The 144,179-nt window shown below is 37.3% G+C and overlaps 5 protein-coding genes, 1 non-coding gene and 1 pseudogene across 24 annotated transcripts; 2 read left to right on the forward strand and 5 right to left on the reverse strand.

Annotated features, from left to right (window-relative positions):
* Positions 1–14,473: 14,473 nt before the first annotated feature.
* Positions 14,474–15,556, reverse strand: LOC104587146 (uncharacterized). 2 transcript variants are annotated; one of them, XR_016076345.1, is made up of 3 exons: positions 15,542–15,556; positions 15,211–15,441; positions 14,474–14,770 (listed from the first exon to the last, which is right to left on the reverse strand). It is a non-coding gene; the product is annotated as an uncharacterized LOC104587146 (transcript). The 2 variants fall into 2 exon arrangements; XR_016076344.1 differs by having other exon boundaries at positions 15,534–15,548.
* Positions 15,557–37,909: 22,353 nt separating this feature from the next.
* Positions 37,910–48,717, reverse strand: LOC104587144 (riboflavin synthase pseudogene; annotated as a pseudogene). Of its 3 annotated transcripts, none has more exons than XR_016072428.1 (2): positions 47,601–48,714; positions 37,910–38,295 (listed from the first exon to the last, which is right to left on the reverse strand). The product of XR_016072428.1 is annotated as a riboflavin synthase pseudogene, transcript variant X1 (transcript). The 3 variants fall into 3 exon arrangements; XR_016072439.1 differs by lacking the exon at positions 37,910–38,295 and adding an exon at positions 39,961–40,230 and having other exon boundaries at positions 47,601–48,717; XR_016072450.1 differs by lacking the exon at positions 37,910–38,295 and adding an exon at positions 40,204–40,220 and having other exon boundaries at positions 47,601–48,717.
* Positions 48,718–54,201: 5,484 nt separating this feature from the next.
* Positions 54,202–72,460, reverse strand: LOL2 (lsd one like 2). Of its 6 annotated transcripts, none has more exons than XR_016072486.1 (5): positions 72,183–72,458; positions 69,966–70,073; positions 69,047–69,156; positions 54,604–54,964; positions 54,394–54,512 (listed from the first exon to the last, which is right to left on the reverse strand). XR_016072486.1 is itself a non-coding variant. In XM_019195979.2 (5 exons), the coding sequence occupies exons 1-5, from the start codon at positions 72,247–72,249 to the stop codon at positions 54,501–54,503; spliced, it is 360 nt and encodes a 119-aa protein (XP_019051524.1). In that variant the 5' UTR covers positions 72,250–72,460; the 3' UTR covers positions 54,394–54,500. The 6 variants fall into 6 exon arrangements, 5 of the variants coding, with proteins under 5 accessions (XP_010242922.1, XP_019051524.1, XP_010242921.1 ...); XM_019195979.2 differs by having other exon boundaries at positions 54,604–54,666; positions 72,183–72,460; XM_010244620.2 differs by lacking the exons at positions 54,394–54,512; positions 54,604–54,964 and adding an exon at positions 54,202–54,351 and having other exon boundaries at positions 72,183–72,459.
* Positions 72,461–76,800: 4,340 nt separating this feature from the next.
* Positions 76,801–85,611, reverse strand: NRPB2 (DNA-directed RNA polymerase family protein). The gene is made up of 25 exons (XM_010244616.3): positions 85,130–85,611; positions 84,718–84,939; positions 84,348–84,638; positions 84,010–84,207; positions 83,687–83,751; positions 83,514–83,600; positions 83,305–83,425; positions 83,160–83,204; positions 82,937–83,074; positions 82,773–82,845; positions 82,590–82,666; positions 82,331–82,438; positions 82,110–82,226; positions 81,356–81,511; positions 81,161–81,265; positions 80,856–80,981; positions 80,680–80,757; positions 80,491–80,586; positions 80,282–80,397; positions 80,082–80,151; positions 79,948–80,001; positions 79,706–79,849; positions 79,219–79,518; positions 77,731–78,153; positions 76,801–77,591 (listed from the first exon to the last, which is right to left on the reverse strand). The coding sequence occupies exons 1-25, from the start codon at positions 85,367–85,369 to the stop codon at positions 77,472–77,474; spliced, it is 3,570 nt and encodes a 1,189-aa protein (XP_010242918.1). The 5' UTR covers positions 85,370–85,611; the 3' UTR covers positions 76,801–77,471.
* Positions 85,612–96,491: 10,880 nt separating this feature from the next.
* Positions 96,492–100,936, reverse strand: LOC104587141 (agamous-like MADS-box protein MADS4). 9 transcript variants are annotated; one of them, XM_088886843.1, is made up of 7 exons: positions 100,167–100,936; positions 99,797–99,919; positions 99,527–99,588; positions 99,306–99,393; positions 97,426–97,566; positions 96,923–97,052; positions 96,492–96,826 (listed from the first exon to the last, which is right to left on the reverse strand). In XM_088886843.1, the coding sequence occupies exons 1-5, from the start codon at positions 100,218–100,220 to the stop codon at positions 97,459–97,461; spliced, it is 435 nt and encodes a 144-aa protein (XP_088742969.1). In that variant the 5' UTR covers positions 100,221–100,936; the 3' UTR covers positions 96,492–96,826; positions 96,923–97,052; positions 97,426–97,458. The 9 variants fall into 9 exon arrangements, 6 of the variants coding, with proteins under 6 accessions (XP_088742969.1, XP_088742970.1, XP_088742968.1 ...); XM_088886844.1 differs by having other exon boundaries at positions 97,525–97,566; positions 100,167–100,933; XR_016072613.1 differs by having other exon boundaries at positions 96,923–97,566; positions 99,841–99,919; positions 100,218–100,925.
* Positions 100,937–131,067: 30,131 nt separating this feature from the next.
* LOC104587140 (CASP-like protein 1C2) lies at positions 131,068–132,379 on the forward strand. The gene is made up of 3 exons (XM_010244612.3): positions 131,068–131,449; positions 131,537–131,639; positions 131,763–132,379. The coding sequence occupies exons 1-3, from the start codon at positions 131,295–131,297 to the stop codon at positions 131,985–131,987; spliced, it is 483 nt and encodes a 160-aa protein (XP_010242914.1). The 5' UTR covers positions 131,068–131,294; the 3' UTR covers positions 131,988–132,379.
* Positions 132,380–136,423: 4,044 nt separating this feature from the next.
* Positions 136,424–143,706, forward strand: LOC104587139 (putative 2-carboxy-D-arabinitol-1-phosphatase). Of its 2 annotated transcripts, none has more exons than XM_088886848.1 (7): positions 136,424–136,675; positions 137,813–137,964; positions 139,830–139,949; positions 140,039–140,138; positions 140,236–140,375; positions 140,492–140,571; positions 143,543–143,706. In XM_088886848.1, exons 1-7 carry the CDS (start codon positions 136,528–136,530, stop codon positions 143,574–143,576), a joined length of 774 nt encoding a protein of 257 aa, XP_088742974.1. In that variant the 5' UTR covers positions 136,424–136,527; the 3' UTR covers positions 143,577–143,706. The 2 variants fall into 2 exon arrangements, with proteins under 2 accessions (XP_088742974.1, XP_010242913.1); XM_010244611.3 differs by lacking the exon at positions 143,543–143,706 and adding an exon at positions 142,676–143,225 and having other exon boundaries at positions 136,427–136,675.
* The last annotated feature ends 473 nt before the right edge of the window (positions 143,707–144,179 follow it).

Raw genomic sequence — 144,179 nt, forward strand, 5'->3', positions numbered from 1 at the left:
TCAGACCAATCTGATAGAGGAAAAGGAACCTTGCCTAGGAGTGGTGGAGGATAGTGGACAAGGAGGTAGGGAAACTCCTCGCAACAGACTTCGTTAGAGAGATCCAATACCCAAGCTGTATTGAAAAGCCAGTGCTCATGAAGAAGGCCAATGTCAAGTGGCGCATGTGCATTGACTACACAATCCTTAATAGAGCCTACCCAAAGGACAACTTCCCACTCCTTAGGATATATCACTTGGTAGATGTGACTTCGGAGTTTGAGCTATTGAGATTTATGGATGCTTAGTCTAGCTACAACCAAATATAGATGGATCCAACCAACTAGGGTAAAACAACTTTTGTAACCAAAACGAGCTTGTATTGTTACAAAGTTATGTCTTTTGGTTTTAAAAATGCTGGGGCGACCTACTAGCGCTTTGTAAACAAAATATTTTTTGATTTGAATGGAAATAAAGTAGAAGTTTATGTTGATGATATGGATGTTAAAACCCAATTTTTGAGCTCTTTAATTTTTGACCTAAACTGTGCTTTTGATATTCTAAGAAAATATAACATGAAGCTCAACCCGAATAAGTGCATCTTTGGAGTCACGTCGGGCAAGTTCCTCGGGTACATAGTGAACCAAAATGGCATCGAAACCAACCCAGATAAAATCCAAGCCATCCTAGATATGAGACCCCCTAGGTTGAATAAATAAGTTCAAAGGCTAATAGGTCGGATAGCTGCCCTGAACCGGTTTATGTCCAAGTTGGTTGGGTGATGTCTTCTGTTCTGCAAAGCCATTAAAAAGAATCAAGACTTTGAGTGGACCAAAGAGTGACAGCTCACGTTTGATGAGCTGAAAATGTACTTGAGTTCACCGCCCTTGCTAATTAAGCCAAAACCCAAAGACAAGCTAAAACTCTACCTCTTTGCGAGTGATGAGTTAATCAACTCAGTCTTAATCTATGAAGTGGACCGAGTGCAGTGACTTATCTATTATGTTAGCAAGGTCCGGTAGGCTGCCGAGGCCAGGTACTCTAACATTGAAAAGTTGGCTTTCTCATTGGTGCTAGCAGCTCACAAGTTGCACCTATACTTTCAGGTACACACTATCGTTGTCCTCACCGGTAGACCCTTGAGGCAAGTTTTGCAAAATCCCGAGGTGTTAGGGAGGTTGACGAAGTGGGCGATTGAGCTCAACGAATACGACATTCGTTTGAGCTACATCCTATAACAAAGGCCCATGTCTTGGTTGACTTCGTCGTTAAGTGCACGTTTAGCACACCGATCCCTAGGGACGAGCCCATCAACACCTAGGAGGCTTTATCCAGTGTGGAACTCATCTATACCTAGGATGAAGAGCCCTAGATCCTCCATGTGGATGGCACATCCAACTAGAGAGGAAGTGGTGCCAGACTGATTCTTTATGGACCTAGTGAGGTCAAATCGGAGTACAACCCATCCTCCAATTTTCATCCCATGGAATAATGAAGCCGAGTATGAGGCACTGATAGTCGGGTTGTTGTTGGAAAAGGAGGTTGGTGCAAAACATCTCGTCATTTATAGCGACTCACAACTAGACCGGTTCATGGGCCGGGTGGCCCGACGGGCCGGCCCGGCCCGGCCCGACTCCCGGACGAGCTTGAACAGGATTTTTGGCCAATGGGCTTAACCTCGGGCCAAAAAGCCCCGCCCGAGCCCGGCCCGACCCGACTTATAGTTAAACTTAAGTAAATCCGGCCCGACCTATAGTTAAACCTAAGTAAAAACCCTATGTGATGTCTATTTGAATAAATTTTTTGATTTGAGGTCATTGATTCACTTGTAGACCCATTGTTCATTTAAATAGGGGAAAAAAACATTTAAATTAAAATAGAAAATGTCAGAAAATTTTGAATTTCTTTTATTAGGTCGGGCTTCGGGCTCGGGCTTCGGGCTTTTCATCAGGGCCGGGCTCGGGCCCAAGTTGTAGGTCCGTTGGTCGGGCCGGGCTCGGGCTCGGGCCTAACAGTTTTCTGTTAATAAAGAGTCAAAGCCCGGCCCGAGCCCGGCCCAGCCCATGAACAGGTCTGCTTACAACTAGTGACAAACCAAGTGAACGGGCAGTATGAGGCCCGGGAGCATGTCATGTTGGTCTATTTGGCTAAGGTTAGAGAGCTCCTGCCCAATTTCCGCTCTTGGTACATCCAACAAGTTTTGAGGTCTGAGAACACCGAGGCCGACGTGCTTTCAAAGCTGGCTGGTGTGATAGACATTATGAAGACAATCTACATTGAAGTCTTGTCACGACCTAGCATAGCAAGGGTGGTAGAAGAGGTCGCTCCCATCATGGTTGCAAAATTGAGTTGGATAGATCCGCTTGTTGACTATCTATGCCATAGGACCCTACCACTAGAACACAATGTAGTTCGAAGGGAAGAGGGGCAATCAGGTCACTATGTGATCATTGGCGAGCAATTGTACCACAAATCGTTCATGCTTCCCTACTTGCATTGCTTGCGCCCAACAGATGTGAACTAGGTGTTACGCAAAATCCATGAAGGTATCTACGAAGAACACTTGGGAGGTAGGGTGTTGGCCCAAAAAGCCCTACAACAAGGCTATTACTGGCCTACAATGAATGCAGACGCTGTGGAGTTAGTTTGGAAGTGTGACAAGTGCCAACGTCACGCTAACATACCACACCAACCTGTCGTTGACCTGAGGTACCTTACTAGCCCGTGGCCGTTCGCACAGTGGAGATAAATATCTTCAGTCCCTTCCAACCTACGACCGGATAGAGGAGGTTCTTGGTGGTCGCAGTGGACTATTTTACTAAGTGGGTGGAAGCCAAGCCACTGGTATCCATAACAGCTTGCAACGTCCAAAATTTCTTCTGAATGAACATCGTCTACATATTCAGACTCTCTAGGGTGTTGATATCGGACAATGGAAAGCAGTTCAAAGACATCAAGTTCCAGTGTGTGCCGAGATGGGGATCCAGCAAAATTTCATCGTAGTGACCCACCCTCAAGCAAACGGCCAGGCCGAAGTGACGAATAGCGCAATCCTCCATGGATTGAAAGCTCGACTCTCTCGATCTAAGGGTTTGTGGATGGATGAACTGCCTAGTGTTCTCTGGGCCTACAAAACTACCATCAAGACAGCAATCGGCGAAACTCCCTTTAACTTGACGTATGGGATGGAGGTTTTCACCAACCTAGATCGAAGTGTCAACCTTGCAGTCTGAGACATACGACAAGGAGGCTAATGAGGATGAGTTGTGGTTAACCTTAACCTAGTGGAAGAAGTTCGTGATTTAGTCTACATTCAGACCTCGACATACCAGCAACAAGTAACTCGATACTATAGCACCCAAGTGAGTTAAGAAACGCCAATTCCGAGTTGGCAACTTGGTACTCAGGAAGGTTTTGGTACCTGAGACCGACGTAGGAAAGATAGGTCCGAACTGGGAAGGCCCCTATAGATGTATCAAGGTGATCAACAAAGGCATGTACGCGCTCGAAATGTTGGAGGGGAGGTAGATACCCCATGCGTGGAACGTTGATAACCTAAGGAGATACTATTTATGAGGACTTCAGTGTTTCGAGCTACGTCCGAAAAGTCAAGATTCACTAAGTGTAGACTGCCTGCTACGCCGGCTTGGTTAAGTCAACCTATGTTGTAGGTAATTCAGCTAAGCAAAAAAGGGGAACCCAAATCACTTTCAACTATAAGGCCCCCTAGGCCGACCCCGAAAGATGTTAGTAGTTCGGTAGCGTTTTGACTTAATCGAATTCTAAGGTACCTTAGCTCGACCTCTATGGACGTTGGCAGCCCAACAACATTTTGACTTAGAACTGTAAATGTAGTCGCTTTGGGTACCTAGACGAAATTGTAAGCCTAGTTGCTCTAGGCTCCTCGGCGTCAGGGCACCTCGCCATCTTGGTTCATACCCTACATTTAGCCTTTTTTTTTTTTTTACAACAAAGGGCGCAAAAGAAGGCAAAACACATACAAAAGGAATTGATCTCTTCATTAAAAAAGGGGAAAGTACATGGCTACTCAAAAAAAGAGGGAAAAGAAAAATGAACTTTTCTAAGATAGCCGAACTCGGAGGCTCGACATACAATATGTACATGGGGGTCCAAGAAAAGAGGCAAGAAAGTCAAACATTCTGAGGCTCCTCGATGCTCATGGCGTCCCCACCATCAGCGTTAGTACCAATTTCGCCGCTCGTGCCGCCCTCGACATCCACGGCCTCATCTTCCTCCTCAGAGTTAGGCTCCTAGTCAACTCGACCCTCACCAGACTTCCCTTAGCCTGACCCAATAGGGAGTGTGCTAGGGTGTTCGCCTACCAAAAAAAAAAGAGAAGAAAGAGAAATGAATGGAGAACGGGAATCATGACAAATAAAATGGGGAAGGTCGGGGACATACCACCATGAGGCAATTAATGAGCTTCCCGCCAAGCTCACTAGGATGTGATTCATGGAGCTCCGCAACCTCTTCTGGAAAGATGACCTCCTTGCTCTTCACTAGGGCAGTCTGGATAACCATGATGGTGCGCTTCTCCTCGACGTCTAAAGTTGCGGTCGCCTTGGCCCCAAGTGGTGGGAGGGGCTCCTTGGAAGTCTAGGTGGCCACGGGACTTAGCGAGGTCCCCTTTGGCCAGTCTTCCCCAATGAGACCTACCACCAACATGACTTTGACTACACTCTGCCTGGTAGGCTCGGGAGCAACGACTAGAGGAGCCTCTAGGGGAGTCACCTTCCTCTTCTTCCTCTTCATAGCTTGAAACAACCCGAAAGTTGGCATGCCCGACATGTTTCTTGCATGAGAAGTCCGAACATAAGTCAAATCAAAAGAGGGAAAGGAAAGTGCCCGAGCCTGGAATGATGACCTACCTAGAGGACTCAGTCAGGCTTGAATCAGCTTCTCCTTGGCCAAGAATTCACTCAGCTATGACCTCCTGTCCACTAAGACCAACACCCTTATCTACACTTGTTCACTCAGTGTATCCTCCATGGTGCCCCTAGAGTTTCCTCTCTCTAGGTCGTTGGGAACGGCCATTTGCCACTTTGGTCAAGGAAGAAGTACTTCCTCTTCTAGTCCGCCTTGGAGGGGAAGTCGTTCAAAAGCTTACACTCGGAGCGGTAGGACAGGTAGTATCTTTGCACCTCGGAGGGATTTCGTTTTAAATGGAATATGCCGGCGAAGGTCTTGACATCTAAAGGGAGGCCAACATAATGACAAAAAGAGATGGTGTTGACCAAAGTCCTAATAGAATTGGGGTAAAGCTGGCCAATGCTGACATTGTAATAGTTCAACACCTCAGGAATGAACAGATGAAGGGGGAACCGAAGACCCACCCTCAAGGCCTCCTCGAAGACGGTAATCTCGTCCTCATCATGCTCCCAAGGGTACCGCCCAAGGGGGGAGGGAATAGCTGAACTGGTCTCTGATCCTATATTGGGACACTAGCTCGTAAACGTCCTCAATAGTTAGCTCATTGGGACCAAACTCAGACATACTCTTAGGTGGTTGATGGGAGGATGAGGCCTTCTTATAGGAATCTCATCGCTCTTGGTCCGAGGTCCCCTTTTCGGCCTAGTAGGACGGACCCCTCTCTTCCTCAGACTCAACACTAGACATAATAAAAAAAAAGACAAGACAAGGAAGGGTGACTCACCTAGGAACAAATAAGACCGACCTCGCCGATGACACCAACTACTTTGATAACGTCGAGCTCCTCAACCTCAGAATGCACCGGAACTTCAAATTCAAGGACAAAGGCAATGGGCCCCCAAGGGTCCTCTTTATAGATAGATGAACCGAGCTATGGACGCTTGAGATCGGTTAGATCTAATGGTTCACAAGGATGTGATGGTTCGTATTCTGAGGCGTATTTAGTTGAGCACGTTTTTTACGTTTGCGGGACTTAATGATTGTGTGGCATTCGTATGTGCCTAGAATCTACCTTATGGTCGAGTTGGACCAATCGAGCCAATCCAATCTTGAGCATTGGCCGGACCACGGTCTAAGCCAAAACTCGGGCCAAATCACCTTGGGATTAATACTACTCCCTTGCTGAGCTGGTCATGCTGGACTTGGGAGTGGGGGGCAATTGATAACGGGTGATTTGGTCCTCCAATGATATCAAGACACGTGGCACTACATAACTATCCATCAACATCTCGACACCACACAACCAGAGCTCAAACATTTGGCATCTACCTCAATCTCCGTGGCCCCACCTCGGTAGGACAACCTACGGACAGCTCAGGAGATGTCAGGTTGGTGTAAAGAGGCGATATGCCTTAGCTGACCTAGCTCATACTAATTAGCGACTTGTTGAATGTGATGGGCGAATTCCTTCTCCAGTAGGTAATTGTCTCTGATTCCCTCGGGATGACGAGGACATGTCGATGGGGATGATCTTGATCCCGCTCACCTCAAACGAGACCAGATAAGCATTATCGGCTTACGCGGAGTCCATCTCTTGGCGTGGAACCATCTCGTATCCAATGGGCCAGAGATCTTGAATGCGTTTCGTGGAGCTCATGGCAGCTTGCCTATATAAAGGCATCTCAGCAACTAGAAAAGGTATGCGCGATTTAACTCTCTAGCACTCCAACTCTCTTACTTTATTGCAATTGAATGTCAGTTTGTTAACTTAAGCATCGAAATGCCCACTCCAGATCAAACAATCCGAACACTTAGATATCTATCTTCTTGCAGTTCGGCCACATAACCTACCTAATCCGACGTTTGAGCTATTCTTCAGCATGAAGCATCAGATCGCGCTACATGGACAAATTTATTATGCAATAAAAGTATGATATTGGAAAAGGTTCAACCAATCAAAACCCCCTTGTGAATTTTTGATAAATGCTATTACCAACTGATTGGTTATAAGCCGTTTAGATAACATGCCTTTCGGGTATCATAGTAAATACATGTAGTCACCATATTTGATTAATGTATTAATAAAGCCTGGACTGAGCCCGGCTAGCTAGACTTGGTCCATGGTCTCAAGTGGTATTATATGCTGCACTGGCCCACTATGAATGGGCTACGGCTTATTCTATTCCATGAACAGTTCTGGTTTGGATGTGGATTCATTTTGGTTGACATGGATGGATTGACTCAGTTATGGAGCCCCCGGAATTATCATAAATGGCATCCACATCCATGATTCATGACTCTGTCGTGTGTTCTTGAAATAGTTGGCTGTGATTTAAAGCTATCCCCATGCCACCACCTTTTGCCTACCATTAGCCGCGTCAAGATAACCAGCCGCCCAGTTCCTTAATGCAAGATTGTCACTACATTGACTTTATAGTATTAATTAATTTATTATTCATTTTATACTTAGCTAATTAATTTAATATTTGATATATAAAAAACTTGTTTTTCGGATGTTGATTTAGTGGGTCTCTGATTTCTGATAACCTTCGAACCATAAGTTATAATAGGTCTGATTTAATAAGAAGTGGCTATGTGCGAAATGCACCCAACCTATTTTAGATGGTTCATAATAATTAAAGTGCTTTTTAATTGAGATATCCGACTGTAGAAAGAACTTTTTCAATTTTTCATATATCAGAGTTCAGTTTTCCCAAATGCTACATGAGCTTCATGTATACAGCCCACCAGTACAATTTACTTTGTGCAATTCTTCATTCTAAAGTCAATTTTTTTGTGGTTATTTATTTGCTTTGAAATTGGAGATAGGGGTGTCAATGGTATTCGAAAATTCGATTTTGAATTCGAGATTAAACATAATTGAATCGAATTCGGATATCCTATTTATACCGAATAGTTAATTGGATTCAAATTTGGATATTACCTAATTCGATTCGATAAATATCTGAAATCAACCAATTATTTAATTCTTATATACAATATATAAAATTTTAAATGGTTTATATAATTTATATATAATAACTAAATTGTATAAATAATTTATATATTTTATATAAATAAAAATATTATTTTATATTTTTATTAATTACCTAAAATAATTAATTAGTCGAATTCAAATCAAATCAAATCAAATATTCAAATATTTAATCAGATTCGAATTCGAATATTAATTTTCAATATCCATCGGATATTAAATCGAATTTGGATATCAAATTTTTTAATCGCATTCGAATTTTGTGAACAAATGTTTTTCATAAAAAAGAAAAGGGAAAATTCTAAATTGGTATCCTAACTTTAGGGTTGGGTAGGTAGTTAAATTAGTATCCAAACTTTAAATCATATCACTGCAGTACCTAATCTTCCATCAACCGTCAAAACTTTAAAATTTTTGAAAAAAGTCAAAACTACCCTTAAAGGCACTGTTTATTGCCATCAAGGTAGAAAGTTCATTGTCTAACACGACAATCCACGGCACTCTAAAACAGAATACCCACTCACTTACAACCTACGGCACCAAAACCTGCGTAAGTGAGATGAGAGTGTGGAGTCAGCATAACATGCATGCTATACATCTAAAATGTGCAAACAATCACTGGTTTCAGAATCGTTAACTAGACAATTTCTTTGAGAAGAATAAAGAAATACAAAATAAACTCCCAATAGGAAGGGACTGAGTTAGCTTCGACGATTTCTCGGAAACTGGTTCAGCAGTACCCTGACCACCAGTTCCCATAGTTGCTCTACTCCATAAACTCACCTGACTGAATTTTGGCCTGGATTCAGTTGAAGAGTTGAAGGAATATGGGAATTTCAGACGATTTCTACCTTGGACTGTTCGCTCTTTGAACGGCAATGGTAATCAGAAATGTAGACAAAGAGACGTGCAAAGGATCGGGGCTTTATAGGCGTGAGCTCTTCTTGAAAATAGTAAGAAAAGGGGGTATCAGACCATGGAGCAGTGTTCGATCATTGAAGACAGGAGCTGATATGGAGAAAATGCCGCTGATGGAAGCTCTCTATTCCCGTCCAGGAGATGGCGAACGGTAGCAGAGAATCCCTCTAGCTCTATGGGAGAGAGGTTGGCGGTGGGAACGAAGAGGAAGGGGAGACGGATTCACGGTGGGAACTCGTGATGCCTTCTTTCACTGAGGAAAGAACTCGTGACGCCATGATTGTTTAAGGGGAAGAAAATGATGTCGGCTGTTCTACCAAGGATGGTTCTGATTCCCGTAAGGTAAGGAGTCTTGAGAATGCTGAAGAGGCCGATTCGGCCTTGCCGACAAACAGTTCCATGGAAGATCCGTCTGCTGTTCAGAGAGCAGTAGCAAGACTGGTTTGATAATCTTTTTGTGAGTGATAGATAAAAAAAATTAGACGGTAGGTGAAGGGCATTTTTGTCTTTTTATATAGGTACTAATATATGAAATTTTCCAAAAGAAAAATTAAGAAAACTGATAAATGTTGAGAATATATCGTTGGTATATCAGGGTTAGATTATAAAATTTTGGGTATTCAAAAAAAATCATTTTGTATTATGAACATTTCTTTTATAAGAAATTAGATAAATATTGAAAATATATCTAGCATTGCTATAAGATAAATATGGTTTGTATATTAGGGTTAGATATAACAATCTTGGGTATTCAAAAGCAAAGTATTGTAAACATTTCTTTCATGAATTTATCTTTAGTTCTTTAGCCATATATTGCAATTATATCAACACCATTTCTAAACATCACAATTGTTGCTCATTATAACAAAAGAAACCCCACACAACATTCCTTACCTTTACAATTCAAAAGTAAGATAGTAATTGAAGCATCCATTAAATTGGAAAAAAAAAAGAGCTTTCTCTTCATGCCTTCTCTACCATTTCAATCCATGTTCTTGTTCTCAATTAGCTTGTCTGTTGCCTTCATGTTGATTTTAATTAGAGCAAGAGATTGAAATAGGTTTCAACCATGTTAAAGGCAGAATGCTTTAGGACTCCAGCTAAATTAGATCTGATATTTGATTTTGGTTGGAGACCTTTCATGGAAAAGTTGATTTGACATGTCCATTCAATCCCAACAATATTGGAGTATGATAAACCATCTTTCCAAGTTGTATACACCCAGCACCATTTAGGCAAATTATGTCTATTAGTTGATTAAGAACAACAGACAATCACACTGAAAGTCAAGTCAGTATAAGATTCAAAATTTCATCACATATCAGTGGGATTTTTAGGGGTTTGACCTATTTCAGATGAGCCGGCATCATTTATTGCTCATCTTAAACAAAGGACAATTCTTATTCCTGTTGCCTTCCACGTTCCTCAGTATATTCACTAGGACTGCATTTGGGTTGCAGAAGCAAAATTCACTAGGGCTACCCATCCAAAGTAAGATTTGAATAAAACCCAATACTTCTATATCTAGGGCTGTTCCAGACAGCCCCTTATACATAATAATATATGGTCATTATTTTAATCCCCAATCCATATATTTTATTTCATATTCTTGTTAAAAAATAAGAACCCCAAAATGATTTATCCTTCCATTCATGATAAAAAAAAAAAGACAACTTATGGACCATCTGAAACACGTCTAAATATGTACTAAACGGGCATTTTAGTTATCATGAACCATTAGAAATACGGCTAAATTTATTTATATATGTATTACTTCTTATTAAATCAAACCTATTATTATTTTTTTAAAGTTACGACTTAGATATAAGCTTCAATGATTCTAATAATACACAAATTCAAAAAGCAATCCTCTAGGGCCAAAAAATCCAGTTGGGGCAATTTCTCGATGATGGGCCATTCTATTAAGCTTATGATGCATGCCATGTCGTCACTTCCTTTAATGTCAAACTCGCATTTTCTTCACATCTTTCTCTTATTCACGAGTACAAAAGTCAGTTAAAAAATCAAACTACTCAACAGTGTATCTATGGCCAAAGTTTTAAAGGCTTAGCGTAGATTGGTGCATCGGCCCTCTTGACCCTAATAACTATGGTAGTGCTGTAGAGCTGTTTTATTGGCATGCAATTATTAAGTATATACATAGGCATTTTTTACTTTATCAAATCAAAATTCTCTTTGGATTCAAGTACATTTGGTTTGTATTCTTCTTTATTTTGGTTTACATGAAAATCACTTTTTGGATGCTTCCTGTTTAAAGAGATATTTTTTTGGATATCTTATGTGATGCCTTAAATATCATTTGGATGCTTCCTGTTTAAAGAGATATTTTGTTTGGATATCTTATGTAATGCCTAATGGCGTATCTTAATATTTATGTGTATTAAATAGCAATAAACAATTGTAACATTGTATTATATGTTCAAATCATTTTTTTTTTTCCATTTCCAATGCTTACATTAAATGCAGCACAACACTGCAATACAAATGCCTGAAACCCCCACAGCGGTCATAATTCGTTCTTTTTTTTTTTTTGGGCAGAGCACAATAGATCAGCAATTAGCACACTAATAACTCTTCAAAGTCGATAAAAATCGTTAGCGGGATTCGCATCTCCACTGGTCCAGCTAACGTACCAACTAAACCATTACTCGGTGCCTTCTAAATAGTTCACACAAAATTCATTCTGATTACACATAGTATGTGTCTAGTTTCGTTTACGTTTTTTCATTCAATTTTTGTATTTTATTTGTTTTTAAAATGGAGATAAATAATAATTATAATCGTTTATGACAACTAGACATCATATCAGCGTAATACTGAAAAAACGTCTAATCATTTGTGGGGTTAACCTTGGCTGTTGGGGCTCAACAACATAGGCTGTTGAGACAATTTCTAGGCTGGGCATGTTCTGAGCAGTTCACCTATTCATACCCATGTTTTGGTATTTGATCAAAATAAATTGAGATATAAATTGAGGTCAACAGCGCTGTTGGCCTCCAACAACTAAAGTTTTTCCTTATTTATGGAAGTTTTAAAAAATAACTTCTCCAAATGGTAGATGTGCACAAAAACCAAAGTCCACTTTACCATTTTCAATGCATGTGAAAGAACAAAAAAGGGGAACTGCTGAAGTGGTGTATCTATATGAAAACCAAAACACCCTGATAGTAATAATCTAATTGTACTGACTGACGAGCCAATCAAACTGGTAGATGTCAGTGAGTCAAACAGGACAAGCCATAGTGCTCAACCCTAAGCCCATATCTCAACTCATTGAAGTCTTGATAGGCAAGAAAGATACATAGAAGACGGACCTAATTAACGAGGGTTTATTGATTTCCACTGTTTCAATGCTAATCTAAGCAAAAGTCATATTGAGTGGTGCAACATTGATAGCATGTCTGAGGGGTTCTTTGTGGACTTGGGATTGGCTTTATCATCCCTCCACGTCACTGAAAATGGAAGATTCGAGTAATGAAAGAATTCAAGATGACCCACCACCAAAAATTGCTACTTAAATATTTGAATTCACCTTCGAAGTTTGAAGCAGTCCATAGCCCTTTCGGTGGCATGCCCCCACAATTACCTTTCGTCACATGTAAAACAAAGGTCACCCGTGGCCCATCTCCATTGCAGTGTTTTCAAATGGTTAGTGGCAACTGAAGTTTCAAAGGCGTCTTCAACTCAAAGCCAAATTATTATGATTTCTTAAACCGTTGTTGATTTGGATGGTTGGATTATTTGGCTTAAAAATCATTCAAACAATTGATCTATTTGATTTGAACAATGACCTGAACAGTCAAATTATTGGTCCGATCCAAACAATAATTTTTAATATTTTTATTTTTAAAATTATAATAAACCATCCGTTCGAACTAAATAATTGAACCACTGACCCATAAACCACTTGTCAAAGTGATTAGGAGAAACCACATTTATAGGCCCAGCTGCTTAGGTTTCTTATTAAACAATAGATCAAAAGCCAAGTTTCAGAAGCTTCATTGATTTTAATGATAATTTGTTATACAAGTTAACTGATCAGCATCCATCACCTGAGCTCCCTCTACTAATAATATATAAATTGTTAGCTTTTTTTCAATCTTTTGTTCTGAGAATGGAGATAGCTACAAGTATAGGCATGCTTTGTATTAAAATATTAGAAATTAGAACTTGTGAGAAAAGCTCTGAAGTTTCTCTAATAAGATAGAATAATAGGGTTTTTAAAATGCATTCTACCAAAGTGAGTCTAATCTCCAATTTAAAATGATTTATTCAAGACTAATCTTTGAGTCCAACCTTTCCTCTTTAGATTAAAATAGTCCAATATTTTTCTTTGTACATGATTTTCGTCCGTGGGAATTAGTATAGCAGCCAAAATGGACCACGTGTCAGCTTTTCCATCCCTGGTTTCTCGAAAATAAAGAATACCTATTTCATAAGGGGCTGTTTGATTTTATTGTCGTTTATTTAATAATTATTTTGTATTTTATTAAAAAAGAAAAACTTTTGAAAAATGTTTATTGATGCATTTTAACAATTAATCACCATAGATATAATTAAGGCTTATTTAATAACCAATTCAATTAAATAGCGCAGGAGAAACACCTATTTAACATTGAGCTTATACCATTTTTTAAATAAACAACAATGGAATCAAACACCCCAAAATTGTGTTGTCTGCTTCCATTATCTTTACAGTAGTAATTCTTGGATATAACTATGGTAAGAGATGATCTTGCATTAGGTGAAATTCCCCTCTAATTCCATGAGTTTACAAAATTGGCAATTGCTTTGGGTAGACAGATGGGCACCAAATCAGCTTCAGCTCTTCAAAAGATCAGGAAGAGGTCAATTTTCCGTAACAGAACATTCCTGACAAGCTAGACTAGGCCACACCAAAGGCCTATCCCAATTATTTGGGGGTGGCTAGACTTGATGAATTTATTTCGTCATCCCCTAAATATTTAGACTTTGGCTATTCTGTTCACAGAAATTCTGCTTATGCCAACCCACAATACACTACTCCCGTGAATTGGGAACATCTCCCCTGCACAATATTAAGCAGACGATGAGATGTTTTTCATGTATGACTGATAAATTTGGGCAGAGTTCTTGTGGGTAAGAGATCCAGACTCAAATTGATTTCAGATATCCTGCTCACGCCTACCCACAATACACTACCCCTTTGTGAATTGGGAATATCTCCCCCTGCATAATACTATGTAGAGGATGAGATGTTCTTCATGTATGGCTGCAATAATCTTCGGCAGAGTTCTCGTTTTCTTACCAACTGAACCGGTTTTAACTTTCTAACTCAGGTAGGGTTGGATGTAGTCCCAATCTGAACCAATTAAGGATTAACCAGAACAATGAAACAGGGGAGGTCGGTGGGTCGGGCCAGATCAAGCACTTTCACGGAATCACGGTTAGGCATTGATAGTTAGGTGCAGGGGATGTCGGTGCTGCAAATGAAAGCCACCCAACAACTATGATACAACCACTTAACAAGAAGGGGGGATTTGGAGAGATCATCAGTATCCATGTCTGAGAATTTGGAGAGATCAAAGATTCAAATCATTCCATTAACTGTAGAACTACAGAATAAATTTTTATGTTACAATTCAGCAATTATTCTCATGCAATTCGATCCCACCTTCACCCTATTTTTCATCATCATCATCATCATCATCATCATCATCATCATCATCATCTCTATCTCCTAAGTAAGAATTATCCTCCTAAAATTGTTAAAAAGGGAGAAAAACAAAAGAAAGGAATTGATCACACATATTTTCCTGTAAAAACACTGAAATTATGAGATGATCGTCCTTATGTGGGTGTTGTTCATCGGTGAGCTGTGACCAGTGTTTCAATGAATCTCAACCCGTCAAACCTCGGCGCAAATTTGTCCGCCGGAGGCTGTCTCCGTGAAGAGGAATTGTCTCGACCGTTGCTTGATACAGAGTCCTGATAAGAAAAAAAGAAACCGAAGTATAAGAGATTATGTAAGCTTAACTGCTTAAGAGAAGATGATCTGCATTAACTTGAAATTAATGCAAGAACGATAAGTAAACCTTCCCAAATTAAATATAGATAGGGATTCTTCGGAAACAAATTCATTCAGAAAAAGAAAATGAAAAACAAAGCTTGGGAGAAAGAAACAGAAAGATAGTGGATTACTGTGTCTTTTACAGGGGAAAAATAACAGGAAAATCTGAAGAAACATAAGCTCAGAGACTCGGAAGAAAATCTGTACTTCGGGTAAAAAAAAAAATAATGAATTCGCACAAGCAATTAAATGAAAATAGAACCACAAGCAAAAACAAAAGGACTTTCTGGTAAATTCAACAAAGAGCTGCATAATATGATCAGCAGAGGAGAAGATTTTCAAAGGATACTTAATTTACCTCCCGAGAAGGTTGGATCTTCGAATTGGCATAGAAATCAGAGGAGGAAGGAGTGGACGAAGCAGAGATTGCGGTAGCAGAAGCTGCAGCCATGGAAGCCATCAAAACTCCTGATTTCTTCATTGTCGTCGAGGAATCCGAGAGATTCAGCTTTTCTCTGCCTGGGAGAGAAAGTTGGAAACGGCTTCCTCTCCGTAATTTGACGAGTTGAGTTGCGTGGAGTTCGGTGACCTGTGGTAGAATATATATAGTATTCAGAGATTCTTGCTTAATGGGTAGATTCGAATAATTACGCGGCAAATAATCTCTATTTGTATAATTACCGTATTACCCCTCAAGAATTCTTTCTTCTGACTTTCTTCTCGGTTCACAGTTCGGCAACGCTTTCTTCAATTGACCAAACTACCCTTTTCACATCAACAAAGAGCCTCTAAGCGGGGATTGAATCTCTGGAAGCAAAAATGGTACAAATATCCGGAGAGCACGACATCCATCTATATATTGCATGGTTTTCGAACCCTCATTGACCTAATTGATCAGATCGTTTGGCCTGAAAACTGTCTAAGCAATCGATTTCATTTCACACTTGACCCATTCCTTTGCCAAAAAACTATTGATTTGGATGGCAATCTACTGACGCAGGCAATCAAATTATCGACCTATTTGACCCAGACAATGGTTTTTGCTGTTTTTATTTTGATTTATTTTTAAAGTTGTAAGAAATCATTCATTCAGATCAGACAGCTGAACCGCTAACCTGAAAACTGGTGGTCAACTGCATTGATTTTTAAAATGTTAGTACATCGAAAATATCTCCCATATTTATATGTTAAATGTCCTAAGTACCGCTGAACATAGGGTAGAGAAAAATTTGGTGATAGAGAAAGCATGTGATTCAAGGTTGAGTCTCTTGATTTAATGTTGGCAGCAAATTATGCAATGAAACTTCCCTACAGTCGCTGCCAAACTACAAAAGAGGAAGAAGAAGCTGCATTTGTATTCAGTTTGTGCTTTGTGCCAAAAATTGAAAGTCCATGTCTGTTTCATTAATTTTTTGATGTGAAGCTACTCATTTTTTAGCAAACATTTACCTAAGTTGCGTTTGATATTGTAGATGTCATGTAAGAAGCTTCTCTCTGCTTTCCTCGTGTTCCTTTTTCCCAATTTAACAAGGTGGCCGGTTTAACCTCAAAGGCATTGGTTATCACTGAACCAAGATGGGGTCCTTTGACTCCTTTCCTGGTTCAATCAGTCAGTCTAGTTGGGTTTTCAAAACATCGATTCCCGATGTAGAAATAATAATATTTGTATTCTATTCATCAGGGTTCAAAGTATTGATACGATACATTCGATATGGGGAATATTATATTGGTTTTAAAAAAAATAAAAAGTAAAAAAAATAATTTTTTTTTATCAATTGAAACTCTTGCAGATTTCCCAATACAAAGTTCTTTGAATCATTCAATGAGAAGGTTTAATGACATGATTTGAATGGAAAGAATTTAATGAGTATCAATACCTTGAACCTTGTATTCACAAGTTTTGTGCATCGAAGTTATCAATACTTTGAACCTAGTATTCACAAATTTCTCAATGCAAAGTTCCTAGAATCAATCATACGAGAGAGAATGAGAAGATTTAATGACATGATTTAAATGTAAAGAATTTAATGAGAGAGTATCAATCTTGTGTTTACAAATTTATTTCTTGATACACAAATTTGACATCGAGAGTATCAATATTTTGAACCTTGTATTCACAAACTTCTCAATGCAGAGTTCCACAAATCAATCGCATGAGAGAGAATGATAAGAGTTAATGACATGATAAAGGATTTAACTAGAGATAAGATCATGAGAGAGAAAATGGCTTAAATATTTGAATTTAAATTTAAATTTGGATATGATAAGAAATATCGATGGATATGGTGCTCATATTAGGGCCCAATTGCTTTGTAGGAATATGGGTCTGAAATCAGAATGGTTCAATTGTTTTATTGGGTGGAATTGAAATCTGGTTCCCATTCCTAGTTGTTATGACATTCTCCCATTTGAAGGAATGGCTATTTCCTTCCCTTCCCATGGAAATGAGAATCCATTTCAGTCCAGTTCTAATTCAGATTCTGATTTCAGTTTGAACCAGATAGATGGATGGATTGATTCGTATTAAAACAGGGAATTTTTTTTTAATCCGACTTTAATGCCATAAAAACTTATAACCAATCAACCAGTATTATAAATATGATAACCAATCAAGTGGGATCTATCAAAATTCAATAGGGGGTTTTGATTGATCAAAACCCTTCTGGTATCATTTGGCAGCATAGCTTTCCACTTTTCTTTCATGAAAAAAGGAACTCATTGAACCCTAAATTTACTAAAATTAGAGTTAAAAAGGGAGTGTTTGATCAGACCTATGCCCATGCCCTTAATTAATCTTTTCCCAATAGTCTCTAGACATGAACCAAATAACAAAAACATAAGACAAAAGTACACCGGACAGGACCGCTTTTGTCAAGTGGAAGGTCGGCTCACAAGAAACACATCATATCAAATGTAAGCTTATTTGAGCTTCTCTCTCTATAATATGGACTTGTTTGGGGCTTCAACTTTATATGGCATATATAAAGGAAACACATAACAAGTAGCAACCATACTTAAATTGGATCTCTAGGGTGAGAACTGAGAATATGATTTTTCTTTTCCACGTGGTAGATCGCAATTGGTTGCAAACTTGCCACCTGTAAAGAGGGTAAACCCACTTTAAATTGCCACTTCAGCAATCACCTCACAAAATGGCTTGAACCATGAGGGTAGTTTTGTCAATGAAGAACCTCTCGATGATACTCACAAAAGAAGAGTACAGGGGTAAACCAGGGATATTAGATTTTGAGTCGTATGACTATGAATCTCGCCGCGGCACCTCGAGAGTTTGAGATTTTCTTGGGCGACTTTCTACAAGACTGGGAGAGCCTCGTGCTCATAGCCGTAGGCTGATTTTTCTGAGAGTTGGTCAATATTTGTCTGCCACGTGTATGGCAACGATAATCCCACATCATTCAGCCAACCGTCACAGGTTGAGGGTCAGATGTGAGTGGAAGATAATAGGAGAGAGAGGCTCTTCATTTTCGTTCCATAAATGTCCTTTTTCCATCGATTTACGGTTGTATCCTTCTACAGTCAGGTACTCGGGTATTTAGTTTCGTTGCAGTTGGCGCCGATTTTCTCCTATAATTAAATTATTTATCAAATAAATGTTTTTCGAAGGAAATTTATTTTTAATATTTTTACAATAGTAAATTATTTTTCACTATTCAACTTATCTAACATTTAATAGTGCCTAACCGTCAAAAAAACAAAAAAAAAACATTTTTAAGCATACCTTTTTTATTTTTAAAAGAAATATCATATAAAATATTTATTAAAATAAATATCATACAAAACATTTATTAGATAAACTTCAATCAAACCAAACAGCCCCTACGCGAGACCCAAGTTTTCCAATTAGGGAAGTCTATCACACTTGGACGGTTTTGATGGATCGAAAAGGTTGAACATGTCTGCCAGGTGGACAACACAAGAACAGCTAGACATGTAAAGCGATGTAGAGGGGAATTACTAGAATTTAAATTTTAAAGCAATGATTGTAAGGGCAGTACCGTCATTGCGTGCGTCAGTGTTGGTGTGACCCCCCGATATTTCTATTCGTGGGGCCACAGTGATCCGACAGCACTCGTGAATGAATGGCGATGGTGCGGGTAGACTCAACCACTCCGCACTTGACACCTAGCATTCAAACGAGTTCTCAGCCACTCCTTTATCTTTTTTAATTGATGTAGTGTTTGGCTTTGGGCTTTTAGAGAGTGGTGTTTGGGGACGGCGATTGAAGCTGCTGCTCCACCTCTACGGGAAAGCAGAGAGAGCATGATGAGAGGACAACACATACACACACGAGAGGGAAAGCACATTTTGGAAGGCTTTGGCGTATCACGTTATCATTGTCGTGATGCTCTTTAAACAGAAAATGATTTGTTGATATCAGCTTCATGTGATCCCGCCGTGATCACTGTTGCAGTGGAATAAGAATGGTTGGGATTTGTGGATCGGGATTGGTTGGCCAGCTGGCCCCCCAGCTCTCTCATGTCTTCTTCTGGTGACTCGGTTCAATTTCTTTGATCCATAGGACTGTTTGGAGAGACGATTTAGGGTCCCATTAGTTTGTGGGAACAGTGGTTTGGAATCGGAGTCAGAATGAACTATTTGATTTGACAGAATTGAAATTCCATTCCCATCACAGTAGAATGATATTTTTCTATTTGAGGGAATGATCCTTTCTTCTTTTTTTCTTGAGAATGCAAATCCATTCCAAGTAATTCTGATTTTCATTTCATTTCGGTCTGAACCAGCAATAGACCATTCCAATTCCAATTTTGAACGATTCAGATTTCAATTCCAACTGTAAATCAAATGAACCCTTACAAATGAATTAGACAAGGTGTTATTTGTCTCGCAATTAGGATTTGATACATGTACATTTGATCTGGGCCTTTCATTGGGACCGAATCGGCGCTGTACGGTCACAATGCACATGATGCGGCATCGCATTGCATTGGTTTTGTTTGGAGATGTTGGGTGAGGCTTTATTAATTGTCTCCTTGGGTAGGTAGGAAGAGAAATAGAAAGGGGAGATAGGGGGAACCATGCACCGAGATTAGTATCAGTGTTGTCAGATTCAGACTGGACTGAGTGGTCGAACCAATGAACCGATAACCCAGTAAGCATTCTGGGTCCCAGTTTTTAACGGTTTTACACTTTTACTAGCTGGATGATTTAGGTGGCGTTTGTAAAGTGGCTCAGCCACGATATATTTCGTTTTGAAACACGCTTTAAACTATTCTTATGGTTTAGTTAATTAACTAGATCTATCCTTGTTGTTTGAAAATTGGTTGGCATTATCCCTATTGTTTTTTGTTTTTGACAATTGTCTAGTTCTATTCTTACTCTTAACATCTGTTAATATTTCGTCAAAACCCATATACACATGACACCACCTGATGCTTAAAATTTTTAAAACCCAATTTTACCCTCGTCCCCTTCCTCTCGACCCGACACCCCCTTCCTCCTCCAACCTCTCTCTCTTCTCTTTATCTTCCTCCGACCGTCTCTGTTTCTATCAACTACCGCACTGTACCCGAAGGTTGAGGACAATGACAACAATAAACCCAAATCTTCCCCCCAACCCTCGTATGCCTGATTTATAGTAGGGGTCGTCCATGGGTTTATGAATCGTTAATGAGCTTCAACCATGTTATAGTGATGTCATCATCTATCTGCAACATCACCGGCTCTTGTTTTAGCATCTTTCTTCAAATTCATCCACAGACGTAGAGGCCTCATCCCCTGTTATGATCAAAGTTAAAGGAGATGAAACAAATTGGCAGGGGAGAAAGAACGAAGGGGAAGAAGGAGGGGAGAGAGAGAGAGAGAGAGAGAGAGAGAAGGGCGGAGGTGGAGGGTCCCCTGCTAATGGCGGTGATGAAACAGGGGAGAGAGAACAAGGGGAAGAAGAAGAAGGAGAAGGAGAGAGAGAAAGAGAGGGCCTAGACCAGCATCTCCTGAGATATGAGAGATACTCAATTCTAAGATCTAGTTTGTTTTTCTCCTCATTTTCAGTTTTCAGGTAATAGCAGCAGTCGACGTCTAAAGCAAGGGTGTTGGGCTTGTCGGTTGCATCTCAATCTCCGAAGCATCGACAAAAGCAAGGGGGTTGGGCTCTCCGGCTGCATCCTCAATCTCTAGTCCATCAGTTTACAAAACAACTCCCCCAATCGCTAGTTGCATCCTCAATCTCTGGTCCACCTCTTGTTCTACCTTCATCACAAATAGACTTGTTCATGGGTCGGGCTCGGGTCGCGCTTTCACTCTGTATTAACAAATTTTTCTAAGGCCCGAACCCAAGCCTGACCTGACCATCGAGCCTATAACTTGGGCCTGAGCCCGGCCCTCATAAAAAGCCTGAAGCCCGGGCTTGGGCCTGAGCCCGAAATTTATCCCATGCTGTTACTACTGCTGAAGCGACTGAATAGAGAGAGAGAGAAGTTATAAAGAAAAAAAATAAAAAATGTATATATTAAATTATAAATATATGTATATATATACTTCAATAAATATTATATTATTTATATATTTTATATAATATATAAAATACATAATATGTATTTTATAAAATATATAATGCTGATTCAGGTCGGGCCGGGCTTTTTTGACAAATCCCGAACCCAGCCCGAAACACAGTCAGGCTTACTGTATTAGGCCCGAGGTCAGGTCCGCGGGCCTAATTACATGACCAAGCCCGATCGGGGTGTGGGTCGGGCCATCGATTTACCTGGCCCATGAACAGGTCTAATCACAAACCACATCAGATCAATTGGTGTTGCATAAATCCCCCACCTTGCTTCACCCTAATTCACACTCCAAGAATCGGAATGTCTTATTTGGATCCTCCCCTCCCATCTCAATTGCACCTAGATCTAGGGAAGCTAAAAGAAACTGACAAATCATGGATGAGTTCTCTAGTATTTTGATGAGAGATTTTGGGTTCAGACCGCAAGGCAAATCGGCTCCAATGGTGGCTAGACCTGTTCATGGGCCAGGTTGGGTCGGGCTTGGGCTGGGCTTTTGCTCTTTATTAACAAAATTTTTTCAAGCCCGAGCCCAAGCCTGGCTCTCATAAAAAGCCCAAAGCCCAGGCCCGACCTGGGATTCTAAGTGTCGGTGACCTCTAAGATTGAGAGAATGGTGCCTGAGTTGAGTTTGTCAATTCTTGGGAGTTTGAGAGTGAGAATGGAAACTAAAAAGGTGAGAAGATAGAAGATGAAAACAGTGCCGACCAGAGAGAGAGAGAGAAAGAGAGAGAGCTCACCGCCAGAGTTCTGGTGGCGCTAGTCATCGGTGCCTAAGTTTGCAGAGTGAAAATGGTGCGCTTGGGTTCGCTAGTTCTAAGAGTCTGAGAGTGAGAAATTGAGAATGAGAAGAAAAGCGAGAACTGAGAAGATAAAAGATGAAAATGGTGCCGGTTGGAGAGAGAGAGAGAGAGAGAGAGCTCATCGCTAGAGAGAGACGACCTAGTTCTGGTGGCGCCGACCACCGGTGCCTGAGTTCATTGGTGTAGCTGGGTTCGCTGATTCTGAGAGTGTGAAAGTGAGAAATGAGAATGAAAAGAAAAGTTTTAAGAATTTAGGGTTAGGGTTAGGCGGTTTAGGAATTTAGGGTTTAACTTATACAAAAGTCAGGTTGGGCCGATCTTTTTTAACAAATCCCGAGCCCAACTCGTAAAATAGTTGGGCTCGAGCTTTTAGGCCCGAGGTCAAGCCCACGGGCTAAAACATATGTTCAAGCCCATCCGGGAGCTGGCTGGCCCGTCGGGCTACCCGGCCCATGAACAGGTCTAATGGCAACATCCAAGGGAACTGGTAATCTTGGTAGTGGTGGAACCCAAAATTTTGGTAGTGGTAGAGATCATCGGCAGGTATGCTTCCAAAGACCGGCTATAATTGATGTTGTAGTGTTTCCTTCGAGCAAAGATCGGTGGCAACTACAACAAGCAAAGATCGGTGGCCACTCATCCAAGCTAAGTGAACCCACACATATGGGTTAAAACGAGGGATAAAAAGGTAATTTTATCGATCAGTTGAATGTTTGAGTTAAAGGGTAAAACATACATTTTAGACTTTTCGTTCATGTTTAATGACACTGGTAAGACTTAGACAATTGTCAGAAACAGTAGGGGCAGCATTAGTCAACTTTCAAACAATAAGAGTACATTTAGTCAATTATCTAAACCATAAGGATAGTTTAAGAAATTTACCCTTTCAGTATTTGGTTGCACCGTGGTGTGGGCCAAGCTACACTATATTGTAGAACAGTCCAAACCATATCTTAAAATCTTGTCCATAGTTAAATCCGGTGGACCTTTTCATAACACAGTTGCCAATTCCAAAATCGATGATTCCCTACTTCACAACTACATTTTATTATCCAAACTTAATATTTCCAAAACCAATGATTCCAAAATTATGGACTTTTCCTTTTTAATAATTTCTATAAAATTATTTGATTTTGTAAAAAATATTACTCTTGGCAATTTACTAATTTTAATATATTTTTATTATTTTTTTATAATATTTTATTAAGTTTTTATGTTTTATAATAAATGGTTTTCACTAATTATCTTAATTATTCATATTATATATAAATGCCTTAATTTGTATTTTCATGGTTAAATTATATTATTTTATTTATAACGTATATTACTTAAAAAAAAGAATATCGTTTATTCTTGATTAACAAAGATCATTTCACACATTGTTGTTGGGTGCATGGAATCAAAACATTGAGTGTGGTGTGGTTCAACTCACCCATTTTTGTCCACATTGAAAAACAACTATCTTGTTGTTACTTGTGGTGTGGTGTCGACATATCCATGCCATAGGTATCGTGTGGATGATAGCACATCATCCAATTTCTCATCCACACTATAGAACACCCCGTTAACCACTTAAACCCATAAAACCGTAATTTGGTTGAACTATTTGACCTAGTTTTAATAGCATTGGCCAGTATTGAGTATTTACTCTCTATGATGGGTTAGTTTGAATAATCTTTTCTTTCTTCTTGTTTTTTATGTTAGTACTATTCAGTTGAACTGAGAAAAGAGAAAGAAAAGAGAGAAGAAGAAGAAGAAGAATAGTGTCGAACTGAGAAGACCAAGAGTCTAACCCAATCGACCATATATTTAAATTTAACAAATAAGTATACAAAGACAGAAATGCCCCTACATATGTAGGAGGCATATAACTAACACGTTACTTAGATGGAGAAGACTAACATACCCCTCTTTAGTCGAATCTAACACTCCCCCTCAAGCTAGAGAGTATATATCATATAGTCCCAGCTTGTTACATATATAGCTCACTCTTGCTGAACCCAACCCTTTTTTTAACAGATTTGCCTATTGATCACCTGTTCTCACATGCTTAGTGCTTATCTCACCATGGATGACCTTTTCCCTAACAAAATGACAATCTACCTCTATGTGTTTAGTTTTCTCGTGAAAAACTGGGTTGGATGAGATGTGAATTACAACTTGGTTGTCATAGTATAGATTCATGGATTTGCTTATTGAGAACCCGATTTCCTACATAGATTCTTCAACCATACTAGTTCATATGTAGTGTGTGCCATGGCCCTGTATTCTGCTTTTGAATTACTCATTGCTACAACAATCTGCTTCTTGCTCTTTCATGTCACTAGATTTCCTCTAAGAAAGGTGCAATAACTTGTAGTGGTTCTTCTGTCTGATACAGAGCCAGCCCAGTCTGCGTCGGTGTATCTAACTATTTCAATATCACCTTCTGGCTTGTACAGTAACCAATGACCTTGAGCCCCCTTCAAATACCACACAATCCTAAGAACTGCATACCAGTGAGATATCAGGCGTAGTGATAGTTAGATAATCCAGTTTTCCCACTAGCCTTCTATACCTTCTAGGATTATCAAACAATTCACATGTGCCACTTCCCAACTTCACATTCAATTCCATGGGAGTTTTAGCTGGTTTAACACCTAGTAACCTTGTTTCTTCCAACATGTCAAGAACATATTTCCATTGACAGAGGTTTATAACTTGCTTTGATCTAGCAACTTCTATATTCAGGAATTACTTCAACTTCCCAAGATCTTTTGTTTGAAAGTGATCTTGTAGGAATGTCTTCAATCTATCAATCCCAACTCTATCACTACCAATTATGACTATGCCATCCACATACACTACTAGCAAGATCTTCCTGGCCACAGAGTCATAGCTAAATACTGAATGGTCAACTTGACATTCTCTCATTCCAAACTCCACCACTTCACTAAATTTTCCAAACCAAACATGGGGAGACTGTTTGAGCCCATAGATTGCCTTCTTGAGCTTACACACCTCACCATGGAGAAAGGCATTTTTAATATCAAGCTGAAATAGAGGCCAATCATGCATGACAACTAAGGAAATCAACACACGTACTAAACCAATCTTTGCAACTAGAGAAAATGATTCTACACAGTCTACACCATAAAGTTGAGAGTACCCTTTTGCAACTAAACGGGCTTTCAAGAGTTCCACTCTCCCATCTAGTAGATATTTAACAGTATACACCCATTTACAACCAATAACATGCTTATCTAGGGGAAGATTGGTGAGTTCCCATGTATGATTGTGATGAAGAGCATAGAGTTCATCTTTCATAGCTTTTCACCACCCTGGCGAGGTAAGAGGCTCCTGAACATCCTTAGGTGTGGATATAGAGGACAACAAGGTAATAAACTCACGATGGAAAGCGAAAAGGTGAGATATAGAAACATAATTGGATATGAGGTGTAGCATGCAACTACATTTACCTTTTCGCAATGCAATAGGAAGGTCAAGATCTGAAGGCAATTCAGTTATGGAAAGAGTTGTATCAGCCGCCGAAGTAGAAGGTGGTGAAGGTGCTGGCCTCTGTCGATGAGTATACACTTGACGGATTGGTGGTCTTTTAGTACGCTCCTGCATTGGGGAAGGTGGAGACTTAGGCATAATGGGAACCACTGGAATGGAACTATCAACTAGAAGAGGAAGAGAAACCTCTGTAGGAGAAGGAGGGATATCAGAACTAGAGAAGTATGGCACTGATTCGAAAAATGTAACATCATGACAAATTAAGGATTTCCGAGTAATAGGATTATAGAATTTATACTATTTCTGGGTCCTAGAGTATCCAAAGAAGATACATTTAATGGAGCGAGCATTCAACTTGTCAAGCCTAGGACCAAGATTCTAAACAAAGCACACACACTCAAAGATCCTGAGAATCAGGGGATATGGAGACAAAGTGGGAAATAAGATAGAGATCGGAGAACGACCATCAAGAATGAATGAGGGCATGCGATTAATGAGAAAACAAGCAATAAGGACTGCATCACTTCAGAAATGTTTAGGAACATTCATATGATGAAGAAGAAACCGAGCTGTTTTAAGTAGATATCGGTTCTTCCTTTCAGTCACCCCATTTTGTTGAGGGGTGTGGGCACAAGATGTTTGATGAATAATACCATGTTGTTCCATGTATTGCTGAAATGAAGAAAGAAAATACTCTCTGCCATTGTTGAAACAAAGAATTTTAAGTGAAACACCAAACTGTGTGTACACTTCAGTATGAAACTTTTGGAAAATGGAAAATAATTCACTTCTTTTTTTTTATTAAATAAAGCCATGTCATTCTTGAACAATCATCAACAAAGATAACAAAATATTTGTAATCATTACAAGACAGTTCTGATTGAACCCCAAATATCTGAATGAACTAAATCAAAAGGACTCAACATACGACTATCAACTCTAGGACTGAAGGAAGCCCGATGGTGTTTCCCATACTGACATGACTCACACTACAAAGACGAAAGACAACTCAATGACAGAACAAGAAGCTTGAGAGCTTTAAGAGATGAATGGCCGAGTCTACAATGTCACTGAAGAGGAGTCAAAAAGGTTTGAAGTGCAATTGTAGAGCCACCACCGTCAAGATAATACAATCCGCCAACTTCATGTTCTCCACCAATCTTTTTCCCCGTCATTAGATCCTAAAAAACACAAGAAGAATGGTATAATGTGATAGAACAATTGAGGGATTTGGTTAATTTACTAATAGACATAAGATTAAAAGGAAACTTGGGAACGTATAAAACAGAAGATAAAAAAGAGATGTTGTGTTAACATTACTAACACCATAAATGGGGGAAGTAGATCCATTGGCAATGATAGCATTATTTGATATAGATGTTGGAGAAAGGGAGGAAAACACACCTAGAGTCCCGGTTATGTGATCAGAGGCTCCAGAGTCAATTATCTAGGGTGAAGGTTTGGATACTAGGAAAGTTATACCTGAATGAGCAAGGGTGGCATATTCTGATGTGAAGTGGCCTAAAGAAATCTCTCATACTCCTCTCTTGGAATACTCATCATTTTCTTCTCAGAAGTAGTTGCGATTATAGAAGATGATGGATCAACTGGTTGAGTATCACTGACTTCACTACCACCAACAACTACATGATTAGCCCATGTGGATGGTGGGCCATGCAAATCATAACAAAAGTTAATTGTGTGTCCTCTCCCACAATGTCTGCATTTCGTAGTAGTGCTCTGATACCATGTTAGTACTATTCAGTCGAACTGAGAAAAAAGAGAAAAAAGAGAAGAAGGGAGAGAAGAAGAATAGTGTTGAATTGAGAAGACCAAGAGTCTAACCCAGTCGACCATATATTTAAATTTGACAAATAAGTATACAAAGACAGAAATGCCCTTGCATATGTAAGAGGTACATAACTAATGCATTATTTAAATAAAAAAGACTAAAATACCCCTCTTTAGTCGACTCTAACAAGTGCAAATAGGGTTTTTGTTTTCCTTTTTGCTCCATAATAGTTAAAATCTTGAAAAATGAGTAATGAAAAGCCATATCATTAACCAAAAGTCCAAAACCATTATTTATATCAATACAGCATCTACCCCCATCACGTTTCAAAATGTTTCTACTCTTTGGACCAAGTAATGAGCATTCCCTGTGGCTCAATCTATTAAAATATATAATGTTGGATATTAAAATGTAGATTTTGACTAATGCAATGCACGGACTCGTGTTAAAAAAGATGTCACATATTGGGATAAGATTTTAGGGGGCGCTTAACAATATAGTTGGTTTTGTTTTGAAAACAAAAACAATTACATCAACAAAATTAAAACAAAACCGATCATATTATGGAGGAGTTATGATTTCATCCCCACAAAATTGGTGTACACACACCGTCCTCAGAATTAGAGGTGACCAAGAGCCGAGATGGGGTAAGTGTTACACCGGATACATTTACTGAATAAATTTATTTACACGGATAAATGAGAAATTTATAAACGAATGGGGCCTAAATATGACAGTATGGGATCAAAGTTTCGTAACTGTGGGCTTTTGCACGTGCACCTTATTCTGTCCCCACACCTAGATCCCCGTAAAGTGTAATATGTAATATTAACACAAAAAAAATAAAAATGATTTACTACATAATAAATCATTTTTGATTGTTAGTTGATGGCTCATTCTTGCTTGTCGCTTCTCTGTTTTTCATTCTCTAATTGTTTTTCTTTACTCCCAATGGGTCTTATCCAATGCCGTCCAATGCCGTAAGACAGCATATATGTTACGACATGCTCAGCCATGTCGTGCACGCATGTAGGTTTCATTGTTAAATTCAAGGTTTTTAAAATCGATTCCGATAACGAATCGGTCAGGAGTTCGGTTTTCGGGTTGAATGGTTTGACCGTTTGGATTAAATGGATGGTCTGTTTTGAAAAATTAAAAAAAAAATAAAAAATCAGTCAAACCATTGAATGGTTCAAACAGTTCGACTGATCGGATCAGCGGATTACTGATCAAATCAACGGTTTTGGGGTAAAATAGACCTGACCGGTTCCTGGTTTTCTGGTCTGGTCCGATTTTGAAAACTATGGTTAAATTGCTGAAACCTTTTCTCAAGTTTGTGGTTGTTATTGAAAACTATCCTAAAGTTTGATAGTTGTAATTATCTCCCTTGAAATTTCTGATATAGTTATAATTTGTAAGTAGATCCCTATGTTAAAATCCTCTAGTAAGAGGTATAAAGTGTTCAAAATACCCATGCAGTTACTACCGAGGCTGATTTGTAAAGAAAAAAACAATATAAACTTTATGAATGACAAAAAAAGAGTTAAAATTTGTTGTTTTACCTTCGAACAATTGATATGAATGGTAAATTTAAAAAATAAATCAATTTTGAAAAAGAGATTGGAGAGACTTGGGATAGTGATTGATATGAAAAAAATGGAAAATAAATATTTTGATCAAAAGTAACTACATGGGTATTTTGGACATTTTTGTGTCTCTTATTAGAGGATTCTATCTAAGGAAATTTATTTGCAACTGTGTAAAAAAATTCGAAGAAAGTGATTTCAATTACTAAACTTGAAGAGATTCAACAATTTACCCTTTATATTAATAACGTGCTTAAAAATAGGGATGCAACATGATTGACCTGAGTTATCATTTCCATTCAAAATTTGACCAAACCCAAATAGGGGTGCGACTTGTTTGACCATTTATAATTACCCGTAGGGCTGTTCATTCGGTTGGTTTGGTTTGGTCAGAAATAGAACCTAACTGACAATTAAGTTAGGCAATTTTAATGAACTGAACTGAAAAATCGGTTCGGTTTGCTTTCAAATCGGTTAATTTGGTTAGTTAAAACATAAATATATGTTTAGTTTATATTAATAGTCATTATTAAAATATATTAATATTTATAATTAAAATACATATTATATATTATTATTAATATAAATAGTAATATTCGTATATGTTAATGCAAATATTAATATTTATAATTAAACAATAAATATATGTATTTATTTTGATTAATTCAATTTTTTAATCGGTTGGATTGATTTCTTCTTTCAAATCTAATTGAAAACCAAAAACCAGTATTTCTAAAATCATCAAACGGAATTGAACAAAAAACCAAAAACAACCAAACGAATTGGCTTATTCAATTCAATTTTTGGTTTGATAACCAAATTTGAACACCCCTAACAGGCCCATTTAAATTTTGATAAAACGCAACACAAGTCCTCCCAAGTTGTAAAACTTGACCATTTATTATTACAAGCTTTAACTTTTGCATATTATGAGTATCAATATTTTGAATTTTGGCTCGCTCTAATACATATTGAGTAGACTTGTTCATGGACCGGGTAGTCTGATGGCTCAGACCGGCCTGATTCATTATTTTTTGGGTTTGGACAAAATTTCAGGCTCGTGAGCCCGGGCTCGGGCTTTAAATACCAGGCCCAATCATCTTTCGGGTTGGGCTCATGCTTTCTCAAATAAGCCCTATTTGGGCCCGAGCCCAGTCCGATACTTACATATAATAAAAAAGTACTTATGTTATAATATTTGTTTCTTAAATTATTAATAAATATTAATTTACTATTAAGAAATACAAATTAGTTTATTAATTTATTAAATTAATATAATATTAATTTATAAAAGTACACTGAAAATAAGACATTTTGTATACAGATCGGGCTCAGGCTTCAGGCTTTATATAAAGATCGGGCTTGAGCTCAAAATCTAGGCCCGATGGTCAGACTGGGCTCGGGCTCAAGCCTGCACATTTTCTATTGATAAAGAGACAAAACCCAGCCCAACTCATGAACAGGTCTAATGTTGAGTGAAGTTGATATTGGATATCAAGAGTTAAAAAGGTGTTAATTTTATTTTCTTTTTATTCTCTTATTCTTCTTTTGTGTTTTTAAATTCTAATTTTCGCAAAATTTAAAGTGCCCCATCTTGATAAAAATACTTACCAAGGAGGCCACTTTCTCCGGTGGCGTTCAATTTGAATTTTCTGTAAGTGGTGGAATCAATTTCTTTCGTTTTGACTGGTGTTTATTGGGTGCTTCATTCTTTTGTGGAGAGATGATGATGCCAAGTTCTTTGTTCTGGAGCATAACGATCTAGAAGATTTTTACTATATTAGTTTGTTTGTGTATGTCATGCATACCCAAAGCATTTGGTCCCTTTTCTGGATAGAATTGGTCTCATCACTAACTTTTATTATTCCTCTAAAGAATCACATTTCAATTTAGAGTTTGACTTAAGTGCACCTCTGATGGTCCTCAATTAATTTATGAATTAAGGCTCCGTTTGGTACGTAGAATAAGGGTTTAGAATTGGAATTGAAATGAGTTATTTCAATTTCAACTATTTGATTGGGCAGAATCAGAATTTCATTCCCATTTCTGTTAGAATAACATTTCTCCATTTGAGGAAATGGTCATTCTCTATCCCTTCTTTGGGAATGAAGTCTCATTCCTTCTAATTTCAATTCTCATTCTCATTTCTGTTTGAACTAAACAGACTATAGAAACAGATCATTCTAATTCTGATTCTGAAAGATTTCGATTCCACTTCCAATTTCAGTTGTAAACCAAATGGACCCTTAAATCAATTAAAACTTCAGCTGCACATTTGGGCTTGACCAAGGGACAGGCCCTGGACTAATAATGAAAACTGATGTTTGAAGAGATTGATGTTTACTCTCACAGCAAAGTTGAAAGCAATGTCTTCTACACTCATAAAGTAAGATAGGAATTTCTTATCATCAAACAATGCTGGCTTTTGTTGTGGGGCAATAGTTCTTTAGTTGGGAATTAGTGGTGGGTTTGGATGTTTTCCGATAAAGCTGTGGTAACTGAGGAAAGCAGGTCTACATATTGTTCTTAATTTTTATAAGAATTATTACTAGAAAATCATATCTAAAATATCTTGCATTTTTAATGCAAAAATGGTACATTTCACTTTTCAAAAAACTTCACCAACCTCAACCTCTGCTTTTCTTGAAAACCATTTTCTACCATCACATCTTCTTAAAACTGCATTCCATAAACAGGATTATTTGAATACAGAAATGCCCTAAACCCATTTGATAAACAGACTTTAATATAATTGGTTGAGATTTGAATTCAACGTGCGACCAATATTAATGAATGCACTGTGGCTGAACTCATAAAATAATCTTCGGTTTGATTTGTAATTTGGAAAGTGAATTTATGAAAGAAGCTAGTGCTCTAACTTTTCATTAAAACCCTAATTTATCTTAAGAGAAGGGCTGAAACACTGAATAAAAATTATTGAACCAACTTGAACTATCAACCCTTGTTTGTAGGACCCATTTTAGGTCTCTAATCCAGAACTGACCAGTCATCAAGTTGGAAATTTTTAAAAGTGATCTACCCTGAACTGCAAGCCAGTTTGCACGAATTGCTATTGTTCCATGACAATACAAAATGTACTTTGTCTTAGGAGACGGGCTTGAATTTTTCCTTCATTTCTATTAATTATCAGAAAGTAGATTCCGATTCTCCTGGTGGATGAACTAAACTCATGGAATCAGTTTTTGTTTTTTGCTTTTTGTTTTCCTTCTTCTTTTGACTAGAGTTTGCCGGATATCTTCAATGATGATGCTAAATCCCAAATTCCTTGTTTGGGGGATATGGCAATGTTTGCATTCTGTTCCCGCTCAAGGGGAGTACTGCTATTAGCACATATTCCTTTTGTAGCTCAGAAAGCCAAGTATTTGAACTCTTTTTTAGTCTGATGGTATTCTCCAACCTTATGTAAATTCTATGCTTATTTATAGTTAATGAAATAATATTCTTTGAATTAAAAATTTCAGTACTTAATCTTTATTGTTGATTTGTTGTCGTTAATGGGGGAAAAGGAAATTACTTCAAAGACCAATACTAGTTAGTTTAGGGTTATGGTTCCATAGAGAGAACAGACGTGGCAATAGAGGGTGATCATGGGCTGGGTCGAGTTTTGGGCTTACATCATTAAATTCATTATATTCAATGCATCTAATGATATATATTAAATAAAATTTATTTGTGATTTTGAATGTAACAATTTTAGATGATGATGATAGTAATAATATATCCAAATTATTATATTTCTATTTATATAAAAATAATTCTTATTTATCACACTTACTTTGTTAATTATGATGAATATATAATATTAGAGGTGTGTCTAAATATCTACAGTTTTTTTATGTTTTATATTTTAATTTTTTTATTTTTATTATTTAATTATGATGACACTTATGACACAAAGGTTGAACTGTTGACCTACCACCAAAAAGGAAAATGATTTCATTTTTGGGTTAGATTTAAATTTTATATTTCATTATCATCCTCAACAAAAAAAAAAATCTTGTTTATCACACTTGGTTTTCTTTAATATGATTGATGCAAAATATTAGAGATGTGCCCTAATTTTTATATTTTTTTGTGTTTATTTCTATTTTAAAATTTTTATTATTTAACTATAAGATACCCAGATGGTTGAATTGTTTACTTGCCACAGTGCCACCTAGACAAAAGAATGGATTTGTTTAGGTTGGTTTTAACAAACAAGGATTCTATATGATTAAAATTATTGAATATAGATCTAATTAGTGATAAAAGAACACTTTAAATATATGATTTAATGAGAGGAAATGAGAATAAATACCTTAAATATAAGACTTAATAAGAAGAAAATGAATGAAGTGAAAAGTAATACTTCAAAATACCTTTTTATCCTCACAATTAGAGAGGGATCTAAAATAAAAAATAGGGGCATTTTAATCAAAAGAAAACTTTCACAAGCTTATCGTGAGTTGGACGGATTGGGCTAGAAATGACCACCTGGTGGAAGGACCATGAACTGATGCCCTCAGATGATCTGGTCCAACTGGCATCCATTTACAAATTAACCAGACCCAATCCAACGAAGATCATAGAAACCAAGTCCAAACTGGTCCAATTGAAATGCAAATGGACCATATGGGGTCCAATCAGATCCAAATTGAACTAAGCATAAAAAATTATATTAAAGCCCAAAAATATTAAAAAACCTACAGAAATTTGGCTTTGACCTCTGGTAAGGATAAATCCTCCAAGAGCCATGAAAAATTGACATAAAACATTGCAACAAAAAAAGAAGTCATTAGGCTATGTTTGGAAGGAGTACAAATACAAATACAAATTTGTAGAGTACAAAACCTTGTATTATGTATTATTTTGTATGTATTTGCATTGTTCATATTTGTATTTGTATTCCTTCCAAATTGAGCATTAACAACAAATATACAAGAGTCAAATAACTAAGGGTCCGTTTGGTTCGCAGTCGGAGTCGGAATCGAAATCGGAATCGGAATCGGAATCGGAATCGAAATACTCCGGAATTGAAATCAAAATGGTCCACTCCCATAGTCTATTTGGTTCAGACAAGAATGAGAATGAGAATTGAAATCAACTAGAATGGGATTTCATTTCCAAGGGAGGCCTAAGGAATGGCCATTCCCTTAAACAGGAGAATGCAATTCCAACAGGAATGAGAATAGGATTTCAATTCCATCCAACCAAATAGTTGGAATCGGAATGATCCGGTTCCAGACCCCCTATTCCCACAAACCAAAAAAGGCCTAAAAATGCTATGGGATCCTTTCATATGAGGACACACCTTTTGCAACAACCTTTCATCCAAGACCTTTTGCAAATAACTAAAAAAACATAGAAAGGGCAAAGGCAGCAACCAAACCCGCAAGGCTATATAAAAAGAAAATGAACAAGCAAACTAGATACGATTCTTGCTGAAATTGCAAGTTAATCGAAACTTGATGAGAGGCTCCATCTCCCCTGCAAGTAGTCCTCCAACCCAAACCTGGTCCATTGACATTCTTATAATCTTGTCTTTTATTAATAGATCGGATATTGATTCGATTTGATCCAATCCAATATATTAGACAACGTCCAATTCAATCCAACAAATACTTTGGATCATTAGGTTTGGACTGATGCCTGATACGTTTAAATTGATTTTGATTTAGATGGATCCAATTTAAAACTGGTCAATTGACACCCTAATCGTAATTACCAACCAAAAAAGGATATAACAATTGGATGGTCTTTCATCGTTAAGAATTGGCAAAGCTTGGATATAACCACCCATTTCCCATCATCTGTTGAAATGCAATATTACAGGGGAGCCCTTGGCTCCACCATTGTGGTTCTGATGATGAGATGAACAGAGATAGGATAAGTACCAGGAACGCTTGGAGCCCTTGACGATATTGGTGTGGTGATGGTCTGATGGTGGTTGGCTTTGTTTAGGGGTGATCATGAAAAACCAAAAAGTCGAACCAATTGGTGAAACCAAACTGAGATTCTGGTTATTCAAATTGATCAATTCGGTATTTTTGAAAAATTAAAGGTCGGTTCAATTAATCAATATAAAAAATTGGTGGTTAATTGAACCGACCGACACGTGTATATGCACACGCACGTGCGCACACACACATAATATATATATATGATATATATATATATATATATATATATATCATATATTACATAAATAAAAACCAAAAAATTGACAAACCAAACCGGTTAATGAAACCAATCAACTGGTTAGCCAATCGGCTTCAATTTAGTTTCAGTTACCGATTTTCCAAAAACTAGTTCAGTTTGAAAAATAGGCCTATATTTTGGTCTCCTAGCTTTATTTAAATAGTTTTAGAATTGGTTGGTTGATTTGTTCATATTAGAAGTTGGAACTTTTCCTGTTCGATTATTGATGAGGATTTAACTGATTCTTTGTTACTGCACTTTGGGAGAGTTGAAGCTCAGCGGCTTCTGGCTTTTCAAGATGGGCCCAATATGGACTCTAAGCTATGTTTGATGGAAAATCAGGAGAGCCCAAATTAGTTGGCAGTCATAACTTGAAGGGCTGTCCACTTTAGCCTCTTTGATTAGTTTATGCTAGAGTGCTTCAAAGCAGCTGACCCAGCTTCACTGAACCTTCAGCTCTGCCCTCCCAAACAGGACCTTAATTGCCTTGGGCCTGTTTGGGTTGACTGAAGCTTCGATTGAGCTGCTTTTATATAGCTGCTATGAAGCAACTAAAAAAACATTTTCCGTTCTCGTGTGTTATTATTTGTGGGGAGATGTTTCCAATACACTGTGAGATGTATTATGAGGTCGTCGGTGTGAGGTGCGCTTTATGAGAAGTGAATCCCAATTCTTTACCAACATTGCTTATAGGCTATTAGGGCAGGCCCCGCCTTGAAAAGCCAAAAACTGTAGACTGAAAGTCCTCCCAAATGCTGAGGGCCTGTTTGGTGTGTCTTTCCGTGCGGTCTTTTGGCTGTTTACAAACTGGGCAGACCGATTTTTTATCTATTTCCGTTTGTCTCACGAAAGATCTAGCCGCCAAAAGCCAAAGCGTCAAAAATACGCGAAAAACCCATGTTGGGTGTCTACCAAACGTTCTTCAGGCTGCTCAGATCTTCATGCAAAAGCTCAATGCGTCTTTTGATTGTCAAAGCTACCAAAAGATCTTCCCAAAAAGATGCACTAAACAGGCCCTGAAACTTTGATTGAGCTGCTTCCACTGAACCACTTTTGTAAAAGTGATAAAAAGAAGCATCAACTGATTTTTTTTGTTGGTGTTTCAAGGTATTTGCAAAACTTATAATGATGTATATCAAGGTATATAATGGAGTGTTTAATTTAATTATTTAAAGGGGAAATTGTAGATTAATACCCTATACTTTGGGCCTAACCTCACTTTGATCTCCCAATACCTACCATAACAAGTTATTGACATGTGAAAGGATGCCAAACCAGCCATATTGAAGTCAACTTATTTTTTATAGCGAAGGCGAACTGACCACTCCATCCATCAAACCACTTCCTCCGGCAACCGTAGCAGCACTTTGATTTAATACGCAACGACCTTTTCAAATTCTCAAAGGCACTTATATTCCTGAAAGAAACTACGGTTTCGGATCCATCTTCACTCCTCAACAAGGTTTTTTAAAACTGGATTGGAAAAGGAATCGTTTTGGGGTCGGTTCCTGGGTCAAACAGTCTAACCATCTGGTCTGAATGGACAGTTCGTTCTAACAGAAAAAATAAAAAAAAATTAAAAAGCCTAAAAAACAGCCAAAAACCATTCCTGGGTTGAACAGTTCGATGTCCGATTGCCCGAGTCAGCGGTTCATTGACCAAATCAACGGTTTTTAGGGTTAAATGGAACCAATCAGGTGACCGGTTCTCAGTTTTTCTGGTCTGACCATCCGGTCCAGCCCGGTTTTGAAAGCATTGCTCCTCAAGTAAAAAGATGCTCATGATCTTAATTTTAAGAAAGAGAGCTCAAAAAGGCCCAAAACAAAGAATTTAGATGACAGTTTACAAATGAGAGAGGAAAACTAGGGGTGTTCAAATTCGGTTGATAAACGGAAAACTGAACCGCATAAGCAAGTTTGATTCGGTTAATTTGGATGTCGGTTTGATTCGTTTTTTTTTTAATTGATTTTGGTTTTGATTTGGTTTGGTTGAGATTTTCAACCAAATCAAACCGAAAACTGAATTAGTGTTTGTTTCATGAAGTATTTTAAATAGTTAACGTGATCTATTTAATACTTCATACTAATTAATTATTATATTTCCCAATAACTATTTTGGCAATTTCCTATTGGGCTTTAATTGTTTGTGAATAACTTTTAATTAACAATTGTTAATTAGAACCTAGATTAATCATTAATTATTAATTGTTTTTGAAAAATGCCTAATTTCGCCAAATCGCCGAGCATTGGGCATAGCTTTTAATTAATTATAGCTAATTAATTAAAATCATTGGGCTTTGGGGCATTCTAACTTTTAATTAATAATAATAATTAATTAATTAAAACCATTGGGTTTTAGGGGCCATTTTAATTTTTAATTAATAACACTTATTAATTATGAATTATTTATTATTTGTTGATCAATGTTTGTCATTTATGTGGAATTAGGGCCCAACAGAATTGAAAACCGAACCGAATTCGGTTAGGGTCGGTTCGGTTCTAAACTCTAATTCAGTTCAGTTTGGTTGAAGAAAATGGTCAAACCAAATAGTCGGTTAGGTCTTCGGTTCTAACCGAACTGACCGATTGTACACCCCTAAGGAAAACCAAGTTGTTTTGTCCCCAACTGTGGATATGAGGAGTGTTCTCAATGTTATCTTATATCAATGGACCAGATATTGGCTTAATCCAACCCAATCCAATATAAATTTATTACAAATTGACCAGATTCAATCCAATTTAATAAATATTTTGGACCAGATTGGTCCAATCCAATGTCTTATTGGTCCATCCAATCTGTCCAAATTGATTTTGGACTCCAAAACCAGTCCATTGACACCCTTACAATCACTTAACATAGAAATTGACACAACTCCAAATCACCAAGTTAATGTAGACGGTGGTTCTGGCTGGAAGGCTAGAAATTAAGCCTTTCCAGAACAGGCGACTGAACCCAGGAAGAGCATTGCAGACATTGAAGAATGAGAAGCACTTGGCGTTCAATCAAGCCCTTTCCAGAGATATGCAGCTGAAACCAGGAAGTGTTTGTTATTCAATTAGATTTATTAAGGCTCAGTTTGGAAAGAGTACAAATGTAAATATATACAGTACAAATACATACAAAATAATACAAAATGTAAGTCTTTGCACTTGTATGTGTACTTCCAAACTGAGCCTAAAGGTCGATTGTGGTGCAATTGAAACTTTTCTGACAGAACGCCAAGTTCTGTCTTCTGTGGTTGTGCGGTTTTTCAGTATCTGCAAGATGGCCGCTTCTATGACCCAAACCGAGAGACATAATGAGCTCTGATACAAAATCATATTAACAGGCCAACACCGTGATTTAGATGAATCAGGCTTATGTGACTCAGTGTTTTGTACCTCTATTTCATCTTCTTAAGGAAGAAGATGATGACAGTGTTTTATTTCGAATGGTGTTTTATCATATACAAAGGGTTTTTAAGTTGTACATGATGTCATGTAATACACATAACTGACAATTGGCTAACAGTAGATACTAGGTTGTCATGTTTTGAAAGTTTAGGTACTGGATTGACATGTTTTGAAAATTTAGATAATGAATTGACATAGTTTGAAATTCGTGGACCCTAGGCCCAAAATACAGGATATTGATATGCAATTTATCTCCCTTTTTTTCACCTCTAAAAGAAATCCAGCTGGTTTTCTTATTTGTTTGGTTGGTGTTAGTTTACTATATCCGAGTACCCACCAATGTATCCGGATCGTCTATGAAATTCAGCTGGTTTTCCCTTCGAGTCCAACTGAGTGTCGCCACATCAAAAGCTCCTAATGGACAACTGATTCACCTCTAAATTGCAAGTGTTCTTCCCAAAACAGAAGATGGAGGGATTTCTCTTGCCCTTCGGACAACCCCTATTATCGACTCCAACCTTCTTTTCTTGGCAACGGGGGGGGTAGCCCATCCCCCAACCCATAACCCCCACCCACCAACTCAATTCTGGATCTTCTGCCTACAAGAACTCTACCCATGTCTGCCCACAACACACTACTCCCATGCATTGGGAATATCTCCCCATGCATAATAGTATGTAGGAGGATGAGATGTTCTCCATGTGTGGCTGCAATGTTACGTGGGTAGACATGGACAAAGTTCTTGTGGACAGGAGATTTGGACTCCCCCAACTCAGGTGCAGGTGGGATTTGATCCCAAGTCTCCATTACCACCAGCAGGAGACCTTACCAAGTAGGGGGTGGCTGAACCTTATAAAAAATCCATTTATTTCTAGCTTGCCAAATGAGATACACGAGGATGCAAACTTTTCCCAACATGAATGTAATTTCCTGCTTGCTGAATCGACCCCGTAGTGAAGATAGCCAATTGCTTAACAGATGATGAAGTGGTTGTGGTGATAGATTTTCTGGGTTGATCCCTATTTGGGCCTCAAACCATATTGCTCTTGCAAAAGAGCATTTGAACTTTGAAGAGGAGGTGAACAAAGGACTTTTGATGATGATGATGATGGCACAGGGAGCAAATTTGGTCTTATTGTGGTAGTTGTCTTCTGCATCTGTCTTTTGTTAACACAAAATCCCATAGCGCTTTCCAAGTAAAAAATTGGAAACAGTAAGACATTTTGAGTTCCAAATCAATGACCACTTGAAATGTGATGAATACGAGGATGGAAGAGAGTTCAAGAAAGATTGGTAGACTTACTTTACTGTATAATACCTCTGTGTTGTTCCGCCTTCTAAGTACTTTGTCCCTTTCCAGTTCAGGTTAAGAGAGGATTGAGGTTATATGTCTTACTGATGAGGCATCTATGAATTGATGAAGTAGAGAGTGATTTCAAGAACCATCAACATTGAGCAAGTCTGCAACTTTAATGCTGGCTTTGATGATAAAGATGCGCTGGGTTAGGGGAGACCACTGATTAATGATGAGATATCCATGGGTCATTGAACACCGAGATGCTGGAACATCCTTGATTAACCAAACGATATCAGATTGCATATTTGCATCTCCTTCAATGTGATAAGCTTGTTTCCACCAATAAGAGATTTTCCTTGTGAATTTGGTTGAAAAATGGCTGCCATTTGGGAAGTATTTTTCCTTTGGGCTATGTTTGGTTGCAATATGGATTTATTTATTTTGGTGCAAATTATGATTTATTTTTATTTCAGAATTTAGATTATTTTGTTTGATTACAGTACAAATGAAGTAAAATAAGACCTGAAGCAAAATAAAGTAAAACCCAAAACAAAATTAAACCAGAATTTGCATTCCCGTGCATATGTACTAATTCAAATAAAATTTCACTGCAACCAAACACAACCTTAATAGTTGAGACCATAGACTATTTTGGGATGTAAAGATCCTCCAGATATGTTTACCAAGTAAAGCTTTGTTCATGGGTGTAGTTAGTCTGAAGCCTAGTCCTCCAAAAGTTTTAGGGAGACAAAGCTTGCTCCAAAATTTTGTATGGGTAGAGCCCTTCTTTTCACAATTCCACCAAAATTCTCTCATTAGTCTTTCAATTTTAGAGCTGTTGTCCTTGGGAGAATTTTCTGTGGCCATAGAATAAATGGGAATTGCTTGCACGGTGTCAATTGGACTGGATTTGGTTCAATCCGATCCAGTCCAATGTGAATCCATTATAAATGGACCAGGTCCAATCCAATCCAATGAATGTTTTAGACCAATGTGGACCGGTCCAATTCAATGTCTGGACCGTCCACTCTATTCAAATTCATTTTGGTTTAGATTGGTTTCAATCCAAACCCGGTCCATTGACACATATTCTTATCTTATATCAATGGACCAGATATTGGCTTAATCCAAGCCAATCCAATATAAATTTGTTACGAACGCACCAGGTCCAATCCAATCTAATAAATATTTTGGACCGGATTGGTCCAATCCAATATGTCTTCTTAGTCCGTTCAATCCGTCCAAATTGATTTTGGACTGGACGGGGTCCAATCCAAAATCGATCCATTGACACCCTTGCACCACTAATTTTACTAGTGTTTTTCTTTCTGCTCGGGAGAGCAGTTTTGTACTTCATGCATTCAATCTAGATTGTACGCCATCCAGGAGTTCTTTATTAAAGCTGCTATTCTTGGCTTTCAAACCAATATTTGCAGTTTTGAACCCCAAATATTTCGAATCCACTAGTGGATTTTTAACATGAAGAAAATGAGAAAAAAAAAATTCTGGTGATGTCTAGGAACATTTCTACTGAACATGATGTTTGACTTCCCAAAGTTGATCTTTTGCCCTAAAATTTCTTCAAATGTCTTTAACACTGAGGGCCTTGACTTGAGAGAGTTTTGCTTTACAAAATAAAATACAGTCATCAACAAACATAGATGAGTGATTGGAGTGCCATTGCAGCATACTTGAAAACCATCTATTTGGCCCGAGTTGACAACCTTTAAAGCAATTGAGTGAGAACTTCCATACCAATAATGAAGAGATATGGACTTGGGGGGATCTCCTTGCCTTAGTCCCCTCGCAAGATGAAAATGACCATAGGCTTCACCTCCTAACTTAATGGAGAAAGTGGGAGTTGAGATGCATTGACTTGAGCTTGCACCATTTCAATGCGAAGTTCATTCTTCTTCTTGCAAGAAGTTCCCACCATTCTGTCAAAAGCTTTTGACATGTCCACTTTGAGGGCTATCCAACCTTGCCTCTCCTCTCCTCGTGTAAGATTTCTTTGACTATTAGTATATTATTAGTGATTTGACTAGTTTTCAAAAAAACAGATTGTTGAGATGAGATGATTTCCTGTAGTATGGGTTGAAAACAATGACCATCCATTTTGTGATAATCTTGTACAATACATTGCGGAAACTAATTGGCATGAAACTCAATGGTTCCATTGAGGAGTTGTGTTTTGGAATGAAAACAATGTTGGTATTATTGATTTCCTTGGGGAGGGTTTTAGAGGTGAAAAAATTAAGCACCATCTTGTATATCTCTTGACCAATCATTTTCAGTAGTGTTGATAGAAAAAAGCTCTTAACCCATCCAGGCCTAGTGCCTTATGAGGGCTTATTGACTTAACTGCTAGAAAGACTTCCTCAAAGGGTGGGGGTTGAAGAAGAGAATCCTGGTGAGTTTGCTGAAGTTGTTAAAGGTGAATGGAATTGGGGGAATTGGGATCAAACAGTTCCTTAACACCTCCAACAGGCTACATCCTTGATAACTTGGATAAATATTTCAGAGATCTCTTTCCTGTTAAATGTCCATGAACCATTAATTTCTTCATCCACTCAATGACAATGTTATCACTTATGTTCTTGTGGTTTGCTATGTAATAAAAAAATTTAGTATTCTTATCACCATCACGCAACCAAAGCTCTTTTGATTTTAATCTTCAGAGTTGTTCTTCTTTTAGCAACCAATAGTGATATTGTCAAGGGACTTCAATAGGGAGGTATTGTTGGTTGATGATGACTGCAATTAAAGCCTAGATATTTCATTAGAAAGAACATTGAGATGATCTTGGATATTTCCAAAAGACTGTCTATCCAAATGGAATGATCTTTTGCAGCTTTTGAGTGGAGTTGGTGAGAGTATGAGCCTTCTCCTTGTTGATTCCAAACATGGGATATGATGTCATGGCACCATATATGTACTGTCCAAAAAGTAAAAAATCAACGGAGAAGTACGGACAGGCCCAATGCAGATTTCTGATTTCCACTGCAGAGCTATAAACATTCAAAATGTCAACAAACCACACTATGCACCAACGCCCACCCATGAATTGGCATCAATTCCGAGCTGGCACCTACCCCAACAGTACTTTGAGCCTACAAATTCTGACCCTGGGCTGAACCGTCATTCTCCCAAAAATCAAACTAGAATTTCCGATAGTTAGGTAAGGAAGTTTAGTTTTATTGGACCATGATCTGATGAATTATGGAATTGGGATAAATGTTAACCAATCAGAAGCTAGAGCACAGTCAAGTCTTTCTAAGACTCTGTTTAGGCCCTTTTAACCATTGGTCCATGTGAAAGGAGGGCCCACAAAATCAATGTCGGTGAGATTGAACTTTTCATTGATTTAGAGAGAGTAGTGTATCAAAAATTCTTTTGGTCTTGACAAAGGTATAGATCATTCATATCTCCAATTAGTATCCAGGGTAAGGGGTTGCCCAGCTGAAGATTGAAGATTGAAGATTGATTAAATACTGCCATAATTCTTTCTTACGGTGTTTTTGAGGATGACAATAGAAGAATAAGAGCTGCCATGGATTGGTCAGAGGAAGGTTATGAATATGTAAGTGAATCAGGTGAATGGAAGATTGAGGGGGTGTTTTATAGTGTGGATGAGAAATTGGGTGGCTCTCATTCACACCTCACTTGTGGTAAAGGCATGTCCACACCACGCCACAACAGGATATTGTTCTACGTTGTGGACAAAATGGGTGGACTAAACCAAGGTCTTTAAAACTGACCCAGACAACGAACCAGTCAGGGGTCCAGTTCCTGGGCCGACCGTTTGAACCGAATGGACGGCCTATTCTGACAAAATTTAAAAAAAAAAAACAACCAAACCATTGAACGGTTCGGCCGCCTGGGTCAGCGGTTTGCTGACCAAATCAACAGTTCTGGGGTAAAACGGAACTGGTCACCTGACCGGTTCCCAGTTTTTCCGGTCCAACCGTCCGGTTCATTCCAGTTTTGAAAACCATGGACTAAAGCACACCAAACCCTCATAGGTGTTCTGCAAGGTGTGGTGCAGTTCAATTTATAATATGTTTTGATTTCATGCATCTCACCTACAATGTGTGAGATGATCTACCGATAAACAAAATAATATATTTTAACCATGACAATACAAATTAACGCATTTATATATAATATGTATAGTTAAGATAATTAGTTCAAACCATTTAGTAAAAAAGCAATAATAAATCACAAAATTAATAAAACATTATAAAATTTATAAAAATAATTCAAAATTATATTAAAATTAGTAATTTTCTAAGAGTAATATTTTTTTCAAATCAAATAATTCTATAAATAATTTGGTAATTCTTATACAATTTATACAAATTATTAAAAGGAAAGGTCCATTATAGCGGGTGTAATGGTCTGCAATTGTAGTAACCCATAGGAGAGAAAGCAAACACAGGCAACATTCTTACCTTAAGCATCAAAGTTCAAACATGACATGTGGTCTTTATAGTGGGTGTAAGCACCACCTTACTTGCTACCACTGTTGTTACTGGCACTGATAGTAAGTGGTGGTACCAATGGTGCAGGTGGTGGCTGTGGCTGTAGAAGTGGTGGTAATGGATGTAATATGCTTTGGAAAAACCCAATTGTAACCAGCCAGGTTTAAGAATCTGAAGTCTTTACTCAGTTCAAATGAAGATTGCTATCCCACCTGTTTGCACTTGTTCCATATTTGCTTGAGATGACAGCTGCCCAAAGAGCATTGGACTCGATAAGGAATCTCCAAAGCCATTTGCTCAGAAGAGAGGTATTTTTCTCTTTTAGATGTCCTACTCCCAATCCTCCTAACTCCTTCGGCTTACTCACTTGGTCCCAACTTACCAAGTAGTTTCTTTTCTCCCCTCCTCCATCCCAAAGAAAGTTTCTTTAGGTTTTCTCTAAGAGGTTTCTCACTTTAGTCAGAATGTGGAAGACCAAAAGGTAATAGATTGGTAGATTTACTAGGGAGGCCTTTAAGAGAATGAGTCTTCCCCCTTTTGACAGATAACATTTTTTCCAGGAAGCTAGTTTCTTTTCACACTTCTCCACCACCGGCCCCCAAAAGCTTAAAGAGTTTTTGGGTTTCCTCCAAGAGACATCCCTAAATAGGAAATAGGGATGTTCTCCACTTTACAATCCAGTTTAGATTTGAAGTGCTCTAGTAGATCCTCTTCTACTGAGTTTATGAGTACAATGACGCTTTTACTAAAGTTGACCCTCAACCCAGTGACTAATTCAAAGCCTTCAATTACCCTTTTCACATTAGAAGTGTTTTCCATGGAAACATCCAAGAATAAGATGATGTCATCAGCAAATTGCATATGAGAGATCTAAACTGAATCTCTCCCAACTTCAAAGCCCTTAACCAAACTTAGTAGCTTGGCTTTGTCAAACAAATAATTGAAGATATCCATCACCAGGGTAAAAAGGAAAGGAGAGAGTGGGCATCCCTATCTAAGCCCTCAGCTAGCCTTGAAATAACCCTTAGGCTCTCTATTTCAAAGCACCGGAAACCAAGATGAGCCAATACAACCTTTGATCCACTTGATCCATCTGCTGCCAAAACCTCTCAATCTCAAGCAATCTAAGATGTATTCCCAGTCCACTTTATCATATGCCTTTTCAAGGTCTAACTTGACTAGGATCCCCGGCTTCCTGAGAGCTTTTCTGTCTTCTACACATTCATTTGCAATTAAAATACTGTCCACAATTTGTCTTCCTTTAACAAAAGCGAACTGATTTGGTGAAATCAGATCTCCTACGACTTCATTAAGTCTTTTTGTTAGCACTTTAACCAATATTTTGTATATGCTCCCTACCAAGATTATTGGTCTAAAGTCCTTAACCTCCAAAATCCCCCCTTTCTTTGGAATTAAACACAGAAGGGTTGAGTTTAAACCTTTGTTTACAATGGCAAAGGAGTAAAACTCCCTAAAAAGCTCTAGCAAATCTTCTTTAACAATGTCCCAACACTTTCGAAAGAAGAATAATGGGAATCCATCTGGACCAGGTGCCCTATCTCCATCCATGCTGAAGACTACCTCTTTGATTTCTATCTCTTCAAAACTTCTTCCCAACCAAGCTTTCTTGTCTAATATCCTGCCCTATTTCTGCAGAATTATGGGCTTGGCTTTTTTTCGTTGTTTGGGTGTAGGTGGAACTTGCCAGCGAAAGTGAGCATGATTTTTAACCTCTCTACTTTCATTTGGCCAAAAAAAAGGAAAATTATGTGGAGATGCGCTAGAAAAGCCTTGATCTAAACAATCTGGAAAGAAAGGAGCGCTTGTATTTTCCAAGAGAAGGAAAGGAATAGTCAAGATTTAAAGGACTGTGTGTTGAATAGGGAAATACATTGGTTAAAGACCATAGAACTGTTCCATCAATTCTCCTTTACAAATTTATGGAGAAATTGGCTAGCAGTAGCAAGGTGTTCATCCAGTAAGACCAGGGCAGTTCCAAGATGGACCTCATTGCCTAAAGGCTCACGGAAGCTGAACTTTGATGGGAGAAGCCAAGGTAATCCAGGACACTCTGGAATGGGGGATTGGGGGGTGTTCTGAGAAACGAGCTTGGAGAGATTGTACTCCTCTACTCAGGTCCTTTGGGACTTGGGGATTCAGTCAAGGCAGAATTACTATTTGCAAATCAACTAACTGGGTGTAGGGCAGCTACTTATTGAAGGGGACTCCAAGGTGGTGGTGAGGTGGTTGAAGAATCTTGAGGATACTATATGATGCTACAAGAATGAAATAAAAAAAAAAAAAATGACAAGGAATATGTCTGTTCTTATGCATTGGTTGGGGAGATCAGAAAATACTTTGGCTGATGGTTTAGCTAAGCAAGCAACAATTAAGGAAGCCTTGTTTTGGGTGCAGCTGTAATGCTTGTTTTTCTTCTTTCTAGTTTCCCTGTAATCAGTTGGAAGAGGCTGCAGCTCACGCCTCACCAAGGGATGTTGTATGAGTTTAAAATCTCAACTCAGTATTCCACTACTGACACATTACCAGAGGGAACTAAATTTCCTCAGTATTTCCCATACAAGGCAACAACTGATAGATTTATCAGACATAAAACATCATTTAAGACTAAACCACTTCATATCAAATTGGCATCAGCCCATCACAAGATATTGCTAAATCGGGGCATCAATGACTGTCAGAGTTGAGAGACTGTGCATACAAGTAGGATCCATGGAACAAATAAGAATTGGGCTGGCTAATCTCAACCGGTTTGAATAGAATCATATCTGAGTTCTAATAAGTCTGATTTGATGCCGGGACCCATCCAGCCCAGGATTGGGCTGACTAATTTCACATACTTTTCCTAGCATCTTAGACGAAAGAAATAGAACCTGAAGAAAAGTAAAGTAAATACAGAAACAAAAACGTACCAGAATTTGCATTCTTTTTATTTTCACCAGTGCAAATGGAATTAACAGCAAACAAACAAAGCCTAATACTCCAATGACGATACAATCAAGACACTAACGCCAATTGGAAATGCCTTTTTGTTTGCCAGACTACCTTACAACATTAACTAAACAACACAAGAAGAAGCACTCACAAAGATGGAATTGAAAAATAATAATAATAATTACAGAAAATGAAACTAAGCTTCAGTACCTTGGGTCATGGAGATGCAATGGAGCTTGGGAATCCAATTTTAAGAAGTCTCTCCACGTACTTCCCAAGTATATCCACCTCCAAATTCACTTTCTGTCCGACCTTCTTCAGAGGAATCACTACCTTCTGCTGCGTGTAAGCAACCAACATGAAATTAAAGCAATCCTCCTCATCAAACACATTAACCACGGTCAAGCTTGTCCCATCCACCGCTATAAACCCTTTCGGCACGATGAACTTCAACAACTCAGGTGACGTTTTCACCTTCACCCAGAGGGAGTCTCCTTCAGGCTCCGTGGAAATAATCTCACCAGTTCCATCAACGTGGCCCTGAACGAAATGCCCACCCATTCGAGTAGACGGTTGGAGGGCTCGTTCCAGATTGACGAGCGAGCCGGGAACAAGCTCAATGAGTGAGGTTTTCCGGAGGGTCTCAGGTGAGAGGCCCACCGAGAATTCTGATGCTTCCTTGTCGAATTGGGTGACTGTGAGGCAGGTGCCATTGACGGCAATGCTGTCTCCAAGATTGACATCTTCAAGAACTGTTTTTGCAGAGATCGTCATCTCAAATCCGCCATTCTCGGTCAAACCCAGTTGACTGATTTCGCCCATCTCTTCAACAATTCCGGTGAACATGGATTGAATTTGGTTGTGACTAGAGGGATTAGCATGGTGGAGGGATTTCACGGGGGATTTGGGTCTGTTATTGGCGAAGAAGATATGGAACAAATGAAATTTGAGTCTGGGATTGAATCTGAGATGGCATTTGGAAGGAAGATTTGAAGGAACTAAGATGAAGTTCTTTGTTGGATGGGGGGAGAATCTAAAATCCCTGGAGACCGAACCGAATAGACGACAAGAAACAACCATATTTTGTAGAAAAAAGACTGTAACTGGGTTAGAACTCCTGAACTTCTTTTGTAGCGAGCGAGCGAGCGAGCGAGGGAGACTGAGAAAAACGCGTGATTCATGTGTGATCGAGCTTGTAGCATCGCAAGAGGAGATCAAATCTGCACCCCACAAGCGCCCATCATGCACATTTCATCGTGCATTGTAAACATCTCCCGAAGTTGTTAGTAGCTAGTACGGGAGATGCGGTTGGAATATGCTATTGGGCGTTTGTGGGGCGCCCTCTATGGGGCGAAGATGTAAATTCCTGCAAGAGCCAATAAATTCGGAGAATTCACATGTTCCCACCGAACGCGCCTCAAAAATGTCCCACATACACATCTCAGCGTGCATGCATTAGAACGTCTCATGATGTCCTACAAATTTTTCCTATCCGCCATGAATTGAAGTCATACATTTCTATGGTAAGAAAAATTTATAGGAAATTTGGGCTCAGAGAGATATTACCAATTCAAGGGAATAGTGTGTTGTGAGTAAACATAGGCAGAATTGTAGTGGACAGGAGATCCGGAGTCCTATTCAGTGTGGGGGGCAGATGTAAAATCGACAAGCCTGGTTTGACAAAAATCCGAAAAATCGAAAACAAAAAGAAGGAAAAACAACTTGCATATACATTGGCGGATAGGCCGTAAAATCGACTTTCCAGTAAAGTAACTTTTCAAAAGCGGCTCAATCACCGCATAAGTCTTCCCAAACGAGCTTTGAAACCAACCTCACCAAAAGCCAATTTTTGGTGAGGTTGATTTAAAAATATATTTGAACTAAAAATGGCAATGGGACGAGTTCAGGGTGAAGGACCATATTTCTTGTCCCCGACCTCAACTTAGAAACAAATTTCCATTTTCGACCCCGATCTATTAGGGATGAAAATGACCATCCATCCCTGATCTCGGACAGATATAGGTTTTCCGTTAGAGACCTAAATCTCCAAAATTTTTAAATTAAAATTATTTTTAAAGAATAAATTTACTTAAAATAAGAGAATTTTTTAAATATAAAAACTATTTTAAATATAATTTAATATAAACAATATAAATAATATTAAATCTATATATATTTAATTTTAATATATATAATCAGGATTGGGGTGAGGCAGGGTATTCACTCCCCATCCTTGACCTAATGGAATCGAGGAAGTTGGGTATCCAACAAGGATCCCTAATTTGAATTTTCCAATATTTTTACCAAGGATTTTCATGTGGAACCCACCTTCTAAAACCAAGCGGGCAATTTACGTTAACTTTATAATCAATTCTTCATCGGTTCGGAACATCAAGAATTGGTCCCAACCCGATTATTAATTGGAACACTAATATAATCAGTTCATTCGAGTAGAATTGACCCCCCTAGCTCTATTGAGTATAGTTGCTAAGCTACACACAAACTAGTGGGGAGTGGGGACCCGTACAATGTACAGGATTTGTTAAGGGAAAGTGAAATAATAAATTAATCTTTATTTTAGTAATTTGTTATAAAAAATAATTTAGTAGTTTAGTAATTTGGATTAATTATAATAATATTCTAATAGAAATAATAAATTATTGCTAACTATTTAATAAAAATAATTATTTTTTTCATATTATCTATTAATGTTTAAATGTTGCAATTTTTTGTAAATATAACTTAAATATTAGTAAATGTATAAAATTAGGTTATAATCATAATTAAATTAATCTATGGATTAACTTTTTAGTCATAATTAAATTAATCTAAGCCCAAGCTAAGGCCTAAGACTTCAAGTTGGGCTTGGGTTGGCCCTCAACCTAACCTAATTCACCTAAGTTGCACCCTTAAGAGCAATGTGATATTCATAATTGGACTGAACCAAACCGAGTACAACCCATGCATGCATTATTTTGGGGTTTTAAACTATTTTTCAATAGAAAATATTAATATTAAAGTCGAATGAGCTATGGGGGATGAACTACCTTCATTGTAGCCTATTCTCTTGACAAAATTTAAGGTTGCCTAGCCCAACCCAGCCCACACCCCAAGAATAATAATATTTGTTTGGGCTTGGGACAAGGACAGGTTTGCCTATGTTAATTATAAAACTATGGTTTTTTATAAATTAAAATTTTTATTTATTATAAAAAATCTATCTATATATTAATATAAAATTTGTTATATATATATACATATATATATATATATGTATAACTTCCATGTCAATCTTAGGGATTGCTTAGCTTGGGCCCTGCTCGCTATGGTAGTCAATAGACTTCAAAAGTTTGATACTTGATTTGATTCAAAATCCGATTATCCTAAATTTGGATGTTAAAACTTGCATTTGATTAATAATAGGATCGGATGTGGATTTAACTCCACCCGATCATATTAAAATTCCAATCCAATAAAAAATTGTTATTTTATGTGTGTATATATATAGTATAATTATGTAATCATATAGATATTATGTATAATCATATAAAGTTTATAATTGATAAATTTAATATTTTATATTTATATACATTTATTATATAGATACACTTTAAAAACAATTATTTTTAACTTTAAAATTTTCTAGTCATTTTAAACACAATAAGATGATTGTGGATTAAATTTGAATCCGATTTGAAATCCAACATAATAATCAAATGCAAATGCGGATCTAGAGATTTCATAATCAAATGCAGTTGGATCCAATTTGAATCCAACCTGCTTACACAGCCCTACTGCCCACATTATGTGTGGGTTTGATTTAAATTCAAACTAGACTTAACTCAAAAAAATATAGTTGCTTGAACCTAGAAATTTACAGGTTTAATTGGGTTGGGCTAAGTTATAAATGATCATCCCACAATAGAATGAGTTTTATGACATCTCTAACTGAGTCATTATTAGTTTTATTGTTTTAATTAATTTTTATATGCCAAAAGGGTTTTTCTAATATTTTTTACTTTTTATTATCAATCTTAATTATCATATTAATATAAGTTATTTTTAAATAGAATTGAAACGTATTTTAACTTTCAATTTATGAACTACTAATTTTTATTAGTTTCTAAAATTTAATATGTTAATTAAATTAACTAATTTTTTATTAAATTTAGTTATTATGTTTCAAATTATAATTTTCTAACAATTAGCTAATTCAAACAGAATTTGAATATGAAACAAAAAAAATGGAATTTGTATGAGAGTAAAATTCTCTCTCATTATTTTTAGGTGATTATGATATTTTTATAAACTACTTTTTAAATTGTTATTTGTTTACGAGCTGGGTTGGGCCCATGCCGACCTTGAAGTATTAGCCTTATGCTCGGCCTTGAAACTGTGTGGGCTTTTTGTAGGCTTGGGCCTAGGCTATGTTTAAATGATCATCCCTAAGCAAATTACTTTTGGTTTATCACATTAATGAGGAGATAATAGGGAATAAAATAAAAAAGAAAAAAGAGCCAATAAATTTTAAGAAACTGATAAATGTGCACATACATTTCACATGACAGTTTCAAATGATGATGGCGATAATGATATTTTAGTTTTCTTATTAAAACTCATGTAATAAAGAAAAGTGATCAAAGCATGGTGTCTTGGTGGATTTGTTGTCTTTTAACCCAAATACTTAACTTCAAGTGTTCTTATAGTTTTTATCAATGTTTCCAACTTGTGATTGAATTAGACAAATGGATTTATTAGTTTGCCACTTGGACAAATTTTTTGAGTATATTTTAACCCAAACTACTTTGTTGCAAAAAATCATTGACTTAGTCAACAACCAAATGACCTTACTAGCAAGGTCCAAAATATCGACATGCTCAATACGTCGATAGGGGCGTTCCAGGCAAATCAATACACATTTTGGAGCTGTTTTTTTATTTTTTTTTTCACAACCGGTTCAGGGGGGCCAGTTTAGGTCTCCTCTACCCCCTGAACTGGTCAAACCTCCGATACACCCACTGTAGGGGCGTATCAGAGGGGTCTCAGAACGATACGTATCAATTGATATGGGCCAATACGTGTCAATACTTTGAACCTTGCTTACTAGTTGAACCACTAACCTATTTAACCATGTCAATGGGCCATGGTTAAGACAAATTTTTTTTCTTTTTTTATTTTTAGCCATTTCCACCTTTATAAACATAATTCTCCTTTTTTTCAAACATTTTTTTGTTTAATATGAAGAATATTTTATATTAATGGCATGGTCAAATTTTTCTATATTTTTTTAATTTTTATTTACTATTACTTAATTTATGACATAATAAAATCTGCTTATTTAACAAAGGAAATGCAATTCCAATACATTGTTTGGATAATGTTTTTTAATATTGTGGTCAAATTGATTAAATCGATCAATCCATTGCCCAATTCAGGATTCTAGGTCAATATACCACCAAACCACTCTCCTATACGATGACCTAGCTAATTAAATAATTGAACCATTTAACATGGTTGGTGAGATAATGTGTTAGACATTAATGTTTTTCTTTTTATTTTTATTCAATTTTCATCATTAATAAAAATAATTCTTATTTATCGCACTTAATTTTTTTTACTTGATAAATACCCCATTTGACATGAATAGTTGAATCACAAACCTACCACCTGGATGGAAAAAAATCATTTACTTTTTTGGTTGATCTTAAATTTTATTCCATTCCCATCATAAATAAAATTAATTATTATGTTTACATTTATTTTTTTAATAATGATGAATATAGTGTGTTGTGTAGATGACCTTCCCTATGTCTGTTAGTTGGTCTGAACACTTTGTTGTTAAATATGAGCCCTTATAATTTCTTACCCATAGTTTTCAAGGTGCCAAGGCGAGGCTGGGCGTCAAGGGGGCGCCTTGTCACCTAGGCGATGGACTCTTTTATATAGAAAATATAGATCCTAGGGTAGTTCCCTAGGTACCATAGCCATATTTCCTTAATAATTATTCATAATAAAAGTATAGAGTTCATGTTAAAGTATAGAAAATCAACACATTCATGAGAAGAAAAAAAGGAAAAGAAAATTCAAAAAATATAGGGTCTGAACCCTTATTTTTGTAATAGAAAAAAAAGAAAATAAAAAGTGTTGATTATAGTAGTAGTAGTCCTGTCATAGAAAATGTGTTGATTAGACAAAATTTTAAGTTCTTCCTTATTGGTTCAGGTTTTAAAGTCTTTGAGGGTTCAATACATGATTAAATCCTAACAAATAAAAAAATAATAAAAACAAATTAGTATATAAACACACAAAATGAGTATTTTAGTTTAATTGTGCCTCTTTTATAATTATAATGTCAAAAAATAAAAAATAAAAAAATATTTTACAATACATAGTACAAAACTGCTAGGCGATTAAGTGAGACGAGCCTCAAAGGGCACCTTGTCGCTTAGGTGCCCACCTAGGCATCGCCTTGACAACTATGTTCTTACCACTTCAGTGCATGTCATTTTTGGTCTGCCCTTAGCTCCTTTAGACCCTTCAACTTGTGACAGACTACTTAATAGTGTTGTGGATGGTCATCTCTAAACATGACCAAACCATCTCGGTCTACTTTTCCTTGTTTTGTCAACTGTCGCCCATTGGAACTACTCTTAGATTCCTTCAAATATATTCTTTCCTAATGATTTCCTTTCTATTTTCTCCACTCATCCATCTCAGCATTTGTATTTCTACCACACCCATTTTCCACAGTTATAAATCAATTTGCATGTTTCTTGGGTCAGCTTTTTATTGACTAAATCCATATGGAGTATTCAATATTTGGGCTTCACTATACATTTTGCACATAATTATGATTTTCTTGTTGAGTAAATTTCTCTGATTGATATCAAGCAAAAGCACCTACTTGAAATTTGTATCCAGTCTATTGTTCCTATCCAATCCTTTACATTCCTTAACGCAGCTGAAAGAAATATTGTGGACCATCAAGAACAACCACACTTGGATTTTCACATCAACCATACTACTAAAACTTTTACAAAAAATAGGACCCACTGGATGATGTAGAATCATGCAAAAACACATTCAACGCCCAAATATTTTGAGGAAACATCATCTTTGGTTCTGTGTACAAAATAACTATCATCAAAATTCAGAGAAAGAAACATAACTTATGAAGGCATCATAGAGACAGAAAAAATGTGTTCTAGTGTACAGGGTTTGGAAGTGGGGAAGGTTGGCCCTGTTGTACAGAAAGTGGAGGTCTTTTGTTGTGCTCCTGTTCATAGACCAAAACGTCAAAGAGATGGAAACAAATTGCATATGGACATACAAGAATATTCATTGAACATGTGTAAAGATTGACTGTTTATATGAATGTATGAAAGCTGAAATATTTTAAAATGAAACTTTGGCAAGACCTAACAAGCAAACTGGAGGTAGAAGAGGCAGACTCTCTTAAACCAACTTGGCACACATGGTTGTTTGGAGTGAACCATTCATTATCATCTAAGTCTAATCCCAATCATATGGGGTCGGCTACCAATCATCATCATCTATTTGGAGTGAACCATTCTCTGACAAAATCAATAGAAGATTTTGGTGAGTAGTCAGTTACAAAAAATTTCCATTCAAAAGGCCCATTTAATTGCAAAATCACTATCCCTTGTTATTGCCCCTCCGTTAATAGGACCACCAACTGTCACCAGGCCCACCACCAAAATCAGCTGTATAATGCCTCTAACTTTTCTCACACTCAAATCTGATTGCGATAAATCTTTGTAAATACTGGAAACCATAATTCTTTAGCGGCAAATTTTTTTTGGTTGTTAGGTTACGGATTACTTCTTTGCAGAACTTTCAAGACAAGCTTTTCTTACATCCAAATCCTATTGCTTTCTAGTTCCTACACCGATAGACTGCCAACATCAAATTTTACTATTTTATATTGAAGATGACAATATTTAGAATAATTTCTCATGTGAAATCGTCTTTTAATTTAAATCATTGTAGAATGAGAAAAGGATTATCAGTAATTCATTTACGTACAAATTTAATAGTTTGTGGTACCTGATCTAGATATTTGACTTGGGCAATCTGAGTCAAATAAGGAGCCAGATGAGTTAAATTGGCAAGTGAGATCTATTGAGAAGAGTCAAATTGGCAACCCAACCGTTGTGCAAAGGCCCACCCTCTAAAACGCAAATACATGATCATTTTACCAAATTATAGTCAGTGATTTTGAAGGCAAATGAGGATTAGGATTGTCATACCTCCAAGCAAGGCCCAAGGATATGCCACCAGGCTCAATCTTAAGGTGCACGCCATGGATTTCGGACCGTCGTTGACCCAGACAGTCGGACTGTTTGGCCCGGGAGCCGTCCAAGCAACCGGCTCTGTTTTACCCCAAACCCGGTCCCTGGCCAAAAACTGTTGAATCAGTCAACGACCCATTGAACGGGCAGTCAAACCATTGACCCATCGACCCATTCAACGGTTTTTGGCCGTTTTTTATTTTTAATTTTTTTTATTTTGTCAGAACGGGCCATCAATTCGAACCGGACGGTTGAACTGTCAACCCAGAAACCAGTGGCCAGAATGGCACCGTTTCCAGATCGTTTTTTAAAACCATGGTGCACGCTTGAATGTGCAAGGCATATTCCCCATACCTTCATACTCCTTATGTATGTATGTGTGTGTGTATATGTAATTTTTTATCAGTAACTGTTAAAAGAATTCATTAATAAATTTAAGAAAATGTACAACATCAAGAGCCATGCACCCCCGTTTACAGTAGTGCTATATAACTATGTATATGTTTACCTCTATGCTTGCACTTATGCTTCAATATATTCGAAACCATTTTGGGGTATTATTTAGCATTTAGAGTTTCTTAGTAGTTTACTAGTTTATGTTAAATGGTTTATAAGAATTCAATAACTTGCCATGGAGTTCCTAACATTCTAATAGTCTTTATTCTTGTGATCATTTATTCATCTGGACTACTCTTCTGCACAAAAATATACTCCTCATGTGCATATGCTAGAGTTTTTATCATGTAGTTTGATGTATTTCTAATAATTTTGTTAATTTAAAGTTCCAGGCACCTCACTTCACGCCTTCATGTTTTTAAAAATTGTTTATCATTCATCCAACCACAAAGAAGTTACTTCTATATGTAGACAATGTGCACAAGCATGACAAGTCTGTACTTCTATGGCAAAATGAACTGAATCCTTATTTAACAAAAGGTTGATCCTAATACACACATGCATATACATATAGAATGCATAGCTTAAATACTAATATTTTATGGGGTGGATAAAATATAGAATGCATAGCCTAAATACTACCTAAAATAAACTAAGGGGGAAATAGTTGATCCTAATGCACACATGCATATACGTTGATCCTAATGCACACATGCATATACATGTAACATATTGAAAATCCAAAGAAAGAAGACTGGTAATACCCAAAAAGACAGCATCCTTATTTAACAAAAGGTTAACTAGAAGAACCTCCAGAAAGCCTCAAAGATTTTGCACTTCCAGATAAGACGTGTTTTAGCAAAAGCATTATTTTTTTCATGCATCATGTATGTTGAGCTTTTTTTGATGAACAGAAACTGATTCATTAAATTAATAAAGAAGATATTGAGCAAAAAAAATTAATAAAGAAGATGTACAAAGAAGATATAGGGAGAGATAAACTCTCTTAACTCTCCCAAATATAGACAACATGATTACAAAGCAGCACAAAAGAGTGATCCCTTCCCGCCCCCCTGCTTTGCTAATGTATCAGCTAAAGAGTCAGCATTCCTTTTCACCCATTGCACATTGATTTCCATTCCTGAGATAGCCATTTACTCCTTTTCTCATTAATATAGCTCCACCATCCAGCCTCCTCTTCCTTCTGCAGCCACTCGATAACTAACTTCGAGTCCCCTTCGATCAATTACAAGTTTATGAATATTCAGCTCTTTAGCCCTTTGAAGACCTTCCAACACAGCCACTATTTCAGCCCTCAGAGAGTCTCCAACACCAAGCAAACCTGAGCAGATGGTAATTATTCTTCCTTCCTTGTTTCTAAAATCTCCCCCTATGCCTCAAGGACCCGGATTTCCTTCACTACTACCATCAAAATTCAGCTTGATGAAGCCGCATGAAGGTGGAGGCCAAAATAGTCTTTTTTATCAACAATAAGTGGCTTTTCATTAAAAAGTATTAAGAATTGAGTACAGGAAAGGGGATATAAGCTTTCTTAACTCTCTCATCCAAGAAGTCCACCTAAAAGGTGAAAATTACAATTACAATCGAGACCAAAATAAAGAACCCCTTGTTTAGCTAACCCATCAGCAAAGGAATTGGCAGTTCTTTTAATCCATGAGAATTTTACATCAATGTCCTTTGTCGACTAGTAAAACTTCAGACTTCTTTTCGTTGCTGTATTCTAAATCCCGTTCACTTCTTCCTTCAACCAGCCTACTACCACCTTACAATCTCCTTCTATGACCAGTTTTCTAATACTCAGCTCTTTAGCTCTTTGCACACCTTCCAAAGCCGCCAAGATCTCAGCCTGTAGAGAGTCACTTACTCCAATTGGTCCCGAGAAAAGAGCAATTACATTCCCCTCCTCGTTCTTTAATACTCCCCTAATGCCTGAAGGCCCTGGATTTCCAGCACTGCTACCATCAAAACTCAGCTTGATAAAGCCACTAGGAGTCCAAATAGGAACATGAAGTCTCCTTAGCCAGGTCAGATGTTGCTATCTCTTTCCATTTCTTTTGCAAATCATCCACTGTAAAGTCTTCATACAGATCTAAAGACTTAAGCCATTATACCACCCTTGCATGAATCACCACCAGTAAAGTTTCTAGGCTTCTCTTCTTATCTGAGAAGATGGGACCAAATTGGTCTTACCACAACCTTCATAGTAGCTGGATCAGCAACTTCATTCCAATTTCTCACCAAGTCATCTACATGAACCCCCTCAAAAAGTTCAATAGACTTCACCTAGTGGATAACCATAATTGTAATGACTTCAATTAGGGCATCTCTTCTCTCCTTTTCAAGAAAGATCCTTTGATTCCTTTCTTCCCGAGCTGTCCAACACAAAGCCGCACTTATGCATCTCCATAAAAACCTTCCCCTCTTCTTTGGCCAACTAAAAAAGGTAGAGGCAAACAAGCTCTGTATGCTTGGTGGGGGTTCCACCTGCACCCAAACAAAGAGAGAAACCATTCCCAAATTGAGGAAATAAAAGGGCAGGAAATTAATAAGTGGTAGCAAGATGTAGGGTGGCTGAAAGAAGATAAGGCTGGTCTATGGGCGTATAGAAATGAAAAGAAAAAATTTAAGTGGCTAGTCAAGGACATGGAAGTGAAGTTCAGTTGGGTGAAGAGATCTGCTAACCCATTTCTGATGAGTTAGCAAAGAGGGGTGGGTAGGAAGCTTTATTTTGGGCCTAGTTGTAATTTCAGACCTTGTATGGGGCTTTGGCCTCAGTAGGGGGAGTTAAGAAATTTTATCTCCTGCTTGTACTATATTTACAGTCTAATTAATGAAAATGTTGTTATTGATAAAAAAAAAAACGACTCACCTTCAGCCTTACAAAGAGAACACCAATTAGGTCTTTTTCTTTGAAGTAAATTATAGGTGTTAATAATCTCTAGAAAGGCTTCCCAACAAAAAACACCAACTCAAGGTGGGAATGGGATAGCTTACTCCAAAACTGCATTACAGGAAAAGGCATTCCCAAAACCATCCCACAGCTATACTAAGTAGGGATGAGCAAATGGGTAGCTTCTACCTGGAACAAAATGGAACCGACCTCGAACCAGCCTTGAACCGACCCTACCCAATCTGTTACAGGGTAGGGTCTGGTTCCAAATTCTTGGAACCGACCCCCACCAAGGTCAGTTCCAGGGTCTAGGGGTTAACCTACCCGAACCAACCCAATGAACCAACCTTGGTTGGCCTTGGTGGAACCGGCCTTGGAACCGAACATGCCTTGAAATAACCCCAAAATATTTTAAGGATGTGAAGATTTGAACCCAAATACTCATGGCTAAAAAGCCATAGTCTCACTTGACAATTAAGTTAAGTACTTTATCATTAGTTTTCATTTTAATATTTGAATGTGTATAATAAATAATGTAAAAGGAGGTAATATTTACAAAATTTAAATTAATTATAATGACAAATTTTGAACTACATATCAATATATTATGATAACCTGACATATTAAATTACTCAATTTAATCAATAAAGATAATATAAGTTTAAACTAAATATTATCATTATTGAAAATCAAGTTTTTAAAGGACATGTTTCTTTTTTTTAAGGGGGAGAGCAAAGAAAAAACTATTGAGGACCCGGGAATAGGATCTCGTCACAGGTCGGTCCACGGGGAAAACCTCCTGTTTTCCCTTGTTCCTTCCTGCTCGTGAGGAACCTATCTTGGCACCTTCGGTGATTTGTCCAAGAGATCACCAACTCTCCTAACTCACTCTTGACTGAATAATTTGATGTCTCATTCAATAATGGGGTCTCCTTAAATAAGAGATTACAAGAGTCCTAATCAAAGGGAGTCTCCTTGCTGAATAGGGAGACTTCCAGTTTTATCTTGCTAAGGATAAGATAAGCTAATCCTAATCTGATAAGCTACTAACAAGATAAGATAAGCTAAGCTAATCCTAATCTAATAAGCTATTAACAAGATAGGATAAGAGATAAGAACAATAAGATAAGAACAAGCAAAATGAGCTAATCTAATCTAGATAAGGCTGCTGTTGCCGAACTGGGTAGGATGAGTATCACTGAATCCTTGCTGCTGCTGGCGGTGGGCCCAAGGCCTGTTGCTGCCGGCGGCGATGGTACGTCTTCCCGAGGAAGGCGTCCATAACATTACTCCCCTCCTGGACTACGAGCTTGTCCTCAAGCTCGAAAGCGGGATATGTGGCTTGGAACTCTGCCAATGGGATCCATGTGGCTTCTGTTGGTGGTAGATCACACCATTCTACCAAGACTTCAAGGATTCCACGATTAAAACGAGAGCGGGTGACAGTTTTAGGCTGGGGGACCAGTTTGCCATCTTTCAAGGGTGGCAGGGAGGGAACTTGGTCCGGGGGAACACCCGTAAATGGTTTTAGCAAGGAGATGTGGAAGACATCATGAATTCGGCTAGTCTCTGGCAATTCCAGCTGGTAGGCCACACTGCCAATCCATCGCAGAACCTTGTAGGACCCATAGTACTTAGGGGCCAGCTTTGGGGCAGCCTTGTGGCGCAAGGAGCGCTGCCGGTAGGGCTGGAGCTTCAACCAAACAAATTGTCCTGGATCAAACGATAGTTCCCAGTGGTGCTTATCATAGTGGAGCTTCATGCGGAGCTGGGCCTGCTGTAAGCGAATGCGGACGTCGGCGAGGAGGGCGTCGCGGTCCTGTAAGGAGTGATCGATTGCGTCCAAGCGAGTAGATCCAGGCTCGTAGGACAGCAAGCGGGGAGGATCCTTGCCGTAAACGACGCGAAAGGGAGTCATGCCGAGGGAGGAATGGTAGGCTGTGTTGTAGCAGTACTCGGCCCAAGGAAGCCATTCCAACCACCGTCGAGGTTGATCGCCTACGAAACAGCAGAGATACATCTCGATAGTGCGGTTAACCACTTCCGTCTGACCGTCGGTTTGTGGCCAGTAAGCTGATGAGTAGGCCAGGGTGGTGCCGTGTAGTCGAAATAACTCTTTCCAGAAGGCACTAGTGAAGACCGGGTCTCTATCGCTGACGATGGATTCCGGCAACCCATGTAAGCGAAAGATATGTGTAAAGAAGGCAAGGGAAACCGAAGTGGCACTGTACGGGTGTGATAGAGGAATGAAGTGCACGTATTTAGAGAAGCGGTCGACTACCACAAAGAGAACTGATTTGCCCCCTACCTTGGGAAGTCCCTCAATGAAGTCCATGGAGATGTCGGCCCAGATCTGCGATGGGATGGAAAGAGGCTGAAGGAGGCCTGTCGGGTGTAGGTTTTCCCATTTGTGCTGTTGGCATGTGGAGCAATTCTGGACAAAATCTCGAATAGAAGTCTTCATACCTCGCCAATGGAAATCAGTCCGGACGCGGTATAGTGTTTTTTGAATGCCCTCGTGGGTGGAGTTATGGATGCTGGTGATGATGGTGGGAATCAACGGGCAGTCTGCTGGAAGATGGACTCGTCCCTTATATAGTACCAACCCGTCGTGAAGTGACCAATCGTGGTCGGCCGTGCCGGTCTGGATCTTCTGCAGTAAGAGCGACCATTCTGGGGACTGTGGTGCTTCCCTCTTAATGTCGTCAAACAGAGAGATCCGAGGTTGGGAAATGCTACATAGAACCATCATGTCTTCTTCTCGCCTAGACAAGGCATCAGCTGCGCGATTAGAGGATCCCGCCTTATATTCCACCCGGAAGTCAAACCCGAGCAGTTTTAACCCAATGTTGTTGAGGGGAAGTGGTGAGACGCTGCTCTAACAGGTATTTGAGGCTGTAATGATCAGTTTTGACGATGAACGACCGCCCCCACAAATACGGCCTCCAGTGTTGGATGGCTCGGGCAAGGCCGATTAGTTCGCGCTCATAGGCTGGAAGCTTCAGATGCCGATCAGCCAATCTGCGGCTGAAGAAAGCGATCGGGTGCCCTTGCTGCTGTAGTACGGCCCCGATACCCACTCCGGAAGCATCGCACTCGACTGTAAATTCGAGGGCGAAATTAGGTAATTGCAGGACAGGGGTTGAAGACAGTGCATTTCGCAGTGACAGAAAAGCTTCATCAGCTGCGTCGTCCCACCGGAAGGAGTTTCTCTTCAACAGGTTGGTTAACGGGGCTGCCAACACTCCATAGTTCTGTACAAATTTGCGGTAGTAACCCGTTAAACCGAGGAACCCGCGTAAGGCCTTGGCGGATTGAGGTTTGGGCCATTCTGTTATAGCCTGAATCTTGGAACTATCAACTGTTACACCCTGCCCATGGATGATGTGGCCGAGGTAAAGAACCTGTCGCTCCCCGAAGGAACACTTGGACCGCTTCAGGAATAAGCTGTGTTGGTGTAGGAGTACGAAAATGGTCCTCAGATGGTGGACATGCTCTACCCATGATTTGCTGTAAACGAGGATATCATCAAAGAAAACTAAAACAAATTTGCGCAGATGGGGCTGGAATACCTCGTTCATTAGTGATTGAAATGTAGATGGTGCATTGGAGAGTCCGAATGGCATGACTAAAAATTCGAAGTGGCCATGGTGGGTGCGAAAAGCAGTCTTCTTCACGTCACCGGGAGCCATGCGAACTTCGAAATATCCGGACCTGAGGTCCAACTTAGAGAAATACTGGGCACCATGCAACTCGTCCAGCAGTTCGTCAACAACGGGAATAGGGAACTTATCTTTGATCGTCCGGTCATTGAGTTCTCTATAGTCAACACAGAACCTCCACGTTCCATCCTGCTTCGCCACCAACAGAACTGGCGAAGAGAAGGGGGAGTGACTTTTGCGTATGATCCCTTGGTTCAGCATCGCTATACATTGTTTTTCTATCTCATCCTTCTGTAAGTGAGGGTAGCGATAAGGCCTGACAACGACTGGTGCTGAACCCGCCACCAAAGGAATACGATGGTCGCAAGCTCGGGAAGGGGGAAGGCCCTTCGGTTCCTGGAACAGATCTGAAAACTCGGCGAGAAGTTTTTCCATGGCTGCCGGTTCTGTCTAGAGTGCATGAACCTGCGGTGTCTTTTCTTTAACCCTGCAACCATGCCATGAAACTTGCTTGCCATTCAGGTGGAAGGTCATGGTGAGTGCGCTGAAGTCCCACAAAATCGGGCCTAGGGTTATTAACCATTTGACCCCAAGAACAATATCGAACCCATCCAATGAGAGTACAAATAAATCAACAAGAATTAGTTCAGAATTGACCTGTACTGGGACGTCCTTACAAATCCCTGGACTGTGAACTTTTTCACCATTTGCGACGGCTACCTGTAGTCGTGGCCGGAGTTCCATTGGTAGTTTTAACTGTAGGGCTGCATGTTCACTTATGAAGTTGTGTGTGCTCCCTGAATCGACGAGAATGCACACCGGCTGACCTGCGATTTGTGCCTGTAACTGCATGGTCTGAGAGGTTTTAATACCGGTGATCGCATGGAGAGAGATCTCTGGTTCGAATGTGACGGGTTCCCCTTCCTCCTCCTCTTGCTCATCTATGAGAAGGCAAAACAGCCTCTTGCATCTATGTCCTGCCGAGTAGAGGTCATCATAGTTGAAACATTGACCTCTCGCTCGGCGCTCTGCCATTTTTGCCCTGGTCAAGCGCTTGATGGGAGGAGTGACCATGTTACTACCTGTACTTGTCACTGCTCTAGAGGTGGTGGTCGTGGAAAGCTTCATTTCCCGGCTGGTAGCAGAAGAGGGGGTCGTTGCTGCTGGTCTTGGGGGCACCTACGAGTTCGGTGGACGACCCACATTAAAAATTCCGCGGCTGAGCTACAGCTTGCGCTCAAATGCGCGGGCTAAGTTCATGGTTGTGACCAAATTTGGGGGATTCTGCATCTCGACATCCACTCGCAGGGGTTCTGCTAACCCTGCTGTGAACATATCGACTTGCTGGTCTGGTCGCACGGAGGATGCCCTCGCGAGGAGGGTTTGGAACTGTTGCTGGTATTCAGCAACTATTCCGGTCTGTTTAAGGTTAATTAGCTCGCCCAGTGGGTTGTTGGTCAATGGGGGTCCGAACCGAAGAAGGCAATAGGATTTAAACTGGGGCCAACTGAGCCCGGGTTCTTCTTGCTCTAACCGATAAAACCAAAGCTGTGCTTCTTCTGTTAAATGAAAGGCGGCTAGGCTTACCTTGTCCTGGTCATTTGTCCATTGATTCCGGAAGAACTGCTCGCAGCGATACAGCCAGCCTAGGGGGTCTCCGTTGCCATTGTACGATGGGAACTCCAGCCTGCTGTACTTGGGGATGATGGTTGCTCCATGGCCGACGGACTGCTGTTCGCCGGAAGACTCTGGCAGATCTGGCCGACGGTCGTTAGCTGTTGTCCCTCCGTCAGAATTCCTTTCCCTGTTGGAAAGAAACATCTCCATTAGTCGTCGCAGTTCTCGCACTTCACCTTTGATCTCACGAACTTCGGAGCTGGTCTCCACGAGTTGGTGCTCGAGGTCGTGGACCCTGGAAGGTAGCTGCTCCAGATCTCCCATGACACCTTGCTCTGATACCAAGTTGTTGAGGGCCCGGGAATAGGATCTCGTCACGGGTCGGTCCACGGGGAAAACCTCTTGTTTTCCCTTGTTCCTTCCTGCTCGTGAGGAACCTATCTTGGCACCTTCGGTGATTTGTCCAAGAGATCACCAACTCTCCTAACTCACTCTTGACTAAATAATTTGATGTCTCATTCAATAATGGGGTCTCCTTAAATAGGAGATTACAAGAGTCCTAATCAAAGGGAGTCTCCTTGCTGAATAGGGAGACTTCCAGTTTTATCTTGCTAAGGATAGATAAGCTAATCCTATCTGATAAGCTACTAACAAGATAAGATAAGCTAAGCTAACCCTAATCTGATAAGCTATTAACAAGATAAGATAAGAGATAAGAACAATAAGATAAGAACAAGCAAAATGAGCTAATCTAATCTAGATAAGGCTGTTGTTGCCGAACTGGGTAGGATGAGTATCACTGAATCCTTGCTGCTGCTAGCGGTGGGCCCGGGGCCTGTTGCTGCCGGCGGCGATGGTACGTCTTCCCGAGGAAGGCGTCCATAACATAGACCCTAGAACTGACCCTCGAACCACCAAGGACAAAACCAACCCTAGAACCGAAACCTGGAACCGACCCCTACAAGGTAGGTTTCAAGTTCTGCCATGGAACCGAACCGAACCGAACCGAACCAACCCATGTTCACCCCTAATACTAAGGATGAGAGAAAAAAAGGCACAAGAAAATGATTCAGAAGAAGAATGAGTCCAAATTCGACTATTCCTTTTAGTGGGATCCAAGAAAACCCCTTCCAACCTATGGAGAAGTGACAAGACAACAGTCATTTCCAATTCATTGAGCCCACTCCTGATTCCCAAGTCCCAGTCAAACCCAAACGATGAATTAGAGGGCACAATGAAAGAAGATATAGGCTCATCCAATCATCCCCACAGTTGGAAATGGCATAAAAAAGGGGAATTGCTCCTTCAAAGGTGAATTACCCAACCACACATGTTCCCAAAATTTGACTAGATTTCTAGAGCAAAGGTTATACCTAAAAAATGATAAGAAAGATGGTGAAATTACATGGATGGATTTCAACGGAGAAGCTCTAGAAGCCCTAGCCAAAATCCGGGAATCCCAACCATCAACCGCAAGCCCATGGATACTAATAATTACTTTTGTCCACAACTTGTCCCTATCCATAGGTAATCTCCACAGCCATTTCCCTAACAAAGCAACATCCTTCTCTAGATGTTCCTTAACCCTAATCCATCAAACTTCTTGCTTCTGCTAACCACCTCACTCTATGGTCCTTGCTCCTTCTCACCTGGCTCCCAAAGAAAGTCACTCATCAATTTTTCTATTCTTTTGTTAACCCCCTCAAGAATCCTAAACACCGACAAAAAATACACTGACAGGTCGGCAAGTGTAGACCTAATAAGCATAATTCTTCCCCCCAAAGATAAGTAGCTCCTATTCCAAGATGCTAGCTTCTTTGGCAACATGTTTTCTTCCCCCAAAGATATGTTGGCCTAGGTTTCGCCAACATGTTTTAGGCAAAACCATACTGTCAACCCACAAAAAGTGACATACCAAAGTTGTGGTTTTCATTTTAAAGTCTCAACTCATGACGTTTGATCAAGACTCAAGAGTAACTCAGCAAAACTTTCTTGGGATGATCGAATGTCTAAGAAGTAATATAAAAGGGCATTCAACCTAGGCCTGTAATCGGATCAGATTCGGATTGGATGTAGCTAAATCCAAGTTTGATCCAACAGAGTATTCCTAGCATCTGAGTCTGATCGGATGTATGGTTAGTGGATTCGAATTCGACTCCGATTGGATTTTAGGATTTCGGATTTTAATCCGACTTCGATAGGGCTCTTGCAAATTGAAGTTTAGAGTAGGAAAATTGAAACTGAACCTAAAAATAAGGGGTTGAAGACTTTAAAAATCAAAAACATAAAAGAAGGTTGGATTTATGAGAAAAATTTGCTCAAGAAAATAGAGGGATTTTTTTTACTTTATTATTTTCCAGTCATTTAACATACCAGATCAAATGAAAGTGATAGAAAATTCAAAGTGGGAAACTCCAACTGAAATCATAGGATTGATACTTGATAGAGGTCAGAGAAAATGCAGAAAGGACTTTCAACGCCAAAAAAAAAACAAAACAAAACAAAACAAAACAAAAAAACAAAACAAAAACAAAAACAAAAAACAAAAACAAAAACAAAACAAAAACAAAACAAAAACAAAAACAAAACAAAAAATAAAAAACAAAAAAAACAGCAAAAACAAAACAAAAAACAAAAACAAATATTAAATCTTACCATTAAAGGAGATTCAGCCAACACCATTAATTGGCTTTCTAATCCTGACAGTGGGCCTTGGGCCTTAGCTCACTACCTGGCTGAAGCGAAAGACAACCTCTCTTCTTTAAATGCTCATTGGTCTGGATTCCGAGGGAGATAAACTCTGAAGCTGACAGTCTAGCTAAATCTGGTGCTCACAGGGATTACCTATTTAGTGATAGTTTTCTGCCTATGTAACTTTCTGAGTGCTTAAATGTTGTGTGCATCTCCTCATGTACCTCTTTTATATCAAATAAAGTTAACCTTTTCTCAAAAAAAAAAAAAAAAAAACAAAAACAAAAAGCACAAGAGATAAACTAATAACAGAGCATGGAACTGTGGAATTTGTTACCTTTATTCCATAGACAACAAGGGTTTACTTGCAAGTTACAATGACAGCGAAAGGCACCAAACAAGTAGCAGCGGTAGGGAAAAGACACCGTTCAAATCAAGGAAAATAGAAGAGTGCTGGTCTATTATTAACAATTCGCCATTAACGACGGTTGGTTGGCAACAACTGTTTTAAACAGCAAGGATTGGGAGAGGACTCAGAGAAGGGAAATAGAAGAGCATAATCCATCAACAACAGTTCACCATTCACAAGTCGCGACACTTGACTGGTGGCATTTGTTTTATGGCAGGTAGCAGGGGTTGGGACAGGACTCAAAGGAAAACCAGGATTAGGGTTTAAATCTTCAGTTAAAGGTAGACAATGCTTAATGGTATTGGGGAAGAGGATTTCCTCATTTACCCTTATGACATATACATATCATATATAAAAGTTAATAATATAAAATCACCAGGAGTCGGATCTTTATCAGATTGGATGGTGGTACACCCGAATTCGATCCAATTTCTAATCAGATGCTATTTGCACCATCCAAATCCGATCCAATGACTTATTTAGCTCATCCAAATCCGAGACAATTGAATTGGATACCGAATTGGGTCACAAATTCTCGGATACCATTGACAGGCCTAATTCAACCCAACCCAACACAACAAAGCCTTCATGTGAAAGGTTGAATAACAGAATGACAAAGAATAGGTCAACAGTTAAATGGTTATACGAGAAACCTCTCTTCCCTAAACAAAGTGTATGAATCACAAAAACTTAGTATTAGACCCTTTCTGACCATTACCCGATGATAATCCCAGGCCCATAGCTATTATCTAGGGTCTTGAGAGGGGTAGACTTGCTAAGGACCTAACCTTGCACGAAGTGGCTCCTCCAATAAAATAACAAGTCACACCCTAGCAACATAACAAGCAGATCCTGATAATCAACTTCTTTAATACAAATATTGATTAAAAAAACTTCTTTAATACAAAAAGTGTGTCTATATTTACTGACCACATTTAGGATGTAGAAATACTTGATAAATCAAACTTAGAATATGACTATAACTGCTAATTACTTTCTGATTCCTAAACAACTTTTATTTTGACTAAAACTTAGGAAATAGACATTTTATTCTATTTCTTTTGATTTAACATATCCATAATAGAGAACAATGGCAGGGCAGGATTTGTGTAGAAAACTCCAAATAGTCATGGTTAGTTAAAGCTCGAGTTGAGTTTTTTTGTCTTAACATATCGTTTTTTTTTCCCTTAAAAAACACAGAACATTGCTACATTCAGGTGCACAAATCACCTTGTATCACAGACTCTAGGAAACCCTTGTTTTAGTCACACTTCTAATTTTTAAAATACAGAATTCATCAAGAAGTTTCCACAGTCACAGTATTGTACTACTCAAGCTCTTCACCTTTTCTTTTTATCAACAAAGTTTAGAGTTTCATCACTTTGGTCATATTGGGAGAAGAGAAAAATTACATGTATCAACCAAGGCCTTCTAACATTTGCATGAAAAACAAGCAAAAAGATTGCCTTTGTTTTTAATCTACAACGTACCATATATATTTGCAGTTACTCTGCAGATTCAAAACAAAGACACGATCTCTTTCTGCCTCTTAATGTGTTAGGAAAAAGGCCTCTGGCAATAGATATTCACAATGAAGGGCAACTAAAATATCTTTAGCAGATAGATAAATAATGTTTTGAAAGGAATAATTCACATACCCCAATTTCTGTCACAGAATGGCAACAAGAACACTTAACTGATGGAGCCCCATAAGGGTACATCAGCAACACGGAACAATTCCCACATTTAACTTGCCCAACCTGATGAGCTGCAAAAAGAAAGTAAAGCCCATAACAGTAAAAACAAAGAGGAAACTCTTCCACAATAAAAACAAGGGTAAATTGCTGAAACCTCCCCTTAATTTTAATAATTGCAATCATCTCCCCTGAACTTTCAAATACAGTTGCAAGTAGGCCCCCTTTGATAGAATCTTCTTAAAAAAGGCATGAAAATGTCCAAAATACCCACGTAATTCCTATTGAGGTTAGTTTCTACAGAATAAAAAAAAAATAATACAAACTTTATGAACAACAAAAACAAAGAGAATTTAAAGTTACAGTTTTACCTTTGAGTGATTGGTATGAAGGGAAATTTGAAAAATAAATCAATTTTGAGAAAAAAAAAGTACTCGAAGGGTATGGGGTAGTGATTCATATGAAGAGAAAATTTGGAAAACAAACATTTTTGTTAAAAGTTACTACATGGGTATTTTGGACATTTTCATACCTGTTTTTAGAAGATTCTACCAAAGGGGGTCTGCTTGCAACTGTATGAGAAAGTTCAGGGGAGGTGATTGCAATTATTAAACTTCAGGGGAAGTTTCAGCAACGGTCAGAAACTTCAGGGGAGGTTTCAGCAATTTACCCTAAAAACAATCTTGTCCACAGTAACTGCTACGAGATAATCATGCAAAATCATATTGCTAATCCAAAACAAGATAGAAGTTGTATACTTATATTGCTAACAAATTTTGCATCTCTCATAACAACTGCTAAATGCTTGATACAAGTATTATTAGAAGTTGATCATTAGATACATGAAAGTTGAGCAACTAATGGAGAACAAACATTAACAAACCTTCTAGCAGAAGATTGACTGTCCGACACTGTGCGCATTTAACATATCTGACACCTCGAGGATAAGAAAGAAGACAACGACAGGTTCCACAAACCATTTGACCCATTTCTGCATCCAAATTATGTAATTGAAAGGGTGAGAAAACTGACTTAGGAACCAAATTCAAACGACTTCCATAGCAACATTAATTAACAATCTCATAATTATTCCCTCCATCCTGCAATCAATATCCTCTGTAAAAGAAACACATTTTTAAATGAGATAATTGTTAATGCTTTGTTCTCATTAGTTTATATTTATTAAGTATTACCCTCCCCTTGCGGCTAGTGTACAGGCGAATAATCTAAACATAAGAAAAAGGTAAAGAAGAAAATATGTAGAAATGGGTAATGTAAGAAAATGAAAAAAAAAAAAAATCCTACTAACAAACAATTTCAGACTAAGATTTTAAATATCATTGAAATTTTTGAAATTTCAAAGTTCTGATTCCAGTTTTGACTGCTAGAATAAACAAAATATAAATAGAATTTAATATATTTACAAATATAAATGAAATAAGAAAGTTTCAGAGATATTCAGATGGGGAGATTTTGGGACAAAGGGAGGGATAAAACTTGCAACTATTGGAAGAAAACTGTAAATTCTTTAAAAAAATCGACTTGTTCAAAGTAGTTATGGAGTTTTGTACTTGTATCAATTTGTAAAGTTTTTTGGAACTTAATCAAGCAAGAACTTTAACCAAATTGAACTATCAAAAAAAAAAAAGAATTTTAACCAGATTGCTTGTCTGGAAAGCTTTCAAGTTCCAACCATTCTTTCTGGAAGTTGAGCATCTTCATATTCAAATTTTTGCAAAGCATCAGAAAAGGCTCACAAACTGTTAGATATGCTACACTTCCAATAACATGCAAATTGCACATCTACTCCTGCCAATTTGTTTATGGAAATTTAGGTCCAGCAACTTTAATGAAGTAATCCATTCTAGGCGTCTCCATCAGTACCATCATAATTGAGAACTGGTCTAAGAGCAGCAGCAGATTGCCAATGGGAAATTACTGAATGTTGGTCCCAGCTATGGAGTGGACAGGATAGCATCTAAACTTCAGCATTAGAAATAAGAAGTTTCCATGGCAGTCCTGGCAGATATTATGTCTACTAATCTCCTGTAATTATATCTCAAGTATTAGGAGTATTTCTCTGCATTCTTTGGATGTAGGTGGACTCCTTCGGGGGATGTGTGCTGCTCATTTGAAGATTCCCTCCACTCCTCTCCTAGGAAAAGAGGAAAAATAATATGAAGTACTAGAGCTGCTATCTTATGGTCTATTTGAGAAGAAAGGAATGCGGAGCTATTCAAAGAAGAGACCCATCCTAAAGAACGTTTGATTCAAAATATCTTGATCAAAGTGATCCATTAGGTTAAACTTTACCAATCTTCCACCCCTACTCGGCAAATAATCTTTTTAGAGGTTGGCAAGTTATTACCTTTCTCTCCTCTTGGTTGCCTCTCCTGGAAGGTAGCATTAAACTGAACTTTGATGGGTGTATGTAGCTTTGAAAATCCAGGCCAATCAGGTATAGGTAATGTTTCTAGACACCATGATGATACAATTGCAGCAATCTATACAGGAAAATCAGCCATGAGAACTCTATTAGAGGGGAATTACTGGCTGTACTCCATGGCCTTAGAATAGGAAGAAGCCAAAACTATAACCAAGTGGGATGTAGAAGCGGATCCGAAAACCATTATAGACTGACTCAAGAACAAGCATTAGGGACCATGGAAGTATCGGCACATAATGAGAGAAATTAGCGATCTTGCAAGAGAAATGGGAGTCATTTAGGTTCCAAGATCAAGAAACCGTTTGGCAGACAATCTTGCCAAGTAACGTGTCAGCAGAACACCAATATAAGGCCTTCAACATGGGTGTAAGAGAAAAGCCAGGGTGTTTTCCCTAAAATTGAAAACCATGTTGATTGAGCTTAACTTCGACTTCATTAACAACATAGACAGAATAGAAGAATGAACCAGTAGAAGCGCAGATTAAACACAAAAAAAAGAATATCGTGCATACACATAACCCTCTTATTTCTCTTTGTTTCTCGAAATTAAGGAGTGCTTTTTAAGGGGGTGGATTACAGAAGTTCATGAAATTACAGAGGCAGAGACGCGCGCGCGCACACACTCACACACAGAGAGAGAGAGAGAGGAATCACCGGGAGAAGGAGGGGTGGTTTGCCGCCGCGGAGGGGGCGCATCCGTAAGGTGGCCGTGGCTCCCCATTACAGCGATTTTCGTTTGTCGGGATTATTCAAACTCTGCTTCTCTTTTTCGTCAGACCCTGCCGATATCTACATATGATGCCAAAGTGCAGAAGACAACAAGACAAAACAAGATAATCCGAAGTTCCGAACTCGAGTGGGAGATGACAGATGAGAAGTGGAGAGGATAATCGAGGACTCGTTTGGTCCCCCTGTTCGAACGACCAGCATTATTGAAGAGAAGGAAAAGGAAAAAAAGTAAAAAACAACTCGGATTCGAGCCCGATGAAAAGGGTGCAATTTGGGCCGGTTTAATCGGGTTGCGGACCTTGCTGCAACCCTAATCCAACCCGAATAATTAAATCCCTCAATCTTATTTAGGGTTGGGTTCGGCTTGGGTTAATCTAGTTTTTTTCACTCCAATTACTAGAATGTTCTTATTTGTTTACGATAATCAGAACAACTATCACCAATCAACTCAGGGACCAGGCGAGTCATGGGCCCCCATGATCCGGAAATCCCCCACACTAGTAAATACAGTTTGCCATATAAATTTGCCCCTCCTCTGACTCTCTCCAACACAATGTTGAACACTTGAATCCCCTATGCGCCTATTTTAGGCTTTCTATTATATGTCCTGGATTAGTACCTTGTACTTTAGGCCTAGTGTCATTTTGGTTCCTGAACTTTAAAATGCAATAATTTAGGATTCAATTTTTTAAAACGTATCAATTCAGTATTTGTCGTTAATCAGCCCGTTAATCAGCCGTTAAGTGGCATTTGAAAAGACACAAATACATATCGAGTGTAGTACGGTGTAGTACGATGTAGACACAAAGGGCACTAGAATATTGGTCCCTTTTTTTAACTTTCACTTATTCTTTTCGATTTTGGTTCAAAGGGGTTGGTTTAAGTCCCGACTACCCTTTGAACCAAGCCATGACCCGATACAACCCCTGTAGGGGTGTATCGGGAAGGGCTTAATACGTAACGATTTTTTGAACCTTGGTCACAAATTCTTGCATTTTCTATTCAAGAAAGTTGGGGTCACTAGAATGCCCAATGAGATGTTACCCCGACTTTCTTGAATAGAAGAGGCAAAGATTTGGGATTGTTCATTTTTTGTCAATGTTTGGATGGTTGATAAAGAGAATTAGATGACACTTGAAGAGCATTTACATCTTTTCAAATGCCACTTAACAACTGGTTAACGGCAGGTACTGGATTGGCACATTTTGAAAGTTCGGGTATTGAATCGTCGTATTTTAATGTTTAAGGACCAAAGTGACACTAGGCCCAAATTATAAGGTACCGATCGAAAATTTTCCCTAACTATATTGATAAATGAAATAACACGTCAACTAATAAAATCCAAAAAAACAGTTTTTTTCCTTTTTTTTGGTAAAAAAAAAAAAAAGATAGAGTTCAAGGTGTGAGCAGCCGTGTTGAAGTCACTTCTCAGGTTGCGCTTTTGTCATCCGACTCGGAGCCCAAGCCCAAAGCTTTTGGGCTAATCCAACTCGCACCCGTATTTGGTGTATAATTGGATGAGGACATTAAAGATATGTGTGGTTTTGCGGGTATTTATAAATGGGTTATTTATTGCTTTAAATGTTTATATATACAATTTTTATTTGAAACATTTTTACTTTAAGGGGCATTTTTTTCGGATTTTGAAAAGAGGGAAAGTTGGTCAATGGGATTTTGGTTCCCATTGGCCAAGAATCTCATGTTTTTTTTTCATATTTATGTGGGGACCAGTGAATCTCATCTCCTAAGTGGGTAAATCACTTTCTCACCTAGGGGGAAAGTTGCCAACACTTGAATGGGACAAAAATACCCTTTTTAATAATGGATCTTTATGGCTAAAATGGTCATTTCCTTATTTACATGAGAAATAAAAGAACATGGGTAAATGTATTTATCCGGGAAAGTGTTTTTCAAGAAAAACTTACCCCGATAACTGCATTTACCCAAGTAAGTAATTTACCAAAACGTGAATGGGGCCTAAATGTTTCTAACTTTTGTTGTTTGGTTGGACATTATTTTAAACATTTTTTACTTTCCACCTCAGATTAACACCCCATAAAAGTGTGCCACATAAACAGTTCATTTTAAGAAATACCGAAACGTTATGGAAAACAAAATTTTGATGTTTCTCCAAATGCCTCATGCACAAAAATCAAAACATTTCAATTTTTCAGTGTTTATTTAATAAATGGTAAAAATCCAAACAGTAGTTTCATATGCAATAAATGCCAATACACATGATGCTGATGTAACAATATTTTTTCAATAAATGCCCACGAAACCAAACATCACCTAAGATACCCTCAACTAGAACTCTCATTGTATATTAATAGTATTATTATATTATGATGTCCAAATTTATTACTCTAACGACTATGGGATTGGGTGTTGTTCTACACATTTCCTTATTAGGTCCCATACCCAATCCAACCCATTGATGAGCACTATACATATACATGGATACATGCCTTCATACATGCAAAACTGCATACACATAATTACATAAATATGAATACATGAATTCATAAATACATAATTGCATGCATGCATATGATATTTATACAATACAAATACAAAGACATATTGCATTTCGGTTGGGTCAGGTTGGTTAATGCTTCAACCCTAACCAAATCCAAAATTAAGTCGGATTTATTTTTTTCAACCAACCCTTAACCCAAACTTCAATACAAATGCAAAGACATGTAGCATTTTCGTTTGGGTCAGGTTGATTAATGTTTCAGCCCTAATCAAATCCAAAGTTTTTTTTGGTGCAATTAAAATTTCAATTGCTAAAAAAGTCGAAGGAGTACATCTGGAGGAGTAATCCAAAGTTCTAAACTAATTCATGGTGAAATCCCCAAAACTTTGTAGCCGAAGTATGATAAATCAAGTTTAAAGATCTATGCACATGAAAGAAACATAAATCATCAAAATTAGCAGCAACATTTTTAATGTCATATATAACTGGTTGAGCAGCCCATGATGAAGAGAGCAATGTCCTTTGCAAGGCAGTAATCACGTTGAGATTGTCATTTATCACACAGATTTTCTAATGATGAAACACTGAGCAATGCTTTAAAGAAGAGAGAATAGTCATATGCTTACACACCTTCAACATCCTCTGTGTTGCTGTTTGTTGAATATTATGTCATTCCTCAGAAAGGATGCACATTCTGAAGTGCATCCATGGGCTGAGCCAAATACCCTTGGAAAATGCATTTGTTATGACTATAAGCTTTCCAAATCTTTCACAACACAATAGTCATGAAAATCAGGTAAGACATCATGACTCTGTGCACCAATTACAAAACTTCGAATCCATTTAGCAACAGTTAAATTTGAAGGTTGATCCGGTCTCCAAGATATAAAAAAGACTCAAACCAAATAGCTCTAAAAAATGAACAAAATCAAACTAAATGTTCTGATGGTTCAATATTGTTACACCCAAAAGGACATAACGCTTCAGGCCCTACACCAAAGAGTGTAGGCAAATCTTACAGAAAAAATACCCCTACACTCTAATGTCCACAACCAGCCCTCATCACCACTTGATCTATTAGACAAGGAGACTAAGAATGTTTCGAAGTTAATTTAGATTTATATTTTTCAACCCTACCTTTAACCCCAACTTCAATTCAAGCCAACCCATAAGACATTGTGAATTGGCTTATTGCCCATACATAGATTTATTCAAACCGTACTGGCTTATTGCTAATACATAGACTAGACATTTTTTTGATTGATATACACGGACAATAAGACATTGTGAATTGTTAATCTTCTTATATAACTTTGTTAAATGGGTAAGGTTTTTTATGGGAAGCATTTTTGAAAATTACTAAAATTGCACCATACTCCGAGACTAAAGCGTGTGATAAAAAGTTTACGCTGTGTTTGATTGCATTGCAAATTTATTTGCACTAATACAAAATTATGGTAGTACAAATGATTTAGATGCAAATTTTGATTTATTTTTGTCTCAAATTTTGTCTTACTTTGTTTGATCACAATATAAATGAAATAAAATAAGACAATAAAATAAAACCCAAAACAAATTAAACCAAACTTTTGTATTTTTTTTATTTGCACTCCATACATTTGTACTAATGCAAATAAAATTGCACTACAACCAAACACGGTTTGAAATGAGTACAAATACAAATGTCAAGTGCAAAACCTCTTATTTTGTATTGTTTTGTATGTATTTATACTCCTTCAAACTAAGCCTTCTTGAGTGAAAAAAGAAAAACAGGCTCAGTTTGAAAAGAGTAAATATATACATAATAATACAAAATACAAGATTTTACACGGTACATATTTGTATGTCCTTCCAAACCGAGCCTTATTTACAATCATCAAACCTTTTATTTATTATTGTTGAAGTTTTTTTTTTAATAAATTGCCTTTCAGGTAATTTGAGTAACTTCGGACTTTGGTGCATTTCCATTAGTTTGTACGGCACCCCTTGCGGAATAACACCGGAAAACTCGAATAAATAATTATGCTATCGACATCAAATACTTGCACAATCCACAAAAGAAACTTGTACAGAAAACCGCCAGTTGCAGAAATTTCAAGCAAATGTTAATAATACAATAAAATCATTACAATTAAAACTGAACCCGTAACCTAACATGCAACTACACAACACGGTCCAATTGGGACCCGCAACTTATGATGTTAGATTAGATGGCCATCTAAATCAAAGTAAATAGCGGCAAAGGTCACTGATACAATAGCATTCGGCAACTAGTTCGGTAGCAACCGTCTTTTTCTCCCAACTCTTGGGATAAATAAGACAAGTTCTCCTTCCTCTACATGGCAAAGCAATCCCTTGTGTAGTCCCATATACATAAACAAGAACTCTCAACAGGGCTGCCCCATGCTTCAACTACCAACAACATGCTTCAGTTCTTTTCAAATGCTCAAGTGTCGTGCCAAATGGAAACACCCAAAATCTATTGTCCGCGATGTTGTACCAGAGTGGTTGATCTCCACTTCCTCCCACCCATCAACAGAGACGCCAATGTATACTTGGTTCTCATCGCATTATGTGTTGGCTTCCATGTGATCTCCTCATTCCCTGGAGTTGCTGTAATGTAGCCAATGCCATTGGCTTTCAACTCGGAACAACTAGATTAGCTTCGAAATTCCCATGACTACTTTAAACCAGTTGATACAGGTTGAACAAAGTTGAGGTTAAAGATTTTTCAGTCAAGCTCCTTTCTTCTTTTGATCTTTGGATGGCTTCACTTCCTTTGTCAGCATCCGAGGGGCAATGGCCATAGACATCAACTCTTGGAAAAGCAGTTTACAAGCATAAGGTATATGTACCTGCATAAAAACCACACCAGACAATAACATGTTACCTACAGAGAATAGCAGAACCATGGACTCAACAACCACGAGAGACCTAAAATTACTCCCAACTCTAGGACAGCACAGGACAAAAATAAGCTTTAGCAGTCTTTACCTGAACAATGTCCGTCTTATTCTTGCAACCTCTGCACTCGAATGAGTTCTTCTTGAGGTTGGCAATGGCAATCAGCCCACAACGCTCACATACATGAACTCTGTAGGCATCACTCTGGTCAAACAATCGTTCTTTGAGAAAGTGTGCAGCCCCATGAGCAATCATACAATCTCGTTCCATCTCCCCAAATCGGAGACCACCATCACGAGACCGTCCTTCAGCAGGCTGCCTGGTGAGAATCTGCACTGGCCCCCTCCCTCGTGAATGGATCTTATCATCCACCATGTGCTTCAACCTCTGGTAGTAAGTGGGACCCAGGAATATCATAGCAGTCAACTTCCGGCCTGTGTGACCATTGTACATGGTCTCAAAACCACGCATCTGGTACCCACATTTGTGAAGGGCTTTACTGATGTTGTCCACCTGAATGTATAAGAACTCAGATTGTTATAAACCAAACCAGGATTACCATGAAATTTGATCGAAGGCAGCTACATTCTATGGTGGTTGAAATATAACCTATCGATTCAAAATGGACTAGGAGCTGACTTGGGACCCAGTCAGGAGGATTGCCGTCTTCAATTGTTCTAGTCCTAAAACTGGTCATTGCCCACTCAAAATTTTGCTATGCATGGTTTTTTCATATGCATGTTTTATCCATTCAAGATAAGCATTACAATATTCATCAATTGAACCAAAACAAACACAATGAGAACCCAAGCAAATGTGGAACCAAAAACAGAACCTTAGCAAATGGACAGAGACTCAGATAGGCGTCGTATTTGCACCAATGTTTTCAGGTCACCAATCACCATCCACTTAATACTTCTAATTGGACTGCTACTACATAAAATCAGACAAAAGTTCACCATCCCCCTTACTTTATGGATTAGAAATTTGAGAAGGCTTTAAAACTGAATTTCAAGGACAAGTTATCCACAAGTCAAATCATACATATGAAACCCTATCTAGCGAGTAGCAAGTCTGTCATCCGTAAGGGTGTCAATGGACTGGTTTTGGATTGGACCTGTCCAAACCAAAATCAATTTGGATGGATTGGACAAACCAACAAAACATATTTGGACCAATGCAGACTTGATGGTCCAAAGTATTTATTGGATTGGATTGGATTGAGCCAATATCTGGTCCATTGATATAAGAAGATAGGTATCAATGGACCAGGTTCGAGTTGAAACCTATCTAAATTAAAACGAATTCAAACAGATTGGACAGTCCAGACATTAAATTGGACTGGTCCAAAATATTCATTGGATTGGATTGGACCTGGTCCATTTGTAATGGTTTCACATTGGACTGGATTGGATTAGACCAAATCCAGCCCAATTGACAGCCCTACTCATCTGCAGGTTTGTATTCATTTCACAATAGCAACATTAAACACAATCAAATATATTAGGTTTTAAGAAACTAACTTGCAATACAAGTCATCATGATCATGCGTTAGATCTGAGCAAGAGTCCAACTTACTGTGACATCAGTAAAAGGAGTAGCATCTCCCTCTTTTCCCATGTGAGCAGCAACCTTTCCCATGATACACTCAATAAGCTGACCAATTGTCATTCGAGAAGGAATAGCATGTGGATTCACAATAATATCAGGGGTAATGCCTTCCACAGTCCATGGCATATCTTCCTGTGTGTATGTCATGCCAACAGTTCCCTTCTGACCATGCCTACTGCTGAACTTGTCCCCAATCTGGGGTATCCGAACTGATCTCATCCTTACTTTCACAAACCTTAAGCCATCAGCATTTGTAGTCAACAAAACCTACAAAACCACCACAACATTTGAGACATCAACTTAAGTGCAGGTTTGGGAACTGCAAAAAATCACTACACGCATATGCATAATTCTATTTTCACCACCTACACCTGACATAAAATCAAACCAACCTGCTTAAATCAAGAATCTGATTTAGAAAAAAGAAACCATATCTAGAAGATTATGTAGTTACCTGATCTACCATTCCACTTTCACTGTGACGAAGGCTTGTACTGTGATCACGCCTTGTATACCTTGAAGACTGCCCCTGAGAGTCATCCTGAGCAATGGGTGTTGTCTTCCCAATTATGACATCCTCACCAGAGACCCTTGTGCCCTAATCCACAAGCATAAATTGTGTTTAAAGTTAGGTGATTAGTTTTCCAGGCCATGAAAGGCACAAAGTCATTCTACAAGGTTTTCTAGCATACTCACAGGTGGTGCAAGACCATCATCATCCAATTTATCGTAAGACCCATGTCTCATCCCCTGTAAAACATGATTGAGTTTAATACAAAGTTACCCCAAATCAACAAAGAACCAAATCTATGATTTATATTAGCACTCACCATGGTATTTTCCCTGCTTGGACGCCCAAAGTCCTCTTTAACAAGTGTTCCCATCTTCTTCTCTTCATCCCTGTATAACAAACACAGTCAATTTTATAATAGCTGGTGAAACAAATATAATAATGGAAAAAGAACAAGAAGGAGAAACTAGTGGCTTTAAAAAGCAATGCAATAGTTAAAACCATTATAGACTCAGTTACCTATATGAACGGAAGAATAATGATCTGAAGAACCCACGATCTATTGAAGATTGATTCATAATAACAGAATCCTCTTGGTTGTACCCAGAATAGCAGGCAATGGCAACAATTGCATTCTTTCAAAAGACCATTGACACAGTTAACAGTCAGTACACTTGTAACAGTGAACAGGGAATGTAGAGGAAATTAAGATATAAACAAAATATTACAATGCCAGCAGGCAACTGCCTAAAGTGCAAGTGTTCCATGGCACGAGTTGTAACAAGAGGTTTCTGGGGATAGTAAAGCACATACGCCAAAGTGTCCTGGATTTAGAGCAAAGAATGAGTGATTAGTAAAAGAAGAATGTCAACAATAGATACATGAAAACAAGAATAGACAAGAAACAAAAGGCATACCATTCGTAATTGGTAATTTGTGACATAGATTCCCATGGCCTGCTTGCCCATTGCCGATTGGTACGTATTACGTGGAGACTGCATTATGTTGCAAAGAAAAAAAATAAGAGAAACCCTGAAAGGGAGGGGGAAGCAAAATAAAAATAATTCATAAAATATACCGATAACAAACCAACCTGGTTATGGTCAGGAAATGGAATAATAGAAGCACAAACACCCAATATCAATGATGGATGGATTTCACAATGGGTATAAGTTTCAGAATATGCTTCCTCCGGGTTAAGCCTTGCAGTTACAAGATCCTGTAATGAATAATGAGTTATATGAACAGCAATCAGTATACATTTGTTGGAAGTGAAAAAACTATATAATCTAGAGTCTAGAATATCAAGATTTTATTTGTTCCTTACAGAATGACCTAGTTTTGACCAAGACAGAAGAAAAAATTGCTACAGAAGTGGAACACCTGTTGGATACTCACATTAATAGTCATGGAAATCATTGTTGTTTCCTCTTCCTCTGTATCTACATATTCTATAAATCCCTTAGCAACAAGGTCATGCCATCCACCCTCTTCAGAAGATTCCTGTTAATGACAGAAAAAGGAAAGAAAGCATTACATATACAAGTAATAGATGTTAAACCCAAGAGAAGTCATTTATCAAATTATACTGACTCTTTGCTGCAAAGCACGAATGTCCTTTTTCTTTATCAGCAGCCTTTGTTTCTCCACAATAAACAAAGGACGACTGCAACGGCCATAGTCAGTATAAAGTCGTAATTCTTTCAAACGGATATCTCGGATGACTCCAACTTCGGTGTTGACATCAACCTGCAAAAGATGGGCAATTCCAGTTCTTAGCAGGGTAAAATCATTTATGGAATATGCAGGTTGGAGAAAGCTCAAACCTATCTATCAAAACAGAAAGTTTGAACTTAGATGCATGAATTTCTATTATCATGGAACGAAGGTGTCTCTGAGTTTGTGCATACACAAAATGAATACAAGTGTATCTTAGATGGAAAAAAGAACGTGTATAGATGTTGCAAGGACCCTAAAGAAAATGTAGTGGATGATGTGCATGCCTTTTGAATGAAAACAAGTCCCATAAGAGTTAATTCTTGCACAACATATGATTAACAATTTCAGGATACCTATGATATATGACTGCCAAAAGACTTGAGCAGGCTCAGTAATGCAATTGTCTAAATGTGAAAAGAAACCCAATCAATAAATAGAGGTGAAACAACAAAAGGGAAAATTGATACCACTTATAAGTGATGATGAAATGACAAGAAAAGGCGGTTGGAAAAAAGAATACTAAACACAGATAACGAACTTACACATTGCATTGTAGAAGAAAGAAACATGCAGGTTCGTGGTGACAAAACTTTCAGTTTGTGGCATTTAAAGAAAATAGAGTACAGACCTGCCGTCTTAACTGCCTCAGTGTCTTCACCAAAAGCTCAGGATTACGATGAATGCCAACCCAGCAACCATTGACAAAAATTTTTGTTGCTTGAGGAATAACTGCAGGAGATATTTCCTATGAAGAAAAAAATTAAAAATTTAAAAGTTATCAGGATATGTAACTTCACATCAAGTCAGGCAACTTTCATATGATAATAATAAATAAGTAGAATAGATAACCTCAAAATTTTCAGTACTCCACTCTTCTAAAAATTCCAGGATAGGATTTGCTGCGGATCCAACAGTGATGTACACCATCAGTGCCAGATTCTTCACCAGTCCACAAGCCTAGAAAAATCCACCAGATAAAACGTATTGAAACTAAATTTTATAGAATATTGTTCTCTAAACCGTTTCCTTCTGACATGCCAATGGAAGTATAACATAATTGTGCAAATGTGAAATATATTGATCAAAAAGAAAAGTGAAGCACAGTTACCTGCCCTTCTGGTGTCTCTGCAGGGCACATCATCCCCCAATGTGAGTTGTGCAACTGCCTGGGCTTTGCCAATTTCCCTGATTAAAGAAGAAACAGAACATGATTAAAGGAGGAATAAAGATAGGATAGGAAAACATCACCAACAACATGAACCCAAATGCTAGAAAGAACTAAAAGTTTCACCTTCGCGCCCTATTGGAGAGTTTAGCCTTCGCAAGTGAGACAGTGTAGAAGCATACGTCAAGCGATTCAAAACCTAGCACAGACAAATCTATACCGAATCAAACCTCAACTCAAACAAGAATACATGTTTACATAATCAAGAAAAATAAAAACACAACTCTAACCTGTGAAACTCCAGCTCTTGTACCAGCTGCATTTGCCTGACCCCAGTTTCCAGTGGCAAGGGAGTACTTCAGACCACTAGTGATAGTCTTTGCTTTGATTGCAAATTGCAAATTAACATCCTTGCCATTGTCGACACACTGTTCCATGAAGATACGTAAGCTCAAAAAGAACTCATGAAAAGAACTGGCATGGCTAAACTCATCAAGGGACAGAAAAGGGAACCTTCTGAACATATGCTCTCACATCCCTAGTCAACTTTCTGAAAAGCTGTAAAATGCAAATATACCACAAAGAAACTATCACAATCAGAAAGCAAAATGCCAGAACTTTAATTTGAACAACCAAAAGAACAACATGAATAACAAACCATTCGGAACAAGCCCCCAAGTAAGGGACCAGCAAGGTCCAATCTCTTGTTACCATAGTGATCCCTATCGTCTTCTGCTCTTCGTCCAAGAGCACAAAGCAAAAGACGATGGATGATATACCTATCAAGAAACCGTGTGATAATCAATGAATATGATTCTGCAGCCATGGCAACACGAACAATATCTACTGTCTGGAAAAGGCACATACCCAAAATAGTAAGCTTTCTTTGTTTCACAATATTCCCCAACACCAACATGTGGAAGCATTTCTTTTTGAAGAATCTCTTTAGCATACCTGCAAAATAAGCAAAAGTTTTTGAGCAACTTTGTGAAAAATGCAAAACTGATAGAGGGGGAAAAAGTAGAGAATTTAATTCATACTTTATCCTCTTTTCCCTAGTCACACCCACAGTAGATCCTCTTTTCCCAATGTAATCCAATGCAACCTACAAAAAGAAACAGAGCACACAGAGACATGTCAAGTTAGTTATTCTACTACAGGATGAAGTAAGCCAATATTCATCTACCACTCTGGGCCTATAGGAGAATTACATTTTGACCTAGAAAAAAGTGCAGCTTAAAACTTGAAAAGCTCAAATTTCATGTACATCATTCAAAAAGAGGAATTAAAATGCTCCATTAAATCATGAACCCTACTCAAAACTTGAAGAGGGGGGAAGAAAAGGAAAGGGAGGGATATGTACTTGTTGATTCTGAATCACAAATGCTTCTTCCAGAGAAGGGCGTAGCAATTCCATCATCTGAGTATCAGAAAAATCGTAGCATATGTGCTCCAGTATATCTTTGTCAGCAACGAATCCTAAAGCCCTAAACACAATAATTATAGGGATTTCCGTCCGGATATATGGAAGAGTAGCACGTATATATTGTCCTGAAGATCCCTGCAGTAAAATGATGTGATATGGCAACATGAGGTAAAATGAACTCACATCCAAACATAAAGAAATGGATTAACAAATAATTCAAACATTATAGAGAAAAAAGGGAAAGACAATGCCAGATATGCTAGAGAGAAACTAACCCCTTTGGCACTTGTCCGAGAAAGCATCCGAACAAACATGCTGCTGGGTGGCCTGTTTTGCGATTCCGCCATAGACCGGACTTCAGCCACATAGGCATACTTGTTGGGCTGCCTCTTCTTAAACACGTAGACATGGTTGGTGCTCATTTTCTCCTGAGCAATCAGAACTTTCTCACTTCCATTAATGATGAAGTATCCACCTTGATCATATGGACACTCCCCAAGCTCTGTTAAATCCTTTTCTGAATTTTGATACAGAGTGCAGTAACTTGATCGGAGCATTATAGGAACCTGAAATTTAGTACATAATAAGCACATAGACTAGTTCATATATTATTAATTATCACTTGGGAACTGGAAATATCAATACCTTCCCAATGAAGACCTTGGCGAATTCCTGAGTCTCAGTGACTTCCTCACAATCATGCCCTTTTTTTATTACTCTTTTGGTGACATCCACATACAATGGGGCCGAGTAGGTCAGATTCCTCAGCCTTGCCGCCTTTGGAAACAAGGTTGCAGTTTCACCGTCCGACTCCGTCATCATGGGCTTACTCAAGTATATCTGACCAAAGCTAATCTTGTATATAGTCTGCATCAAACGACCATGAGTATTGTCTTTAGGAATGGTGGCCAAAATAAGTTCCATTAAAATCACCACATCTTGTTTTCCAATCAAATATACGTTTTCCAATTGAACATCTATACTAATTGAAAACACCTCAAACTGGTAAAAACCCTAGAAATTAAGTTTCTATCTGAAGAAAGAACCGATGTCTAACCTCAAGGAAGTCGGACTGGCGACCGGGGTTGTGCTGTGACTCGGGACGGATCTCGATGTCGGCAGACTCGTCAACAATTTCTTGCATAGTGTTCTGGATGAATTCATCGAAGGAATCGAGCTGTTGCCTCACGAGACCTTTCTCCTCGAAGTAAGCACTGATCACCGCCCAGGCATCTTCCTGAGTGATCTCTTCGTCCTCATCGTTCATTGAGGGATCATACTCGTCTCCGCCGTACATTTTCGGAAAGAAACCCTAATTTCTCAGTGAACGCGAATCAAAAACCCTAGATGTTTGATCCTCTGGGAGCTTCAAATCAGTATTGTCTTAGTGCACAAATGTTCGAATGCTTGTTTATTAACCCATTTCTTTTAAATTTATGCAAGATTTCGTTTTGCCGGGTAAATTGGTTTTGTGTGGAAAAGGAAAACCCCGTCGAAGCGATGAAAGAAGAGGGGGGTTCTTCCGCAGCAAAATACCCCGTGAATGGATGAAACATGGACTTATATAGGGAGAAGTGAAGATGGGGCTAGTTAACGGAGTGCGTAGGTTAAAGACTTCCTGGATCGACAGAGGCGGTTGGTCCAGGGGCTGAGTGAGGAAACCGGATTCCAGTCAGTGCAAAACACGTTCGAACAGTTATTATAGCCTTGTATTGAGAATATCTGTTAATGAAATAAAGTATAGAAATATGGAAATGTTCCCGATGAAAGGCTTTAAAGACTGTTCGAACGAGCCGCACGGAGGCTAAGGCGGTGACCGGTGAGGTGGGCCCTAGCCCTGGGACGCGCGTGTGGAAAAACTGTTGGCGCTGGCAACAGTTCAAGGATCATACTAGCAAATCTAACGGCTGATGGTTGTTCTACTATCATAGAAGATTGGATTATGGAATTTTCGAGCTGACTACTCTTCAAACAAACACGTGTTAAAAATTAGTTGGCTTCTTTAAACTATTAGCCACATCATCAGTAAAAGCAATCCAGGTTTCTGTTTTAAATACAAGGTACTGGTTTCAACTTTGATACCGGGAAAAAAATTGAAACTAATCTATTGCTATGTTAAAATTGTAATTAAATTGGTTTTTTAAGTAAAATATTATATTTTATTTAGTTATGAAAATTGTATGAATAGAAGGTAGTAGTAATAGTATAAGTCCTTAAAAAATAACAGAAAAATAGATGGTAGTAGTAATTCGTCATGAAAAATTAGTATTTTTTCGGTTATTAGCAGAAGAGCATGTGCATATTAAAAATATATGTATTAGTAAAATTTATTTAATATGAAACAAATAAAAATAGAATTAAGAAAAAATCACATTATGAAAATTTAAAATTTTTTAATTATAATATACAAAGATTATTACAACTTGAATAATTGATTACGTTATAATTATTTTAGGGCTTTTTACATAAAAAAAATGATGAATTATGATCATTTAAGAAAACCATATGCACGTTTCAAAAAAATAACCAAAACAGTATGCGGGAGAGGTTTTTTTTGGACTAAAATGCCCCAAACTCCTATTCATCACCATTGTTCATTGTCTCCCTCCTCCAGACGCAACTTTCCATTGTCTCCCTCCTGTTCGTTACCATTGTTCATTGTCTCCCTCCACTGAACAACGGCTCAAATCTGCATCTCATAAAGCAGTAAAGCGTTCTTCAACGGAGAAGAAGACACAAAGACCTTGGCTTCATCATCTTCTTCTGAATCGTATTCTTTTTTTGAATCCTCTAGCTTGGGTTCTCTCTTCATTGAATCTTCCACGACTTCAACCTTTCTCCGATAACTTAATTGGAAAAGCAAGTTCTGGGTTTCGGCCTTTTAACAATATAGTTACAACTTACAAAGCAAAGCATCCCAGATTTAATGGCACCAGCATTTAGAAGCGGTACCAGTGCATCCAAGCTTAGACGCAGCTTGCTTGGACCTTCTAATGTGGATTTGCCTGATATAGGTGACCTTCGGTACGGTGAAGAGGACTCCTGGGTTTTGATGGTCGTATTCTTCTTTCTCACGAACAGGGGTCTGGCGAAGGACCTACCTCTACTTCTATTCCCTCCATTGCTTCTTAGAAACCTAGTTAATGGAGGTGGGAACTTCAACTTATCCATTCGACATGAGCTCGAAATGGGTTTGGAAGAGAGACATGTTTAATGTTAACCAGAGAAAGACACGAAGGAAGAAATGCCAACAGCAAGACTTCGGAGAAAGTTCTCACTTTCTTCTGCTCTGCAAATTCTCACCGATGTCATCGAACATTAACGCTTACATAAAAAAGGGCATTTCACATTAAAGAGCCATTTTGTTTTTCAATTTTTGTTTGCTACCATTGTTGGTGATGTTCTGGGGAGACGACAATGAATATTAAAATTCAAGCGAAGGAGACAATGAACAGTGATGATGAGTAGTTGCTTTCAAATTTCAAGAGGGAATTTAAGAAAGGACATTTTGGTCCAAAAAAAGTTAACTTTTTGTTGCTATCACTCTTTTTTAAATTTTTATGTAAACATATATGATTTTGCCATTTTATCATATTTTATTATTTTTTATAAAAAGCCCATTATTCTAATTAATAATTATCAATAATATGGATAGTTACTTCTGTTAGTTGAGTAAGTATTATTTATCTTTTACTTTTTATTTTCTCGTAGAGCTTTCCCTTTATAGCTAGAAAGGTACAAATGGGATCGATTAAGAATAAATAAGAATAACAATATATACAACGAGGAAATAAAACATGTTGTTTCTCTAGGAAATTAATATAGCAACGATTATATAAATATATATATATATATATATATATTATATATATGAATATGTTTGGATATATTTTGATCTTTTTAATAGGAGCTTGTGAATTCTAACTACTTTAATTAAATTTTTTTTATAAATTTTAATGATTTATATTTTAATTTTAATGATTTATATTTTAATTTTTATGAAATAAAAAATAAAATGATTAACATCATAGAAAAAGCACAAGGAGTGGGAATCTTTGTAAGGATAGGGATGGGGATAACCTTGTCCTTGCCAACGGGGATGGGTATGGAGTAATAACTTGTTAGTAAATTATTTCTAAACAAATAAATAATTTATTAAGTTAAATAAATAAAATTTTGTACGTAATACTTCATTTAACTTAATAAAATAAATAAATGAATAAATAAAAGTTTATTGGGTCAGGACTGCTACATGCTATCCTAAACCAGACCAACCCATTGATAGATCTAAAAATTGGGTTAATAATAAGTTGTTAATAAAATATTTCTAACTAAACAAATAATTTAGTAATTAAATATATAAAATTTTATAGATAATAATTTATTTAATTTAAAAATAAATAAAGTTTATTGGGATGGGACTGGTACATGCTATCCCAAACCAAGCCTAACCCATTGACAATCCTGAATATTGGGCTTAAGGGGGAAAATAGAGAGAGAGAGAGAGAGAGAGAGAGAGCTTAGAGTAAAAAATTAAGTGGAGAGAGAAGAAAGAGATGACTTTCATTTTTTTTGTTTTATATGGTGGCATGACCTTAAATAGTAATAATTTCTATATAAATAAATAATTTAGTAAATTAAATAAATAAAATTTTATAAATAATAAGTTATTTAATTTAATAAAATAAACAAACAAATAAATAAAAGTTTATTGGGATAGGACTGGTACAAGCTATTCCAAACCAAACCCAACACAATGATTAGGGCTGTCAATGTCGGGTGGACCTAAACCGATTGGGTTAGTTCTAGTTCTTGATATATTGTCTCAATTCTTATCAAGTCAAATCTAGTTCCATCTAGACCCAAATCGATTCATATAAATATATATATATACTAAATAAATTAATATTATATATAATATTTTCAATAGGTTTATTATAATCTAGTCCATCAAGTCAGACTTGATTGTCCCGAGAACCGATTAGTTCGATGCTATCAGTTCTAAGTCCTTGATAATTCTTGTCGAATCGGTTTCAATTCTACCTGGACCCGACTCGTTGACAGCCCTACCAATGATAGTCCCAAATATTGGGTTAATAATAATTTGTTAGTAAATTATCTCTAAATAAATAAATAATTAGTAAGTTAAATAAATAACATTTTATAAACAATAATTTATTTAATCTAATAAAATAAATAAATGAATAAATAAAGTTTATTGGGATGGAATTGGAACAAACTTCTTGAACTAAACCCGGCCCATTGACAAATCCAAATATTAGGCTAATAATAATTTATTAGTAAACTATTTCTAAATAATAAAATAAATAGTAAATTAAATAAGTAAACTTCTATATATAATAATTTATTTAATTTAATAAAATAAATAAATGAATAAGTAAAGTTTATTGGAACCAGAGTGGCAGGCTATCCTGAACTAAACCCAACCTATTTATAATCCTAAATATTAGTCGAGAAAAAAGATGAAAATAATAAGGGTAGAAGAATGAAAGAGATAAAATTCATTGTTTTTCATTTAAATGGCTGCATGACCGTAAATAATTAGAAATTCAATAACAAATATGAAAGGGGAAAAGTGTAATTCATTACTTTTGTAATTTAAAGGATAAAATTAGAAAACCAATATTATATGTTTGAGAAAAGAGAGCGTAAAACTAAGGGTATTAGTTATATGTGTAAATAAAAAAGAGAAATAAAAAGGTTATAGGGGTAAATGTTGGAAAAAGGAAAGGCTCAGTTTGGAAGGAATACAAATACAAATATGTAGAGTGCAAAGCCTCTTATTTTGTATTATTTTGTATGTATTTATACTCCTTCCTAACTGAGCCAAAATTACATTATGGATGAAATAAAAAACGTGAAACTATCATTTTTATTATACGTATATGGAATTATGGATTACCAAGAACTCCCTCCCTTTAACTTTTATCATTTCTCTTAAACTTATCCCAACTTTTCAAAACCCATAGAGTCCCTACTAAAAATTTAGTAGTCTAGATCACCTGCCAATAGCATATGTTCCAACACCCTCCCAACGTCATATGACACTACACATGTCCCACTTTTATAGTGGGTCCCAGTCTTAAGGTGAGATATGCGGTGCCAAACCATGTTAGTAGGTTGTTGGGACATGTTTTGTTGATAGGAGATCCCAACTTTAAATTTACTATCTCATATGAATGGTTTACAATAATGTTTTCAAATTGTTGTTGACCTAGATGGTCGGACCGTTCGGACCAGAAACCATCCAAGCAATCAGTACTGTTTTACCCCAAACCCTATTCTTGGCAAAAAACCGTTGAATCGGTCAATGACCCGTTTAACCCATTCTTGGCCGCTTTTTATTTTAATTTTTTCCCTTTTTTTGTTAGAACAAGCCATCCGTTCAAATCGAACGGTCAAACCGTTAACCCAGAAACCGGTGGCTAGAACGTTTTCGATTCCGGGTCAGTTTTTAAAACATTGGTTTACAGTATGGGCTCATTTGTTATTTAGATTTTGAGAGGGGAGAAACTTGGTCAATGGGATTTTGGTTCCCATTAACCAAGATATCCATGTTATTTTTACGGGTTTTTTGTGAGGTTCATGAAAAGTTTATTTTCCCTGAGTATCAACACCTAAGCGCCATTTATCTTTACGTTTCTAACATCCCAGATGAGACGAAATATTATTAAGAATTAGGATGCAAATCTCATCTTTTTCTCCTTGGACAAATGAGATAACTTTTGAGTCACCTAGTTCACTATGGAGATGTGGATACCATTCTGGTAGAATTCCTCCAGAGATATTCCAATCTGAGCTTAGAGCCAAACTGCATTGCATAATGACACATGAAAAATAGGTGTCTCCATGACTCAGTCTCTGCATTGCATAATGGACATTTTCTTTCGGTCTCTATTAGGAATATGAGATTGTCTCTCGTTAGAATCCCATGCCACCATGCTTTCCACATAAAAAAACTGGAATCTTAATGGAGTGGGGGCTTTCCATATTGAATTCTAGTTGGAAAAAAGTCCTGAAGTAGAGGAAGCATCTCCACTAATAAAGTTATATCCTTACTTGACAGTGTATGTTGTTTTCCTAGGACCCTTCCATAGCAAGGTATCTTTGCATATGTAGGAGAGCACATTGTTTGCACAATGTGTTCAATACAATCAATTGAAAATAGAGATCTCAGTTTATGTAAGTCCCAATTGCCAGCCATATCCAAATAGTCTTCAACTGTCATTTCTTGGGCTAAATTGGAATTTTCTTCTTGCAGTTTCGGAACCCCATTATGGAAAGATGGGATCCAAGGATCTAGAATATGTATATTAGATCCATCTTTGATCTGCCAAATAAATTTGTTCTTCATAAGTTCCATCATGTCCACTATTTTCTTCCACCATGCATAATCAACTGATTTTTTTGAGAGTGAGAATGGAGATTTGTTCCTCAAGTATCTTTGTTTAATGACTTTAACCCATAAGCTTGAGTCATCTGAAAGTAATCTCCATAGTTGTTTGGCAAATAAAGCCTTGTTGAATTCTCTCATTTTCCTTAAACCTAAAAACCTAGCCCCCTTCCATTTTTCGGCTTGCATATCTTTTCCCATGCTATTGTGTGCATTGTATTTTGTTTTGAACTTCCCACCCACCAAAAGTCTCTTTGGATCTTCTCTAATTGGTATATTATTTTTTTCTTAAATATAGAGACCCTCTTAATGTATATGGGCACTGATTGCATAACAGCTTTGACCATTGTGGTTCTTCCTGCTTGAGATAGTAGTTTAGCCTTCCACAAGGATAATCTAGAGCTCATTTTTTTATTAATTATTTACTCTCATTCTCTATTTCTCTGCCAAAGTGGATATGAGCTCCCAGATATTTGTCATTCAAGCCCGTGCATTTGACTCCAAGTAAACTTGCCAAGAGTTTTCTTTTTCTTCTGTGCACATTTTTACTGAAATGCACCCCCAACTTCTTCAAATTTACCCTGTCCTGACATTTGTTCAAATTCATGCAACACCCAATTTATTTTTCTTACTAGTGTCGGATCAGCTTTACAAAGGAGTACACAATCATCTGCAAATAGTAGGTGAGTTATTGGTGAACTGTTTCTCCCTAGTTTGAAACCCTTCAAGTTATGCTCATGTTCATCCTTTTCAATTAAGCTCGATAAGACCTGCATTCCAATGATGAACAAATATGGGGACAGTGGATCACCCTGTCTTAAACCATTCCTTAAGCTGAAGATTTCCTTGTGGGTCCCATTGATTTTTATAGCAAATTTGGAGGTACTAATGTAGGATTCTATTAATTTACACTACTTTTTTGGAAATCCCATTTCCTCTAAAACTTTCAGAATGAAATCCCTTCTCATTCTATCATACGCATTTGACATATCAACTTTGATGAATAGCCAACCTAATCCTTTCTTTTGTTTCTTCATTTTGCTGATGATCTCTTTGGCAAGTATTATGATGTTAGTACCTTGTCTACCATTGATGAAGGCTGCTTGGTTGGGAGAGATGATCTCATTAATGTATCTTCGCATCTTCAGAACCATACACTTAACTACTATCTTGTAGATAACATTGCACACACTGATTGGTCTAAAGTGAGAGGGATTTTCTGGATTATTTACTTTTGGGATATAGACCAAATTGGTGGAATTTATTTCAAGAGGAAATTCACTAGTCCTAAAGAAATTTTGTACTAGGCTTATCACATCAACTTTTAATGAAGACCAGTATCTTTGAAAGAAGAAAGGGGTGAACCCATCTGGGTCGGGTGCCGAATGTGATCTTATGGATTTAATTACTTCATGGATTTCTTCTTCTGTGGGAGGGGAGAGCAGAGTTTCCCATTCTTCAATTGGCACTTTTTTATGAAAAAGGCCCAACACATTTATGTCATGTCCATGATGACAATCCCCAATTTCTTTGGCTCTGGGCTTAAACATTTCTGCTACCTCCTCTAGTTTCATGACTTCCCCACTTTCTTTTTTCAGAAACTACAAGCTCTTTCTTTTTTGATTAAAATTGACCATCTGATGGAAATATCTAGTATTCCGGTCCCCCTCTTTTAACCACATCTCCCTAGAGTTCAATTTCCACAACTATTCCCCTTTTATCAGCCATTTATCATATTCCCTTCTTAGCCTAAATGGCTCCCCACTGCTGGCATGACTATCTCCTTCTTGGATTGCCAAAATTTGTCTTTCTAGCAGTTTTAGCTTCTCATTTATATTTCCAAATCTTGTTTTATTCCATTCCTTAAGAGCCCATTTGCACGGTTTAAGTTTAGAAGGAAGATTTTGGTTTCTTGTCTTTGTCCCATAGCTCTTTTATCAGTTTATTACATTCCTCATCATCAGCCCACATTGGTAGAAAATGGAACTATTTTGGACCAGACATTAAGGTTGGACTTGTCTTTAAGGGCAATATGGCATGATCTGAGAAAATGGTAGGATAGGACAAAATTCTTGCCTCTGGAAATGTCTCATGCCACCATTGTGATGACAATCCCCTGTCTAGCTTCTCTTTCATCAGCTTGTTTCCGCTTTTATGATTGGACCAAGTAAAATGGGTTCTGACAGTCATTATTTCTTGAAGTCCATGGTTCTCAATCAATTGGATTAGGGCTTTTGATGGTTTTCTACCATTCCAAGAGCAATCCCTGTAATCTGATTCCTTAATTATGTCTTTTACGTCACCTATGAGGAGCCATTTATCACATTCCTCTAGTATAGAGCTTAGATTTTCCCAAAACGAGGTGCAGTGACTCTTTGTTGGGTTGCCATAGACCAAACATAGGCCCCAAGCTGGATCCGAGGCTGAGTTTTGCATTGGGGATGGTTCTTCTAATGCTCTTAGAGAGGAATTTAACTTTTTGAGGGTTACAACACCCTTAACTGTTCTAGATGAAAAATTTAATGGCTGACACTATCAACATCCAACGACGAAAGTGAAGAGAGCTATAAAATGAGAAATAAAATGACTGGGGTTTTAGTGATTTTCAACATACTTAATGGGTTAGAGCAGAGATATTATTCCGGAGGAGAGATTGGCTTAGAGGTGGAACAGGTAGCAAGTCCCCAACAACTTCAATCCAGTTCTGGTCCATTTCTCCACTATCGTCGTTCGGCAATATGATCATAGTTCCTTGGCTCTGGCCGATGATTATAGTCATGTTTGGCCTGGTATTCACCTTTCCTCTAATATTTGTGGTTCTCATTAAATCGCTTGCTTCTTGCTCAGAGCCCTTCCCTAGTAGCATGCCGAGAGGTACCATCGACTTGTTTCCATCATCAGCTAAGCACTTCAAAAACCCATCATTGATAGACAAGATTGCTTTCATATCTGGATCGTAAATGGTCTTACATGGTCGGCCCAGTTTATTTAGCCCTAGCTCTAGATCCACAAATCTGAAACCCGATTTCATTATATAACTTTTCCAAGTTCTTGTTTTCCAAGTATTTGCATATGGACATCTTGAAATCTTTTTGATGCATGCGGGACAGGTGGATTGTCTTCTAGAGCAGCTATCATTTTCCCTTCACCAAATGTACTGCATGTAGCCTTTGCATGTTGCGCATGGCCGCCACATTCTTGTTGATGAACTTGTTCACCTTCAAAATGCCTTTTCTTTGACCCGCGGGTTAACTCGTCCGAGTTATTTAGTCATTCCAATTTTGGACAATCAAAGTGCTTCCCATCGACTCTAACTGTCACCGACGATCGGTCCAGAAGGCATCGTCTCTTTTCTTAGAGACCCTCATCATCAAAATCTTCGTCAGATCCATTATCATTTGAGCTGACAATTGTTAGCATGCAGCTTTGTAGGTTTCCTTTGTATTGTGGAATTTTCAGAGGCTTATCGTGTTTAAATTCCAACCTTAACAATTCTCCTAGGTGGTCAATCTCCCAGCTCTCCATCTCTTGTTATGCCACTTCAAGCAATGTTTCAATCCGTTTACAATGGTGCCATCAGTAACCTAGAAGGCCACAATAAGCGCAAACCTTGGTAAGCGGTTCATAAGAAAATCTGATCCACTTTTGTTTGCCATCCAGGTTAACAAACATGCTCATGAGAAGGGCTCTGCGGATGTCTATGGTAATTTGAACTCTTGTGTATAACCCTCGGATTAGCTACCCATTTTGGATCTATGGTTGATTTGACACTATTTCTCCAGCCATCATCCCAAGGGCTTTGACTTGTGTATCTTCCACAAGGGATCTTGGGATGAGATGAAGTTGTAGCTAGATTCTCTAGTGATGGAGTTTTTCAATTGTTCCATCTTTCGAGTTAGTCCAGAGAGCCACTAAAATCCAACTAGCTTTAAAAAACCATGGTCCTCCATTCAATACCCTTTGACGTTCATTAACATCCTCCATAAATATCTCCATTTGCCCTCCCTCAATAAAATTAATGTTTACCTCATGGAGAATGCTCCAAATGGCCTTCACATGTTTCTTGAAAGATTCCTTGGTGACTTGTATGTGAGGAAATATTCTACCCTTTACTAGGTGCTTTAGTACGTCATCTACCTCAGGGCACTTTTCCATCGGTAGCTTCATGTGCATTCCTTTCACCACAGTTTTCTTTGTAAGCATTTGCGCCAGGTGTATGTTCACAGCATTGTCCTGATCTTCCCATACCTTTCCTTTTCCTTTCTGATATGCCATTTTCCAGCTACTTTGGACTGTTGACTTCTTCTCCTGTAGAGAGAACTATTACCCAACAATGAGAAAAGAACCCTTCCTGAATTAAAATAGCATGGAGACGAGCTGCCCTATAGATAAAGTTCACATGTTAGGTTAGAGACAAACTTACCTAGAAATCTGTAAGGAAGAAATAATATTTAGTAGGAAGCTGAAAACTTGGGGTGAGACCTCCTGCGGATAGGGAAGATTGCCACTACAGGAAATATGACATATACCAATGGACTAGATCCATCAGTATAGTTAGAAAATCCGTCGGTATAACCCAATATGGGCTACTCTGACGATCATTCCAATCGTCTAGTTTGTTATAGTCAATATAGGGGTATACCGACGGATGTGTAGGTATTAATGGCTATACCAATGAATCTACAACCGTCGATGAAGACATCCGTCAGTATATATAGAAAAGTCATGGTAGGGTATATGTTTCTATACTGATGGTTCCTTTCGTCACAATAAGGACTAGCAACCATCGGTACAAGTCTTAGGTTTAGCAACGATTTTGTCCGTCGGTATAGTGCCAATATATACCAACAGATAGGTCTATTGGTATAGGTAGTGTTTTTTTCATCATAACCTTAAATTTGTTACTTGTTACAATTAATTCCCTTCCACCCCGTTCATCTAAATTGTCTAACACATGCATCACACCTATACATTAAAAAACTAAACCAAATCCAAAGGGTGAACAAAAGACCATAACCTGAAATTCCATTCAAACCAATAAACTTTGCTCTTGTAACATTCATTGAGATAGTAAAACACATGACCAACTTTGTAAGAGATAAATACATGTAAATATTGTCCAATTAAGCCACAAGAGGCCTAAATAGCATTATCCAAAGCAACAACTGGATAAACCTCCACTAACTTATTTGCTCCAATATGACATATATAACTAGTAGGAAGCATGCTTATGGCTTCAACTTATTATTCAGAACTCAAAGCATCCATCCAGGAATGAAGCCATTCACATTCTGGGTTGAGGTTGTAACAGTTATTTGATCTGGTCCCACAGAGTTGTACCTATAGGCAAAATGAAAATTAAATAGAAAATTAGATGAATTCAGAAAGCCAACCTTGAAAAAAAAACCTTAAGGATTTTACTTCTGATGAGCTTACCCAATTTGCAATGTTGAATTGCATTCCAATGGTTGGAAGAACCCCTCTGATTGAGCAGCCTAGCGGCTATATGAAATGCTTTGCCCACCAGCTTCCCATGTCAGCCGAAGGGGATTTTCACAACTAGTTTCTTCCAGTTGCCAATACAAAAATTATATCAGAGACCATTTTCAGTGATCTGCTTGAATTCTGTTAAGGCAGTATAAAGTATATCTACGAGTTTTGAAAATTCAACTACTTTGCTTTATGGAGCCCAGTTAAACTCTTAAAGTCAACCTTAAACTGGTACCTGAACAGTTGTTTGAAGGAACTAAAATTGAACCTTCAACAAATAGTAGTAAGAGTGCATGACTTAAGCCCCCAGAAAGCAAGATATTAGTGGATATAGTTACCCAGACACTTGGAACTTGGCATTAGAAATGCAGAGTAATGTGCTTACCCTAATTGGGCCCTAAAACATTGCTATGTGGAAGAATTAAAAAAAATTAAAAAAACCTAATTACCAGACAGATAGGCAAGTACATTCGGACTTGCACCTACACCCAAATTCTCAAGCATTTTTGTAAGTTGCTCACATTTGAAATGCTAAGGTGGTGATATACCTTCCTTCTTAAGGTTCTGTTTGCTTCTTGGAGCATTTGTTCCTGCATTAGCACAACATTAGACAAACTTAGAAGGCAGAAAGATGGAAATATAACAACATTAAATCCCAAGATAAGTAAGACCACTTAATCACCTTTGTTTGAAGATCAAATAGTTGATCAAGCATTAATTGGGTTTGCAAAGCATTTAAAAAGGGATTAATTACTTTCTTAGCATAAGAAAGGACCCTCGGGCAAATGTATATAAGTTGTATTACTCAAATCGATCCACATATATTATTTTACAATAATGGCTCCAACAAAGGGCCAATATGATGATAATAGGTCAACTTATTGAATAAAAGGAAAACCCTATTACAACTGTGGTTTTGAAGCTGTATGGGTGATATCAGTTAGGCCCAGCTTGAATGCTTCACCTAGACCTATTTACTAGTTGGGCATACAGTATGACATATCTTCCCGTTCTCCCTAGAAATGGTTGACATAAGGGACTGTAACTTGCACATTTTGATTTATTTCTCCTTCAAACATCAGGTTCAATCTAATTACAAGACACACAACAAATAGACTCACATTTTCCATACAATTTCAATGAAATTGAACAACAAATAAATATAACTGGAATATCTCTTCTACAGAAAATATGACCAGATATCAGTCTTTTCAACAATGGATTAGAGTCTACCAAGAATCAAAATATCAATATGCTCAATAGCAAGACGTGGGCATCAGTGTGCATTGATATGACCAATATTCTACCTTTTTATTTTATTTTTTATTTTTTTAGCATTAGAGGTATGTCTTCTATCATCCCAAACTTTTAAACTTCAAAAACCTTGTGTACCATTGTCTCCATGGTCAATGATGCAGAAATGATAGTCCCAATGTGGGGCATATCATATTGATATTTTGATAATTGGAGCCTACATAAATAAAATAGGAATGCAAATTGCAGACCACCTAACAAAATACATAAGGGTCTCAAGTTTTAAACCTCCATTCTCCTTATAAAAAGCAGTGTTGTTAGTTCTAAAAATGTGAGAAAAATTAATTTTCAGCCTCTACTTTGTAATGACTTGACACAGTTTTTGCAACAGCCACAAAGTTCAGAGTTGCATGGATTAAAGATTTAGGACTCCCATTGCTATATTGAAAGATAAGAAATGGTTCTCAAGAAAGCCAGTAAGAAACAAACTCCTGTATAGCATTGATTCTCACCCTTATACTGACAAACGTAAATACCTATCAAAGAGTAGGAAAAGAAAAAAAAAATTCATTACCATACCCTTCTTATCTAAAACTTAGGATATGATATGAATAAATCAATGCACAAGTACTTCCACATCATTGTTAGAAACAAAATGGTGTGGAGTGGGAGACTGCAAACAACTTATGAACTGTCCATTCACAACCAAGGTGTGAAGCAAAGTTCTTGATACTTTCAGCTGGGAGGGCTGCTTTCCTTAATCCACATGATCATTTTTGATAACCTGAAAGATAGACAGTTTGAGTTAAAGGGGCTGCTTCCTATGATTGTTTTTTTGGTGCTTGTGGGGGGAGAAGAATGCTCAACTTTTTGAGAACGACAGTGGCAATGATTAAGTAGTTTTGGGAAGAATTACGGGAAGGCTTTACTCCTGGCTATCAGTTCTCAATGTATTCAGAAGTTTTCATTGTAACAGAAATACTGTACAATCCCAACTCTACCTGGGAAAAAAGCATGGCTTAAAAGAAATTATCTACTCAACACTATCAAACCAAAGATTAGGTTTTTAAATTACCTTTGTTGATCTAATTTGTTTCAAGGACATTTCAAGCTGCTGAAGCTCTTTTGTAGTTAGTGGACCCAAGTCTTCCCCAAGAAGGTTTCTACAATAACATGATTAAAGAAGAATCAGGTTAATCACTTCCCTGAGTTAAACAAACAGTATTATAAATTCACAAAAATAGGATAGCTATGAGATCAAAGAAAGAAAGTTGGATTGCATGATAAGAAACTTGCCTCTGAGAACGCTGTAAGACCTCAACTCTTGCTTTGAGTTTTAAGTATTCCTGGTAGCTGCTCTGCATGAGGTAATTGTAACAATAAAACCATGTCAGAAATTCGGATATCAAAACCAGGTCTCAGCCATATAGGACAAGTAGATAGATAGAAGATATTAACAAGAACTATGACAACTTGGCGATCAGAATCCAATAGTGAAAAACTGAAAGAAGCAATCAATTTAAACTAAAAATTATATCCAAGACTTTTGTCCCGTTGAGTAAGTACCATCTCAACAAAATTCTGGTTAGGAATGAGACATTCGAAGCTACCTATGTCTCCTTGGCGGGTTGGCTTGTTTCCAATGCACTGTAACTGCATTTTTGGTAGCGCTCGAGGGTCTTGAGCATGCTAAAGAAAACAAAGAAACGAGTGTCATAATGCGGAAATCCGCTTATAAGGACGGCGTGAACATGCACACAGGTAGATATTCGCAAACCACTGCAAAATCCCAGGGCATCCCAACTGATTAAAGCAGATTTTGATTGTGGAATAAAATCAAATAGTAGAAGCTCACAAGAAAAGAGCATTAGAGTTGCTAACAACTTTTGCAATTACATAATAAATATGGATTCACACGACAGTTTGGCAACATAACCAGTAATAGCAGTGGAAGCGATAATTTCATTTCTTGACTGGTTAAACCAACCATTGAAAATTTGAATCTGACCCACCACCATTCCCACTCGCCCCCGCCCCCGCACCCGCACCCCTCCTATCTCTCTCTTTCTCTCTCTCTTAAAAAATGAGAGACCGTGGAATCATCTAGCCCTTTATGTTACCATCAACGTAGACCGATCTGATGGACTGTACGATCTCAATTCTCAATTATAAAGATGACGTGAACTCTGCTTGACATGTTGGGTTCTAGTCAAATGAAAGAAAAAAGACGCAAAGAAACCAAGTAGACAACCAGAATTCACTGTGTAGAGACATAGTCATGACGCTGCAAGGAGATTGGAGAACATCATCAAGCATCATATATGTCTTCAAATCAAAATGTTAGGGCATGGTGATGGCATGACCTGCTGTGGTGATTGTCCTAGGGAGAAGACAGAGGAAGGATAGGGCTTTAGTGGAGGAAGTGTGAAAGAGAATGAGAACAAACAAAAATCAGAGGGATAACGGAGAAGGGTGTAGAGAGAGGTGGATGGAGGACAGGGTTTCAATAGAGTGGAATGAAAGTGAGTGCAAAATGGAGAGTAATAGGGAGATATGGAGTTCAAAATAGAATGAGATGAGAGAGAGAGAGAGAGAGAGAGTCGTGGAGATGGGGAAAGTCCTAAATGCATAAAATGCGCGCCAATGTTTCGCTCCTTTGATATTAAATTTATTTTATGCTATACCGACGAATATTGCTATACTTCATCCGTGGCCTTACTCCGTCAGTAGATGGTCAAGCCATCAGTATAGATTCTTTAACTTTTGTAGCGACGAAAAATAAAGTTCGTTGCTATAAGATACTGGGGACAATCAGAATTACCTTTCAAGATTAGACCTGATATAACCAGAGTGTTAAAACGTTTCACCAGGTTTACAATGGAAATAGCCACACTGGTGACATTTCAAAGTTGCTAAATATGTGGACATTCCGACGTGAAAAAAACAGCCACTTCGATGTGAAAAAAAAAGCCACTCCGACGACTTTCTCATAAGAAACAAGAGATCTACAATTACATATTCAGTCATCTTCTCAAAGACCCAAAATAATGGGAACAAGATAGGGTAATGGCCTAATGTATAAGTTAAAAACTAATTAATGTGGATTCACATCAAATCTTAGTCCAATAAGAATTTGACAAATCGAATTTCTTATATGGTTTGGATGTACCATTTCAATAATTATATCAGATTTGGATGTGTTTTAGATCAGATCCCACGCTGACCTAATTAAAACCCTAAAAGCATGACCTAATATTTCACCATGTCTTAAACCCTATCAAACCATCTTGGCTTACTTAGAAGGTATTTTTTTTAATATACAATTAGAAGAAGACACCTATTAAATAACTAATTGCTCTACCCTAGGGGTGTCAATTTGGTCCAATCCAATCTGATCCAATATGAGTCAAATATAAATGGAGCAAGTCCAATCCAATCCCATGAGTATTTTGGACTATTTTGACCGATTCAATTCAATGTTTGGATTGTCCAATCTATTCAAGTTGGTTTTAATTTAGATTTGTTCCAATCCAAACCTGGTCCATTGGCACATGTATACTTATCTCTTATCAATAGACTGGATGTTGATTCAATCGGACCCAATCCAATATAAACCCATTAAGGATGGACCGGATCCAATCCATAATACTTTGGTCCATTAAATCTAGATTGGCCCAATTCAATGTCTTATTGGTCTATCCAATCCATCCAAATTGATTTTGATTTGATCGAGGTCCAACCCAAAACCACTCCATTGACACCCTTAGCCTCGTGATTCCTTTCCCTATTGATAATGTTTGCTTCAAACTTATTGAATGCTTAATGGATCTCCCTACACCTGCCAAAGGTTGGATACGTGGTGAGAATAATTTGAGTTATTCGATATGGGTTGAGCAATGGACTCTACACTTGCCAAACAAGTGCCCCAATCCCTACTTGGTGTCATGTTTTGAGTTTTGTTTAAAATTATCCATGGGTGAGGACCCATTACAAATGAATTAAAATAAAAATTAATGAAAATTTAAAATGTAGAACCCATTTTATCACTCTGACAAAGAAGACAAGTTAAATGGGTTTGTGTTGACTCATTTTTGAAAATGGTTCAGGTTTGTCTAGAAACCTGTAACATATGATACACAACATACAACAACAACAACAACAATAATAATAATAATAATAATAATAATAATAATAACTATAATTAATATAGTTGCTACATAAACCTAATAACTATATTAATAAAAGTTTTTATTTAGCACGTTTTTATGTAGCAACTATTAAATATTTTATTATAATACTATAATTTATTAATATTTTATTAGTACTTTAATTATTAGTATATTCTTATTATTAATTTAACAATATTTTATTATTTTAATAATATTCGGGTTTGAGGGATTTTTTCATGAGTTTCGTACTTCTTGACAAACTCGAATGAGAATCCCATTCCCTAGGGGGCCTGACCATTCATTGGAAACATCTCCCGGTGAGATCAGATCTGCTCCTCACACCAACCTCACACCATGTCTTGATCGCACATCAGACAATGTAAGCACATGAATACATTAAACAAATACATCACACAAGGTAAACACACTTAATTGTTCTCACTTATTTTTTTTCTTTGACAAAATACATGGAGCTCCATGAACATTCTATGTAGTGTTTATGCACTTAATGAGCATTATATTTTTTGTCACAAAGAGCTATTTAATTGCATAAGATAATCCTTTTTTTAAAAAAACATTGATGCAACAATTATACATGAGATTTCATGATAAAGTTGTGATTTCAAATAATCTCGCATATTAAAATTTGAAAAAAAAATGATAGTTTATGATCCATTCACAATCAAGAGGCACAACCAAAGGGCCTTCTAAAATCCAAGACTCATCTTGTTTTTTTTAATGGTACAGGAGATTTAACAGGAAAAATCAAAAGGAACCATGACGCATGGTGTAATGACCCCATGCATCAAAAGCTCAGTTTGGAAGGAGTACAAATACAAATATGTAGAGTGCAAATACATACAAAATGATACAAAATACAAGGTTTTGCACTACATATTTGTATTTGTACTCCTTCCAAACTGAGCCAAAATAACAAATAAGGAAGCTTCATATCCGAGATACACGAACTGGATAAGGATACACTGTGACCAAGGAATGCAACTCGATCCGCAACAAAGTTCCCCTCCCACATGACGTGCTTATAAGAAAGATTAAGGTTATGCCATTTCCAAACTTCCTAACATTCTCCAATAAGATTGGAGATGTTGTAGGCTGCATTTGGAAGCAATGTAAATCAAGAACCGATGTAAAATTTACATTGGTTCAGCTTTGTAGGTGTTTGGAAGGAGCGTGTAATTATGATCGACGTAAAACTCCACTCCGGTTCAGTTTTGCATGCATTTGGATATATGGAATGGAGTTTTATACCATGAATCGATATAAAACCTCATCAAGCATAAAGTTTTACATCAATAATCGATGTAAATACTAAATCAATTTTGTCGATGTAAAACTTTACACTTTTTTATCACCGTTTTCAAGATGTAACGGTCACCTATTATATGGTTCAGTGTAAAACATCATCAATGTACTTTTACAATGATGACATTTTACACCGGATCCAAACGAAGTGGTATGGGGTAAACATTTGACCTCGAAGACAGTTGATGATGAAACTTGAATCTCCTTCTATGATGCTCTTACATTGAAGAAACCTGTTAACTACCACATGGGCCTCAAGAGCAGCCCATGCTTCCACTTCATTGGAAGAACAAACCCCAACGTCTCTACAGCTTATTATCCTTCCTATCTCATCCCTCATAATGACCCCAATCGCACACTTGCCATTTAACCTTTTGGATGCATCAAAGTTGACTTTGAATCCTTGTGAGGTGGGGCGAGGTTTTTTAGGTCCATATCCACATATGACTCGATCCTCCAAAGAAGGAGCAAGTAAGGAGTGTTTTTATTTTGAAAGAGTTTGGTATTTCGCTTCTTCTATATGTGCCATAGTGTTATGCTACCAATTTTAGGATTCCATATGTTTTTAGTTTTCGATTTCATCACTTTATCCCACCAGTCCTTAATAGAGTCACCTAATCTAGGTGTGATGTCAATGATGTTTTCTCCTTCCCATATTTGTCTTAACTCTGTGTAGTGTAAAAACATATGATTAAGATCCTCCTCTTCCCCACAATGTGGGCAGCATGAATCCTCTCCCATAACTTAACTTTTCAGTCCAGCTTTAGAGAGAATCTTGCCTTTAAATACCATATACACGAAAAACTAGACCTTTGGAGGACACCTAAGATCCCACACCTTTCTCAATGTTAAATCCACGACATCATTGTTCGAAGATTGATCGATCATTTTGTATGCTGATTTAATGGAGAACTGACCTTTACTATCTGGTCTCCAGATCATAGTATCACTTTTCTCTATTTTTGGAATAAGAATAGACCTTATTCTATCCCATAATTATGGAAAAAACTTTTTAAAGAATCGTGTCTTTGTTCCACTCTCTCGTGTTTGTTTTAAACTCGCTTACCATTAACTCATCCTCAATCTGATCATTGTCTAGACTTGATTGTAAGGAGGAATCACCTACCCAAATGTCGTTCCAGAAATGAATATTTCTACCTTTTCTTACAGTCCAACCAGCTCCTCTTTTCAGATGCCCCTCCATGCCCAAGAAATGTTATTTTGGGTTTTAGCTTCCCATAAGTTCTTAGTTGCGAGGTATTTATTCGACCATTTGGACCCACATGTTATTTGGTTGGGTCAAAATTTTCCACCCTGGTTTCACTAATCTCACTTCATTAACCCACTTGAGATTTTTCAATCCCCATCTACCCTCCCTTTTGGATTTACAGATTGTTTCCCATTTCACTATGTTTATTGATTATTTTTGTCATTTTTCCTCCATAAAAATACCTTTGTTTCTTATCCACATCCTCAATAGTAGATCATGGAAGCTTGAATATTCTCATAATGTATTGCGACATCATGTTGATTGATGCCTTCATTAGAGTGACTCTTCCTGCTAAGGAGAGAATACTTCTCTTCCACCCTTCAAGTTTTCTCTCAACGTTTTCCTCTATCTTCTTAAAATGTTTTCTTTGTTACTCTTCCTTTGATAATTGGAGCTCCCAAATATTTATCTTCCTTTCTTTCTAAAGCAATTTTGAGTACTCTTGCAATTTTGAGTACTTGTCTTGTTTTGCAAGGGAAGTTGGCAAGCCTTGTACATGAAATTTTACATATCATAATTCAATCATAGGGGCTCAAACTTGCAATTGAAGTGTAATCTATCTTCCTAGTATCAAATCACAATAGTAATCAATAGTTGAAACTGAGAGCAACCAATATTTTTATTGAAGGTTCAACAGTTGAGGTCAACATCTACAGAAGAACTTTCTTCCTTTTCTTTCACATTTGTAGGCAGGGTGCAATTACAAGGTTTCATATATGGTACTGCTCAAGTCCAACTATGTAACAGAGATAAACGCTGCCTACTTCTCCAATTAACAAATAGATGGTAATTAATGTCATCATTGTCATAATAAATTGCCTAAGACACATTTTAAGGCTCAATTGATACTCCCCATCAATGTTTTAAGGCGTAATGCAAGGCATTCCACTACCTAGAGGCGTGGGGTGTAGTTCAGAACGTAAAAGGCATAGGTTCCCTGAACACAAGGAGGCGTAAGCCTCCTAAAGAGGAGGGGGATGAAGAGCAAGGAGTAGGAAAAAGAAGAAGGGGGATCTCCGTTTTTTTATTTTTAATAAAAATCTTTTATATTAAGAAGAATAAAGATGAATATCACTAGTTGAGTTTGAAAGAGAGAGAGAAAGGCGGACAATGAAAGCAAACATGAAATAGTAGTACCACTTTTGGTGCAAGGGAACAGTAAATTGAATTCCTCACTCCTCCCATATTTTTTCTTATTTTCGTTTTTATATATCATGAAATCTGAAATTTTCTGAGAAAAACAAAAGAAAATGAATGAATATTCCTTTACATGAGCTTGTTGGTCTTTAACTTTGCATTTATTCCTTTCTCTTTATGCTCTTCGTATCAATTATTGCAAAGACCCCACGGGAGAGACAAACTAAGTTTGAGTGGCCCAACAAAGTTGCATGGGTGAAGAGTTAAAGAGGATAAATCCGCTAATGCTAACTGCTTACAAACCAATTTAATTGAAGATTTCCGATTTCCCAACTAATGCAGTTTTGAGAAGAAAAAAGAAATACAAAAGAGGAACATCTTTGGGGAAGAAAAATATTTAGAAGCCTATCTCAAAGGGCCACATCATGAAAAAATCTCTTTCGATTTCAGCCCCCTTCAACGTCCCACAGCACATCCCCGCCGTGTATTGGAAACATCTCCCGATGATGACATTATTATTTCTGGTATTATCATTGGGAGATGTTCCTAATACACGACGGGGATGTGCTGTGTGATATTATGGGGGGCTGATTTGAACTCGTCTCTCCCACACATCATAGCAAAATCATTTGTTACCTCCTCTCATGATATCGTCAGAAGCAGATCCAAGCGAGGTTGGTTCTCTTCTATCTTTGGCGACAGTCAGGGACCATGTCACCTTTTCCTCTTCTCCTTTCACTTGTGCATTGCTTCTTATTAGTTATGTTCTAGTGATGCTGGTGTGGATGGTTTGAGAATGTAAAATTCAATAAGATTTATAAAGACTAACCTTGTCACATGTATCTTCTTGGCTAGAACCTCCTGTCTAAGTTGCTTAGATTAAATGATAGTTGTATGAGTTGGAGAAAGATGTAAATATCATACAAAATAGAGATTAGATAAGAAGTGGAATGGTTTAAATATTAGAGAAGAAGAGGATAATAGAAAAAAACCAAAATGAATAAAATTCAATTAGAAGAAGATGTGGGTTTATGGTCTCTTTCAAATTAAACTCATTGTATTTGAAAATGTATCTGTCCCTATTTTTTTTTAGAGTGGGAGCATCCACTTATGAGATGTTCTTTCTTGAAACATTAGGTTGCCAAATGTATTAAGGAAAAGTTCTTTAGTCTGACCACATTCCTTTAATATAAATATATTAGATTGGATGATGGAGTTTTCGAGCTGACTAGCTTCAAACAAACACGTGTCAAAAAACAATTGCCTTCTTTAAACTATTACCACATCAGCAATAAAAACAATCCAGGTTTTCTTTTTTTTGTTTTTTTGAGTAAGGGCAGTTCGTTTTCAATACATGGTGGGTTTGCCGGGAAAAATATTGAAACCAATCAACCGGTATGTTAAATTTGTAATCAAATTGGTATTTTTTTGGTTATTACCAAAAACTCCCACCCTCTAACTTTTATCAATTCTATTAAATTTATCCCAACTTGAGTTCGGATCTGCTCCTTACAAAGTGTCCTCACACCAGCCTCACATCATGTTTCAGCCATGCATCTAGAATATCTCCATCATTGTAAACTTTTATTTATGGGGAGATGCTCCCAATGCACAACTGAAATGTACTGTGAGGTCAGTGTGAGGCGTGCTCTATGAGTAGGGGTGCAAATAGATCAGATCGGATTCAAATCAAGGTATATTCAAATCCAATCCGATCCAAAGATCTGATCGGATCTCATAAAAATACCAATTTGAATTCGAATCCGATCAAGATGTCGGATATTTGAAACTGATCCGATCTGAATTATTTTTTTTAAAAAATTAATAAATTATTGAAAGAAAAAATATAACTATTTAAATGGAGAAAAAAAGATATTTTTTTCAACTATTTTCAGCAATATATATATATATATATATGGTTTCATAAAAAATAAATAATATAAAAAATTTACAAAAATGCAATATAAATAACAAATTTATGAAAAAATAAATAACATATACACATATATTATATATTATATATAAATAGTTTATAATAATATTAATAATTTGTTATTATTATTCAATTTTTTATACTATTTAATATAATTAATTAAGTGGTTATTCAATTTTTTATACTATTTAATATAATTTTTTATACTATTAATATTAAGTGGTTATTCAATTTTTTATACTATTTAATATTAATAATTTGTTATTATTATTCAATTAATTTTTATACTATTTAATATAATTAATAATTTATTTAATATGAACAATTATTGGTTTCATTGTAATATTGTAATTGGTAAATAATGTTCTAAATAACTATTTATTAATAGCACTATAAGATGATAATTAATAATATAGTTAATTAACTATTATTATAATAGTACAATATGAATATTATAGGTTATTTGAACATTAGGGGGGCAATACGAGGAAAATACATTAGGATAATTAACTAATTCATTTGTACTTGAGCCATCATGAGTCTTTAGAGTTAAGAGGCACCGCACACCTCTTTAACACTGAAAATAGTAAGAAACCACATCAGCATTAAGAAATCAGAGGCACTGAACAAGGCCTAAGTCATAGTGTTATACTAGTATTTTTTTAAGATAAAAATAATATATTAAACAAGAGAACACACTACAAAGTTCTTTACATCAGACATGTCAGGAGGATAAGTATTTAACAAAAAAATAATCCTGTAGAGTATGTTTACTCCTGCACGCTATCTGATGAGCAAGGATGTTATATTTCCTACTGATATATAAACAAGTAATAGACTGAAAGGATTGAAATAAGTTTTGTATTTTCTGGAGCAGATCCAAAAATGACCAATGATGGGAAATTTTTCCTTGAAGTGCTTGAATAGCCAGCTGAGAATACGAGAACATCAAGATGTTTCTTTTTCCTAGTTGAAAAGCTTGGTGGATTCCTTGATATATAGCAAAAATTTCTGCTGCCTCGATTGATTTTAAGTACTTTCGTCCTCTTGAGATTTGTATACATTCTAGCTGAGTGTTGAGGAGGATAGTACCATAACAAAACCAAGTAGAGGTTATCTTCCCTGCATCTGTAAATATAATACCATCAGTGTGTACATAGAAAGGTTTAAATGTGAAGGTAGTTTCGAAGGTAACTCCCGCGAAGTGCTTGATATTCAAATGCCATTGAAAATAGTATTAACCTTGCAAAGAATCCAGAGATTTGAAATAGTAATATCTTTAAAAGATTTTTCATTACGTGCAAACCAGATATAGTGTAGAGAAATAGCATACCAACTTAGAACTTTTAGAAAAGTAGATTTCTTAGAAAAAAGAGTACAAAGTTTAAGAATGCAATCTGCCCAGTTGGTATGAGAAATAGTATTTAAATTAATATTCCAAGGCAAAGCAAATAAAATGGATTGAGTGGAAGAGCATTCTAGAAAAAGATGTTGCAATGTTTCCACTTGATTATGACAAAAGACACAGTTTTGATCTTGATTGGTAGTAAGAATTTTTGCTTTGACGGGATAAAACCTTGAATAATCCTCCAAATGAATAATTGATAACGAGGGGGGCATGGAAGATTCCAAATCCACTTAAGACATGATTTTAAATGGTCAAAAATTTTTGGGAGATAAGTATGAAATAGATCAATATATGCAGCTGAAGTAAAAAATTTACCTGTTGAATGTTTGGTCCAGATGTAGAAAATAGATATATTAGTTGGAAAAATAGGTGTTCGTAAAATATGTTCAATTTGGTCATTATCAAAATGAATACGAAGATTAGAGGTATCAATTACCATTAATGATGTGATCATTAAAAGTAAGATGAAAAGTAGTAAGAGAAATAGGGTGAGGTACCATTTGAAAATTCTCATTATGTTGGATTCAAGGGAGTTGATCAATTTTCTTTGAAGAATATTCTAGGACTAAATAACCTACTTCTTGAAGTAGACTTTGAAGCTTGGGGGCAATAGATTTCCAAAAAAAAGAACTATCGGAAGGGATGGAATAAGGAAAGAAAGATTGAATTGGAAGATATTTGGATTTTCAAATTTGGCCCCACAACTTATGTTGTTCATTAAGATACCTCCAGGCAAGTTTTTTAAGCAAGACTAGATTCACCAATTTAATATTTCTAAATCCTAAGCCTCTTGATGATTTAGGAAGAGAGAGAGAATTCCAAGAACACCAATGATATGGATGGGGGTTTGTTCCTGATCTAACCCACCAAAAATCTTTGATAATTTGGTCAATGGCAGTAATAGTTTTTTAGGGTAGTTGTGCTACAAATTGTATGAGTCGAAATAGCTTGGAGTATAGATTGAATAAGAATTCTTTTCCCAGCTTAACTGAGAGCAAAAGTTTTCCATTTATTAAGTTTAGCTTTGACATATCCAAAATAAAAGATAACTAGGAATGCTTATTCCATCCCCAAATTAGAGGAAGGACTAGATATTTGGTGTTTTCAGGAAGGGTTTTTATCTTAAGTTGTCTTCGTATCATTCTTTGGTGTTTAGGGTGAATATTCTTGCTAAAATAAATTCATGATTTATCTAAATTAATTAACTATCCTGAAGAATCCTGAAATTGATGAAGAATATTCCTAAGAGTATCTAGTTCATCCCGATAACCTCGGAGAAATAAGAGGATATCATCTGCAAAGAAAAAAATGAGAAATTTAGGGAGCTATAGCAGTTATTTGAATGCCTTTAAGTTAACTATTATTTTCAGCTTTAATAATCATTCGAGTCAAACATTCCATTGCTAGAATAAACAAGTAGGGGGATAAAGGATCACCTTGTCTAAGACCCTTAGTAGGTAATATTTTCCCCTTAGAAGTACCATTGATAACAATAAAGTAGGAGATAGAAGAAATACATTATAGAATGATGTGACATAAGTCTTAAGAAAGCCCTAATGCTTTTAGGACTGATAGAAGAAAAGACCATTCAAGTCTATCATAAGCTTTTGTCATGTCTAACTTAATGGCCACATAGCTTGTACCTCGTCTGTGATGTTTTAAAAAATGGAATATTTCATGGGTAATAATGGTGTTATCTGTCATTTGATACCCTGGAATAAAGGCTGATTGGTTAGGGGAGATACATTTGTCCAAAACAGTATGAAGTCTGGTAGCTAAAATTTTTTAAATGATTTTATATAGTACATTACAGAGACTGATTGGACGATAATCTTGGACTTTAGTACAATTTACTTTTTTAATACACGGAAAATAAAGGTATGATTCAAGCGTTTAAGTAATTTCTTATTTTGAAAAAAAATTCCTTGGCAAAAGCTATAATTTCAGTGCCCATCAAATCCTAGTATTCTGTATATACTAAGGCTGGCATCCCATATGGACCTGGAGATTTAAGACTACCTATACTAAATAGAGCTGACTTAATCTCTTCTTTAGAAGGGATGGTAGTTAAAAGACATTATCCTCCTCAAAAATGATAGGGTTAAAAATATCTGGAATAAAGGACAAATCATCCTGAGGTTGATGTGTAAATAAGTCCGAGAAATAAGAATTAAAGGCTTATGCTATGTCTTTATGATCCGTCACCCAAGAGCCATGACAATCTTTAATTCCTTGAATTTCATTCTTTCTTTGGCAACATAAAGTACTTTTATGAAAATAAATTGTATTTTATCTCCCAAAGTAAGCCAGAGTTGTTTAGATCTTTGTCTCCAAAAAACTCTGAACTTGGGGTTGGGTATCATCATAAATTTTATAAAGAGACATGATTTTAGTTTGATCCCAGGGAGTTGATTGTTCAACTAGAATAATCTGTTGTTCTAATTCACTTAATTCCGATTGAGGGTCCATAAATTTTAATATCCTCCAATGAATAAGATCAACTTTAATTTGAACCATCCTCTGAGAAAGTCTATAGGTAGCATAACCATTTATATGGAAATCCCATCCATTTTGAAAACTTCACTACATGAACCATCTACCAACCACATCTCATAAAACCTAAAAGGTTTTGGATATTGATTTTTATGGGGATTAATGTTTAAAATTAGAGGATGATGGTCAGAACCCCATCTTGTAAATAAGTTATGGGTTGCATGAGGGAAACCTGATATCCAATCAAGGGTAGCTAAGGCTCTATCTAGAGTTTGATTAATAAGTCCAAAGGATCTTTTGTTGCACCAGCTAAGTTTTCCCCCTTAAATATTAATTTCAATAAGATTATTATCCAAAACCAAATTACGGTACTGGTTAGATGTAAGTTTAGAGGTACTATTAGAGGATGTAGGATCTTGATTCATGATTGTATCTGCTTTATTAAAATCACCTAGGATTAAAAGGTAGGTTTAGAGACTGTAGCCATTGATTAAGGTTGGACCAAAATTTATTTCTGTGGGCTTTAATTGATGGACCATAAATGAGACATACCAACCAATCATCAAAAATAGGAGGAGAATAAACTTTAAGGAAAACATACCTCGAGTGAACCAAAAAGGGGGAAACCGGGATACTAGATTTCCAAAAAAACAGCTAAGCCTCCTGCACATCCTTCTGGAGGAATCAAATAAGAATTAACATAATGAAATCGATTAGCTAAATTTTTCATTTTATCTAAAGGAATTTTGGTTTCATAAATAAAAATAAATTTTGGGTTAAGTTTTTAAACCAAAACTCCTAAACCTTTAACTGCCTTAGGGTGTGCTGCCCTTCGACAGTTCTAACTAATAATCAACATTGGCGGTGTTGTGGCTGTTTGGGGCCAGCCACCACCACCCTATGTAGAAAAAAGTAAAGTAGAATTTTAAAAATAGAACTGACCAGTTCTAAAGCGCTTGCAAGAGTCTCCTCTTGATCAAAAGGTTCTCTATTATGGATGTGCAGGTCATTATCATTTTCCATATCAGATTGTATAATAGAAAGGATTTTGTCAGTCTGATTACTTTAGTCTGAAGATTCAGGTTTGTCATAGATGGGCAAGTTAGGAGTATCTTCTATCTCCAGATTTTCTAGAAGATCAAACCTAGGGTGTTTGCCTTTGGAAGAAGAAGCGCCAGAAGTATCAGAAAATAGGAGGTTGGAAAAGGTAGTCTGAGCATGCTGAGCTAACCGATAGGTTTCTTAAGAGACTTTCATAGTGGAATGTTGAGAATTAGATGATTTAGAAGTAGAAATGGAGGAGGTAATTCTTGCCAGAGTAGAATCAGGATTAGAGTTTCCCAGTTGAGATTGTATAGGTGATTGATGGGGCTGAGATGCTATTGGGGATGGTTGTGCCTGAGATGGGGGAGTGGGAATATGGACAAAATCACGAAAAGAAGGTCAATTCCAGTTACGACGAATGGGTATTTCTGCACTAAGCCAGGGACCCGAAAGATGCATGGATCTTTGATTAAAATATTGCTCATAAGATTGTCTAGAAACATGAGGAAGAGGTTGTGAGCAGCGGTGGCAGAAATGACCAACTCTACCACAAAGTAAACAAGTAATGGGAAGATCTTCATATCTAAACGTAACCCAATTCGCACCACTAAAAAAAGACCTAGTTTTCAAAGATTTGTCAATGGTAATGAACACTTTAGCATGAATATAGTTTTGGATAACCTCAATATGACGCCCTATAAGTTCAAAAATGGGTTTGCCTATTGTCTTCGATAAGATTTCATAGGAAAGATCATGTAGCTGAACCCAAAGCTCAATCTGATTAAGCTGCCATTCATATTGGGGTCGACTTGGAACCTAGGGTTTAAGGATAATCCACTGACCATTGAGCATCCAAGGCCCATTATCTCTAATTCGAATAAAATCTTCTTCGTAGTAAAAACGGAGCCTAAAATGTCCCCGTTGAAAGGGTGCCATAAGAAGACGGTTGTGATCTAGATTCCAAAGGGTATAAAGACCTTGTTCAAGCTCATAAAATTGATCTGTAAGACAAGGAAATAATCGACAGATAAACGAAAAATCTCAGCCCTCTCGAAGATTTTCAAGAAGATGAGGGCGAATATCAACAAGGTCAACACCCTGGATATTAGTAGCATGAAGCATGTTTTGGAAGGCTTCATTCAAGGCTTCGACATCGTCCATGATGAGAAAAGAAAAAGACAAGAACAAAGACAAGAGAAAGAAAGACAAAGTTCTAGAGTAGTAAGAAGTTAAGTGTAGAGGAAGAAGAAGAAAGATACAGTCGTTTGGAAAAGGATTTAGTAAATCTTGAAGTAAAGACACCTATTCAAATGAAAAGTTAAAAATTCACCAGGTTGCAAAAACACTAAACGAATGAGGACAATCTCATTAACGCTCTGGAAAGCGAAAAGACATTTAGACAAGACTAGAAACAAGCATAAGATAAGACTTGAAAGATTTAGTTTGATAAACCAAACCAGAGACAAGAAAAGAAAACTAACAAGTTCGGTTGTAACTAGATAGATACAACTAAGTCGAAGAAATTCTAAAGTTTTGCACCAACTTAAGCAATATAAATAACTAGAAAATTAAAATCTATGTTTTAGAAAAATACTAGTCCTTTCTAATAATATAACTACTAATATCTAAACATAAAATAAGAAATACTCCCTGGGAAGAAAGTAAATGTGAATGATGCAATGACCAGTAACATGTATGGTATTCGATATCTTGCAAAGCTCCGCTCTAAAAATCATTCATGCTTGCATAGCCAACGTTCTACTTCTACCTTTCCAGCTTTTTAGCTTTTCAACCACTCACTTGAACTCCTTCATTACTGCTTCATACTAGTTGAATCCGCATCCCCAACCCCAACGAGAGTGAAATGCACCATTTGTTGCCCCAAATGATAATACTTAAAAAAAAAAGATGGTATCTATGATGCGGAAAAGATATGGCATGGAAAGAGTTTTGACCAATCAAAACCCACCCATGAAAGATAACATCATTAAGGGGCCTTTGTTTCATCACAAATAAGCAACGTACTTAAATGATTACCAATAGAATAAAACTAAATAAATCAAATCAAGCAACTAAAATCATAAGCAAAACACATGAACTTAAATAAATTAAATTAAATTAAATATATTTATAATCAATTTATGTAATAAATGACTTGAGATTCATGTGATTCATAGGGTATTTTAAATAAAATTGAGAAGGAGCTCTATATCAATAGAATCCCCTAAATGATAATTTATGATTTTATTCTCAAATATTAAAAGTAAATAGGCCAGCATAGTAGCACAGAGGTGGTCAAATCTTAATGTTAGTTTTTGTATATATAATTATTATATAGACATTGAATATAATTACATAGATTTTATAATTAATACAATCAATATTTTATAATTAAAGGCACAATTACTTAGTATAATGGTAAAATTTCCACCTGTCAAGCATGAAAAACATAAATATGAGTCTAAAAGCGGCCAATTTTGTGCAAAAAAGTGCCAAAAGTTCTGACCTATCCAGTCCACTCTTCTCAAGACCCAAAATAATGGGAACAACATAGGGTAACGGCCTAATGTATAAGTTAAAAACTAATTAATTTTTTAAACTTTTTTCTTTATTTTAAAACACAATAAAGTGGATTCATATCAAATCTTAATCCGATAAGAGTTTGATAAATCGAATTTGTGATATGATTTGGGTCTACTATTTCAATAATCATATGAGATTTGGATGTGTATTAGATCAGATCCAACTCTGACCTAATTAAAGCCCTAAAACCATGACCTAATATTTCACCATGTCTTAAACCCTAGCGAACCATCTTAACTAATTAGAAAGTCTTTTTCTTTTGTTTTTTTTTTAATATACAATTGGAAGAAGACGCCTGTTAAAGAACTGCTCTACCCTAGCCCCTAGGGGTGTTAGTTTGGTCCAATCCAATAAATACATTGGTCCATTAAATCTGGATTGATCCAATTCAATGTCTTATTAGTCTCTCCAATCCATCCAAATTGATTTTAATTTGGTTAGGGTCCAACACAAAACTGCTCCATTGACACCCTTAGCCTCACATTCCTATTGCTATTGACAATGTTTACTGCAAACTTCTCGAATGGTTGATGGATCTTCTTGCACCTGCCACTTAAAGGTTGGATATGCCAATGAGAAGAATATGAATATTCGACAGAGTTTGAGCAATGATCAAAGAAACTTCTTCAATGATGATTTTTCTAAGATTGAAGCGATGTTGATATCCTCCTTGAAGGTGATGGCTTGTTCTTCAAAGAGACCGTGGGGAGGGAACAAAGAGGAATCTTCTTCGTAGCATCAAACTAAACCACTATTGAGTCCAAACAAGTGCCTTAACCCTCGCTTGGGTGGGCTCGTGCTAGACTTACATCAAAATTGAATGGGCTCAGCCCAAAGCAATGCAAAACTCCTAGACCCTTAAAACCTTTAATGCTAACCTTAAATCTTAAGTCCTAAAATCTAAACTCTAAACTCTTAAACCCTAATGCCCCATTCGATTTTTGGTAAGTCACTTACCCAAGTAAGTGTTTCTCAGGAAAGACTTACCCGGGTAAGTGCATTTAGCCATGTTCTTTTATGTAAATAAGACAATGACCTTAGTCATAAAAATTCCATTATTAAAGGGGCATTTTTGTCCCATCCAAGTATTGGCAACTTTCCCCTAGATGGGAAAGTTAATTTACCCATTGACCAACTTTCCCCCCTCTCAAAATCCACAAAAAGAATGCCCCCTAAAATGCAAGTGCCATGTATTTGTAGTGGTCTATGCTTCCCATATACTTTTTTTTTGGTGATAACTGAGAACATTTCATCAAAGAACAGAGAAAGATACATCTATGACATGCAAATAAACACGAAAAGAAAAGAAAAAAAAAAACAACTAAACTACTCAAAATACCTAGCTACTACAAACGATCACAAAAACTTAAGTCCAAACTAATAACATTTGAAAGACAAAAAGGACTTGCAAGACTAGATTCAAAACATCTAGAGAAACCGCATTTGACTGCAAAATGAGCTGCTTGGTTTGCTTCCCTCAGGAAAAATTGATCTCTGAAGTTTCTTCTTGATGTAATTTCTTTAATACCCTTGCAGCAAAAGAGGATGTCTGGGTCCACACAACCTTCCGAATCATTTAGCAATTTTACTAAGTATTCACAGTCCAATTCAATACAAAGATCTGATTTGTTCAGCTTGTCTACAAAAACAACTGCGTCTAATAAAGCTTTAACTTCTTATTTCAGAGGTGACGAAGCTTTGATTAGCCCATAAGCCGCACCCCAGCAGCAACCCAAATGATCTCTACGAATGAAACCAAAAGAAGCCTGTCTAGATGACTCCAAAAAACCACCATCAACATTAATTTTCATAAGGCCCTGATCTGGTGGAATCCAAAAACAATTCTTATTTCCTTGACTAGTCTTGGAAGAGCTTCCTGATCTCTACTGCCAGAGATGATATCTCTCCGCTATTGACTTGCAAATGTGAGAGATAACTACAAAGGGATTTGAATTTTCATTTTCAAAATAAAACAAATTTCTGTCTTTCCATATTCCCCATAAGGTTAGAGCAATATCTGCTAGTTTTTCCTGATGGACTTTTCCAAATTGAAGAAAGATATGCATTAGCCAATCTTTGAAATTTGGAAAGGTTTGACCATAGCTTGGATTGATACCAACACCTGAACCCAACCAGATGCATCTAGCTTTATCACATAGGAGCAAGGCATGAAGAATGGATTTAGGTTCTTTTCCACATCTTTCATACATATTGGATTCTCCTAAACCTCTCTTAATAAGATTTTCTTTAACTGCTAAATCATTTAAGCAATATCTCCATAAGAACTGCTTGATTTTTGGTTCAATTTGGAGTTTCCACACAAAATTCCAAATTTTTTTATTTTGCATGGAGTCTACATTGATCTCTAAATTTTCTTCATGCATTTTCTTAGCTAGGTAGTAAGCTGATCGGATTGAGAGTTTTCCATTTTTACTACCTATCCATATTAATTTATCATCCCAGGGATTTGTGGGAATCTCAATGTCTAAGATTTTTTTGGCAAAAGCAAAAGGCATAATGGAGTTAATCAATTCAACATTCCACCTTCTATTGTCTTGATTTATTAGGTTAGACACCTTGAGGTTCTCACTATGTTGATGCCTTGGTCCTATTAGTTTGTGCTCACTTATGTCTAGTATCCAAGGATCCTCCCAAACTTTGAAATTGGTTCCGCTACCCACTCTCCAACAGATACCCTATTCTAGGATTTTTTTTTTCCTTCTAGGACACTCCTCCAGCCCCACGAGGGCTGACTCCTTAGCTTTGCATGAGTGAAATGGTGGTCAGGGTAATATTTTTCTTTCAAAATTCTTGCCCATAAGCTTGTAGTATTAGAAACAAGCCTCCATGCTAATTTGGAAAGCAGTGCAAGATTAAAAGCTCTGGGATCTTTGAAACCTAACCCCCCATTTGTTTTGTTTTTGCAGATTTACATCCAATTTACCCATCTTATTTTCCTCTTTCCCTCTTGATCTCACCACCAGAAGGATTTTTTGCTTTTTGTCAAGGAATTACAAATGCCCTTTGGGAGTAGGAAACAAGACATACAATAGGTTGGAATTGCAGTCAGGACAAACTTCAACAGGACCTCTTTTCCTGCTTGAGAAAGTAGAGATCTCCTCCAACCTTTGGCTTTGTTTGATACCCTCTCCGAAAGGTGTTCAAAATTTTGGTTTTTATTTCTATTAACAAGAGGGTGAATTCCTAAATAAATGGAAGGCTTGTCTACTTTTTTAACTTTAAGCACATTGGAAACCATCTTTTTAAATTTGGGATGCATGTTTTTACTAAAAAAAACTTCAGATTTTTTATAATTCACCTATTGCCCGAAGGCTCTTTCAAAAAGGGAGATGGCTTCTAGTAAAGCACTAGCTTCCTTAAGATTTTCCTTAGAGAAAAAGTAACTGTCATGTGCAAAAACAAATCAAATATTTAAATCAAATAAAACTCGTAAAAAATCAAATATTTTCACAAATCAAAACCTATAAAAATTCAAAAAACCATAAAATATTCAAATCAAATATCCAATTTCAAAAATCAAACACATAAAAATTTAAATTAAAAGCCAAAGTCCATCAAATATTAAATTAAATATAACCCGCAAAATAAATCAAATATTTTCAAAAAATCAAAACCCTTCAAATTTTGAAATTCATCAAATATTTAAATCAAAATCAAGACCTGTAAAAAACTCAAATAAAAAACCAAAATCCATATCGACTTAGTAAAATTTCATCAAACATTCAAATCAAATAACAAATTTGATCTTTAAAAACCTAAATCAGTAAAAAAAAAAGCATCAAATCAAATAAAAATTTATAGGCTTTCATCAAATCATCAATTCAAATGCCACAACAGAAAAAGGTCAAACACACACAAACTTAACCTATTGACATCCCACAAATAACAAATTAGAAATCCATAAAAAAAACTTAACAAGCTTCATCCCATATTAAAGAATATCAAATCCTTTAAAACACATGCAGAAAAACATAAAAAAATCAAACATTAACTAAACTCTAAGGATCCACTATTCATCACGCCAACTTCCTTTTTAACAGCCCTGATCTATGCGATATCCAAATTCCAACTCCAAAATCAAATCCAACATACCCTTCACCCCAAGATCACTAGGAAATAATCAACTAGCGAATCCCACCACGAATCTTCAACAACTAACCGCAAAAACATCGAGATCCCTTCGGATGGCCTTGAATGATTACCAAGATCGACTATAACTTTCTCAAGTTAGAACCATCCACTTGACTCATCCCCTTAATCCATGCCTACCCACCAAATTGTAGCTCAAAATTCCTTTGTTTGACCCACCATCAAGCTAAGATCTTATTTCAACAAATCTCATCAAAATGGAGCTTATCACCTATCATCCCAACCTCATATGGCCAATCAAACCTTACCACTATGTTCAAAAATTGAAAAAACCCTAGCACATCAAATTTTATGACCAAACACCTCCATTTGACCGTTGAAAAAGTATGATTCCATTTCAAACCCTTTCATTGATTGAAACCATAAGCTAAGGCCATGATCTGAACTAAATCAATCAATCTACACCTCTGATCAAAGATCCATCACTTCATTAGATTCAGGATGATCAAAAGTGCCAACCCACCAAATTTCATACTAAAATTTCTCCATTTGACCCTTCATCAAACAAAGGTTGTATTTCAACAAATCGCATAAATATGAACTTATCAACCATAGATATCCATCATCCCGACCACATTTGTTTGATCAAACCTCACTACTATGTTCAGAGACCCAAAAAACCCCAGGACACCAAATTTCACGACCAAACTCATTTGTTTGACCGTTAAACTAAAAATATACCATTTTGACACACCAAATCAAATTGCCACATCATCAGTCCCAACCTTAAGTTTCAAAGGGGTGATGACTATGTCAAACCCATTCTTGACCCATTAGAACACCTAGACCAATCAAACCATGCCTAATAGACCGAATGGGTTTGGCACGCCCCAAGCTCTCATTGGACGCTCGTCTTTTCTGGGTCTTAAGTAGGGGTATGTAACGTCTAGCATGCCCCAAGCTCCCACTGGATGCACAAAACCCGTGAAAACCAACCCCTAAATCGAAGAAAGTGTTTCACCAAATAGGAAAGCTTGACTGGGCATCCTTTTCTTTGAAGAATCTTTGCCTATTTGTAGGAAAAATCACTGTAGAATCTCAGGCACTGTAGTTGAGCGAATTCAGACTTGATCCCCCTACCATTCTCTATAAATACTGACCTAATTCGAGCTCAAAGTGGAGGGGGAACCCAAGAGAGATCAGAGACTGAAGAGAGAGAGAGAGAGGAAAGGAAACCTAAGAGAAGCCCAGAAAAGAGAAGAAGAGGGGAAGATGGCAATTTTCCAACTTCTACAACCCCCCATTTTTCTTGAAATCCCGAAATCCCTAAAGCCAAGCTCAAGCCTTATCCCCTGCTTTCCAGACTTAACACCAGAAGCATTCAGACCAGCTCCTGCCTTACTCAAGTTCCATTTGAAGTCGTTTCAATTGCTGATAAGTTGGTTTCAAGGTTGTACACGAGAGGTAAGCCTCCCACCCCCCATCTCTCTGTTGTAGTTTATTTTCAGATTGCTTAAAATCCTTAAATTCTGAGAAACTTGCATTCCCTGCTTCCTCTAGATTGAGAAAAAGAGGTAGAGAGGCAAGGGTCTTAGGGAAACTAATACCTAAGACATGATAACATCACCTCAAATCGATTCTGGGTGAAGTTGGGAACATTTTTTTCCAGATTTCAGGAGCTTTGAGCAATCTTGTTAGTTCGTGTTTTACCGAAATCTTAGCCTGAATAACCCCCGTTTTTGGGATGCTAAAGCAGCTTGGAGAGAGGGGTGCCTAATACATTCCCTGTCCCAATTCTCAGAACCCAAAATTTCTTGGTTGTGTGCATTTCCCATGGAATGCGGAGTTACTATCAAAGACTTAGTTCGATTTTTCACAACTGAAAATGAGGGCCCATTTCCTCTAAAAAATAGGTGCAACAACAAATCCTTTGTGCCGACCATGAGCTTCCCGGAGGTCACACCCATTTTCCATATAGTTAACTTTAGGAAATCTCATTCAACTTTATCATAGGCTTTGCTCATGTCCAACTTAATTGCCATGAAGCCATTTTTTGCTTTTGTATAAATCATATAGTGCATCACTTCATGATCAATTAAGATGTTGTCAGAAATGGTTCTCCCAGGGATAAAGGCACTTTGGCTTTCTGAAATGATATCATTTAAAATTAGTTTCATTTTGTTCACTAAAATTTTGGCAATTATTATTATAGAATTACAAAGACTAATTGACCTAAACTGGGATGCATTTTCAGGACTTTTTGTTTTTGGGATTAGGGCTATGAAAGTTGAGTTGAGATTGATGATCATCTCTCCTAAGTTAAAGAAACATTTTACATCCCTTACTACATCTTCTTTTACTATCTCCAAAAAGGATTGAAAAAAGGGGTTAGGGAATCCATCTGGTCCCGGGGCTTTTCTGGGAGCCATTTGGAACAATGCTTCCTTAATCTCCTCTTTAGAGACATCCTTTTCTAGGTTTTCAATGGTTGCTTCATTTATTATAGCTTGGATACCTTGTAGAGCTATTTCCATATCTATAGGACAAGAAGATAAATAGATTATTTGGAAATGATTTTCCATAATATTTTGGATATTTTCTTGTCCTTCTATCCACTCTCCCATTTCATTTTTCAGCTTCAAAATTTTATTTCTGCTCTCCTTTTAATTGTTTGATTATGGAAAAACCTTGTATTTTTATCCCCAAAATTAATCTAATGAAGGGATGAGAGATCCATCCTATGGACGCCCAAAGATTACGGAATAAGGGGCGAATTTCAAAAATTTATCTCTCCATTCAACTAGGAATCGTATTCCCTATTTAGAAAATCATATTTTCAAGGATCAATCTTGAACCATAAACTGAACCAGATCTGAACCAAAAGGAGTGGGAGAGGATTATACCTGATACGGAGAAATACTATCTCCCAATGGAGGTGTTCACGCCCAAGGAATGATCCAAAATCTGCTCCCACTGAAGATGGCGCAGTGAAGGATGGAGCAGAATCAGCAATGTTCTTCAAAAGAACTTGACCCTTCGCAAGAATCAACTGGACGACTTGTGAGTACAGCTCCAATCAATCTTTTCCCAAAAGATTGAAATCAAGATCCAATCTTGATTGCTCCCAAGAACTGAAGATCGAACTGAAGGAATGGTTTTTGTGCCCACATGATCTCTTCCCTTCTTATCCCCTCATCTAATTGTTTTTCAATTTGGTTTATTTTTCCTTGATCATAATTGGACCCTTTTTTTCCCTTTCTAGATCGAGTTCTCCTCTGAGATTTTCAATGTACAACTGAACTTTCTCGAATTCTTTTTCGTTCCATTTTCTCAGAATTCTACTTAAATTTCCACATTTTTTGGGGACAATGAAATCAGAATGGTCATTGTGTTTCTCAACCCAAGCTTTTTTGATAACCTCTTCACAGTTTTTATGGGTAAGCCACATTTCTTCAAATCTGAAAGGTTTCCTGATTTTAAAGGATATTGGGTTTGTGTCCAAGCAGATTGGAAGATGGTCTAATCCATGGTTTGAGAAGACTATGACTTTTGCATCAGGGAAATTTTCTCTATACTCTATATTACGCAGACCCCTGTCAAGTTTTTCTTTAATATTTGCTTCCTTGTCCCTTTTATTATTCCATGTATATTTTGGGCCAGAGCTCTGTATTTCTTCCAAGCCCCAGTTATGCATGAAAGTCCTGTTCCTCCTAATTTCCCCCACTTTGATTGCTTTCCCCCCTGTTTTATCATCCAAGTTAAAGAACATGTTAAAGTCACCAATGCAACACCTAGATCATGTAATTCTATCTGCTAAGTAATTCAACTTTTGAATGAACTACATTCTTTTACTTTTTTCTAGCACTCCATATACAAAAGTGCAGTTCCATTCTTTATTATTACTTGTCTCTGTTATCTTGGTGTGTATTAGATTTTTATATGCTTCTAGAACTTGAATGATCAAACTTTCATCCTAGAAAAGGGTTAGACCTTCTACTAAACCCCTAGCATCTACACCCCAACAATTCTAGTCCTTCCAGCACTTGAAAAAGTTCCTACACACTAAGAGACTGCACTTAGTTTCACTCAGGAAGATAATTTGGGCTTTGTTTTTTCTTTGGGCCTCTTTTGCTGAACGAAATGTCAAGGGGGAACCCACACCTTGGCAGTTCCAGCAGAGAGCTTTCATTTCCATAAAGGGAGTTGTTTTGGGTCAACTCCCGCAAGCCCAACAATTTCTACATTTTTTGATCCATCAAACTCTAGGTAATTTGGGTGTTTTTGGAATTTTTTAATTTTTTCTCCATATTTTGGATCTGTAATTTTTTCCTGGTAAAAAGTGAGAAAGCAAAGATCTTTAGCATCTCCATCTCTTTTCCTCCTACACCCATTTCTATTGACTTTGCATTTTTGTTCCTTTTCTTGGAATTTGAAATGATTGTTAAAAATTACTCTTCACAACAAGCTCTTTCTTTCAATGTTTTTTACCTCTATATTTATCCATTTATTTCTTAGTGTGTATTTTATTTTTTTACACCCTTCATGCTTTCCAGATTGTTTCTCTTTTGCTTTTTTCTCCCTTTCTTTTTCCTTTTGTGAAACCATTCACATGGCATGGAGTTTAATATGCACCCTACTGTATTTGGAAATAAAATGGTATTTTTATAACTATCTGTTGCTAGATCATCAGAAAAGCCAAGATCCAGCCAGATCCAAATAAAATGGTTTTTTTCTCCCTTTCTCAATACTTCATGAGTTTGAAGTACCTGTTCATAGTTCGCTGACCAGATCCAGCTTGTTGAGGTTGGCGTTTGTTGCTCAGTGTTGCACTTGAAGAAACTGAGAACCTCCCCTTCTATACCTTCCAACCCTTCAACTTCTTTCTCCTGGTTTCTCTTCCTTCGCTTGATTTGTTCTGCTTCTTCACCCTCCTGGTTCGGTGTTCTCCCCCTTTTTTCTCTACTGAACTCGGCAAGCAAAGGTTTCCCTCTTTCATGTGCTTTTGTTTGGTCCAAAGAGGAGTCTAGGTTTGGGTCCAGTTCCGAGTATGGGTTTGATTCCGAGTATGGGTCTAGGTTTGGGTCCAACTTTGATTCCGGGTTTGAGTGCAGTTTATTTGGATCGGGCTGCCAACCCATATCCGATTCTTCATCACTACCCTTTTCCCCTAATCCAGTGCAATTGCCAGCACATGTCTCTTCTTCATTAAGCGCATTAACTTCTGATGACACCTCCAGCTCTTCTTCTGGTAATTTCCTATATCTGGCAGCCTATTTACCTTTCTTAATTTCAATACCCTCTCTCTTACCTGCTAGATTAGGTAAGACTTGAAGTGTGAGGCATGAATTACCTCTTTTGTAGGGCTCTAGGCTCAGCTCAATCTTGTCTTTCCTGACTGAATAGCCAAGAAAAGTAAGACTTGGGCGACTGGGACTGGGTTTGCTTCTCATCCACGCCTCCTCACCTCTTCTCAACCTGCTTCGCCGATAAAAGCTCGTTGAAGACAAAATGACGTTGAAACTCTGGTGTGTTTCTTCCATGATTGTTAGACCAGTTTCAATGCCATGCTCTTCAGGGAAGAGTTTCCTTCTCACCAGGGTTCTGGTGAGTTCTTGATGTTATGCTCCTTCTTCTCTTTCCTCTGTAACTTCTTTTCTTGCTTCATCCCCTCCTTTCGGTCTGATTTCAAAAGTTCCTTCTCTTTGGTTCATCACAACTCTCTTTTTGCTTCTGGACTCTCTTTGATCTTGAGTCTCTGTTCTCTTCCTCCCTTGTTCTTTCTTCTTCTTCTTCTTCTTCTTCTTCTTCTTCTTCTTGTTCTTCTTCTTCTCAATATTCAGAAATCTATCATCCTCTTCCCCAACTCCACCTCTCATCCATGGCCCATATCCAGTCAGTTCTTTGGACACGACCAGACTTTGTTCTCCCATTCTTTCAGTTAATTTCTCCAATAATTTGCTATTGTTTGTGTTCTCCATATAGGCTCTTTCCTGATGCCCTAGAATACCACACTTGTAGCAAAAGATCGGCAGGTTCTCATACTGAAATGAGAACCAACTTTCTTTTCCATCCTCTAGAGTTCCTTTTGCTCTTACTGTCAGAGGTTTCCTAGTGTCGATTCTTACTCTCACCCTTAAGCCCTTATTCCATTCTTCCTTCTTCTTCTTTCTTCTTTCTTACTCAGAGTTCATCTCTAGAACTTCCCCTGTAGACTGTGCCAGGATAGCTCCAGTTTCTTTTGTTCTATACCCCATTGGGATATTCAAAATTCTCACACAAATATCCATCATATTCATCTTCACTTCTGAGGGTAATACATCATCCGGATATTCTTTCAGGATGAGAGTGTACTACTTCACCATCCATGGTTCATCCCTCAACACATGCTTCCTTTCCTTTTCTTTGGTAAAGAAGATCCATAGTAGATTTTCACTTGCTCTTTCAATATACAGTTCTCCTTTAACCCACCACCACATACTCTTGATCTGTTCAATAACTCCTGAGACATTTAGAGGTTTGTCCAATATTACCTTAGCATAGAGATCACATTTCTGTTATAGGTTTTTGATCAGTAATCTTGGCTGATTCTCCATAGTTCCAGCTTCCAAACTCTCTAATACTTACTCCTCTGTTCAGTCCCAGGAAACATGCATACATAGATTCTGGTATTTGATCACTGCTCTCTTGTTGAGAGTTGATCACTCGCTCTCCGTGCAGGAAATGGAATCTACTCGTGCAAGTAGATTCCCACGTGAGAGCAATCCAAATCGGTTGAACGCAATTGGAAAGCATGTACTGATGTATAGAAGGTTATGGCTACGGAGATGGTCACTCCTAGCAGATCCTATGGTATCAGGGAACTGCTCCATGATCAGCATCTTTGTGCCACGGTAGTCGAAAAGGAACAAAAGCAGTGCATACCAGATGATACATTGCAACACGACGACCTGATCCATGAGACTGCCTGCCTCCGGATTATACATGGCTATCAAGAGAGGGATCCCCATAACCAAGGTGTTGGGCAGCGTGGAGAGAGAGAGAGAGAGAGAAGATTGTGATTAACCATTCAAGGCTTCTGTTCCTAGTAAAGTTAGCCCAGATGTCGAGAACGATGATCATAATTATCTTCTGCGATGTATCGGCGGCGATGAAATGGAAGTTCATCTTGTAAGGGTTGTTGGTAGAGATGAAGTAGAAGGAGAGAAGCGGAATGACGAATATAGCAACGAAGCGGTTGATGCCGGAGCACTGGTCCAACGAGAAAATCTTCCACCACCGAACTGAGCCATAGGCTGATAGGCCAAGATCATAGCCACGTAGAGAGGAACCATGGCGGCTAAGACCGTGTAGAGATCTCCCCATGAAATCATCTTTCGAAATCGTCGGAACCAATGAGAATAAAAAATGGGTAGTTAGGTTTAGATCCAATGAGGCTGAAAACCAACATTGTAGAGTAAAATTGAAGATAGGAATTAAGGGTGAAATGGGGAGAGAGGAGGAACCATTATTAACTAACTAGGTATAAGAGACCCCCGTTGTTGCTTCTTTTGTCATTCTAGTGATGGCTAGGATAAAGACTGCTTGAATCGAAGAGGAAGTACTAGACAGAGAGAGAGAGAGAGAGAGGTGTGATTTTACGAAGTGTAATTTTAGAGGGATATATATATATAGGAGGGAGAAGGAAGGGGGAAATGGGTTGAATGCAGATTGGAGTGGAGTGGAAAAGAGTGAACGCCTAATCTAGTTAAGTTAACCGGAGAAGATGGATAGGTTAGGGGGTTTATGAATTCAGGTGGCTCATGTTAGAAGAGGACATAGGATTGTATATGATGTGTACACACTCCCATGGAAAAACTTTGGCTGTTGAAGAAGTCGTCCCTCCTCCTAGGGAGACTACCGTCGTGCTCTTAAAATCAGGGCTTTCTTTTCCTACTTTGGTAATTTTCTGATCAAACAGAGAAAACATAATTTGAATGAAACGTTTTTTTCTTCAAAAATGATTTTGGGATGAATGTAATTTGACCTTGGAGAGACCCACCATAAATGTTTTCATGGATCAGACCGGATGGTTTAACGGTTGGATCTAGGGGTGAGCATGGGTTGATTTGGTTGGGTTTCAAGGCAAAACATTGAATCAATTCTCTAAGGTTGTGTTTGGTTTGAAGACAAATCCAATTACACTTAACGCGGGTGCCCACACCTCATGCCCGAATATAAACCCATCTATCTATTTATCTGACTATCTATCTATCTATCTACCTATCTACCTATCTATCTACATGGCATCACATTTTACTTGTGTGATATAAAATTGGGTGCAAGGTTTAAAGTATCAAAAATGTATTTGGACTTTGGATATGTATAGATAGAAAGAAAATTTAAGATACACATGAATACACCTTTGACTTATTAACATACAAATAATTTAGCATTTTCTATTATTTTTATTAAAATTATATTATCAAAATTTAAAATTTAAGTTATTATTTGAATTAACAACTATTGTTTTCAATATAATTGGGTTTATAATTTTGTCCTGATTAAATAATCGGTTCGAAATTAGTCCTACCTAGACCCAACACATAAACCAGATTAGGGCTTCACCACTATAGTTATTTATTATTCTTAAATAATATAGTTATAGTTATTTTATTTAACAAAAATAATATTCTAATTTATTAGAGTAGATTACATATAAATATCCTGTATTTTGGGGTAGTGACAGATAGATACCCTAAACTTTCAATTGCAACACTCCAATACCCTAAACTCTCAAAAACAATCTAATTTATTTGTCACTATTCCAATGTCATTTTTTCTTCCCTGCTAGTTTACATTATCAGATTCGGGGTTTTCAAATTCTTAATCCAAACTGTCCAATCCCTGTATTAAGCCATATAGCTTATGAGCTTGACCTTCATCTTTATCTATGGACCCAACTGCCTTGTTGGGTTGTTTTCCTTGTCCCGGCCGATATAAATGCTGCAAGCCACTATTTTCTTGGCTGCTTTTGGATCATAGGATATATTTTGAGAGGCAAAACATCTGTGAGGAAGATAATTATTTATAAAGAATTGTTTTATTAAATCTTTTAATGTTTGATTGCAATTTGAAACCAAACTTGAGATAATGAAATTGTGGGCTGGATTACTAGATTTCAGGTTTATATGGAGAAGAAAGACGTCTAAGAAATCAAAAGTTTTATTGGATGAGAGTGAATTAAGGAGACCATTATGTAGTAGAACTTTTACTTACAAGTAACGCCCATAATCTCATCCAGGATTCTATGTAATGACTTGTGCCTTGCCTAATATTTTGTTTCTCCCAGTATTAATGTTACTAGCAACCTAACGCTACTGGGAAATTACTATGCATTTTTTTCTAAAATAACTGTTTTGCAATTTTTTTTTGATAATTTTGGAGATAATTTTTTTTTCTATAAACCTCGTATAGGATCAGTTTGGAAAGAGTACAAATGCAAATTTGTAGAGTGAAAAACCTTATATTTTGTATGTATTTACACTATACATATTTATATTTATACTCCTTCCAAACTGAGTTTCAAGAGCGAGTCCGGATCTGCTAACCACAATACATTGTTGGTCACGCTCATCCAGTCACACATATGGAACATTAATTGTGTTGTGGCCGCCGATGTACCCAACATGTGACTGAATGAACACAACCAACAATGTGTTGTGATCAGCCAATCCAAACTCCTCAAGAGCAGCCCATGCTTCAGCCACCAATGGTTATGGTTCCACTTCTACTTGCAGCATGTTTTACTTTCAAACAAATACATGCATCCTCAATTCTCTCTCATTTACAGACTTATTTAATCTATATATTTGAATATATGTGGGCCAGAGGAGGCAAAGCAATTTCAATATTTGTAGTGATGCAAAAGTATGAGAGTGGAAATTTTGATTTTTTTTCCAACTATTGCTTTATTTTTATTTATTCTCAATGCAATGCAGATAAAGTAAAAATGTAAAATAGAACCTGAAGCAAAGTTAAAGTTAAAAGGAAGTAAAAAACACAATATTTCCATATTCTTTTAATAATTAATACAATGCTTTTTTGTCCATAATAGAAAATATTCATTTAGAAACAGCCTCCCGACTCTCCTCTGAAGTCATGGTTCCCACTCCACACTACGTCAGAGACTGACAAGGCAGCAAAGTATTCGTTGTTCAACTACTATGTCTATTTTCATCAACTACGAGCCTATGACCCACTTTTTGCACCAATCTCTCTCTCCTTTTCATCAACCCATGAATTTTGATAAATAATACCATGTTTCCTATTACGTTTATAATTCTGATTTATTAGTCGGTTGTTTTTTAGATATTATATAGTCGATCCCAATATTTTAAGACATTCCAATATGATGCCACAAAAGCTCCAATGGTTAGTAGTAGGGCTACTAATGGGTCAGGCTTATTCAATGGATTCAAATTAAACCAACCAAACTGATTTTAACTGTTTTGGTTTTAAGATTTTATCTTGATTAATAATTGGATCGGTTTGGATTTTTATCTGTTTCAAATTGATTTGGACATGGAATCAAGTATTTTATTAATATAAATATTTTCTTTCTTATCATATTTTATATTTGAAATGATAAATTTGATAGTTTAAAATGTTTAATTTATTAATATATAAATAATTTAATATTTTCTATCATTTTCATTAAGGTTATATTATCAAGACTTTAAAATTTAAGTAAACAAATACGATTAATTTTCAGTTAATCGGATCGAGTCTGAATCCAATAAACTTGACTATATTAATTGGGATGGTAGTTGCAAATGCAAATATATTCAATTGATAAAATACAAACTTGAATTGGTTTTGCGTAAATAAATTTTGCATTGTCTTTGGTTGTGGTGGGTACAAAATTTTAGCTTAATTTGTTTGATTACTGTACAAATAAAGTAAATTAAGACATAAAGCAGAATAAAGTAAAATTTAAAACAAAATTAAATAAGAATTTGCAATTTTTTACATTTGCACCTCATGCATTTGTATTAATGCAAATAAATTTGTACTGCAACCAAACACAACCTTAACATTGACCAACATTGAGTGCAAAGTCACTTTCATTTTCAGTACCAACCACCTTCCAAATTGATGAACTGGGATACAAATTAATTTGCTTCCATTCAGGGTTTGCACTCTTATCAAAATTGGGTAAACCACTTGGGCTCTACCCATTCATTTATCTGGTTTACCTCAACCCTCTCCTCTAAGTGCATTGTCAAAAGTGGATAAGAAAAGAGGAAAAGTAACAAAAGCTATACAGCCTACAACTTTTAGCTTGATAGAGAAGGCCGGCGGTTGAGAATTTTCATATTTCCCGACAAAAAACCGGCGAGTAGGAGCACCTCCCCTATCTACCTTCCTACCTATCTTTAGACTCAGACTACAACTTCTTCAGTCTGCTTCCTCCTCTCACTCTCCACCACAATCGTATTAATTACAACTTGCAGTCTTCAATTCTCTCTCCCAAATCCCAATTAACCCCTGGATATTCACCATCTTTCCTTCCCAAATCAACTCGCATTTAAGCAAACGTAGCTATATATCTATCCATGGGAAAGAACAGAAAGACCGTCCTCTATGCTCTGAGGTTCATAGCCTTTGCTGGCACACTTTCAGCGGTCATTGTCATGGTGACAAGTAAGGAGGAAAATTACTTTTACGGTGTAGAATTGGAAGCAAAGTACACCCATTCTCCCGCCTTAACGTAAGCTCCGTTTCCTTTGTCGGTGCAATTAATCTTCCTGTTTCTCTCTCCTTCCTTCTGCCGGTTACTGATCAGAGCTTTATGCAGATACTTTGTCATTGCGAATTCAATCGGAGCCGTTTACGGATTTCTGCTTCTCTTTCTTCCACCAGCCAGTATGCTCTGGCGTTTCGTGGTGGCCGTCGATGTGGTAATTTACAGTTTTTTTTTTTTTCTGTTTCTTGCTTTTCTTGTTAATTTTGTCTGCATTTGATGGATGCGAAATGAAGGTTACAGACAGGAATATTAATCTGGGTCTTTTCTTATATTCTAGGTCGTCGTACTGTTGCTGTCTTCCAGCTTCTCGGCAGCCATGGCGATAGCTTATGTGGGGAAGGAAGGGAACTATTACGCAGGTTGGCTACCGGTCTGCGACCAAATCTCCGACTTCTGTCACCATGTAACAGGAGCTCTGACTGCTGCCTTCGTTGCTCTTGTCATCTACACGGTGCTCCTCCTCCATTCCATCCACACTGTTCTGAATCCTCTTCTTGTGTGAAAGCTTGGATAAGCCCTCTGATGTTTTAATTTTCTGGTCCCGCATTTAGGAGTTGCTCTGTACTTTGTTATAATGTACGTACGACTGTTGTGAGAATTTACATTTATCAAAATCGTAACGACTTTTGCTGCGACGTGGCTAAACAATTGTTTGCTAACGCAATAGCCTCTGGACCCACAGTGAGAGGTTGGATGATTATCATTTATGAGTCTCATATCATATATTTTAGGGAAAATGACGGTTCAGTGCAGAATTCTGAATTCCACTGCATGTCAAATATCTCCACCCTATGTATCAATATTCGCTCGTCAATGGGTATTAATTCAGAACTGGCACCTATCTCAATTGTATCTTGGAATTATTGTCCTTATGCATCAATGCCCATTTATAAAGTCATTCTCCTTAAAATATAGGGAAATATATATTTTATGACTGATGTGAATTGTGAATTACAGATTTTTATTAGGTTTTTTGTGCGTATTGATTGGTTCCACGGACCTTTACATCCTCATTATTAGTTTCTTTTTGTTTTTATACAATGACCATTTTATTTATAAAAGTGTTATTGTTGAAGAGAAAATATTTTTCTATCATATATTAGCAAATTTTCGTATACACCCAAAGTGATTTATCCAAGGTGCGGCTTGAGAATCGTTATTTTCCGTGGGACCTATTGATATCTAAACATAAATGTGTTTTTTTTTTTTTTGTTTCCGTGGGATCCATCAACTTACCGAGATCAAATCGGCCCCCACAACGTCCCACAGCGCATCTCCTCCCTGTATTGGGAATATCTCCTGATGATATACTAAAAATGATGATATCATCATTGGGAGATGTTCCTAATACATGGCGGGGATGTACGGTGGGATGTTGTGGGGGGCAATCTTGTAGGAGGCTGATTTGAACCCACCCCACTTGCCCCCATTTACTGGAATCTAGATTCTAAAAAAATTAGCTTTTAAGACACCGCAATCCTCTCTCTCTTACTTTGCGTGAATCCATTGCTTCTTGTGTAAAATGCTTACAATTCCCGGCCCTAAAAACGGTGCTAGAAGCCTCGAACAACTAGGGCAGTGTTTGAAACCAATGCCATTTCTTGAAAGGCGTTTTTGGTGTTGCATAAGACATCTTGTTTTTTCATATAATGTTTTTTTTTTCAATTTTTTATTTGATACAATTGTTGTTAATGCTATATAGGCAGTTTTCAATGCCATGCAACTAGGGGTGTCAATTGGACTGGATTTGGTCCAATGTGAGTCCATTATAAATGGACCAGGTCCAATCTAGCCCAATGAATATTTTGGACCATTTTGGACCGGTCCAATTCAATGTCTCGACCATCCAATCTGTTCAAATTCGTTTTGATTTAGATTGATTTCAACCTAAATCTGGTCCATTGACACCTATATTCTTATCTTATATTAATAGATCAGATATTGGCTTAATCCAACTCAATCCAATATAAATTTATTACGAACCAGATTCAATCCAATATGTCTTGTTGGTCTGTCCAATTTGTCCAAATTGATTTTGGAGTGGACAGGGTCTAATCCAAAACCGGTTCATTGACACCCTTACATGCATCAATACAAAAATTAAAAAAAAAAGGTTTTTATACGTGGCACTGATGTGGCTCCGCACATCTAGAGAGCCGAATTATCTAACTGTCTAGCTTTCTTCGCAACTTCCTTAAGGCCGTCATCCCCTCTACCAACCTTGACCAGACGGGCTAATCTCCTCCCGTACTCATAAGCTAGTGCTATTTAATCAAAATTTACACCATGTAGTTAGAACCAATTAACAAAAAGCCAAAATACAAATGGGAATAACAGATTGCTAACAAATCAATTAGAATCAAGGTTTTTAAAACCGGATCGGACAATGAATCGGTTAGGGTCTAGTTCCCAGGTCGAATGGTCCGATCGTTCAAACTGAACGAACGGCTCATTCTAATAAAAAATTAAAAAATATAAAATGGCCAAAACCGCTGGATGGTTTGAATGATTCAACCACCCCGGTCAACAATGATTCAACGGTACCGATCACCTAACCGCTTCTCGGTTTTTCCAGTCCGATCATCCGGTCTGGTCCAGTCCAGTTTTGAAAACCATGATCAGGATTATTGGCATGAACCTCGCCAATGCCCGAAGAAGCATCAGTGATAATAACTACTTTTCAAGTCAAATCGTCGCTAGGGATGGATCTTAGGAGCTATAAAATTAAATAACTTGTGGATCAGCTCCTATACAAGTTTTGTAAAGGTTTCCCTACCTTTCCCTTCATTTCTCTATTTTTTCATTCAAATCAAACACAGCCTTAAAGGTGCTCATGTTTTAGAATTGGGTATATTTCAAAAACCTCCTCTGAAGTTTTTGGTTGTTGCTGAAATTTCTTTTAAAAGTTGGGTAATTGTAATTAACTCCCCTGAACTTTCTGATATAGTTGCAAGTTGACCCCTTTTGTGAGAAACCTCTAAAAAGGGACATGAAATGTCCAAAATACTCATATATTTTACTTTGACTATAATGTTTATTTTCCAAATTTTCTCTACATATGAATTGCTACCCCAAACCCTTCCAACCTCTTTTCTGAAAATTGATTTATTTTTCAAATTCGACCTTCATATCAATTGCTCAAAGGTAAAGCTACAAGTTTAAGGCTGTGTTTGGTTTGAAGTAGGGAAAGGTAGGGAAACCTTTACCCTTCATTTCCCTACTTGTTCCTTCAAACCAAACACAGCCTAAATTCTCTCTCTCTCTCTCTCTCTTTGTTTTTATAAAGTTTGTATTGTTTTTTTTTCTGTAAAAACTAACCTCAATAGTAACTGTATGGGTATTTTGGACATTTTATGCTTCTTTTTTAGAGGATTCTAACAAAGGGGGTATACTTTCAAGTTGCAACTGTATCAGAAAGTTCTGGGGAGATGATTGTAATTGCCAAACTTTATGGAAGGTTTTAGCAACGGTTCAAAACTTTAAGGGAGGTTTTAGCAATTTACCCTTTAGAATTTCATCATTTGGATTTCACATTTTCAACTCCATATCAGGCTGTCAATAATTAGGCCTGTCAATGATACCTAAATTCCACCACCTTATCCAACATCCAATTCCATTAAAATTCGAATTTGATTTTCTCTTTCAACCTAACAATTTTTCCTCTTGCAAGCAAACAATGGAACATAAACATAAAATTTTTTCACCTGTTTTCCTTTTCAAATTTGAATCAAACGTTTTCTAATCCAACCAGATTCGAATGCACAAGTTTTCAATAATCGGATCAGATTTAGATTTTTTTTTAATCTTATCCAAATCCAAATCCAATTATTGGATTAGAACCATACTGTCAATAAACTATTAAGAGGCATGTTGTCCTTTAAGTAGATGCTAGTAGGAATAATGTATAGACTTTTGGAGCCCTATTTTTCTGCTGAACTAATAACTTTTAATTTTTCTAGGTTATGAGAATTTCAAGCAAGAATAAAAATGCTCTTGGAGAGGAAGAAAAAGGAAGAGGTGGAGAGAGAGAGAATGCAGTGGAAGTTGCAGTAATGGCCATATTTCTAAAACGGGTAAAATATAAAAACTTCCTCTGTTTCTATCAATCATAAAAATCTCTCCCAAGGTTGGATATTAACAAAAACCTTTCCTATAATTTTGAAAAATCTTGCAATTATCTTCCTTTCATCATTGTCTCAATTAGAAAATGTTGGTCTAATGCATTTTTTTTAAATACTTATTTTATCCTTATATCTATCAATCAGATGAAAATTTACTAAAATACTCCTAAAAAACTAAAAATACTCCCAAACTCAGATTAAAAAGAGTAAAGTAATTTCATTTTGTAAACTCATTGTAATTGAGTCAAACCTAAAAGGGCAGATCTTGCCTTGATTATATTGAAAGATGGCCTAACTAGTAGTAAGGGCAATTTTGGCAATTTAATGAACTGAGAAAATAGTAGAAGGGGGGTAACTGTTGGTTTTTTCAAAACTACAGCGAAGGTTTTATTAAAATGAAACCTTAGAAGGGGAGTTTTTTTTTTATAATTGTCAGAAATGTTAAGAGAGGTCTTTATATTCTACCCTTCTTAAATAAAACTGTTGGTTGGTCCACGAGGACCACGACGTGTTGATCCAAATCGTCGAATGACTCGAATCTTCCATCCGTTTGACCCGAATAATGGTTTTTGGACCAAGTCAATAATAGAGGCATTTTTCAGTTTTTTGTACTTCCTGTATCTCCGCAATTTTAACTTTTTATTTTTTAAGCATTTCAGAATCATTATCAGGATCTTCTTCAGACGATTCCAATTGCCCAAATTAATGGCTACCAATTCTTTATTCTTTAATCGGGCTTAGCCTGAGCATCACCACTCATCTCTCCCATCAAAATATCAAAATCCGACGGTCTTGATTGTTGATCACCCACCATTGTCTGGTTCACATCCTAGATATTTCTCATAGATGCTGGTTCCGTAGATAGGATTAGGAATTGGGAAACTTGGAGCTAGAAGCCTGGAACTAGTTCCGCTGTCAGATATGGGTGGGAGCGCGTTTCTTATCGCGAACTCCTCCTTCGGATCGTATCTCGTCGGGGATGGTCGTCTTCGCAGTCTCCCGCGGCGAAGATTGAGCACCTTTCGAGTTCGGTCTTCATCTTCTGCTCCACACGTCTCTTTAACTGCTGGTGATTTTCAGTATCTCTTCCTTTCATGTCTTCTTACTTCTTTTGGACATGATCGACTTTATGTGTTCATTGATTCCAGAATTGAAATTAGCCATGAAATGGAATGTCTAACCTATTAATTGAAAAAGAAAATAGAGAACTTATCTGTATATGGAATCGGGAATTCAAACTACCCACAAAGCAGTCACCAATCCATTAAAGAAAAAAGTGAGTAATTTGAAAGACTAGAATATTAGAGTGTGTTTGAATAAATGGCGTGCTTGAATGGTTATTTGAGATAGACCCAGTTGAGAGTTCTCAACTAGAAATGTTAAATGGGCTCTGTACCTCAATAATCGTTGAGAACAAAGCGGTCTTGCTATCTAAAGCTACACATAACACATCTTTTGCAGTATAGCTAAATTGTATCCTAGTTTTGATTTCGTAGAGAATGACTTGAGAACCAAATTGGCCTTTCTTTTGGTGTATTTTATTGGAAACTTTTAGATATTGTAGCTGAAAATTAAGTATTCAATTATTATTTATAAAAAAAGTTAATTTTGCAATTAGCAGCTTGGATATGTAATAGAAAAGGCATAATTGGTCTTACAGATTTTCAGCTCTTGAAGTTAATTAAATTAATGGTTATTTTTATTTGCTCGTTTAATTCCAAAAAAGTGGCTATTATAAAGTATTTATTTATGTGCTCAATTGAGCTTAAATGTAGCACATCAATGTCCCAGTCAATTCTTAAGTAACATTGTTTCAATTTCACCGTACCATATAACAAAATTCTTCAGTTTAACTTTTTCAATCTAACTTAGAGATCCGAGCATTTCTATATAGATGCAACAGGAACTGTTGTCCCATGTGGATTGCAATAACAACAATTGGAATTGGGAAGCATGGACTGAAGGAACAGATCAGAAACTGTAGGAAGAACTTAAATTTGGATATTCATTATTGAAGGGCATCTCTATACATTTTCTTGTGCCTTCTGTTTCGTCTGTAAACTTCATCTTCTTTCCTAATGTTTCATTATCTAGAACTGTAGACAATTATTTTCCATCTTTGTCTTGATAAAGAAAAAAAAAAAAAACTAGTCAGGTGTTACTGAACCTTGGATCTGAAATTGTTTTAATTATGTACATGTAACAGAAACACTTGATAAAGATGGTTCTGTGACTGGTGGTGCATATGATTTCAAACAAGCAACAAGGTCACTTATCCATGAATTGATGTCTTCACCAAAGAAGGTGACCCTTGTAAGGCATGGTCTTAGCACTTGGAATGAAGAAAGCAGGGTTCAGGTTTGTAGCTTTTTAATATTTTCTAGATATTGAACCAAAGAAAATATATTGTGGCAGATAACATAATCTGAGGCCTGAGATTATTATTGTTCTAGAGTTTGCAGTCCTCTGCATTTTTTTTCTTTTTATTAACGACAGATTATAGAATAATTATTTATGTAATATAATAGTAGAAATAACCCATTGCATCAAAGAAATAGGTGGGGGCAATGTAACTGTAGAAAACCTTCCTAGACCTTTGGTTTTTATTAATTGTTTGGATTTCTGGGGACGTCCTATCAAAAAAAAAAAAAAAAGAGAGGATGGGGCGATACAAAACAGCACCCAGCACTGGCAACCATATAGAATAAAAATTTTACAACAAAAAAACTGACTAGCATAATTAGCCCAAATTCAAAACCTCCTGAAAGAGAAATTCTCTATCTACTCCTTGAGTAAGGTCATCATGGCATTAGCAGATCTTTAAATTCAGTTGAAAAAGCTATTCTTTTTGTGAGCCAAATTACTAATTAGAAAAAATCCTGCAACCCATTTACATTGCCTCTCTAATGATATGTCTATACATCCAAGGTTCATCCTAGCTGAAGGCATCCAGCCAATTCTGCTATTTTTGCATTCTCTTCACCTATAGGTCTTGAATACCTTTAAAATGATATCCCCATTTGTTCTTTCTATAGTCCCCACCGACACCAGAAATGCCCAAATTGCCTATAATGCAGCTATCTGAGTTATATCCTTTTCTGTTGTTCAATAGATAAAATTAGAGCTTTCCTTTTGTTCCCTTCCTCAGATTTTACTATCCTCAGAGTTCTTCTTGTTCCCTTCACCTATAGGTCCTCTGCACTTTCTATCATTTTCTGTCAATGCCAGCTAGTTTTTCTCAACTTAAAATGTTTAATAGATGAATTAGAAACATATTTTAATTTTCTTTTGTTTCCTTCACAGATGGCAAAAGTCTTTTGAGGTGAACACTATCTTGATAGGAAGCTAAATCTAGAAATTAGATGACTAGGAATACAATTTTTTTTTTTTTTATTTAGAAAAGATTGGTCATTGTCAATCTCAAACATGGTACCTCAAGGACTTCACAAATGCCATGTTCTCATTGTATTTAGGTTCTTTTAAAAATATATTTTTTGTTCCTTGTATGGAAGAACAGGGGATTCAATTTATATGTGGATGTCATTTTGCATGTAATATGCCCCTATAGAAATGAAAGATGTGTTAAGCTGGTGCTTTTGATGATATCCAATTTTTTCTACCTAGTTTCTTTAATGCAACCATATATTGCAACAAAAGTGTGTTCCTTTTTGGGACAATAAGTTTTAGTATACAGGGTAAAGTAGATGGAAAACTGTTAACTTACACTAACACAGGATTTGGACATAAGCTTCCTGTCATTTAGGTTTAAGATTGCATTTGAATCCCTGGTTTCAAATTATGAACATTAAGATTTTAACAGCAGTGACATTTATACAAGCCATCCTTAAGTTGTTAGATTAACACATAAAAGTGTGAAAAAAAGGAGATAAAAGTAATTAATTATTGCAATACTACAACTTCTTTCCAACAAATGGGAATGCAATAAAGACCATTTATGTTAGAAATGAACTAACTTACCAATTAACATTTCTTATATCAAAGCATCACAGATGGCAATTGAAAAGCTGCTTAGTTTAAAATCAGGGAACTACTTTCTATTTATTTTAGAAACTTTTCCTCTGTTCTTCCAAAAGATGAAGTTTTAAGGATATATATTCAGGACCTCTTATCCTCAAGTTTGTTTTCATACTTGGCCTGTTGAATGGCTACATCTTTATTACAACTTTCATAACGGTTAGTTTAGTTGTTACTTTTCCCTTCAGGGAAGCTCGGACTTGTCCATATTAACAGAAATTGGAGCCAGACAAGCAGAGAAATGCAGGAGAGCCTTAGCCGATATATGCTTTGACCAGTGTTTCTCTAGTCCTATTTCTCGTGCAAAGGTTTGGATAATTCAATTAAATAAATATTAAAGAAAACTTCATGTAAGGTTTTGCTTTGGTGGTTGATTTTAGTTTGGTATTTAATGCAGACCACTGCTGAACTTATGTGGCAAGGGAGGGAAGAGCCACTGGTTTTCCTTGACTCACTTAAAGAGGCTCACCTTTTCTATCTAGAGGGGATGAGAAATGGTCTGTGTTTCTGTTGCATTAAACTTGATCATCATCCTTTTTCTTTTTAATTATATATGCACTACCCCTCTTAATCACATTCAGAATTTGGAGGCAGTGGATGCTAGGAAGAGATATCCAAAGGAATATACAACATGGAGGGAAGATCCTGCTAATTTTTGTGTGAATGGTGTCTACCCTATCCAAGAACTATGGGGAAGGGCACAACATGCATGGAGGGAAATATTGTTTACACCTGTAAGTTCTTTCCATGATTTGTTTTCTTCCACATATAAAAAAGATGTGTTTTTCTCCCCTTTTTTATCTAAAGCATTATAATTTTTGCTGATCTTGTTTACTCGCTCTTTTTTCAGGGAGAAAGTTTTTTGGTTGTCACACACAAGTCAATGTTGAGAGCACTAATATGCACAGCCCTTGGACTTGAGCCAGAGAGGTGATTTTATGCATGGTTTAAAGTTTAAATAGTGGCTGGTATATCCATTGCAGTATGTCTGTGAATAATGACTGTTATTTCATTATAACAACCATTATCCCACCAATTTAGGAGCATTATGAGTTTTCAATTTATTTTAATAACTATATTAGCCAAGCCATAATATGGTATTTTTTATTGTAGCTGTGTCAAGTTTTATTGATTAAGAAGTAAAATTATGTACAGTATATTGTTCAATCAGATTGTCCTGACTGAACTAACCGGCCCCTGTTCTTTACATTATTAAGTTACACTTCCCCAAAAAAGGCTTGTTCTACTAGCCCCTTGTTTTGCCATTGAGTTGGCAAAGTTGTTTGCAGATCTCTGAATCCAAGTAAAGGTGATCTCCATTCCCAAGGATTAAATGCTGAAATTTCCTTCATCCCATTCCTATAAGCCCATTCTGGTTGCTTATTTCCTCTTAACCAGTCCTTGAATCACCTTCTACAATAGATTCCTATAATCCAGTTGCTTTCCCAGAGTTAAACCTTGTAGAACTGCAAGCAATTCTGCTCTAGTAGAGTTGACCACTCCTATTGGCCCTGAAAACACTCTTAAGTATTACTCCATAATGTTTTAAAGCGTGGAGGCGTGACATGAGGCATTCCACTACTTAGAGGTGTGAGGCGTAGTTCAGAACGCAAGAGGTGTAAGCCTCCCAAACACAAGGAAGCTTACGCCTCCTTAAGAGGAGGGGGTTAGGAGGAGGATGAAGAGAAAGGGGGATCTCATTTTTTCTTTATTTTTAATAAAATCTTTTATATTAAGAAGAATAAAGATGCATAACATTAGTTGAAAGGGGGGGTCTTGTTGAAGCGGAGGTGAGCGAGCTCGCCGAAGCAGAGTGCCTTGCCTGGAGGCGCGCCTCTGGCATATGCCTCAGGGCGTTTTGGGAGTGCCTCGCCTGGAGGTGCGCCTCCATGTGACGGTTCAGCACAGGCTTAGCCTTGCCTACGCTTGGCAGGCTTACGTTAGGGACATTCCCGTCATTTTCGCCTGTAAGATTTTTGGGAGAACTGATGTCATCTTTAGGCAGACCACCAAAAGCTTAACGTACTCTTTGAGGAGGGATGATCGACCTCCTTGGGTGCCTAACCTTGGCACTCCTAGACCTTCATGCCCTTGCGGGGCGGCCCTGGTTAACGACTAGCATGGCTACCAAGGTTCCTCATGGGCGCACACTTGCTCATGGGGACAGTGTTGGACCGGCACTGCGCTACCGATACTCAAGGGAGGCTTGGCATGCGGGCCTGGCTCAAGCATGTCCCTTCACCTCGCCAGCCCCTTGCCCAAGCTGATTGAGCTATCCCGTTGCCCCTAGCGCACGGGTGTGTTTCGGCCCAAGCGGTTGCCTATCTTCATGGCACACAGGTGCCTGTCATCATCGGCATACAGGAGACCCTTCACATCGGTGCCAAGTCACCTCATCGGCGCATGGTTGCCTTCCATTATGGTTGTCCCCCTTTAGCACGTAAGCGGCGCCTCCCATGGACCGGTCTGAGCCAGGAGAGTGCCCCGGCCATTGGACTTGAGGTCATGATCCAGTGCTACTGACTTTGGTGGAGCCATCCCATCGGGCAACTCCTAGCCTCTAAGCGCATAAAGGCTTGTCCTGGCCTGCCTTGGCCAGGACGCCGCACGGGTTTCTTCCGCTGTAGAACTACCCCCGTGACATCCAGGCGTACGCCTCCCATGCCTTTTAAAACACTGCTCCATATCTGTCCCTAGAGACTCTCCCTATACGAAGGTGCCTGGGTTTCCTAAACTGCATATTCAAGGTGGAACCAATCAATGGATGGTTTTAGGTCCCCCCGTGTTGATAAATTGCTTGGTAAGGTGTACCAGAAAAATGTTCAGTCAAAGAGATGAAAATGTCAATTTTTATTTGTAAATATTGCATTTCAAGATTAGCTGGACAAAATCATTTTTACTTGGAATTTTGGGCCTAGCATTTCATGTACCCTTAAATCCTTTGGAAATAAATTTCCTGTAAGCTTTCATTTTAGAATAAGTGCCATATTTACTCTGAACTTTAGCTGTCTAATTGTAGTTACTGATGTCCCAGGTTCCGTGCAATTGATGTGAACAATGGTGGAATTTCTGTGTTTGTCTTTAACAAAAATGGAGAAGCAATGCTTCAGTCCTTGAATATGACGGCTCATATGTACAGTGGTCATGTTTATAATTACTAGAGTTTTCTTAAATGTTGCTGAATTTGGCATGCAAAAGAACAGTGTATATAAACTGTCTCAAAATCAGATGGCCCAAAACTCAAAGGTATTCTAGTAGTTGGTGCTAGGAAAGCAGGTGAGTAGAAAGTAAAGCTATAATGAGTGGAAAGGGAACGCTTTTAACTGATTAGTTTTCATCACATGTTTGTCCTGGGGTAAAAGGATCAAACAATTCATGAAGTTAACTTCAGCTGCATGGTCCTGTTGGGTGCTTCCATGGCTGTGAGCAAGAGTGGGTCCTCAAAGAGTGAGTCATCTTCAGTCCTGTAATCTTGGTGAGCCATGGTATTGGTTGTTTGGCTTATTGCTATGTTATATCAGGATCACCATTTCTGTATAACAAATTCTAATAATTTTGTACTACATCCATAATCTTTTCTCTAAGGTTTGGACCCATTCAAAATTTAAAAAATGCTCAACCCAACCCGCCCCAAGTTGCACCTGTCTGCAAATTCTCATACATATCCACTCTTAAGGCTGGCTATGTAATAAAGTAGTTTCTTCCATGGCTAACCCTTTATTCTGCTGGATTTTTTTCTTCCTTCATTAGTCAACATCTCATTTGCTTTACGAGAGATTTGGTGATTCCTAGTTGCCCAGCACGACACAATATGCAAATATTCAGTTGTTCAGTCTGTAATCTTGGTCAAATAGCTTACAATTGCCAAACTTTCTATTTCCCGTATGTATCTTTGGGCAAGGCGGCAAGCAAACTACGATTCACACTGCAACTGAAGTCGCGGGATAAACACCATTCAATTGAGCCTGCAGCCAATGTTGTGAGAGCCCAGATTGGGCAGTTCACCCGTTGTTTAGAAATAGACATCCCAGTTCTTTCTTTGATTTGGAATTTCATTTTGTAAGAAAATGTTAATTGTTTTGGGCATTGGGTTGTAGGGAGCAGAATTGTATATCCTCTTTTCAGTTTCTCATTGTACAAGGGTTCTTTGTTGGCTTTTTGATTTAATGAAATACTTTACATTACACTATTACAGTTAAAAAAAAAAAACATTTTACCATCCATGAACGACCCATCCATAACGCATACATTGAATTCCATTTTTTTTTCTTTTTAAGCTCTTTGGCTCTGTTTTGTAGTGCAAATTTCAACTGGATATAGTTTTTGCATCCATCTCTTCTGTAACTAGAGTTTACACTCAGCCTATTTGAACTCCCATCATCCATACCATGCAAATGAAATTTATGCTGCAAACATACTGAGCCTTTGGCTTCAAATCCTTCAAATAATTCCTTTTACCTCAAGATTCATGTGGATGGCCGCCTATCCATCGATCAGGTGCTGGCACATTTCATCCAGGGAGACAAGGTTTAAAATCC

Source organism: Nelumbo nucifera, chromosome 1, assembly GCF_055504915.1.
Source record: "Nelumbo nucifera cultivar China Antique chromosome 1, China Antique-T2T, whole genome shotgun sequence".
Taxonomy (NCBI): Eukaryota; Viridiplantae; Streptophyta; class Magnoliopsida; order Proteales; family Nelumbonaceae; genus Nelumbo; species Nelumbo nucifera.

What these genes read in the sequence shown, in the direction of transcription:
- LOC104587140 (XM_010244612.3), top strand. Translation starts at nt 131,295, where the DNA reads ATGGGAAAGAACAGAAAGACCGTCCTCTATGCTCTGAGGTTCATAGCC. An exon ending in ACCCATTCTCCCGCCTTAAC is followed by an intron (nt 131,450 to 131,536) that starts GTAAGCTCCGTT and finishes AGCTTTATGCAG; the next exon opens with ATACTTTGTCATTGCGAATT. An exon ending in TCGTGGTGGCCGTCGATGTG is followed by an intron (nt 131,640 to 131,762) that starts GTAATTTACAGT and finishes CTTATATTCTAG; the next exon opens with GTCGTCGTACTGTTGCTGTC.
- LOC104587141 (XM_088886843.1), bottom strand. Translation starts at nt 100,220, where the DNA reads ATGGTTGGTTTAACCAGTCAAGAAATGAAATTATCGCTTCCACTGCTA. An exon ending in GTCTTACAGCGTTCTCAGAG is followed by an intron (nt 99,394 to 99,526) that starts GCAAGTTTCTTA and finishes ATGTTATTGTAG; the next exon opens with AAACCTTCTTGGGGAAGACT. An exon ending in AACAAATTAGATCAACAAAG is followed by an intron (nt 97,567 to 99,305) that starts GTAATTTAAAAA and finishes GTGCTAATGCAG; the next exon opens with GAACAAATGCTCCAAGAAGC.
- LOC104587139 (XM_010244611.3), top strand. Translation starts at nt 136,528, where the DNA reads ATGGGTGGGAGCGCGTTTCTTATCGCGAACTCCTCCTTCGGATCGTAT. An exon ending in ATGAAGAAAGCAGGGTTCAG is followed by an intron (nt 137,965 to 139,829) that starts GTTTGTAGCTTT and finishes TTTTCCCTTCAG; the next exon opens with GGAAGCTCGGACTTGTCCAT. An exon ending in GGGAAATATTGTTTACACCT is followed by an intron (nt 140,376 to 140,491) that starts GTAAGTTCTTTC and finishes CTCTTTTTTCAG; the next exon opens with GGAGAAAGTTTTTTGGTTGT.
- NRPB2 (XM_010244616.3), bottom strand. Translation starts at nt 85,369, where the DNA reads ATGTACGGCGGAGACGAGTATGATCCCTCAATGAACGATGAGGACGAA. An exon ending in TTGGGGGCTTGTTCCGAATG is followed by an intron (nt 83,205 to 83,304) that starts GTTTGTTATTCA and finishes TGCATTTTACAG; the next exon opens with CTTTTCAGAAAGTTGACTAG. An exon ending in CAAGCAGGGAAAATACCATG is followed by an intron (nt 80,002 to 80,081) that starts GTGAGTGCTAAT and finishes CATGTTTTACAG; the next exon opens with GGGATGAGACATGGGTCTTA.
- LOL2 (XM_019195979.2), bottom strand. Translation starts at nt 72,249, where the DNA reads ATGGGGAGCCACGGCCACCTTACGGATGCGCCCCCTCCGCGGCGGCAA. An exon ending in AACCACCCCTCCTTCTCCCG is followed by an intron (nt 70,074 to 72,182) that starts GTGATTCCTCTC and finishes ATTTGGATGCAG; the next exon opens with AAATGGGTCAAATGGTTTGT. An exon ending in AGTCAATCTTCTGCTAGAAG is followed by an intron (nt 69,157 to 69,965) that starts GTTTGTTAATGT and finishes TTCTTTTTGCAG; the next exon opens with CTCATCAGGTTGGGCAAGTT.